At 37.0% G+C, this 144179-nt stretch overlaps 1 protein-coding gene and 1 non-coding gene across 4 annotated transcripts; both read right to left on the bottom strand.

Moving 5' to 3' along the window:
- Positions 1 to 4100: 4100 nt before the first annotated feature.
- TRNAM-CAU (transfer RNA methionine (anticodon CAU)) lies at positions 4101 to 4174 on the bottom strand. Its single transcript has one exon. It is a non-coding gene; the product is annotated as a tRNA-Met (tRNA).
- A 36971-nt stretch (positions 4175 to 41145) lies between these two features.
- On the bottom strand, positions 41146 to 120189 carry LOC149542687 (uncharacterized). Of its 3 annotated transcripts, none has more exons than XM_089797568.1 (6): positions 119932 to 120189; positions 66191 to 66269; positions 55517 to 55581; positions 41936 to 42004; positions 41747 to 41796; positions 41146 to 41582 (listed from the first exon to the last, which is right to left on the bottom strand). In XM_089797568.1, exons 1-6 carry the CDS (start codon positions 120145 to 120147, stop codon positions 41471 to 41473), a joined length of 591 nt encoding a protein of 196 aa, XP_089653694.1. In that variant the 5' UTR covers positions 120148 to 120189; the 3' UTR covers positions 41146 to 41470. The 3 variants fall into 3 exon arrangements, with proteins under 3 accessions (XP_089653694.1, XP_089653693.1, XP_089653695.1); XM_089797567.1 differs by having other exon boundaries at positions 66182 to 66269; positions 119932 to 120184; XM_089797569.1 differs by having other exon boundaries at positions 66182 to 66274; positions 119932 to 120071.
- Positions 120190 to 144179: the final 23990 nt, after the last annotated feature.

Here is a 144179-nt window from a genome sequence, read left to right as displayed (position 1 = left end):
GTATTCATTCCTTCCCTTCTTCAAGAATTTAAATTTTTATACAAGGTATGGGATGACAAGTAGGGGCTGATACACTCTACCCTCTTTCCCTCTTCTCACCATAAGAGGAGACTCTACACTATTGAGGTCCAACTAAGGCCTTTCTCCCAAACATGGCCACTTCTTCCCTATCCAAGGGTGAGTGATGCTAAAACAATCCCCATGAAATCCCTTGATGCAGGAGCATCCAGAGGGATAAGGGAAATCCTGTGTCACCCAAAAAAAAAATGTACTTAATTCCACCCAGAAAGTAATGAGCTACTCCTACAGCGCGTCCTTGAACAATACTCAAGGCTCTTGGCTGGATAGCAGAGCAAATTTTAATTTATTATGGGCCCAAACAATAGATTCAATAAGTTCTTGCCAATATCCACGACCACTAAATAGGAACATTAAACTAAAGGCCCAAAAGAAATGAGCACCTAAGAATAAAAGACCATATGCAAATAATGAAGAATTGTAAGATTGGATTACTTGAGAAGCTTGTGCCCATAGAAAGTCACGGAGCCACCCGTTAATTGTAACGGAACTCTGCGCAAAGTTTCCTCCTATAATATGAGTTACCACTCCTTGATCACTTATACTACCCCAAACATCGAACTGCATTTTCCAACTAAAATGAAATATTACTACCAAAATTGCATTGTACATCCAGAATAACCCTAAGAAGACATGATCCCAGGCAGATACTTGGCATGTTCCTCCTCTACCAGGCCCATCGCAAGGAAAACAAAAACCAAGATTCACTTTATCGGATATTAAACGAGAACTACGAGCAAATAAAACACCTTTAAGTAATATTAATACAATCACATGGATAGTAAATGCATGAATATGGTGCACTAAAAAATCCACAGTTCCTAATGGAATAGGCAACAAGGCCACTTTGGCACCTACTGCTATCAAATCACAACCTCCTCAAGTTAAGCTGGTACTTGCTGTTGCATCAGGAGCTGTCAAACTGGGTGCTAAAGCATGAGTGTTTTGTATCCATTGAGCAAAGATAGGTTGTAATTGGATAGCAATATTTGAAAACATATCTTTAGGACGTCCTAAAGCACTCATAGTATCATTATGAATATATAGACCAAAACTATGGAAACCTAAGAAAATACATACCCATTTGAGGTGTGATACAATTGCATCACGATGTCTCAGAACACGATCTAAAAGATTGTTGTACTGAGTAGTCGGATCATAGTCTCTTACCATAAAAATAGCTGCATGTGCAGCAGCGCCAACTATGAGAAATCCACCAATCCACATATGGCGTGTGAATAGAGATAGTTGGGTACCATAGTCAATAGCTAGATATGGATAGGGAGGCATAGAATACATATGATGAGCTACGAAAATAGTTAAAGATCCTAACATAGCTAGGTTAAGAGCTAATTGAGCATGCCATGAAGTAGTTAAGATCTCATAAAGACCTCTATGTCCTTCCCCTGTAAATGGACCTTTATGAGCCTCCAAAATATCCTTGAGGTTATGACCAATAACCCAATTGGTTTTATACATATGACCAGCGATTAGAAAAAGAACTGCAATACCCAAATGGTGGTGTGCAGTATCGATCAACCACAGACCCCCCGTTACTGGGTTGAGTCCTCCATGAAAAGTCAAAAAGTCTGAATATTTCGACCAATTCAGAGTGAAAAATGGGGTCAATCCCTCAACGAAACTGGGATAAAGTTGAGCTAAAAGCTCACAATTGAAAATAAATTCATGAGGAAGCGATATCTCTTTAGGGTCCACTCCAGCATCTAAGAGTTGATTAATAGGTAAAGAAACGTGTATTTGGTGTCCTGCCCAAGATAGAGAGCCAAGTCCTAGTAACCCTGATAAATGGTGGTTCAACATGGACTCTACATCTTGGAACCCAGCCAATTTTGGAGCAGCTTTGTGATAATGGAACGAACCAGCAAAAAGCATTAACGCTGCAAAGATTAATGCACCGATTGCGGTGCAGTAAAGTTGCAATTCACTAGTTATTTCGAATGCTCGCCAAATTTGGAAGAACCCAGAGGTGATTTGTATTCCTCGAAAACCTCCACCCACATCTCCATTCAAAATTTCTTGGCCTACTATCGGCCAAACTACCTGAGCACTGGGTTTAATGTGAGTAGGATCGCCTAACCATGCTTCATAATTGGAGAAACAAGCATCGTGAAAGTACATCCCACTTAGCCAAATAAATATGATGGCTAATTAACCAAAATGAGCACTAAATACTTTGCGAGAGATCTCTTCTAAATCATTGGTATGGCTATCAAAATCATGAGCATCAGCATGTAGGTTCCAGATCCAGGTGGTAGTATTGGGTCCCTTAGCTAGTGTCTTTGAGAAATGACCAGGTTTAGCCCATTTTTGAAAGATAGGAACAAAATGACCACAATTTTAGGTATTCACCTAATCTTGCTAGGTGTTGGTGCTTTTCTCCTAGTGTTTAAGGCTTTGTATTTTGGTGGCATATATGATACCTAGGCTCCCGGCAGTGGAGATATAAGAAAAATTACGAACCTTACGCTTAATCCAAGTACTATATTTGGTTATTTACTAAAATCCCCTTTTGGAGGGGAGGGATGGATTGTTAGTGTGGACAATCTAGAAGATCTAATTGGAGGACATGTGTGGTTAGGTTCCATTTGTATCTTCGGTGGTATCTGGCACATCTTAACAAAACCTTTTGCTTGGGCTCGTCGTGCGTTTGTATGGTCCGGAGAAGCTTACTTATCTTATAGTTTGGTAGCTCTCTCTGTCTTTGGTTTCATTGCTTGTTGTTTTGTTTGGTTTAACAATATAGCTTATCCCAGTGAATTCTATGGACCTACCGGCCCAGAGGCCACTCAAGCACAAGAATTTACTTTTCTAGTTAGAGACCAGCGTCTTGGAGCTAGTGTGGGGTCTGCCCAAGGGCCCACTGGTTTAGGTAAATATCTTATGCATTCTCCTACTGGAGAAATTATTTTTGGAGGGGAAACGATGCATTTTTGGGATCTTTGTGCTCCCTGGTTGGAACCTTTAAGAGGTCCTAATGGTTTGGACCTGAGTAAGCTGAAAAAAGACATACAACCTTGGCAAGAACGACGTTCAGTAGAATATATGACTCATGCTCCTTTAGGTTCTTTAAATTTTTTGGGTGGTGTAGCTACCGAAATTAATGCGGTCAATTATGTCTCACCTCGAAGTTGGTTAGCCACTTCTCATTTTGTTCTAGGATTTTTCTTTTTCGTAGGTCATTTGTGGCATACAGGAAGAGCTCGTGCAGCTGCAGCAGGATTTGAGAAAGGAATTGATCGTGATTTTGATATAACTATTATGATGATAAAAATAAAATTTGCTTATTCTTTCCTTATACTTGAAATTTTAAAATTTTGATTCATTTATGATCAAATAAAAATCTGTAGTGCATTTTAATTAAAAAGACCGGATAGGGATCGAATGGTATAGCCTTTTGAATCTATTGAAAGTTTTTAAGATTACAATCATGACTATTGCATTCCAATCGTCTGTGTTTGCATTAATTGCGATTTCAATTCTACTAGTAATTGGTGTACCTATCACACTTTCCTCTCCTAATGGCTGGTCAAGTCAAAAAAATGTACTATTTTCAGGTGTATCATTATGGATTGGATTAGTCTTTTTAGTAGGTATTCTAAATTCTTTCATATCTTAAGATATATTGATCTTTTTATCCTTCCTCCCCCTAGGCCTAAATTAATTCACAAAGGAATTTAATTTATGAGAAATAAAAAAACCAGGTAATGAAAGTGCTCAAGGAAGAGGTTATTTATTAATATGATTTATAATTGATCAATAAATCTATTGAAATAGAAAAATTGACCTCCATAGAATGGTAATATATGGGTATTAATATATACCCATATAACGAGTCAAATGCAGGTATGGTTGAATGGTAGAATTTCTCCTTGCCAAGGAGAAGATGCGGGTTCGATTCTCGCTACCCGCCTATCTGTAGAATAGAAAGTTATCGTATTGGTTTAGTCGTATTTGTATCGTATTTATACATACAGCCAAGATATATGAAATTTATTGTGTCTTTGCGAAGACGGGATTTGAACCCATGACTTCAAGGTTATGAGCCTTGCGAGCTACCAAACTGCTCTACTTTGCATTATCCCTTCATATTAACCTTTCTTATAATACCATTATAATGGGTACATCGAGCAATCCCTTGGGTATTCTATTCTCCCTCCCTTATATAGGGAGGGACTTTTCTATCGTAACAATAACTTTATTTCTATCATAACAATAACTTTAAATAATTATTTTCCTTACCCTACCAACTCGATTTTGTTACCCCAGCCAACAAACATGCGTGAGCCATTTCACGGATTATATATCCGGATAATTCAAAGTCTCTATAAATGGCTCTGGGTCTTCCAGTCTTCAAACAACATTGGCGAAGATGTGTAGGTGCACTATTACGTGGTAGAGATTGTAATTTTCTATAAATTTCCAATTTTTCATCCAGTGATGAGACTTCGCTCATCTCTTTTTTCAAAGATTGGTGAAGCAAATTATATTTCCTTTCCAATCTTTATTTCTTTTTCTCTCTTTGAATGAGACTTTTTCTTGCCAAACTTAGTTTCTGTTTCATGTGTTTTCATTTTTGGATACCCATTTGGGTCAAATAAAGGTTCCAACTCTCACAGTTCCACTATCAGTGTTCTAGGATAGAGTATTTGAACACCTTGGGATACGTGTAAATGCCAAAAAAATAGGAGTATGTAATTGAGCCATCATTTTGGTGAACTAGGAGGATGAATGTAATTTTGATTTAGAGCATTCCAGAAAAAGAATCAGGTCAAAAGGCCCCATGGTTTGAAAGGTATCATAGTTTTTCAGTTTTTGGAGACCTCCTAAGAATGCTTCAAAGTTAGGTTAGGGGCATTAAATGACTTTGAAAAGGGCCAAAAATGAGGGACGAGCGAAGCTGGTCCATAGGACTATAGAGTGCTTTGAGAGCTTTCTGAAAATGTAAACGGTTCGTCAATCGAAGCTACGGTTCAAAAGTTATGCCTCCCAAAATTTCGGTTACCGTTTTTGGATTCTTCTAGATTTGCACCAACTTCTAATGTAGATTTTAGAGCCTTCTACTTGGTCGGTGGATGCTTACTAGCACTTTCTAGAATGTACTCCTAGTCCTTAACCCTCCGAGGTCTATTTAAGAACATTTTTGGCATTGTAAAAGGTACTTTGGAGTGAAAATTGAGAGGAGGTACCAAAAGGAGAAATTATCTCCAGTTTTGTGCTATTGTAAGCCCTTAGGGCATGTTTTGAAGTCTATTTTCTCTATACTGAATGTACTAGCTTATTTTCATAGTTAATACAATTTCCCTTTTCCTATTGTATTCATTATGTGCTTGGGTTGTGTCCCCATCAAGTGGTATCAGAGCTGGTTTTCCTAAGTGTGTAGACAGAGCGCCGACTGTGAAGCAGTTTGCACCAGGACTGTGTGGTTGTGGGTTTGAGTTAAGAAGATGCCTCCACGAAGAGAGTGTGGTGGAAGGGTTGGAGCTATTAATCCTGATGAGGTTAGAGGCCTCCAAAGGCAGGTACAAGCATTGCAAAAGGAGCTTCGTAGAGGAACAAATGTTGGCGCAGGTGACGACAATGATGATGACAATGAAGAAGAAGAAATTGGACCAGAAGGGGAATTTGACGGGGAAGTTCTAAATCAGGCAGAGGAAAGGCTTTTTACGGTCATTACTAAATTTGGGAAAAGACCTACAATTGATGTGAGTGTATTTCCAATAAATCTGAAACTAGATGAGTTGATCGACTGGATCAATGAACTGGAAGAATACTTTGAGTATGAGGATATCAGGGACCCAGATAGGGTTAAGTTTGCAAAGGCCAAACTGAAAGGCCATGCCAAAATCTAGTGGCAAGAAGTTCAATTGGAAAGAAACAGAAGAGGAAAGGAGAAGATCACAAGGTGGGATCGCATGGTGGACAAATTAAAGAAGCAGTTCATTCCTCTCGACTACAAGTTTGATTTGTTTAAGAAGATGCATGGGCTAAAGCAAGAAGGAAGATCAGTCCAAGAATATACAAAGGATTTTTATTGACTTTTGATTAGAGTAGGGCATGCAGAAGAAAATAAGGAGAAGGTTGCTCGTTATATCAGTGAGTTACGACCTAGCATCTAGGAGGAATTAAGTCTGGTAAGAATGACTAGTGTTGAAGAGGCATACCAATTTTCCCTATGAGTTGAAGAGAAGCTGAAGAAGAGGTTTAAAGGGAGACAAAGAGGGCATGATGAAGGAGGAAGGGGAAGCGGTAGGTCATCTAGAGGTCGAAATGAAACCCAAAACAAAAACGAATATGTGGGTACTAGCAGGAACCAGACAAATGAGGGTTTCAAAAGCTCCCATGATCAAGACTTTAGAAATCAGAGAGGAAGAGGTAGAGGACATAGATAAGGAAGAGGAGGCTTTCGTGGTACCTGTTTCCATTGCAATGAAGAAGGTCATCATGCCTTTGAATGCCCTCAACGACAATGAAGGACAAATACGAGAGCTTAGGGTCAAGCTAGGGTTGCTCATGTGGATGAGGATGCACAGTCATCACATTCAGAGGATGCAGAAAGAGGAGAGACATTGGTAAATGAAAGGGTCCTATTAAGTGGTGAGATTGAACTAGGACAAAGGAGGAGTTTGTTTCGTACCAGGTGCAAATGTGAGAAAAATGTTGTGATGTGATCATTGACGGTGGTAGCACTGAAAACTTGGTGTCAGAGGAGATGGTCTCTAAGCTGAAGCTCAAGAGGAAGAAACATCCCCAGCCCTATCGGATTGCTTGGGTGAAAGATGATCATAAGGTCCTAGTAAGTGAACAATGTCTTGTGAAATTCAAAATTGAGAGTTACTATGATGAAGTTCTCTGTGATGTTATTCCAATGGATGTTTGCCATCTATTGTTGGGTAGACCATGGCAGTTTGATAGACATGTAGTACATGATGGTCATGCAAACACATACTCTCTAACAAAGGATGGAGTTTTCCACAAACTGAAGCCCATGAAAAAGGAAGGTGAAAAGGTATGTAGCAGTGTTAGGATTTGTCTTGTTGATGGAAGAAATTTTTTAGATGGAATGAAACATCAGTGTATGTGCTATGCTTTGATTCCTAAGAAAGATAAAGAAGGTAGTAGTGAAATACCACTTGAAGTTTCATATTTACTAGGTGAGTTTGGAGATATTATCTCTGATAATGTTCTAGAAGGATTGCCACCAGTAAGGCAAATTAGTCATCAGATAGATCTAATTCCAGGAGCTAGTTTTCCTAAAAAGGTTGGTCATAGGATGACTCCTACTAAAATAGAGGAGCTAAATAGATAGGTTCAGGAGCTATTGAGGAAGGGTTTGATTCGAGAGAGCCTGAGTCCATGTGCAGTACCTGCAATATTGGCACCAAAGAAGGATGGAGAGTGGAGGATATGTACAGACTCTCAAGCTATAAATAGGATAACCATCAAATATCTATTTTCTTTGCCAAGAATGGATGATCTTATGGACTGCTTGAGTGGATCTCAGCACTTCACAAAGATAGATCTCAAGAGTGGTTATCACCAGATACGGATTTGAGAAGGAGATGAGTGGAAAATGGCCTTTAAGACCAAGGATGGTCTTTATGAGTGGTTAGTCATGCCTTTGGATTGATGAACGCCCCAAGCACCTTCGTACGGCTTATGAATGAGCTACTTAAGAAGTTCTTGGGAAAATTTATTATTGTCTATTTGGATGATATTTTAATTTTCAGCAAGACTTTGGAAGAACATTTATTGCATATTCGTAGTGTCCTTGAAAGGTTAAAGGAAGAGAAACTGTTAATTAATTTGAAGAAGTGTATCTTTGCAAAAAGGGAGTTAGTCTATTTGGGGTTTTTTATATCACCTGACGGTCTCAAAATGGATCCAGAGAAGGTAAAAGCCATCTTCGAATGGCCTACTCCAAGGTCTACTACTGAGGTAAGATCATTTCATGGTCTAGTTAGTTTTTACAAGAAGTTTTTTAAGAATTTTAGTGGCATATGTGCACCCCTAACTAACACAATAAGAGGGGATAGAAAAGAGTTCAAATGGACTGCAGCAGCTGCGAGAAGTTTTGAACTGTTGAAGAAGAAGGTGACAGAATAACCTATGTTGGCACTTCCAAATTTTAGAAAGGTGTTCCAGGTGGATTGTGATGCTAGTGGCAGTACTATTGGGGTTGTATTGAGCCAAGAAGGTAAGCCTATTGCATATTTTAGTGAAAAATTGAATGATGCAAAGAAGAAGTATTCTGTTTATGATCAAGAGTTCTATGCAATAGTTTAGGCCTTAAAGAAATGGAGGCATTATTTATTGCCAAAGGAATTTTTTTTGTATACTGATCACCAGGCATTACAATACCTAAATAGCCAAGGTAAATTGAATTAGAGGCATATGAAGTGGGTAGAGTTCTTGCAAAGCTATACATTTGTGTTGAAACATAGAAGTGGAAAATCTAATAGGGTTGCAGATGCACTAAGCAGGAGACAGTTGTTGCTTACAGTAATGCAGGTTGAAGTAGTTGGGTTTGATGAACTCAAGAATCTGTACCCTAAAGATCTTGATTTTGCTAAAGCGTGGAAAGCTTGTAAAGAGCCTGTTGTTGTAGATAGAACTAGGTGGTTAGACTATCTAATTCAGGATGGTATGTTATTCAAGTGCATCTACTTGTGCACTCCAAGGAGTTCCATGAGGGAAAATCTGATTAAAGAGAAACACAGTAGAGGGATGGCAGGAAATTTTGGTCGAGATAAGACCATTTCCATTCTTAGAGAACATTATTTTTGGCCTCAGATTTCACAAGATGTGAAGAAGTTTGTACAGAGTTGCCAAGTTTGTCAAGTCGCCAAGGGATTTAGCCACAATACTAGACTATATCAGCCATTGCCCGTTCCATCAAAGCCATGGGAGGACATAAGTATGGACTTTGTTCTTGGATTTTCGAGGACACCAAGGGGTAATGACTTAGTATTTTTGGTGGTTGATAGGTTCTCCAAAATGGCACATTTCATTCCATGCCACAAAACTCATGATGTTGTCCATATTGCATACTTGTTTTTCAGAGAAGTGGTAAGACTACATGGTCTTCCAAGGAGTATAGTTTCTGATAGAGACATTAAATTTGTGGGGTATTTCTAGGTAACATTGCAAAAAAATTTGAGAACAAACTTGAAATTCAGTTCCACATATCACCCACAAACTAACGGTCAAACAGAAGTGGTAAACAGAAGTCTGGGCAATTTGCTAAGATTTTTAGTTGGGGATAAGCCCAAGGGGTGGGATTTGATTCTACCACAAGCCAAGTTTTCTTACAATATCTCTGTAAATAGGAGTACTGGTAGATCACCATTCCACATTGTATATGGAAGTAGCCCAAGGACTGCGCCAAAATTGAGGAAGATAGAGCAAGGGGAAAGGACAAGTGTTGAAGCTGAAGAATTTGTTGAACATATCAAGCATCTGCATGAGGAGGTTCAAGCACACATTACCAAGATGAATCAAGAGTATAAAGCTAGGGCTGATCAAAGGAGAAGACATAAGGAATTCCAAGTAGGGGATCTAGTCATGGTATACTTATGAAAAGAAAGATTTCCAACCGGTACTTACAACAAGCTGAAAATGAAGAAATTTTGCCCCTGCAAAATTCTGAAGAAACATGACTCAGGAAATGCATATGAGGTGGAGTTGCCAGATGGTATTCACATTTCTCCTATTTTCAACATTGCAAACTTAACAGAGTATCATGATGATGGTGCAAATGAGAAACTGATGTTAGAGCCATGTCCAATTCCTGCTTCTAAGAAGGAGGAGATAGAAGACATTCTAGATCATCGTGTAGGTAGGAGCACCAGAAATAGGCAGCATGAAGAGTATTTGGTCAAGTGGAAAGGATGGCCGATAGAGGACTCAACCTGGATTTCAGTAGCTGAGGTTTCCCATTTGGGATTTCCTCTACCATTCATAAATTGACAAGGTCACTTTTCAATCTACCCTGGGTGTCTGATGCAGGAGCATCCAGAGGTATAAGGGAAATCCTGTGTCACCCAAAAAAAATGTACTTAGACTTAGTTTTTGTTTCATGTGTTTTCATTTTTGGATACCCATTTGGGTCAAATAAAGGTCCCAAATCTCATAGATCCACTATCAATGTTCTAGGATAGAGTATTTGAACACCTTGGGATACGTGTAAATGCCAAAAAAATAGGAGTATGTAATTGAGCCATCATTTTGGTAAACTAGGAGGTGTAAATTGGCCAAATGAATGTAATTGCAATTTAGAGCATTTTAGAAAAAGAATCAGGTCAAAAGGCCCCACGGTTTGAAAGTTATCGCAATTTTTCGATTTTTGGAGACCTCCTAAGAATGCTTCAAAGTCAAGTTAGGGGCATTAAATGACCTTGAAAAGGGCCAAAAAATGAGGTATGAGTGAAGCTAGTCCATAGGGCTATAGAGCGCTTCGAGAGCTTTCCGAAAATGTAAACGGTTCGTCAATTGGAGCTACGGTTCAAAAGTTATGCCTCCCAGAAGTTCGGTTACCATTTTTGGATTCTTCTAGATTTGCACCAACTTCTAACGTGGCTTCTGGAGCCTTCTACTTGGTCAGTGGATGCCTACTAGCACTTTCTAGAATGTACTCCTAGTCCTTAACCCTCCGGAGTCTATTTAAGGACATTTTTGGCATTGTAAAAGGCAGTACGGAGTGGAAATTGAGAGGAGGTACCAAAAGGAGAAATTATCTCCAGTTTTGTGCTATTGTAAGTCCTTAGGGCATGTTTTCAAGTCTATTTTCTCTGTAGTGAATGTACTAGCTTATTTTCACAGTTAATACAATTTTCCTTTTCCTGTTGTGTCCATTATGTGCTTCGGTTGTGTCCCCATCATCCCCTCAAAACACAAATCATCAAAGCAAGCATGATAATGACATCAAAAGAAAAACAAGTTAAGATCCCTCCCAATCAACCCCAACACACAAGCAAGCAATACAAAGACAACACAATGCCTTATGCATGATTCAAGCATGAACACATGAAGAAACAATTTCAAGGAGTGAAGAACTCCTACCTTCACCAAAGAGTTATGGCAATATGGTGGTTTGAGAAGAGTTTTTCCCTTTTCTTTCTTCAATATTCAAACTTTCTCCAAAACTAGAGATTGGATAAAAACCCCAAAACTACTCAAAAATGCCTCTAAGTATGATCCTTAACTCAACTAGACTTCAAGTAACTCAAGATGGAGTTTGAGTCACCAACTCATGAGGAGATAACCAATTTTCACAATCAACCAAAAATAGGGTTTTTGAGTGACCCTAAAAGTCAACCAAGGAGGCTAAAGGGGTGGAAAGTACTCCCCACCCACATCCTTACCCCTAGGGTACTTAAATTTAATATTTTTTAAGCCTTAAGGACTTAATAGGAACAAATAAAAGCTAGGAGAATAATAAAACCAAAGAAAAATCTTTTAAAGATAGACAATGCAAAGATAGCACAAATGAACAAGGCGTTCAGCTCTGTCTTTCCATCGGATTTCTCAGCTAAACTTTCTGCACACTCATTGCATACATCAATAGTTCAAGCAACACACACACACACACACACACACACACACACATATATATATAACTACGCATCAAGAAATTCATGTAATTTAAAACATCCATTTTTCTACAATTCAATTATTCATCTTATTCTATTCATTAAAATTGGAAAAATTACAAAGGGTTAGTTTTGCATTCATTCACTTCATCCTCATACATGTTCATCAAGCATTAAATGACGAAAACAAACCTAACATAATACTACCCTATGCTTTCTAACTAACACTACAAATTACACCAAAAATAAATATATGCATTAACAAACAACCTACATTATATAATTAAATATACATTAACAACAAATTACACTTACCAAAAAACAAAAAAAAACAATTTAATAACATACATATCATTACCCCCCCCCCCCCCCCCAAACCTAGGACCTACCCCCCTGTACCCAACATAGGGCCTGCCCATGCGTTGCCCAAGTTCTGCACGTGGCAGACCTATCCTACTCACCTTGCGTGAGTGAAGCCTGGTTCAACGCATAACAGTTAAGGGAGGCGTGCTCAAACTTAACCATTTTTTTTTTAAGGAATTTATATGTGCCATAAAACTTCCTTGCTCCCCCACCTGACGTGACATGCGTACATTACTATAGGGAGGGGGAAATCTGCCACGCCTAGCCCTTTAATGGGAAGGTTAAACACGCTGGGAATGGGGGAAAGGAAGAGTTAAGTAGGTGGGATTTAGATTTTTTATTATTATTATTAATTTTAAATATCTAGATAGGGGTCGTAGGCAAGTACCTAGCCCTTTTCTGTTTAGCATGGAGTTAAATGCTAAAGTTTTGTTGTTGAGAGATGTCAACAAGATATTCATTTAAATGTTTTAAATTTAAATGTATTTAATTTATATTCTTTTAAAAAGATTTAATAATGATTTTTGGTAGAAATTCAAATGAATATGTCACTCTAACCAAATGACCACATTGATTCCTCCAACAAACATACTAATATAAGGAGGTGCATGATGTTATATTTTGTCTTTCTCTCCTGTTAATTGTGTTTTATAAATCATCACATAGCGAGGTATACGTTCTTTTATAATCAAAATTCATGCTGATGCATAATTCTTAATCAAATTTTTATTGTGTCAATTAGTAATTTTAACAAGAAGACTGATAACTTTGTGATCACAATGTAAGATTTTTATTTCCTCTTAATAGTTAAACATCAAATTGGGAACTTCAACATATCAAATTGCTTTTCATTAACATAATTGAAACTTGAAAATTCATAATTCAAGACATTATCTATCAATCTATTTTCTTACATACATATGCAAAGTTTGAAATCACATAAAAGCAATGCAAGGAGATTTTCAAAATCTTTTTTTTCTTTTTCTATTATTCATCGTGGTTCAAGGCTCCATCAGGAAAGAACCAGTAAGAAAACCCGACATCTTTGCCAAATACATCAAAATTTAAAATACATTTTTTACAAATGTTACAATTCAATTGAATTTTCTTCAAGGGCTTTCACAAGAGAACTTTTCCAATGTCTTCAATGCATCAAGGGAACCATTGGAGAGACAAGAACCAACATGGAGGTAAAACAACACAATAAGATAAACAATTCAAGCATGCATTCCCAACCCGATTTTGCACAATAGGTTCAACAATGAACCATAATAGGGGGGAGGTGGAATTTTTTCAGTAGGAGATGTCAATCACCATACCATAACATTTCCCTTTCGGAGCCAACATTAGAGAACTTCCATTCTTCTACAAATGCCCTTTCGGGGCCAATATATCAAGGGTATTCATTTCTTCCCTTCTTCAAGAATTCAAATTTTCATACAAGGTATGGGATGACAAGTAGGGGCTCATACACCCTACCATCTTTCCCTCCTCTCACCATGAGAGGAGACTCTACACTATTGAGGTCCAACTAAGGCCCTTCCCCCAAACATGGCCACTTCTTCCCTATCCAAAGGTGATTGATGCCAAAACAATCCCCATGAAATTCTCTCAAAACACAAATCATCAAAGCAAGCATGAGAATGACATCAAAAGAAAAACAAGTTAAGATCCCTCCCAATCAACCCCAACACACACAAGCAAGCAATACAAAGACAACACAATGCCTTATGCATGATTCAAGAAAGATTCAAGCATGAACACATGAAGAAACAATTTCAACGAGTGAAGAACTCCTACCTTCACCAAAGAGTTATGGCAAAATGGTGGTCTGAGAAGAGCTTTTCCCTTTTATTTCTTCAATCTTCAAACTTTCTCCAAAACTAGAGATTGGGTAACCCCAAAACTACTCCAAAATGCCTCTAAGTATAATCCTTAACTCAACTAGACTTCAAGTAACTCAAGATGGAGTTTGAGTCACCAAATCATGAGGAGATAACCAATTTTTGCAATCAACCAAAAATAGGGTTTTTGAGTGACTCTAAAAGTCAACCAAGGAGGCTAAAGGGGTGAAAAGTACTCCCCACCCACATCATTACCCCTAGGGTGCTTAGATTTAAAGTTTTTTAAGCCTTAAGGACTTAATAAGAACAAATAAAAGCTAGGTGAATAATAAAACCAAATAACAATCTTTTAAAGATAAACAATGCAAAGATAGCACAAATGAACAAGGGGTTCAACTCTGTCTTTCCATTGGATTTTCCGGCTAAACTTCCTGCACACTCATTGCACATATCAGTAGTTCAAGCAACACACACACACACACACACACACACACATATATATATAGATAAAACTAAGCATCAAGAAATTCATGTAATTTAAAACATCCATTTTTCTACAATTCAATTATTCATCTTATTCTATTCATTAAAATTGGAAAAATTCAAAAGGGTTAGTTTTGCATTCATTCACTTCATCCTCATACATGTTCATAAAGCATTAAATGACAAAAACAAATATCTAAAAGTAGAGCATCATACATCATAAATAGCATAATAATGTTCAGTGCATCAAATAATGTTCTGACATATCGAATCATGAGTATCAAAATAATAATGTATCATTGATGCTAGGATGGGTCGGGGTGAGGCCTCACACACTACATTGATCAATGGATATTGTAGAGAAGGAAACATATGGAATGCATTTTTAGTTACATAATGAAGTGGTATAGAAAGGTCTGCCAATAGACGTAGTCAGTCGTAGTGCACTCATTCATGGACTTTGTTAGAAATCTTGTTCAAATGAAGTGAATCAACTCTTGTTCAAAATGATGTATGAAGATTTGATTTCAGATGAAATCACCTATGATACTCTTGTGAACCATTGCATGAATGATAATTTGAAGAATAATGTGGTACTTATTAAAGAATTATACATGAAAGGAAAAATGATTGAAGCATGAAAAGTATTTGATGCAATGCTAGAGAAAATATCAACTCCTAATGATGTTGCATACAATGTCCTGACCCATGGGAATTGTAAAGATGGAAATACACAAAATAAAGAATTATACACGAAAGGAAAAATTATTGAAGCATGAAAAGTATTTGATGCAATGCTAGAGAAAATATCAACTCCTAATGATGTTGCATACAATGTCCTGACCCATGGGAATTGTAAAGATGGAAATACACACAAAATAAAGAATTATACATGAAAGGAAAAATGATTGAAGCATGAAAAGTATTTGATGCAATGCTAGAGAAAATATCAACTCCTAATGATGTTGCATACAATGTACTGACCCATGGGAATTGTAAAGATGGAAATACACACAAAAAATGCTTATGCGCTAGACAATGCAATGTTGCAGTTGGGTTTAATACCTAGCATTGTTACCATTGTGCTTATTAAAAGCCTTTGCAATGAGGGAATAAGGAATCAATTCAGATTTTTTAGGGAGTCATGAAAGTGTGTTTGTCTCCTATTGTTGTTTCACAAACAATAATAACCAATGTTTCATTCCAATTGTTCGACAAGTGCTTATATGGAGGCATTTTATGATTTGATGCATACAGACCTTCATTACAGAAACTTGTAATCAAAGATGTTGATGTGCATATAAGTATTTATCTACTCATTGTAGTCTCTCTTATTTCTATATGTAATATAAGATCTATCTTTCCTTGATCTTTTCTTATATTTGGAGAAGTGCTTGCAGGAAAAGAAGATTGTTACATTAAGTATGCTACCAAATATTGTGCAAGACTCAACCTTTTGTTCAAGGATTCATTAGTCATTTTATGATTATGCTAGACAAAGAGACTCTTGAAGAAAGATATCTTTGATGATTGAGATTATGAGTACCCTTCTATATCAAGAGGGAGTTTGACATTCATTAGAGGCAACCTTGGATGAAGAGGTCAGGAGGTTGAGAGGCAACCTTGGATGAAGAGGTTAGGAGGTTGATACATGTACTTAAGAGAACCACATTATGTTAATATTTTATGTTGTCGAGCATGAGGAAAAATCCATAGTTTATTACATTCACTCATTTTACTATGAAATGAGTAAAGTAAATTTGTATATGAGAAACTACTACGAATAATGTTGTGATTAGAGTTGCCAGAAGATATGCCAAAGGGATCTTTGATCATAATGATTCAGAGGGAGTAGATCATCTCGATATGGTTTCTAGACAAAGTGCATTATCACTAAAGTACGAATTGTTGGTATTATTACCAAGTATCATACCAAAGTAAATTTTGTGCATTTGGAGTCTATCTTGGAGTTGTGAAGAATAAGCCCTTCCTAAGAGGGAGTCTTAGCATCAATGATTTCTTGAAATGTACTTCATTAAATTTTTATTTGTGAGAGAGAAGTTTAAAGTAAAACCCTTGTTCCACTTTGCGGGAGTAGTTATGATGGGTTCATCCTCTAATATGATTCATGTAGGATGTCATGTGTGTGATTCCATGACAACGCCACATGAGAGAATCCATGGTGACTTCATGTAAACTTTTGATGTCATGTGTGTGACTCCATGGCTTTAATGGGCCTACCCCCTGTGAACATTATTGAAAGGTGGTGACTTTTCAAATAATGAACACTTGTATCTAATATTGTAAGTTGTCAACTTTACAATGATTAGTTCACTATCATTATGAATATCATGTGACTTGATATTCATGGACATATCATGATAATCAATATCTCTTGGACATATTTATAGATATCATGAGACTTGATAGCAGTTGAAGATGATTATGGTCCTTTATGAGATGATCATGGTCGATATTATGTGACATAATATCCATGGATATGCCATGATTTGTTATGGCAGACATCATGAGACTTGGAGTCAGTGCACATACCATAACTTGGATATATATAAGAAGAATGTCATGTGACTTGATGTTCTTAAGCATGTGACTTGATGTTCTTGAGCATATTATATCCTTTGATACCATGAGTTAGGTGATATCTCTATTGTAATATATACTTGATTATCTTCCCTAGATAAGAGGGAGTGTTGAATAAATAGTAGCTTCAGTGAGATACAACAATGATGATTGATTTGATTTTGTATATATGTGTGTGTATGACAGTTCATTGTATGCATTGACATGCATACATCCATATTTCATGTATTCACTAGAATCACTATTTCATATGTTTTGGAAATCAATACCATTCTTGTATCAAATCGAACTCTATGTATGCATGATCATTTTGAGGATAGATTAACATCTATATCAGATCAAAATAGATCCAAGTATATTGTAATCTGCATTAGTGAATTCTAGTCTTGATTATTGTCTCTTCCCTTTCCAAGATCATGTAATGATTAAATATGTTAATATTAATGAAGTCATGGTATAGATCGAGTAATGATCAAAGACTAATTAATCCCTTGGTGTAGATTGGTGACTTATCATCTATATTGGTCAAATAATTACCATCTCTAATCTTGATTAGGATTGGGGGTTACTTGGATAATAATTTGTTTATATTTAAAGAGGTATGTCATGAGTGGACATGGCTCCACTTGGTGGAGACATGTCTCCTCATGACATGACTCTCAATTTAATATTTATATCCAAACAGATTGAACAAGAAGAGTATCAAAATCAATTAATGCTCTCCTCTTCGGAGTTCAATCTCTACCATTCATATTCATAAATTTAGTTGACTTTAACAATGAGAATTACTACTAGCCATAGTTGCAACCAGATATCAAGAAGTTTGTACAAAGTTGCACAGTATGTCAAATGGCAAAAGGAGTGAAGTAGAATAATGGGTTGTGTCAGTTGTTACCTATACCAGAGCAGTCGTACAAGGATGTCAACATGGAATTCATTTTTGGTTTACCAAGAACTCGGCAAGGGTATGATTCAATTTTTGTGGTGGTTAACATATTTCAAAGATGGTGCATTTCATTTCCTGCAAAAAGACTAGTGATGTTTCTCATGTGGTAGAGTTATTTTTCAGAGAAGTGGTGAGACTACATTGTTTGTTAAAGAGCATAGTTTCAAATCAAGGTACCAAGTTTGTTAGGTATTTTTGGCGTACATTATGGAAGAAGTTGAAATCAAATTTTAAGCTCAACTCACCACATCATCCACGGACTGATGGGCAGATATAGATGGTGAATAGGAGTTTTGGAAAATTGCTAAGGTGTTTGGTTGGAGATAAGCCAAAAGGATGGGATTTGATTTTACCACGAGCAAAATTTGCATATAATAATTGTGTTAATATGAGTACTGGTAAATTGCCATTCTAGATATTATATGGGAGAAGTCTCAAAAATTCTTCTAAATTGAAGAAGTTGGAAAAAGGAGAGATAAGTAGTATTGAGGTCGAGGATTTCATAGAACGAGTAGGCAAGGAAGCACATTACAAGAATGAATACACAATACATGGCTAAGGCATATGACAAAAGAAGGTACAATGAACTTTAGGTTGGATGAAGCCATCGTACATTTGAGGAATGAGCATTTTTGAGTGGGAATATATAAAAGGATGAAAATGAAGAAATTTGGACCGTACAAGATACTAAAAAGACAATATTATGGAAATCCCTATGAAACACAATTGACTAATGTACTGAATATTTCACCAGTATTAAACATTTGATATTTGATAGAGGACATCATGGAGATGAAGTCACAGAAGCATATGGAGTATTCCAACAACTAATTCAGCTACAAAGGAGATTGAGCACACAAAAGTAGAAGGAAGAAAACATATGAAGCATATATGGTCAAATAGAAAGGGAGACCAATAAAAGATTCATCATGCCTGACAAGGGAGCTGGCTAACTGTCTCAGTTTTCCTTTGAAGATCTGAGATGTGATGGGGTCACTTCTCAAATTATCCTGAGTTTCTAATGCAAGAGCATCCTGGAAGTAAGAGCAATCTTACATCACCCAAAAAGATATCTCATTTATGTCTCTTGAATAAGGTTTGTCTCATAGTCGAGTTTCTATTTGTGGAAGCTTTCTACTTAATAAGTCAGTCATAAGGACTCAAAATATTCTAATTTTAGAAGTCGAGGTTCATCTTTGATATATTAGCATGTCGGTTGAGATTCACTACCATATCATGTGTATTCATCAAGTTATTGCAGATTTTCAGTATGAATTTTTCATTTAAAAACTTTAATCTCAGTTTTGAAGGCCTTAGAGGCCTCGAATGAAGCCCGAACTCACCTGACTAGAAATTTTGCAAATCAAGTGTTGTACAATAGAAGATGGTGATTTTGGAATGGGGTCATAATAGCCAATCAACTCAATGGTTTACAAATTATGACCTTCAAAAGTTGGGCTATCTAAAAATCTTGAAATGACCTTAGTATATTTTTTGGGCTAACTCTATATGTAATTCTAGGATTGGTTGGCCTCAAGGGTTAGGGATAATGTCTAGAACCTTCCCATGTTATGAAAGATTGTCTATATAAGGAAGGCACATAGATTGTTTAGGACGATTCTAGGTGATGGTTCATAACTTTGTCTTGCAGATTACTGTGAGGAAGGCGCCCATGTGGATTTGCCTACTGTATTTTAGAATTATGTAATTCCATAGTTGTGAAGATAATAACAAGCCCATATTTTGTTCTCATACATTGTTGTTGTTTACGTATTTTTCTTTTGTGTTTGTAGTATTAAGGTGAGCACCCTTCATCACATACCCAATGTCAATTAAAGTTATCCACATGTAATTTCCATTGATAAGGACAACTACCATTAGGGCATTGTATTGATTTTGAACTTATTTTGAAGGAAAATCATCTAGAGTAAAGATAATTTGAGAAAAAATAGATGTTGCACACATATATTCTAGGAGAGAATTGATGGTATCTTGATTAGAGGGTGGAGTTGAAAGAGTAGATAAATATTTTCAAGACCTCATAATATGTAGAAGAGGTTTGAACAAGTTTCTATAAGGAAATATATGTAGGAGTAGGATGTAATTGTTCAACCAAATCATACTTCTTTCCAAGATTGGGAGGTAAGTGAGGTGTTGGAGAAAGCACCAATTTAGAAGGAAGTAAAGAAGAAGTCCAACAGCTAGATTAGAAGGTTGATGACTATTTCATGTATGATAGGTGTTATCCACTGCCATCTAATCCCTTAAAAAAAAAAAAAGACTTCTAGGTTCCCCTTTGACAATTATAACAAGATAGTTATTGGGAGTTTTAAAATGATCTTGAGAATTATATCCTTTAAATTTAATCATAGGTAAAGTGAAAATTTGGGAATTAGACTGTTGAGAATAATATTTAACAGTAATTATAGATTTTCTAGGAGTTTGGATAGAAGGACATCCTTTGAGAGTTATCACAGGTTTAGCATGGATGACTACTTTAAACATTTTTATGTTAAAAATAGTATTACTCGAAAGGAAGAAAGGAAATGTATTTTTGGTGAAGATTTAATTTATTAAACTAACAAGAAGTTTCCATAGAGATGAACTCATTAGCAACCTCATATTTCATAAAAAAATCTTCACTACTAAGAACCTCATAAGGGTTCTTAAGCTCATTTCTACTAAAGGAATCATCAAAATTGGCATAGGCAAAGGGATGAATAACTAGGGCCAAAGGCTCACCCAGCTATCCAAACCACCCTGCAAGAGTTAACACAATGGAAGCAAAAACAAGGAACAGCAACCAAAGGAGGAAGAGAGAAATACTTTTATTAATTCATCAACACATCTTCATACATGCCTAGTTGTAAGGCCTTCTGGGTTATGGCCAAATACAAATACATTCACATTCAAAGATCCAACGAAAAATTTGCACTTTCAATTCTGCTCTCTAATCCCCTTCTAAAACTTGCCTAACTCTAAGCCTAAACACTATATATACTTGCCAAAACGGCTTGCAGATTATTCTAGAACATTACATAAGAGGAGAACTGACCCAAAAATGATCTGGACACATCCCAAGAAAAGATCTTAACATAAATGTCGCGATTGAAAATAAATCCCGCAAGTCAACTCGCAGAAATCACGTCCAACTGCTGACACTCAGCATACACTAGGTAACTTGGCACATGAAGAAACACTCGACATACACTAGGTAAACAGGCACATGAAGAGTCATTCGACATACACTGGGTAACTCGACACATGAAGGAATTGCTACAGCAACTCAGCACATGAAGGACTGTTAGGCGCATGAAGGATTGCTAGGCCCATGAAGGAACTGCTAGGCAAATGAAGGACTTGCTAGGCACCAATTTGCAGAATGAACAAAAATGAGCAGGATAACAAGGCAACCCAGGATGCTCCTACATCAAAAATAATCATAAACAAAGAAGTCATAATGTTGAAAGAAACCTCTATGAAAAACTAAGTATAATTATCTTTATATTTTTCAAATATGAATGATATCTAATAAAGTAAAAGACAACTTTTTTTTGGGTGTTCTTTTCTTTTAATAAGCATGACAGTGAAAGAAAAAAAAAATTTATCTAATGCAAAGCATGACAAGTAAATATAACCACTAAATTACAATATTTTGGCTGTTTTTTTATATATTTGAAATGTAGGCAAGATATAAATAGCCAAAAATATTTAAACAATGCAAAGGAAATCCAACACCAAGATCAAAATGGGATATGTAATAGGTTGGTCTCACAAATTGCATATGGTGAAATGGTTGTCAATGGTAGATCCCTATTTCATGCATATACATTAGAAATCAAGGAGGAAACCCTTCCTTGGATATGATGGATCTAGAAAGTATGACCTATTGACATAAAAGTCAATTTGTCTTTCAGTGACTCAACACTTAGTCAATTGGTTACATTGCTACCAAGCTCTACAGTTGCTATCAAGCTTATCCTTCAATTTGTGTGTTAACCAAGTGATTCAGTTGTTCCCGAGATAAGTAGTCAGAATACAATGTTTGTCAAGCACCTGAGTCAGTTTGCAGTGTTTGCTAAGCTACACAGTATTTACCAAGCTTTAGAGACAAAGTTTAGTGCAAACCAAGCTAGTCAATGGAAGCAAAGATCATAGTGTTAACTGATCTCTATAGTATTAACCAAGTCCAAATAGTGTCTATCGAGATCACAGGGTTAACAAAGTGGATATAGTGTTGACCAAGTCATGTAGCGTCAACCGAGTGATCCAGTTGCTATCGAGTTTCTCAGAGTTTCACCAAGTAACACAGTGTTGACCAAGTTCAAGCTACTTGGAAGTGATTAGTATGGGTCGAGCTTCAAGTTCAACTGAGTGCCAAATATTGTTGAGTGTTCACAGTGTTTTTCATGTATCAAAACATCACCAAGTTTGTCTTCAAAACTCGAGTTATAGCAGTTGGGCTAACTATGAATTATGATGAAATTGGTATTGTAGCCAACTCCAGTTAGTTGTGATTTGGATTGGTATATATGTAATACATTGTATCATATCCAAATAAGATAATGTGAAGAGATAAGTAGAAGTGTAAATTAAGGAAGGCTACAAGCAGTATAAGGGTCAACAAAGATTTATCTATCACAGTCAGGTGATCATTGCAATAAAAGGAATCTCAACCAGCAAATCAGAGTTGCAGATTAGAAATCAATCACTAGTTCATCCTAACAGGTGCATTAGTCAAATCCTTTAACAGGGTAGACTTAATAGTCTTTGCAAAATTTCCTAACCAAGTGCATACTTCATTGTATGTTTTTAAATCCTTTAACAAGGTGGACCTCACAATCCTTATTGCTTCTAACAGGGCAGATCACCAGAAGTGATCAATTGTAAGCCTTAAGAGGTTAACTTTATATTGCAGTACTAAAGCTTGTGGGTATCATCCCCACCCCAGTTTTACTTTCTAATTGGAAGGTTTTTGGGTCACCATATCTTGTGTTAAAATGTTATGAATTTTTATTTGCTTTCATTCTTTCATGCAATTAGATCAGAATATTATATGAAGGATTAATTGGTGAAGTAAGATAAAGTTTTATTGGTTCATGATTCACCCCTCCCCTCTTAGTAACCTTGCCTACCTTATATTTCCAACATGACCAAGTGTGCAAGGGTGCAAGCACGAGAGCTACTCTTAGAATGCTCAAATATCCTAGTGTATATGATTACTAGATATAATGTAAAAGAGGTATATAAAAATCTGATCCATGAAATTAGATGAAAGAAAAAGATATAGGAATGTGTGCATAAACATAATAGGGTAGATGTACATTCAATATTGATTCACTAACTATTGAGACCTCAAAATGTTCTACTTTCTAAATTAGGCAACTTGCAAACTGTGAAACAAAAATCTACGATTATTTGTTCTGCATCAGGAATAAGTTGACTTTTTTAGGCCTACACTAGTATAGCTCAAAAATTTAACCTATACCTAAGTGACAAAAAATAAATATTGATAGGCTTTTTATTGTCTTTTTAATCTTCAACTGATTCTAGAAATCTAAAATGTTGAGTATAGGTCAATATCGAGACTCATAGTCAATACTACCAGAATATGAGATAGAAAACTAAATGGACAAACTTCCAAATAGATATCTAGATCTATATCTTAATCTTAGTTTTGAAAACTACAAATATAGATAGAAATTGTGTGTGTAGGGCTATATATGGTTTACCTTAGCCAACCCCTTGTGTTGGTGATTTCTGCCTTCATGGATGGTTTATAAAAATGTGTATAAGTTTGATATTGCTCATGTATCTAGAATGTATATCTAGAATGCAAAGGAGTTCATATGTAAATATAAAATTCCAAGATCTAACCCTAAAGAGAGAAACCTTAGCACGTAAATACAATGAAAATGTGCATGAAAGCATATAATTATGTAAATCTAAAGTAAAAAGGAATAGAACTAAAAAATAACAAGGAAATCATACCAAGCCCCCAAGGGAAAAAGTACACCTAGACATCTTCACAATCTATTTACAAATCCATAATGTAGATATGATGTCTTGGATGTTTAATTAAGATCCTTGATTGAAATACTTGAATGATCAACCCCTTGATTCAAATAGATATCTTTAATATATGGGTTCCACTTTGCAAATTTTTAATTTCAACTTGGCATATCCACCTTGCTTGATCCTAATGCTTACTATCAAAACAAAACAAATGATGTTTCTTTTATAGTGATTACAAGAATTTAAATTTGTGAAGATCAACTCCACTAGGCAAGAAAAGAAAAATAATTTAAATGTCATCTAGGTCACCACTCACCAATCAAACAAATGTCATCTTTTTCCCTCAAGGATAAAGACCATGAGCCTATGATAACCAAAATAAAATGTTCGCCCCTCTCTATGAGCCACTAGATATCATCTTTGACAAAATGGCTAGAGCCAATTTGATCATGTACTCGCAAACACAATCATTTGAAAAAAGTCAACCTAAATTGGCATTGTACAAAGAGAATGAAAATATTGTACACACTGATGTCTAAAGGGACATTCCACCATAAAATGAATAAACCTTAAACATTACATATAGGATCTCACACATCAAAAGGATATCACAGAGGACCCTCCTACACAAGCTTCACCAAATACAAAGCTATAAATCTACCAAAATGTGTGTCCTAAATGCAACACAAGAAAAGGCCCTAAACACACCAACACATCACAGAAAAATCTTGGCAAGTACAAACAAGGAGAATTTGGTAATGGTAAAGAGTATACCAGAACACATTAAATATGGCAAAACTTCATTGGTTGCATTTCCTAAGTTGAGATTTTTGTAAATGTGATCCACATCAAGAGAGTAGATAGTCAATGTGTAATCACTACCCATCAAGGGAGAATGTTTATTGCAAGTGACACCACCACTGTCTTGTTGGAGTATCAATGCAATCTCTTAGAACACTCTGTGAGTGCCCTAGCCCAAATCTCCATCTTGAATCTTCTTTGAATTTCCTTTGTCAATAAGAGACCCTACATAAATCCCTTCAAAAATAGTGTATCCTTGCATATATAAATACCACTCAATTCCATAACCTTGTGGGACACATATCCACACCAAGTGATATTTTATTCAAACCCTCTAACATTTCATCTCTTGATTAAGATCACAACCTTCAACTCTACATCATTGTCATAGTTAATTTTTTTTGTCAAGAAAGTCATGATAGATGAAACAGTAGTTTGTCTCTAAATCTGTGCACATTAAAATTCATAAATAGCTAGCACATGAAGGAAGATATAATGTAAGAGGGCATTACCATCAAGGCCTATAGTACCCTAGAACATACTTCAAAAGGCACCATTTTGTTACTGATGCAAGGGTAGAGTGCAAGGGAGGAATAAGAGAGGAATAAGCTCGACTTAAACCTACCAACACTCTACCGCCCAGAGTTACACACAGAAGCTATAAAAAAAAAATAGATAACAACAAAAAATACAAGGCTAGATGCATCATATTTATAGGTGTAATTATTTAACTTAGCATACAAAAAAACATGTCTGGCTTGGAGGCCTTCAAGTTGTGGCCTTATACAAAATTAAGAATTACAGTTCAAAGGCCAAGCTCGCATCTTCTATCTTTAATTCCTTTAAGAATGGTACTTTCCTACATCTAACCAAACTTCTTTTATAATTGGATAAGACAAAAGTCATCTAGTCAAAGCATTTACGTACAATATAGGTCTGGCTCTTGGAAGAGTAAAGCGAAATCCAAGAAAAGAACAACATTAAGTCACATGCACATAGAAATAGGTCCACATGTGTATTAAGAGTTGGCTCCCTAGTATGCAAGTTGCCATGTACACAAAGGAAACCGTGTCAATCAAAACAAGATGCCTTGCTCGATGAAAATAGTAAGAAAATAGAGACCACAAATAATGGCACAGAACTCGAAAAATATGAAACATTAGAACTCACACACTTAAGTATCTAGGATAGGTCCTTGACAAGATATCAACTATGTGCAACAAGAAACCAAAGGCAGCGACAGCTACTTTGCATACATCTGACTGGTACAAGAAACAAGAAATATTTTTGGTTGATGCAAGATTGCTCAAAGACCCAAGATGCTCTTGCATCAGACATGTGGGTTTAATAAAGAATTGATGTCCACATAAGGCATTCCTAATATTCTGACATGATCATAAAGATCCAACCCAGCTTGTGAAATCCATGAACTGTCTTCAATTGGTTTGGCTTTCCACCAAACTAAGTATTCCATCTAGTCTCTCACCTCTAGTACTCTTAATTATTCTACTATTTAAGATCCTCTCAATGCTATATGTCTTCTTCTTAGGATAATCCAAGTTATTTTTTAGCCCATCATCTAATTCAAAATACTTGAAAATATTTGCAATGTATTAGATTAAGGTAAAAATAGGTTTTGAAAGGGGCCCTGAAACCCTTTACATAAAAGAAAAAGATAAACCATGAAGCACTACCAAGTTTTACTAGGACCTGAAACTAGTTAAAAAACCAAAACCAAGTTTTACAGGGACCTGAAACCAAAAGATAAGACCAGAAAAAGTAACCAAATTTTATAGAGACCTGGAACCTAGAGACTAAACCATCTGGCAAGCAAAAGCCAGCAACCAGCACCTCACTGAAAAAGCCAGTGACAACAAGGGAACTTATGATTTTCCTTTTAATTTAGTGCCTTCCTTGCACGACCAGAGGTTCATATCTAAAGGGGGAGTAGAAAGCTTAGTTTTCTTTCTTTTTACCACAATCCAACCGCCCTCCACATTCGCAGCCTCAGCAACCCAAACCCCAGAAGAAATGGAACGATGGAACCCAGGGGAAGCAAAAGCCACAACAATCTCCCTAGGAGAGCCAAAAGATGACTGGCCCCCAAAAAGAGCATCCGATATAGGGGTAGGAACCAGAGTGGGGATAGGGACCAAACTTGAAGTCCTAGGATATTTGCAATGTTGAATATAGGTGAATTACACTATCAAACTTCTTTAGAATCTTACAAGGACCAAATTTCTTCATCTTCATCTTGTTGTAGGTACCAATTAGAAATCTATTTTTCTTCAAATGAATCATAACATCATCTCCAACTTCAAAAGATTTATGTCTCTTCCTTTTATTAGCTCTCTATTTGTATCCCAAATTATTGTCCTCCAAGTTCATTTTTACTTCCTCGTGTAAAGTCTTCATGAAATCTGCAAATTCCTCAACTTCTGCACTTGTCTTCATCTCAAGGTTCAAATCCCTTAATTTAGCAGTTCCCTCAAGATTCGTTCTAGTAACAATTTCAAAAGTTGTCTTCTTAGTGCTCTTGTTCACAAAATTATTTTACGTGAACTCTGCCTGTGCCAAAATCAAATCCCAATTAGTAGGATTATCTCCAACCAAGCATCTCAACAAGTTACCCAAACTTTTGTTCACAACTTCAATTTTTCCATTTGTTGGTGGATGAAATGTAAAACTAACCTTCAACTCTATATTCAATTTCTTCCAAAGTGTCCTCCAGAACTAACTAGTAAAATTAGTATCTCTATTTGAAACAATAGTCTTAGGTAAACCACACAATCTTACCACTTCTTTACAGAATAATTTGGACACATGTAATGCATCGGGTGTCTTCTTACTAGGTATGAAATGAGTCATTTTTTAAAATCTTTCAACTACTACCAAAATAGAATCATTACCTCTCGTAGTTCTAGGAAAACCAAGAACAAAATCCATATTTATATCTTCCCACAGTTTATTAGGTATAGGAAATTGTGAATAAAATCCCACATTCTAACTAGCTCATTTTGTTGTTTGACAAATTCTATAACTTCTAAACATTATATGCACATCCTTATGAATTTGCAGCCAAAAGTATCTATCTGAAGTCAACTTTATTGTCTTATCAATCCCAAAATGTCCAACAAGTCTGTCATTGCGTTTCTCCTTCATGATGTTCTCTCTCATAGATCCTCTAAGTATGCACAATTGAATTCCCTTAAACAATGTTTCTTCCTAAATGAAATAATCAGTCCACTTATCTCTCACCATTTCATCTTTACAAGCTTTCGAAAGTTCTACAAAATCAAGATCAGTTTCATATAGATACTTCAAACCGTTAAAACCAAGTACCTCAACTCTTGTTTGTGATAGAAAATTTCTGATTCTACTCATAGCATCAACAACCTTTTCTAATTGTCTAATCTTATGTTTTAGTGAAAAGGAAAAGTTCTCCGAAAAATCAGCCCACTTCATGTGTCTCTGATTCAACTTATTCTAACTTCCCAAATACTACAAAGATTTATAGTCAATATACAACACAATCTTTAGGCATCAAATAATGTCTCCATTTCTTCAAATCTTGAACAATAGCATAGAATTCATGATCATAACCTAAATATTTTCTCTTACCATCATATAATTTCTCACTAAAGAAAGCTATAGGTATTCCATCTTGACTCAAAATAGCTCCTATAGCACTTCCACTAGCACCACATTCAACTTGAAAAGCTTTACTGAAATCAGGTAAACCAAGTCCAAGCAATTCTATAATCTTTGGTTTCAATATTTCAAATCTCTTATGTGCTCTGTGTGTCCACTTGAAATTCATTTTATCTCCTCTCATAGTCTCAGTCATGTCATTACAAATAGAACTGAAATTTCTGATGAATTTTCTATAAAGCTTGCCAATCCATGAAATGATATTACCTCTCCAACACTCCCACGTGTAGGACAATCAAGAATAAATTTTACCTTCTCAAAATCCATCTTTAAACCATCAGCTGAAATGACAAAATCAAGATACACAATTTCTTCCTTATGCATGAATATTTTTTTTAGGTTAATGAACAACTTCTCCTCCTTCAATTTATGCAATACTCGTCTGATATGCAAAAGATGTTCTTCTTTAGTTTTATTGAATATCAAAATGTCATCAAGATATACAATCACAAATTTACCCAAGAATCTCTTCAAAACCTCATTCATCGGCCTCATAAAAGTACTAGGTGTGTTGGTTAAACCAGAAGGCATGAAAAACCACTCATACAAACCTTCATTAGTCTTAAAAGCAATTTTTCATTCATCTTCTTTTCTAATTTTGATATGATGATAGCCACTTTTCAAATAAATCATTGTAAAATACTTCACTCCACTCAAACTGTTCATTATGTCATCCATCCTAGGAAAAAGAAATCTATATTTCATTATTTTCTTGTTTATAGCTCTAGAATTAGTGCACATTCTTCATTCTCCATTCTTTTTAGGTGCTAGCATAGTAGGTACGGCACAAGGACTCAAACTTTCTCTAATCAAACCTTTCTCAAGATGCTCTTGCACTTGTCTATTCAATTCAACCTTTTCATTACGTCTCAATCTATGTAGTGCTTTATTAGGAAAACTAGCTCTAGGTATCATATCCATACAATGACTTGTGCTTCTTATGTGAGGCAAACCATTAGGTACATTGTCAAAAATAATGTCTTCAAACTTTGCTAACAAAGATTCAATCTTAGGTGCATGTTCTAACTCCTCTTGTTTCCCAATCTTTATAGGAATCAAAGAAAAACAAACATTTTGTTTTTTCACTTCACTTGCAAATTGATTACCTTCAACCAAGCATACTCTGATTGTGGTACAGTGATTCTCATCATTTTTTTCTACCAAAGGAAACAATATTTGTTTCTTTCCATCAACCCAAATAGTATACTAATTCAATCTATCATTGTGGAAAGCGTGTCTATCATACTGCCAAGGTCTACCTAAAAGAATATGACAACAATACATAGGCATAGGCAAAATATCACACAAGACTTCATCATGATAATTTCCAATCTTGAATTTAACAAGGCATTGCTCACTTAAAAGTAATTTGTGCTCCTTCTAGATCCAAGCAACATGATAAACTTAGGATGTATCAACCTTTGCAACTGCAATTTGTAACCAACTCCTCAGATGCTAAATTATTAGGACTTCCACTATCAATAATTACCTTGCAACACTTTCTAGCAATCTTAAATCTGGTTTTGAACAAACTCCTTAAAACAAGTTCTCCATCAACTTCTTCATTCTACAAGATCCTTCTTAACATCAAGCTCACACCATTTTCAAGTTCAGTGGACTTTTCAATAACTTATTCACAAGCCAAAGTGCTTCTACTATTTCCTCCACTATTCTTTTCAGAGTTAGTACACTCAAAAGCTCTATGTCCTTATTCACCACATTTATAACAAGTACCTTTAAACCAAGATCTTTCTTCTCTTTTCCCACCATTATTCTTAGAGTATCTAGTATAGCTACCTCTAGTGTAATTACTAATTTTACCAACAAGATCTTCCTTCCATTCTGACTTTCCTTTATCTTGAATTGCACTATTAGATGTGTTGCAATCTCCATATGTTCAGCCTCTGCTTCTTTGAAATCTGCCACCTCTTCCTCTTTGTCTTTGACCATGTCTCTTCGCCAATCGTTCTTCGTCCTTCAAAGCATACTCATATGATTCTTCCACATTGTCCATCTTAAATAGTTGATCTCATCTTGAGTTGATGTCCTTAAACCATTTAAGTATATTTCCGCTTTCTCAACTTCATCAACCATGTCCAAATATGATATCCAACTCGTAGAATTCTTCAATATATTCTTTCACACTCATGTCTTTTTGCCCCAATTTTTTCATTTTTCTCAACAAATTAACTTGGTAATATGTAGGGAGAAGTTTCTTCTTCAGATTTCCAATCATCTTCACCCTTGTCTTGATCTTTTCTTTTCCTCTTTCTTGTCTCTTAGTTTGCAAATGATCCCACCAAAGTGAAGCATAATCCTTCAAATTTGTGACTCCTATCTTGACCTTCTTGTTATCAGTAATACCTTCATACTCAAAGTACTTATCCATCCCAGCATTCCAATCCATTATTGCATTAGTCTCAAGTCTTCCATCATAGAAAGAAACTCCAACAACAAGTTTTAAAGTTGGCCCTAGACAAAACTCTTAAAATTCTTTCTTCACCTTATTCAACTTGAAGTTCAAGATTAGGATTTGGTGTTGCCTCTTCATCATCACTAACATCCTCAAGATGTACACCTCTTCTTTGCGTTGTCTCAACAACTTTAAGTCTCACTGCAACATGCCTCAACATGTCCATTATAACGTTATCAATAATTCCTCTACTACAGACCATTTTGATAATAGTTCCTGTAGGATCACAGCGTTCTGTAAGTTCTAGGTCATATTTCAGATCTGTCATCCTACAACCAATCCAACAAGGTTCTCCATGATCCAAGCCAAAAAAAAGAACTCATATTTGATACCACCTGACACAAGGGCAGAGTGGAAGAGGGGAATAAGAGAGGACTAACCTCAACTTAAACCTACCAACACTCCCCTACCCAAAGTTACACACGAAAGCTATACATAGAAATCAGATAACAACAAAGAACACAAGGCCAGATACAACCTATTCATAGGTGTAATTATTTAACTTTGCATACAAAACAACATCCCTGACTATGAGGCTTTTCGGGTTGTGACCTTATAAAAAATTAAGAATTACAATTTGAATTCCAAGCTCAGATCTTTTATCTTTCATTCCTCTAAGAATGTTACTTTCCTACATCTAACCAAGCTTCTTTTATATCTAGCTAAGCTACAAGATAGCTAGTCAAGCATTTAATTACAATATAGGTATGGTCTTGGAAGAGTAAACCAAAATCCAAGCAAAGGACAACATTAAGTCACACACATGTAGAGATAAGTCCACATGTGTATTAGGAGTCATCTCCCAACTACACAAGATGCAATGTATGCAAAGGAAAAAATACCTATCAAAACAACACATCTTGTTGGATGAAACCAACAAGAAATAAAAATTGTTTATAACAGAACAAAACTCAAGAAATATGAAACATTAGAACTCGCGTACTTAGGACAAGGATCTAGGATAGGTCCTTGACATGATGTCAACTGTGCACAACAAGAAACCAAAGGCAGCAATAGCTACTTAATGAACAACACACTGATACAAGAAAAAAGAAATATTTTTGGTTGATGCAAGATTGGTCAAAGACCCAAAATGCTCATGTATCAGTTACCCATTACGTTAGGTCCATCCATACAATAAAATGCATCATGTTTTTTAGATTGACCTCCCATACAAAATCCTCCTCAATTATCCCAAGATTCATTGCATCAAGGTCATCTCTCCACCTTCTATCAGTCCATCAAATTCCCACATCAAAGCACTAAAGTCACCATTCATGTTGTTCCACAACCCTTAACATATTATTGTGCAGTGGAAGAATCATACCCACTCAAGTCATTTCCAAAGAATTGACATTTGTACTTCTATTGCCAATTCCTATAGAACCTATCATGGTCCAAACACCCTACTCACATCCACACTCTCTTTTGTAAAGATAAAAACCAAGGCAATAGAAAATACATCCTATTAGATACATCTGTATTTGGAGCCTTACCCCTCAATTCACACACTAGAGGGCATTTCTCACATCAAGGCCCATCGTAGGAGAGTGAACCCCAACTGAAATAACTTTGTTCTTCAACTTTACTATTTAACAACATCATGAATAGTCAAAATATGGACCCAAATATCAACAAGTAGTTGTACAAAGATCCCCAACCTAGGGATGACACACTCCTTGGCTACTTTAAAGACAAGTACCCAAAATCACATAAATTGGCTATAGAATAATGGAATCACCAAGGAAGTGGCTTAGGCTTTGAAGAGAGTAGCATGAAGGCCCCACTTGTATCCTAAATAAAAATAAGAAATTGAGGTCTTGGATTTGGCAAAATTTTGAATGGGGGTACCAACACACCTAATGGTACCTTCTTGAATATTCAAGGAAAACTCCTTGAGGTCGAAGACATTTTAAAAGAGGAGATTAAGGGAGCCTATGACGATATCTTTGAAGACAATTTCTACCTAGGAGGATCTATCACTAGCCAACTATCCATTTATCTTATTTAACTCCCACTCATCCATTGCAAACCCATAGATTAGGACTAACCAAGCATCGTACACATTGACAAGTTCTAAAGAGAGAAGGAAGTCATAAGATTCATGGGAGTAGAACTACATTAGAAAGATTAGGGGAATGCATCTTCCCATGTCTATAAACTAGAGCTAAAGGCATATCTTGGGGAAGAGAAAGTCTTTAGGCGCAAAAATAAAATAAAAGATCAAAAAGAAAAATAGTAGTCTTTTATTGAAAACCCCTTTGGGGTGCTTTCTGACTCCAAAAAAAGCAAAAAAAGGGTATACCCCCTAGTGATAACCTCTCTAAGGTGCCAAAGAATGAAGACTTTCTTCTTTTTATTCATTACTATAGATTTGAATTCATTACCATAGATTCAAGGAGACAAAACTAGTCAACCTAGAAAGGAAGAATATTGAAGGATTTCCTACATAGCGACATCATTAATGAAGAAAGAAGAGAGAGTCCTTATTGAGCTTCTCATATAATCTACTATCAACTCTATGTGGTTGTATTCTGACATGTCAAGATTGGACCCCAAACTAGTGGCCCATCAAATTGTTGTTGATATAAATGTGAAACAAGTCAAACATAAATTTTGCAAGATGTGTCAAAAGGTGGCCTTGTCAGTCAAGGGGGAACTAGAAAAACTTCTAAAAGCCAAAATAATTCATCCCATTAACTATTCATCTTGGATTTCTTACATGGTCCCTATATCCAAGCTAACAATAGACATTTAGATTTTCACAAACTTTTAAGAATTCAATAAGGCTTGTCCAAATTATGACTTCTCACTTCAAAACATTGACATGATAGTAGACCTCACATATGGACATGATATTTTGTATCTCATGGATTGTTTCTCTAGCCATAGTCAAATATGCATCACAAAAGAAGATCAAAACAAGATTTCTCCTACAACATAATGTTGTTTGGGCTATAGAATGTAGCAGATACATACCAAAGAGCCACGATAGTTATATTTCATGACATGGTCCACAAGACCCTCAAAGACTATGTAGATGATATTTTGGCTAAATAAATCACAAGGCTATATCATTTCAATGACCTAGAAAGTATAGATTTGATCTCCTTTACAAGTACAATTGAACCTCAATCTAAAGAACTATATGTTCAAGGATATATAAAATTTCATATATGCCTAACAAGGCCTAAGTCCTCTAACAAGGACCGAGACACTATACAAATGCAACAAACTCCTAACAATGTCAATATGTTTAACCAGATACTTTTGACTAGTGGATCATTTTGTGGATACCATCCCCACTAGGGTTTTCCCTTGGCCAAGGTTTCCCTAGTTAACAAAATATGGTGTTATGAGTTACTTTATTTTATGGTTGTGTTCATTGTTTAGCATAGTTAGTTTACTTTCATATGCAAGTTATAAAGTTATTAAAGATATCCAATTTTGGGAAAAAGTTTGGCAAATGTTATTAAAGATATAGCAAAAGGGTTCACCAGAAGCAGTTAACTTTGGGTATCAGATGTGGATCCCATATTTTGACCCAATGCTGACAGTCTTCAATAGATGATATACTTAAATCATAGGTCGACTTAGTGGTGACCAAGCCAGAAGTAGTAGGGGACCATATGACCCTATCCTCTTGCCCAAATAAAGGGATTCTGGTGTATTGAAGGTTAGCCATTAGATCTTGCGCAACATTTTGAACTCCCAAGTCATCTCCCACCAACTGGACAAAGTTAGTCCACATCCTTTGGCTGAGGTACTCAGGCACCTTCTCACCCAATGCAAGGATGAGCAGATTGCACAAGTTAAGGTATCTGTTTAATTCCATGGTTAAGACATCAAACCAATTGTCTTGCCAAAATCTAATGTTTTCTCCATTAGCTACTTGTCATTTGATAACTTTATGGAGGAGTGTTTTGCATTTATTGAGGTTGGTCCATATTTTGAAACCCTGGGGTAGGTTCCCTTCCATAAACAATTTGCTAAAAGAGCCCCAATCCAAATACTTAGCATGCATTATGTTACACCAGTCCTCTTTCGCCATGATCAGTTTTTAGTCCACTTTCAAGTTCAATGCCTTGTTGAGGTTTTTTATTTCTATTAGCTCAAGACCACCAAAAATTTTAGGGGAGGAGACAGTGTCCCTATGGACAGAGGACATCTTCATTGTTTCATCTGTCCCCACGCAGAGGAAATTGAGTTGGATTTTCTCAAGTTTGTTCACCATGACTCCCAACATTTTGAAAAGTGAGAGGAAGTAAATTGGGATGCCCTAAAGTGAGGATTTGAGTAGTTGAACATTTCCTGCATTGTTGAGGAGTTTTCCTTTCCACCCTATGAGCTTCTTTATGAGTGCATTCCGAAATAGTAGACCAAAACTCAGCTTTGACATCTTTGACAGTAAGGAGGAACCCAAAATTGGTAGAAGGGAGGTTGGTCGATTGACAACCCAGGATTTTGATGCCCTTTCTTTGTATATCAATGTATGTATTGTAGAAAAAAATATTACTCTTTTGGAAGTTAACACTTTGCCCAAAAGTTTCAGAATACATGTCCAACAAGAACTACCATTCCTTCCCTTCCACCACTGAGGAATCACTAAAGAAGAATGTGTCATCCACAAACTATTGCATAACTGGGGGAGGAAGAGAGGGTCAAAGCAAGTTCAATATATTAATTTTTCTTTGGTCCACCATATTTTGCATATTCCTATCGAGGACCTCTGCAACAAGGATGAATAGGTAGGAGGAGAGGGGGCCTCCTTGTCGTAGACCTTTGTTCGGGGAAAGAATTCCCCTGGGGAGCCATTGACAATAACAAAGTAACTAATAGCTTCAACACATTCTTTGATTATACTAACAAATTTTCCATTAAATCCCAAGCGAGCAAGAACTTTGTATAGGAAGGACTAATTAACATTATCATAAGCTTTGGAGATATCAAGTTTGAGAGCCATACTTGCATTTTTTATTCCGTCCATAGAGTGTATAATTTCATTTGTAGAAATGGAAGCATCCAAAATTTGTCAACCCAAAACAAAACCTTTCTAATTTTCGCCGATGTTTTTATCCAACAATAGCTTAATCGTGTTCCCCATTAGTTTGGAGATTATTTTGTAAAAGGTTGTCCATTGACTAGTGGGTTTGAAATCACTTACGAACATAGGGTTATTGTGTTTAGGGACAAGCACAATAAAGTGTTTATTATATTGTCATAAAATTTTACCCATCTTGGAGAAGTCTCTTGCAACCCTGGAAACGTCTAGCCCAATGATGCCCCAAAGTTCTTGAAAGAAGGTTAGGGGGAGGCCATCCAGACCTAGGGCTTTATAGGCAATTACAGAAAAAATCACAAAACCGCACAATAGAATATTATCATTACTCCCTGTCATGACCACATTCAAAAGGTGGCTTAGGAGGGGGCCCTAGAATCAAGTGTTAGTAGTTAGAGGACCAAGGAGCATCTTGCCATTAATGTTTATCCTCGTCTCATTTTGAAGAGAGTCATCGCACATCGATGGAAGAAGGAAGTGTTACGGTCTCCCTCTCTTAGTTGTTGTACCCAAAAGTGTCGCTTCCAATAAGTTTTCTCCTTAGCCATGAGTTCTTTCCATTCATGTCAACACTTTTCTTCCTTATTTTGCACAATGCAAAGGTGTCTTCTTCGTAGCTAGCAGGGTTTGAAGGTGTTCCAAGGTGCTAGAAAGGCCTTTTTTCTTAGCAAAGACATTACCGAATTTTTTTTACTCTATCCCCTAAATTCAATCCTAATAATATCCAATTTGGCCACAACCTTGTACAGAGCAAAGCTCGTGATTGGTGTAGCCCACCATTTTTGGACCATTTCCCTCAATGTAGGTTGTAAAGTCACATTATTTCATATTTGAAAGGGGAAGGACTATGTTGAGGTGAGTTGAAGCATTTGAAGAGGAGTGGGTTAGGTATGAGGTCTTTATAGATAGGGACTTGAGGTGTGTGTCATCAGTCGCTTCACAACTTAAATAAGCAAGGAATTTATCCAAGCAGACCTAGATCAACTAAACTCCTTTTCTATTGGTAGACCAAGTGTACGAGTTGTCAAAAACATTAATGTCCACCAAACTTGAATCATTTATGAAAGTAGCCAAGTCACCCATACTATCATTGTAATTAGAGAAAACACCAACCTTCTTAGAGGGGTAGAGGGGGAGTTGAAACCACCACCCAAAATTAAATTAATTTCACTAAACTTGTTATTTAATCTTCGATTAGTTATATTAATAGAAATATTCTTTTTCATTTTCTAAATTTTAAATTTATGTTTCAATGCTTGAAAATATTTTTATTAAGAAACATTGAAAATTAAAAAGTAGTTGAGATTTATTTGTTTCTTTCTTGTACATTAGTTGTTTTAAATTATATTTTTAATTTTTATATTTAAACTTTTAAGTAATTTAATTTTTAGAAAAAATATTTTTAAATCAATGAATATATTAAGTTAAATATATATTATTTTTATTTTATCAAAAACTCCTCTTATCTATTTAATTGTAAAACAGACATTTATGATTAATTTAATTGAAACAATCTTGATAGACAATAATTTTGATTAAATCTAATTATAAAATTTAACAAATAAAGAAAAGTTAAGATATAATATTTTTAAAAATGCAAATTCTATGATTTTGTGCTTCCTTATGTTTGAGACCTTGAAAATAATGATGTTAACTCTCATCTTATTGTAAATACAAAATAAGATCGTCAAATCTACAACCAATTAATTGTTATGTTGATCATAACGATGAAAATATTGATGTTAGGTACTCAAGATTTTAATTTAAAAAATAAAAACTTGATATTTTCTAATTCTATTTATTCTTTAAAATTGTATTTATAATGAGATTATGAATATATTAAGTTATACAAATATTACATAAAGTTTTCTAAGACATGATCGTTATCTATTATCTATTTAACTGTAAGATAGACAATTACTATAAATAATATTTATACAACTTAATATGTTCATGATTTATTTTTTTTAAATCCAAAAAAAAACCTAATTCCAACCAACTCGAATATTAACATATTTGAATTGATGTTTTTGAAAAATTATAAATTTGTTATATCAAATAAAAAATTCTCAATCTTAATCAACTTCATCATTAATTAGAATTTAATTAAATTAAAATATTTTTCTAAAAAATTATAAATTTGTTATATCGAATAAAAAATTCTCAATCTTAATCAACTTCATCATTAATTAGAATTTAATTAAATTAAAATATTTTTCTAAAAATAATAATACTTAAAATCTTACATATTAAAAATAAAGATATAAGTAAACACAACTAATATCAGTCAAAATTATCCAGAGAAAAACTAAATCAAAATTTAGATAATAAAAAAGATTATATATTTTCTTGTATTTCATAAAATATTAGATAACCACTTTATTGAAATTAATTTAATTAAAATAAATAACAATAATTTACAATAAAATCATAAATTTAAATTTAAATTAATTTAATATATCAATCATTTAAGGGGAGGAGCATTTGAAATATTTCTTTGGTTAAAGACTACCACAGAGAATCAAACCTCACTTTGTGAAATTACATTAATATCTTAATTTCAATCAATTTCATTAATATTTAATAAAAATGGATATCTTTTGATTACGAAAAATTATGACAACTTTTTCAAAAGTTCAAAAACTAACCCATTTTCAAGGAAAAATTAACTTATAATTTATATTTAAACTTTCACATATTAAAAAATAAAAAATCACTATTAAACAACAAAAATGTTGAGTATTGTTAATACTTTATAAGAAAAAATAGATATTATACAAGACCCTCAATGTTATCTGAGAGATGTAACTAACAATTATTACAACGAAGGGCCTCTATATGCATGTACAATTAATGTGACCGCGACATGTATGCATGGGCATGGATCAAAAAAAGGCAATAGTTGGCCAGTGCAAATATTCGGCTATTTAGCTAGTATTCTAATGATTATTGCTTCAAATCCCACATCAACCTCAAGTTCCACCCCGGTGCCAACAATCTGCTACATGATGACCGCATCCTGAGGTAACCCATCGCCCTAAGGGTTGAGCGTTGTTATTCCCATAATATAATCGATGCAAATCTAGTCCACTATGTGGTTTGCCATATTTCCAAGGCTTCCCACCACACCCTCTATATCGAGGAGTTGATGGGTTTGACCATTCATGTCGATAGTTTTAGGGCTATCCACCACACCTTTTGTAGCAATTACCTTAGGAGATTGTGGAATTTCTCCATCCTCCAGCCCAGCATCTCCAGACACTCTAGGGAGGTGTTGCCCACTATTAAGGTTGAAACATTGTCACCTCCAATGAGTTGTTATTTTGAGCACTCTCCAATGGTGACAATGGCAACCCTTGGGGAGGTTGTTTACTCTATCTTTTGGCTCCGCAACCATACTCTACTTGCATGTAACATTGGTATGTCCCCTAGTCTTGCATTCTTGACAATACATGGTTTCATTCTCATAGGCTAGTGTCGTCTTTAGAATCACAAAGTTTGGTAGGGTTTTGTTAATGGCCTTATTAACACAAAACCTCGCAAAAACTAGTTGTGACTTAGAAAGGATAACTAGGTCCAGAGAAATGTAGTTTGTGAACGAGTCCCCTATCCATCTATAGATCTGCTCATCCCAGAATCCTAAGGGAAGCCTCGACAATCTGACCCAAATCGGAGCCATGTGTGTTAGATCATTTGCAGGGTCAGCCCTGACTTCCATTTGGCCGACATGAGAAGATGTTTTCCATATAACCACAAGCTCGACAAGACCCAAGATAGGTCTTCAGCAGCTGTAAAGCAGAACAAGAAGAGTCCACCAAGCATTGTCAAAGTAGATATGTTGCCCTTGAGCTTCCATTGTCCAAAGGTCCATTTTCTTACCATTTCGATTGAGGGTCCGAAGTTCACATACCTCCCAACCAGAGCTAGATTAAGGTCTACTATGGTCATGTCAACAACAAAGTTTGGGAGGCCAATCTTTGTTCCTTCTTTCATTGTGGTAACATTCACTAAAACATATTCAAGAATATTCTTAAGGCCCCCCATAAGCGATAATTGCTAGCCATCTTTGGTGGGGGTTTGTTCAGGCGCACCAAGAAGCTCCATAGTCCTGACAATCAATGACATCAACAGACACCACAACCGGTGAAATCTGAGCAGTCTCGATAACAGGGGGTCACTAGTAGGATCAGAGGGCCTAGAACCCATGGGGGCAGAGGCGAGAGGACAGGTCCTCCCGAATAGAAGCCATGGAAATTTGAAAAAGTTGCAAGGCAAGAAAACTGAGGGAGGCAAAGTGAAAATCCTCAATCTATCTTCAACATGGCTCAATGCATGTTGTGGAACGAGTTGCTAGACATTTATTTAGGAAACTTCTTGTCAACCCTCCTACACTTACCATTTCTATCTAGGGCTATGTGAGCTTGAGCTACAATTTAACAATTTAAGTTTCGAGTAGTCACCCTAGGGACAAGGAAATGGCTACTAAGAAGGAGCTTATTGAAAGCCCTCTAAGTCAAGTGTTTGACATTGTTTTCCCTTCAAAAGGGCATCACTAGAAAGGATGTGCATGTGCTCATAATTATAAATGCTCTAGTTTTGTGAAATAAGTGAAAAATAACATCCATGTCAAACTTGAATGATCAAAGCCTTCCCCTAGTGCTAGTGTAGATTCAAGGCCATCAAGGATATGGTCAAGAGCATGGATTCGGTAGTGATCACAGCAATGATGGGTGTACTCGTGAAACATGTGGAGATGTTAGTAGAAGCTCAAATGGTGGTCTTTGTTGCATTTTTATGAGAAAAGTGCTACTATTGAGATGTTGGCCCCTCAAGTCCCATGTTCCAAGAGTAGCTAAGCTAGTTGGAAAGTTGGCAACCTTATCATGTTGACCAATTTAAAAGTTCATGGGTAATAGTGTAGAGTGGCATCTGTGGTGATATACTTTTGTGTGATTTTTGGCCCTCAATGAGGCCCGTAGACAGATTTGATTGTATGCATTGATGTCTATCACATAAAAATGAGGATTTCCCATAAAACCTAACCTGTCAAAAAATACATAATGTAAAAAATATATTGCAAATCTTAAATAGTCAGATAGACCATTAATTTGCATATTTAGTAATTCCACATTTTTACTACCACTTTTATATACAAGACAAAATTCTTTAACTACAATCTCATATTTAGAAATGGAAAAGGTGATGATCGAACAATTAAAATATCTAAATAGTAAAGTAATTCATCTCACTAAGAATGTTCAGGTAATAATTATTAGTCTTTCACAAGCATTCTCATATTGGTTCAAAGATATTTAATTCATGGTAATCTACTAGGATTGAATATAAACATCATCTCTGAGAAGCCTCCTCAACAAGAGACAGTGGATAACTGAACTAGACGTAAAATCCTTTCTCACTTGTGACTAAATTGTCACCCCCAACACTGAAGAACCTTATTAGGTTGAGCACAGTACCAAATATATACTATCACCCAAGATGTGTCACTTGGAGTTCTAGTGCAGACATTGCAGCATTGATTGAATTTACAACATCCATTTTACCACCACTCAGTGCTTCGTCCAAGGGTGTCCGTTCATGCCTTTTCATTGAGTCAAAAATATATATTTATCAAGAAAAGGAGAAAATCTTAAATCAAATACTACATCAAACCAATCTGACCGTGCATAGCACCATTTCATATAAATCCAATGTAATTTTGAACATGTTCTGAAAGAGAGTGTAAGAGCAGTGAAAAGGATTTACCGATTTAGAGCAGCTGCATTAGCACCTGCCAGAATCAGCTCATGAACTACCTGAAACCAATATAAAGAAACAAATATGAACCTTAGGATCAAGATCTACAAAAGTCATGAGGACACTTGGTTTCTCAACTACAATAATAGTAATAATATGCATCATCATGCTGATGAAAGTGAAACAAGAAACAGTTACCTGAGCATGTCCATTCAAAGCAGCCCAGTGAAGAGGTGTGTTGTCCTCAATGTTGCAAGCATTAAGGTCCTACAGTAGGAATCACATATGTCTGTTTTTACAGTAATAGATGGAAACAATTTTAAAAATAATGCATTAGTACTGCACAAAGCTATCTAAGATGAACTCAAAAAGATAAGGTTGATTAATTCTGATTCCTTTATACTTCATTCTCTCTAAAGTCTAAACATAAATGAGAAATATATGGAGGACAGGCCATTGATGTAAAACCATGGTATAATACCAGTTGCATGATTGAGGCAAATCACTCTGGGGACACATAATCAATGACGTTTAACTGCAGTTCAACTCTCTCCCATCCCAAATTAATGGTAATGTCTTACAATGCCGAGAGACATATTTTAGCAGGAACTGAAAAATATGTAATACATAATGCAGAAAACTGTTTGGCATTATTTTTTATCATTTTATTTTATTTGTTACACCAAGTGTATCCCTGTGACCCAGTCCAGCAGCTCAACCTGCCTTACCTTGGGCTTACATATGGCCAAGTTGGGGTCCAAGAAGCGGTGAACGGAAGCAAGACAAGTCACTTCGGGGGATCCACAGCCCACAAGAAGTCCTCCATCTTAAATCTGGGAGAGGGTCAAACTTGTGACCTATGGAGAGCAAACCCACAGCCCAAATCAACTCTACTTGTGTGGGGTAAACTATCTAGCATTATTAACAAAGAAAACACTTGGTGAAGGTTTAACAAATGGGGTTGCAAGCAGAGTGGGTTTAACCATGGAAGAAACTCCATACTTGAGCACGCTCAAGCTGGAATAGTCCTGGGATGGGTAACCTCCCGGGAAGTCTCGATGCTTCACCTCTGTGAGCATCACCTAGATCCAATGAGTGGCAAGTGCTCCATTCATTCTCATGAGATATGGGTTCGCTTGAACCACTACTCGTGAAACATAGGTCAATGAGTATGACTCAAGAATTAGATAGTTGAATCTTGATAGCAATATCACAATTTGACTTGCTGTGGAAAAAATCTCCTTATCAATTGATGAGCTTAAAGGGATTTCTAATGAATGATTCATAAGGCACAACACTTGGTGAAGGTTTTAGAAATGGGGTTGCAAGCAAAGTGGGTTTAACCATAGAGGAAACTCCGTAGTTGAGTGTGCTCAAGATGGAGTAGCACTGGGATGGGTGACCTTTTGGGAAGTCCTAGTGCTTCACCTCTGTGAGCATCCCCTAGATCCAATGAGTGCCAAGTGCTCCATTCATTCTCATGAGAGATGGGTTTGTTTGAACTATACTCATGAAACATGGGCCAATGAGTTTGACTCGATAACTACACAATTGAATCTTGATAGCAATATCACAAAGCAAACACTAGATCGAAAAATATCAGAATCAAGTGTTGGAAATTACAATGGGAAAGTAAACTCTGAGAGTGGGGGGGGGTGAATCATCACTTCAAAACTTTAACTGTAATGTCCCCTACTTAATGTCACCATCAAGGTCAGTAGATTACCTAATGATAGGAGCTTCCGTAGGCTAATAAAGTGATTAAGGAGCTCATTTGGCAGTATTTTCAGGAGTTATTATTTTTAGTAAGTCAGTGGGAGTCAAGTGATATGGAAATTTCCAGTGTTCGGCTTGGTGGATTTGGTTGAGCTCTTTTCGACAAGCTATCATATCTGGTATTCTAAGTTCAACTCTTATATGATTTTAATGCCAAAGTTAATTTACTTTATTATAAAGTGATAATTAAATAAAAGACTTATCAATTAAGTCACTTTATTATAAAGTTGTTTTAAAAAGGTATTTCCCATTTATTCCACATTGTTTATGCAAATGAAGTCGACTTCCTTGAGTACTTTATATTCTCTTGGCTGGAATGAGTTGAGGCATGCTTGGATGATATTATTATTATGCTATTGGATTTCTAGGAAATCTAATTGTTGAGCTTGGAGGATGAAACCCCTCTTTGCTAGCATTCTCTTCACTGTTGAAAGATGTTGATGCGAGTTTTGTATCACTTACATAACATATTAGAAATTGGATATCCGATACAGAGTATCAAACATACAATTCCTCTCTTGAAAAGTTATTGCTCATGGGATATGAGAACAACTCTAATGTTCCTTACACTTGCGGATACTCGCTCAGTTTTATCGATGTGATTTGCCGGTAATCACGTAGGCGGCCTTACGCTATTCATTCAAGGATGACTTGAACTTTGATGGAATGATGGAGATGATGATGGGTTTGTGAAGTATGCGGATGGCATATAATGTTAATGGTGGTGATGATGGAGGATGTGTCTGCCAATGATGATGTTGGTGGGAAAGCGGTGGTGGTGGAAGGTGAATGGAAGTGTTCTAATACTTGACTTACTTCTCTAACTTTCCTCTCTAAACTTTGACTGCCCAACTACTCACTATTCTACTCCTACTCCTATGAATGGAAGGTTAGCAAATGGACAAGGATCGAACCTAATGAAGGCTAACCAACGGCCCCACCTCCATAGATGCAATGATTCTAAGGAAAAATAAACTAGTTTACCACACAAGACTTCCCAACCAGCCGCTAGGATGCTAGTGGTCTAGTATTGACCCCTATCAAACATTTACCAAAGCTACCATACAACTATCCATCTACTTTACTCTTGCTTAAACAACTTGAAATAAAATTTGCTTCAACAACTTGAAAAGAAATCTAACTATGTGGAAGTAGAAAACATGCAATAACACCCAATGTTCTTAATCAACATGCAAATCGCAACAATGAAGAAGAGAGCAATTTTGGTATTATCTTCGCAACAATTTCTCCAACACTTTACAAATGAGAGTAAGTGGCCTTATATAGGGGCCAAAAATACAACGGACGATGGAGATCAAAACAAGATCAATGATCCAGATTGGATCCTCAAAACCCTAATTAGGGTTGCCACCTCATCGGCCAATGAGAAGCTGCCACCTCGTTAATGGACCAATGAAAAAAGTACAAAAAGTGGCAACCAATGAGAAGGCACCAAAATGGTGGCCAATCAGAAATAGACACTTGTCCTATTCTAGAAGAAAGAGAAATTGCCATTTGGGCTTACATCAAATGATCTTCTAATATAACTCTTCCCTTTTCTTTCATTTTCTTAGCTAAGACAATAAACTTCGCTAGCCTTTCATTAACTTCTTCCAGAGGAGGACAAGGTGTGTGCTTCGCCTTGAGTTCCACTAATTTCACCACGTTGCTTGCTACTTGTAGTATCCTTTCATGATCCTTCTCATATTTCTTTGCAAATCCAATAAAAGCATTGAGAGAGGAAAGGGTGTCCAAATGCTTCTTCTTGATAGAAACCTTTCCTAACTCACCCAACCTCAATCTATTATCTATCTTGTTGACATCCTCTTCTCTAATATCCTCAAAATCAAGTGCCACAGCAACATCGCTCATCATGGTTGAAATAGAAGTGTTGACGCATGAGCTGTGATGTGCAACTGCCTTTTGTATATCCTTTTATGGTACCGCCATTGGAATTGGTTATTCGCCTCATTTTCGAGAAGACGGGTGTTTTGGGCATCATATCCTCTTTGTCTTTCTTAAAGTTTGTCCTGTTAGGATTTTTGCTTGTACTAACATCCTTCATCTCATCACCCTATTACGGGATGGTAAAGTGGTGGACAATTAGACTAGCAGAACCAAGGGAGGCAATCCTTAGACTAGAACGAAAGAGAGAAATTTGCTTAAGGACCCCTTTCAACTCTACATGATTTGAAATTACCTTTACCAATAGCCAAGGGGGATTGTCCTTCCTATAGTGTATCCTTCATTCGTATCATGTCCACTGTACCGATATTGATGTCGGTTATTCTCTTCATTTTCGAGAAGAAGGGTGTTTTGGGCATCATATCCTCTTTGTCTTTCTCAATGTTTGTCCGCTTGGGATTCTTACTTGCACTAACATCCTCCATACTCGTCACCCTATTACGGGATGGTAGAGTGGTGGACCAGAAGGCAAGTAGAACCAAGGGAAGCAATCCTTAGACTAGAACGAAAGACGGATGTCAGCTTAAGGACCCCTTGCAACTCTAAATAATGAAAATTCACCTTAACCAATAATCATATAGCAACTTTTCGGAATTAGGACTAGACCTCAAGAACTTCAAATCCACTTGCAAATCAGAAATTTATCATGTAATTCACCTCCAAATAAAATTACCCAACCTAGGGCCAAAAATCGCAGCTTCTTGCAAAAATCATAATTTTATCTTCCACAAATTTCGGCTCCCACAAAATTCGCCCTCCACAAAATTCGGCTCCCACAAATTTCAGCTCCCACAAATTTCGCCTTCCACAAAATTCGCCAAGCAAGAAGAGTACAGATCTGCTCTTGCAAAATCGCCAACGCCTTGAGAAGGAGAAGTGAGAAGTGAGGAAGAAATGGGAGAGAGGCCTCCTCTTATACCCAACTTTCTTACTCCCTCCAAGCTGGCCGACTTGGACCCTGGGAGCAAGAAAAACAATAATTAATGCAAAATTATGGCCCACAATTAAATACTTAGCTAAATATTAATTTTGCCAAAATGAAAACTGCCTTTTAAAATTGCCAATTAGTTCTAAATTGCAAAAGGAAATTAAATGGTGCCTTGGAGATGTTAAACATTTCCATTTAATGAGGATTTAATAATTAAAACATCATTAAAATTGGATTTTGGCTAACCAAAAGCCATTTTTCAATATTAAATTACCAATTTCATTAAAGGCAAAAGTTTTTCAAGGCAATTTTAATCTATCAAAGCTAAATTTTGCAATTTTAATTCAAATCGATTTAGCTAAGCAATTTAGAAATTTTTTGACAAAAATAAAATTGCCTCTAGAGTCAAAAATCGATTTTTGCAATTTAGTCTCATTTCTACAAAATTAAAATTTTCACCAAAGAAAAATTTAAGATTTTCCAAAACCAAATTTAACAAAATTTTCATTTTTTTGAAAATTGTCCAAATTTATACAATTATATCCAAATTTTCAAAAGAAAATGTCTAAGTACAAATTTACAATTTTATCTTGTCAAGTGTTGCTCTTTCAGATTTTGTCAGGCCTAAGGATAGAATTGGTGGCTCTGGAAAATCAAGTTAAAAAAACCAAGTGAAAATAAATCTAACCTTTATCCCCACTGGCCCTAAAGGTGTCCAAGACTCAAAAATTTTCAAAAAAACCAAAATTTGTTGGACAAAACTAAGAATTTGCCAAGGTGATTCAAAAAAAAGGGGGGGGGGTCTCCAAAGTTTTGGGACAATGGTGTGAGAACCTCACAACAGAAGACACAATCAAAAGGATTATCGAGTGTTTTCATTCAAGAAACACAGTGGGATTTATTGGTGATTTTAAACATGATTTAAGAGCTCTGAAGTTCAGGTTATGCAGCCATAATTAGTGTTTGTTACAATGCCCGTGAATAGTAATTTTGCTACAATGCCCGTGAATAATGTTTTTGCTACAGTGCGCATGAATAGTGTTTTGCTACAGTGCATGTGAATAGAGTTTTTGCTACAGTGTGCATGAATAGTGTTTTTGCTACAATGCGCGTGAATAGTGTTTTTGCTATGGTGCGCATGAATAGTGAAATTGCTACAGTGTTGTGAATAGCACTGCTATAGTTCATGAACAGCATTCCATTGAATTTTCTTGCCCACTCCTGCCAGTTAAATGTAGGGACGCTGTCATTTCATCTGCAAATCACTACTTCCAAATTCCTTCCACCATACTATTCATTTTAGGCATTGTAATTGTTAAATATCAATCTAAATATTTGTTGCAGCCTATAAGGCAATTGTATATAAACATTTCTATTGCAAAATCAATATTCTATCAGCAAATAAGGAGGTTCTAGACTTTGCATATTTATCGTTGTATGTTTGCTAAGTGTTTGTCAAAATGCCATGTTGAAAATAACACTCTAACTGATAATACTTAGTAATTTTGCAAGTCTCCTCAAAAAACAAAGGGTGGTTATTATAGTGGTATCAGAGCTATAAGTCCTGCCATCCTGTGGAGGTCTTATAGGGAATTTGGAACAATCGGATAGAGAGAAAAGTGTTTGACAAAATGTCAAAACACAAAAAGCAAAAATTACAAGGGCCAAGTATTTATGTTTGAGCATGCAACGAGGGCTTTATAATTTCCGCAATACCAAAGCAAGAAAAAGTAGGAGTTCAAACTTGCAGAATGAATAGTCTAGTTCATCCATGCAGAGGGACATACAATCCAATCATACAGACACAGAAGAGATATTCTTTAAACAAGACAGCAGCATGGGTGACCGAGATGACAGGAATACCAGTCCAAATCAGGAGGTAATGTTCAGACGGTTACTGGGTACATTAGAGGAGGGGCAGCGTATGCAACAAGAGCAAAATAGGCTAATGGATATGATGTTGTAGTTTATGGCTAGACAAATGCGTGTCAATATTAATCCAGGTGATGCCAACAATGGAAACAATAACAATGGGGGAAACGATAACAATAGGGGGAATGATAATAATGGAGGCCGAGGCAACAACAACGATCTTGAGAATAATATTAATGGTAATAATGGACATGGCAACAATGGGAATGAGGCTGATAACTTTAGATACGTTGCATGCCTAGCTCGGACAGCGAGCTCGAGACCTCTTTTACCCACCTTCCCACCCAGAAATCCAGTTCAACCAGTAAATGAACCGCAAATTACCAAGTTACAGGATCAATTCAGGAGGGAGTGGGAGGCTAGTGGACCAGAGTTTCAGGCAGACATTTCCCTCAAAGATTACATGGACGTAAGGATGAGACACATGCCTAGAGCTGGAGGGAGGAATCAAAACTTTGAGCTGAGAAAGAAAGTTGGAAAACTTTATTTACCTTATTATGATGCTTCAGGGAATATGACTACACAAGCTTGGGTGTAGAAGGTAGATACATACTTCCAGCTAAATTCGATGCCTAAGGAGGAGGCTATCAAGTATGCAGCTATTCATTTGGATGGTCCAGCGCATGAGTGGTGGCACCATTGCATTGTAACCATGGGGCATAATCAGATCACATCTTACAAGGAGTTCACTGAGAGACTCATAGAAAGATTTGATACTAGGGATCCCAAGCTACAGTTTATGGAGTTGGCACAACTCAAGCAGTGGGGATCAATTGAGACATATATCAGTGAGTTTCAGAGGTTAGCTGTGTCGGTCACAGATATTTCAAAGAGAAGATTAGTACTGTTGTTTATGGATGGACTCTCAAATCCCTTGAGGGGTTGGATCAAGGGGCATGACCTAGCTACATTACAGGAGGCTACTAAGAAGGCTCGTGACTTAGCACCTTCTTTTGGGAGCAGATTTCAGCATAGGGATTCACATATGAAGGACAAGGAGGACAAAAAATCTTTTCACAAGGATGCCCAGCCAAAAAGGGATAATAAGTTGGATAATGACACCCTAAATGAGTTGTGGAGGAAGAAGCTATGTTTTCATTGCAGAGAGCCTTGGGACTTATCTCATAAGTGTCCTCTCAAGGCTAAGGCAAATCAAATGGAGTATTTCTCAATAGAGGAGTCACAGTTAGAGAGGGAGGATTAGCACTCTGATTTCAGATGAGGATAGCACTATAGAGGAGAGCAACATTCCTGAGGATGAGAAGTCATTGGCACGATTAACGAGGGCAAAGAAGGCAATCATATTTAAGGTCAAGGGTATTTCATTGATGCACGGTTGGTAGCTACAAGAGGTTTACAGACCGAGGAGCAGCTGGGTTTAGAGTCATGATAGCTAATGGTGACAAATTATTATGCACTCAGAAGATATCTAATCTTCACATCAAGTTTGGAGATGGCTATGAGTTGGAGTATGAGTTCTATGTAGTAGACATGGGAGACTATGATGTCATCCTCGGCATGACATGGATGGCATCGCTAGTTGAGTTCACACTCAACCTAGCAAAATTGAAGATGAGATTCTAGCATGAGGGCAAAACTATTGTACTCAGAGGACTTTCTAATGGTAGTTGCAAGGTAGTCTCCTTGAGGAGAATGCAGACTTTTTCGGCATAATGACAGAGTGGATAGCAAAATGTTTCACTATGCCAGCTTCACGAGAGCCACAAGGGAAGAGTCATCCACCAGATATCGAAGAGATACTTGACAGGCACACTAAAGTATTTGGCAAGATTCTGCATGGGGTTCCTCCTGATAGGGGGATAGAGCATGTTATTGAGCTCAAGGAAGGAGCCAAACTAGTTATGATTACTCCCTATCATCATCCTAAGAAACACAAGGATGAGATAGAGAAGGCAATTAAGGAGTTGTTGGAGATGGGGCACATTAGGCTTAGCAAAAGTCCTTTTGCTTCAGCAATAGCTTTTGTAAAGAAGAAGGATGCGACAATGCACATGTGCATCGATTACAGTGCACTAAATAAAAAAACAATTAAAAACAGGTATCCCATTCCTAGGATTGATGAGTTGATTGATGAGCTACATGGGGCATGCTTCTTCACCAAAATTGATTTACGATCCGGATACCATCAGATACGAATGAGAGCAGAGGACATCGAGAAGACAGCCTTCCAATGTTACTTTGGCCACTTTGAGTTTATGGTTATGCCATTTAGGCTAACCAATGCACCCACTACATTTCAAAGTTTTATGAACCAGGTATTCAAGAGGCAATTGAGGAGATTCGTCTTGATCTTCTTTGATGACATGTTGGTCTTCAGTAAGACCTGGGAGGAGTACTTACAAGATCTAGAGGAGGTTTTATCTATTCTGGAGAGAGTCGTTGTATGCCAGGGAATCTAAATGCGAGTTTGGCATGACCGAGCTCCTTTACCTTGAGCATATCATTAGTGTAGATGGTGTTCAGGTTGATCTCAAAAAGATTCGAGCTATTGTGGATTGGCCTACTCCCACAAACCTCACACAGCTCAAGGGGTTCTTTAGTTTATGTGGTTTTTATAGGAGGTTTAGGGGATTCTCACAGATTGTTGCACCTTTGACGAATCTCACTAAGAAGGCAGCCTTCACATGGATAGAGGCAGCGCAGAGATGTTTTGACCACTTCAAACAAATAATGTCATCTTGTCCGGTTCTAGCTCTACTTGATTTTACGAAACTATTTGAGCTTCAGTGTGATGCTTCAAGAGATGGGATAGGGGCAATATTGATGCAGGAGAGACACCCCATTGCTTTCGAGAGTAGGAAGCTCCGAGTTGAGAGGAGCTATTCTATCTACGACAGGGAAATGTTGGCCATAATGCATGCATTGGCCAAATTCAGATCTTATTTGGTAGGTGGGCGTTTTGTGATCAAGACTGATCACAATAGTATTAAATACTTCATGGGCCAGCGTGATCTTAATGACCGGCAGCAAAAATGGGTTATCAAATTGCAAGCTTATGACTTTGACATAGAGTTTGTCAAAGGTAAGAAAAATGTGGTGGCTAACGCTTTCTCTCGGAGACCTTACTTATGTGCTCTAGCAGAAATTTCAAGAGATTGGAGAGATCGTATTGCAGCGGAGTATGTAGGAGATGATTGGGCTTCTACGGTAGTTGTGGGTACCATTCAAGATGATAGGTATGCAGTGTTGGATGGGTTGATAAGATTTCAGGACAGGATTTATTTGATCCCTACATCACAGTTTAGAGAGGAGATTCTGAGGGCATTTTATGATGCACCTAAAGCTGGGCATCCAGGGGTCTTCAAGACCTACAGGCAGATCCAAGAGTGATTCTCATGGAGAGGGCTCAAGGATGATGTTCAAAGGTATGTTAGGGAGTGTGTTGTTTGTCAGCAGAATAAGGGAGAGCACACGTTTCCTGCGGGTTTACTATAGCCCTTGCCCATTCCGGATGGGAAATGGGAAAGCATTTCTATGGACTCCATCATTGGTTTACCATGAGTGTAGGGGAGAGATTGCATCTATGAGGTGGTAGACCGCTTCACAAAATTCGCTCACTTCTTTGCTATTCCATCCACTTACACAGTAGTATAGGTGGTAGATCTTTTCTTTACAGAGATATTCAGGTTACATGGGCTGCCTAGATTCATAGTCAGCGACCGGGATAGTAAATTTATGAGTATTTTTTGGCAAGAATTGTTTAGGTTGTGTGGTACAGATCTTACACCCAGCACTAATTACCATCCGTAGACAAATGGGCAGACGGAGATTGTGAATAAATAGGTGGACGAATATTTGAGAAACTATGTGAGTGCTCAACAAAGAGCTTGGGTCAGATAGCTGCATATGGGAGAGTACTGTTATAATACCACTTATCATATGTCCATTAGGATGACTCCCTTCATGGCACTATATGGTTATGAAGCACCTAGCTTCATCGATTTAGTTTTGGGGGACAGCAGGGTGCCCAAAGCCAAAGACTTATTGCAGGATAGTCAAGATATCCTGAAAGTGCTCAGGGAGAACATACAGCAGGCTTAGAATCAATAGAAGTTGTATGCTAAACAGCATAGGGTAGAGTGCAATTTTGAGGTAGGGGATATGGTCTACTTGAGGCTACAACCATACAGACAATCATTGCTCAAGAATAGCGGAGCCGAGAAGCTGAAGCCTAGGTTTTATGGCCCCTGCAGAGTGATTCGCAAAGTGGGCGTGGTCGCCTATGAGATTGAGCTTCCGAAGTGTAGTCGAGTACATAATGTGTTTCATGTGTCAAGACTTAAGAAAGTCATTGGTCAACGAATTGTGCCTTCTGCAGATTTGCCACCGTTGGATGAGGGCAAGCTTGTGTTGGTTCTTGAAGCTATTCTGGATACTAGAGAGAGGACTCTTAGGAACAGGGTAGTTAAAGAATACTTGGTTAAGTGGAGAAACCTGCCAGAGGAGGATGCTACTTAGGAAAAAGAGCAAGTATTGCAGCATCAAGAACTGAGATTGCTTAAGGACAAGCAGTTTCAAGGGGGCAGATTGTAAGGTCCCCTACTTAATGTGACCATCAGGGTCAATAGATTAGCCTCTAGGAGCTTTTGTAGACTAATGAAGTGATGAGGGCGCTCGTTTGGCAGTATTTTTAGGAGTTACCATTTTTAGTAAGTCAGTGGGAGTCGAGTGATATGGAAATTTCCAGTGTTCGACTTGGTGGATTTGGTTGAGCTCTTTCCGACAAGCTATCATATATGGTATTCTGAGTTCGACTCTTATATGATTTTAATGCCCAAGTTAATTTACTTTATTATAAAGTGATAATTAAATAAAAAACTTATCAATTAAGTCACTTTATTATAAAGTTGTTTTAAAAAGGTGTTTCTCATTTATCCCACATTGCTTATGCAAATGAAGTCGACTTCCTTGAGGACTTTATATTCTCTTGGCTGGAATGAGTTGAGGCATGCTTGGATGATATTATTATTATGCTATTGGATTTTTGGGAAATCTAATTGTTGAGCTTGGAGAATGAAACCCCTCTTTGCTAGCATTCTCTTCACTGTTGAAAGACACAGTTAGGAGGATTATCGAGCATTTTCATTTAGGAAACACAGTGGGATTTATTGGTTATTTTACGCATGATTTAAGAGCTCTAAAGTCAAGGTTATGCAGCCATGAATAGTGTTTGCTACAGTTCCCGCGAATGGTAATTTTGCTACAGTGCGCATGAATAGTGTTTTTGCTATAGTGCGCGTGAATAGTGTTTTTGCTACAGTGGCTATGAATAGTGTTTTGCTACAATGTGCATGACTAGTGTTTTTGCTACAATGCGCATGAACAGTGTTTTGCTACAATGCACATGAACAATGTTTTGCTATAGTGCAGATGAATAGTGAAACTGCTACGGTGCCGTGAATAGTGCTGCTACAGTGCATGAACAGCATTGTATTGAGTTTTCTTGCCCACTCTTGCCGGTTAAAAGTCGGGACGCTGTCATTTCATCTGCAGATCACTACTTCCAAGTTCCTTCCACCATACTGTTCATTTTAGGCATTGTAATTGTTAAATATCAATCTGAATATTTGCTGCAGCCTATAAGGCAATTGTATGTAAACATTTATATTGCAAAATAAATATTTTATCAGCAAATAAGGAGGTTCTAGACTTTGCATATTTATCAATGTATGTTTCATAGTGTTTGTCAAAATGTCATGTTGAAAATAACACTCTAATTGATAATACTTAGTAATTCTGCAAGTCTCCTCAAAAAACAAAAAAGGGGTGGTTATTACATTAACCATAAAACATTCAACACACATCCATCTCATAATTTAGCATGTAAATTGAAATAGCTAACTATACATGTTCATCCATAGTATGAAACAAATAACACATAACACAATAAATTTGTTACCCCAAAACCCTCCAATGAGAAGGTAAAACTAGGGTGGGGATGACACCCACAAATCTTCACTACTACAGCTGTAAAGTGTAGCCAATTATGGTTACAATAAGTTTGATCATAAACTATGATCTACCTTGTGAGGGGTCTGCCCTATTAAAGGCTTACAAAGACTGTTAGGTCTCACCCTGTTAAAGGATTTCAACACCCTACTAAAAGTGTGCCTTATTAGAGAACTTAAACTTACAATAAAAGCAAGCACTCGATTAAGAGATTTACACAAGACTGTTAAGACTACTCTGTTAGGAGATTTACTCTATATCACCTATCAAAATGATTCAGCATCATGATCCTTCGGTTAGCACATTGTTGTTGGATGTTAGACCTTCTCCTTCCTGATGTATCCTTGATCCTTCAGATTAGATGTGTCTCCTTTGTCCTCTCTCTACTTTCCTCTGTTCTCTCTAACTGATTCTGCAATTCATAACATTATCACAACCTCCATAGCCACCATGAATGCTCTCTCTACACTTAGCATTTGTCTCCTACTACGCATTCACTCTCCATGCAAACTCTTACAGGTTTGCCTCCTTAAGTAAACATAGGTGGGCTTGGGTTAGGTAGGAATCAACGGCTGTGGTTGATCCATATTGCCACTTATAACATCCTTTAATTTGATTGGTTGCATGTATTGCATAGAAATTCATAATATACCTCCATACATATCTTTTAGAATTGTAAAACAATCGTTAAGTCGGCCCAAAAACGATTTACATAGAAATTTGTGCCATTACAAACAACTATGTACAAAAATGTTTACTCGGCATCTAAAGGCTCTAATGCTCGACCATCACTATATTCACAATGTTGTAACTTGGTTCCTAAATGGCTCGGCAAACTCTGTTTACTCGACTCCTGAGTCACTCGGCATGTATAGTCTGCTCGGCTCATGAGTGACTCGACACATACTAGGTATATCACTCAGCACATATTGTCTGGCAACTGATGCTCGGCATGCTTTGAAAACTCAGCTCGCACTGATTGTCCGGCTTGCTCTGATCACTCCACTTGCATTGAATACTAATAGATAATGACTAAGTGTTTTGTCACTGCCTTGTCAAACCAATCTAAGATTAACATCAAGTATATCCAGGTTTATTTATTATAAGTCTAGAAATTTCTGAATAAGTCAAATTAACTTTTAGAACTTGAAAAGCCATTTAAAGAATACTACAAATATTTAGTCTAGGAAATCATGAAACTTGCTTACCACTCCATGATTAATCAAATATCGCACAAGATCAAGGTGCCCATTTCCAGATGCCATGTGCAGTGCTGCATTAACAAATGACAAGGGTCATGAAAAACCCCAAAGCTGTAAATGATTAAAACAACAGGCACGACTGAAAAATGTTTAAATTTTGGCAATTGATAACTCACAAAAGATGTGTAAAGTTTTGTTCCATCAGATGGTAATATGAGATTTAAAACAGAATCTGCAGTACCATGCATAAATTCCTTCAATGGGCAAGAAAAAATCTGAACTAATTACAATTCAAAACTAATTCTGGTTTCACAGAAAAGTGGATACCAACCATTGCAAATGGAAAATAGGGTTTTCCTTGATTGCCAGGATATCCTGCACATTATTATTAGAAAAGGTTCACTTCCTTCCAGACATTCTCCTTACATACATACATACATATACATATATATATATATATAACCTGACAGGAGACCAAGTTCAATTCCCATAGGGACACCTAAAGTCAAATTCTATGCCACGACTCTTGGTCTGCCACAGGAAGTAACTTCTAAAAAAGTTGGATTTCTAAATAGTGACTCTTGGCCTTCCATTTGATATGGAAAATCTATTTGCTTGTGAGGAACTTGTGTTGATGCTCATGTGAGCAAGATATTTATTATCGATATTTAGTTTTAAAATGTGGTAATAATCAGACAATCTCACAAAGCAAAGCAAAGCAATGAATTAGAGTAAGCTGTTGAAAATGAAAGCAATTATTAGAAAACAAAGGATGGGTCATAGACGTCTCAAACAAATGGAAAAGCCAAGGGGAATGAAGTTCAAAGCGCACGTACATCACTTCTCAATGAGAGGTTGAAAGAAGATGAAAAATATGATATGGCTAGTCTCAGTGCAAGATACATATAAGACATCCACAATGACCATGAGAAGCCAATCATATCCTAGAAAGCACTAATGTTGGCACAAACTGAAGCAAGGTTGCCTAGTTTAAAACAAGGGACAGAAATGGCTAATGAAAAAGAGTGATGAAAGAATAAAATTTCCCAGCTAAGTTAAATTCCTGGGAAGAATTTTTGATACCATTTTAGCTTTTTTGAAAGAGGTCACACCCCTTTGGATGAATGCATCATCAAAGTTTTAAAAAGAGCATTTTTTAACAAAAAAACTTGGTTACTAGCTAAAGCAGAATCAAAAGGAAAGCGTTCAGAAGTTGTTATTTTCTTGGCAGGATAAGCAACTAATCTTAATAAATATCAGTGGTGGAAAGTTCAATAATGCTTTGTCCAGTTCTTTTCAATTACGTATTTGTTATATCTTTCAGTATTTTAATGATAATAATATCCAATGGAAATGATCCGGCACTATCAGCTTAGGAGTTACAAACTCATTTGTAACTTTTTTATAACCATGCGATAAAAGAAACTTTTATTAGAGGAGGCCCTATAAACTCGAAAAAGAGAGAAGTGGGTGGGGGTGGGAATTAATAATATTTTTGGTGAAAAAGAATAATCTATACCTGCATTATGAGAGCGACATTATCACAAGATTGATATGTGCAATTAATTTCTTGGAAAATTGTTGGTGGCATGAAGACTGAGTTATGATTGGAATTCATTAAAGATACAGAGAATTTTTATCGAAATACATATATGTTGAACAGAGAATTTATCTTGGATACATAATGAAACAACATAGATTTAGTTTTGCAATTCTGCATATTTCTCTTTTTTTTTGGTAAATATAATACGTATATATACACACAAGCACGCATACGCTCCCAAATCCCTTAAAAGTAATCTCACACGCCCATGTACCAGATTCACTTATTTCACACCCAACCTGGCAACTTAGCTTATTCTATAAGGCCTAAGTTTTTTGATTCAATCATCTAGCTTACATTCTTTTTTAAATACCATTTGGATGAATGACTTCATCAAAATGTCTTTATGCTTTCACATATTCCAAATAACATAGGAGGGGCATTTGATATAAAAAAATCATTTATTCTTCAAAAAAATTCCACCAGCCGCTTTGATCTTCCTTTGACAATCAAATCAAATCTGAGTAATTTGTATTTCTCTTGATAACAAGGGTTTGAACAATCCTAGGGTCATAGCTGTAGTGTCCCCATTTTTATGCCATTTTTGTTTTGTGAGCATTGGCAGGTTTTTGGAGTTTTTTGCTAGTTTATTTGTCAGCTGAGAGAGCTCCAATGTTCTTGGAGAGCTCAATTTCAGATTTTCAAGGCATTCAGTGGTGGTTTGAAGTTCAATTGGCATTCAAAATTGCAGTGACACTCTTTGTAGAATCTTTGGTCATTTGGGTTGGGTTCTCCATGTTGTTTGGACTCTGGAGAACATGGTTATTTTCAGAAAGTGCTTGTTTCGCAAACATCTTTCTTCAGCATCAGTATCTTCTCAACATTATCACATTCAATTTTTGTCGCCTTAAGGTGCCTTACACAAAGTGGTGTGGATTATTTAGATTATTACACAAGATGTAAAAACTTAATGTCAAATAATGTTCTTTTGTGTTTAAATTTGACAATAAGTTGTTTTTCCAAGTTGAACACCTAGGGGGAAATGAGGACTTAGACATGTTAATTTAAAATTATAAAGGGCTTGAGGGAAAATAGATTTATTATGAATTTTGAACTCCTCTTTTTCACTCCAACTCTACAAAAGGAGGATTCTGGCTGTCATTTCAACTATTCAGAGTAGCATATATATCAAGATGTTGTTGGATTAAACATTGAAGACTCGTCAATATTCACTAGTTTTGATGGTGGAAGATTCATCCTAGCTGGTTTTAAAAAATTCTCACTGGCAATTTCTTGCTGGAAAATACAAGAATTATCATGAATTTATTTCTAATGAAACCAAATTCGCCACAGAATGTGGAAAATTGAACTTTACACTATAATCATCGAGATTTTCTTCTTTGCAAGAGCTTGATTACATTATATAGTTGCATAGGGCCTGAAAAAAATCTAATTTATTACTGTTCACGGCAATTCGAAGATACAGAGCATTTTGAGATGTTACATACCAGATTATAAAGCTGTTAAACCTAAAATCATAGAACTGAAAGAATTGATGACAAACTAGATTAGCTCACTGTATTGTTACCTATTGCAAGCTGCAACTTCTTTATTATGTGTTCCGACTCCCTTCTGAGTATTGAAATTTAATCCCAAGTGCTAGTGTTTTGCTTCAGATTGCAGTTGGGTGTCTTGTAAACTTGTTTTTTGTTTTTTGCTTCAGATGGGTTATTATATATCCCAACACCTTTTCCTTATAGATTTGAACACTAGCTTATGGCACCGTTTGTAAATTGAAGACCTTGATCATTGTCAAACTTCTTTGGAGTCTTCTGGGGTTGCATGAGATCTTGCACAGGGTTTGTGTCCTGAGAGGCTTTCCTTAATAAAACATGCAGACAGAAAATTCAATCATCCAAGGAATGGAGAATGACTTCCATTGACTTCCTTTATAAGCCTCAAAAGCAGCAATTAAGGTCTTTGACTTAGGCAACATTAACAATATTATTTGTCTTGTGTTAATTTTAGCAGTCCATCATGTCCACATCTTCTAGGAATCAGGATAGACTACTGTTTGCTTGAATTGGCCCATTTAAAAATATAAAGTGAACAAGTAAGTGTAAAAGATTAGAAATTAAGATTTTCTCTCCATATACTCAATTATTCTCAATATTCCCTTATTATTCATTTTAAGTTTCTAACATCCCGGAACAGGAGAAGTTAGAAAAATTCATCTTGTTTAATCAAGTTTAGGAGGGCATTGAAGTCCCCCCTTTCCAAGGATTGCTGGTCCTCTAGCAATCGCAAAACAATCAGCTGTTCGACTATGTTATTATTGTCTAAACACCACAAACTATGAAGCAACTCAATAAGGTGCATGCATGACAATGCATTCAACAAATCAATCCCCGTGTCCCCTACTAAAATGTTAAAATTGTAGAACAAGGTGAATTAGTATCTCATCACATCACCCAATTTTAACCAAATATCTATTGTCCATGAAAACAAACCATCCTCCCAAGTATCATTACCTAGCTGCGAGCTAGTAATAACATTTACAAATCCTTCTCCTTAAAAAAACATTGATCACATATGATTCCACGAGTATCCATAAAGTCAGATATCAAATGATGGTGCTATTCTTTTGCTAACAATGAGTAGTTTGAATGTATACCTTTATTAAATCACATTGCTAAGCACAAGCTATGATTACCTGAAGATTTTATATCACCGTTGGCACCGTGTACCAAGGCTGCCATATCATGAGTTTAAGGAGATATGTTACTTCTGTCATAATTGGGATAATCTGATTTACTCCGGTTCCTCCCAATGGTATTTTCATCATCAAGGTAAGCTTACATGCACTTGGCTGCCACAACCTTTGGATTATCATTTTGGTAGCCTTCAACATAATTCGTTAACCTCCATGAGTAAACTCTAGCTCCATTTTTTTTGAAATCCTGTATGTGTTTTCCAAGGTACTTCAATCATAGGACTCCCAATAGTATTTCGGTCCCACCAATACCAACCATGTAGTACTCATCATTAAATGTATAATCATCTGATTGTATGGCCAACCTTGGTATTTTTCTTGTGCAACTGATTTTAGATCTATCTTCTAATTTATTGCTGAATTCGGGAAAGTCCTATACTTGTAGTCCTTCCTTGACTAGAAAGTCCTCGTCAATAAAGTTATATGTAGCACCTCTATCCACCATGCACATAACTCCCTGTCCTTTGACAATCCGTTTTAGCATTAGAAGATGATCTCTAGAACCACTAGATAGGAACGCAAGGCTACCTTGTGTCTCATCATCATGCTCACTATCCTCATTGATGCCTACATTAGATATCAACTCAATATGATATGTCTTACCCTTACCAAGACACCTATGTCTTGGTTGCCAAGGTTTTCTGCAAGGAAAAGAAAAACAAAGGCTCCTTCTTGACTCATTTGACTCTTGTTCTACCTTAGGAGACGTGGCCTTGGGTTGGTTAGGTGCCTTCCCATTGGATTCATCGTCTGATTTTTTATTCCTAAAGTTCTTGTGTGGCTGAGAAGGTGTCACCCATAGTTACACCACCCTAAGGGACGAGGGGACAGCGGAACGGGGGGACAAATTTCTGGGACAGGGGGACAGAGAGACCTTAATTTGGGGATGGTGTGGAAACGATGGCGGGGGATAGGAAGGGGTGCGTATATATATACATATGGTACTTTAAATGCTAGTTATGAAAAGATGTATTGCAATATAAGATATAACAATTTAAAAGAGTAAATACTCGAACATTGGATGGAATTAGAAAATCAAACATCGAACAAAAATAGTCAAATTGGCAAATAGTCAACATCGGGTCGTCCCCCATCCTCAGCGGAGGTGGCGAAATCTAGTGATGCCACTGGGGACAGGGGGAAGGGGTCCCCAAGTCCTTGGTGTGTCCAAGTCTCCAGGACATTGGGCAAAAAGGGGGGGGGACGTGTCTCCATGTTACTATGGTGTCAACTCAAGATCAAGAGCTAACCCAATGGCATCATCTAGGTTATTACTGTTCGGAGAAATTGGAAGATACAAAGAATTTTGAGATGTTACGAACTAGATTATAAAGCTATTAAACCTTCGGGTCTGTTTGGTTCATGGAATTAGACCAGAATTGGCTTTTGCCAGTACCGGATTTGGAAAATATTGCGTTTGTGTCCAAAATTCCAAAATGGAATTACAATTGCAAAAATCTAATTTTACTTCAAAATCAGGTTAGCGGACTTCCCACTAGCTACCTGGAATTGAAAATCAAAACCTAGTTACACTTTTATGAGGAGTATAAAAAGTTACTAGTTTTGGAGTCTGCCTGCAACATAATGCTTGATTCCATATTGGAAGCCCGCAAGAAAGAGAAATCCATGGAGTCCGCAAGTCTTACATAGAGAGTATTTCATGGCAGAAATGAACTCGACATATGAGGACTGAGTCAAGGGAAGAATGGAAAGGGAGTTCGGCCGTGTGGAGGCCCTAAACCGAAAAATCGAGGAGAAACTGAGTCGATATCCAATGTGGAGCACGAAAAGAGTTGATGATTTTGGGAGCGAGGTGATGTTGGGGATGACTGAAGGCAGTGAGGAGTATTTCACCCGCATAGACATGGGAACTTCGACGAGGAGATTGTCCTTTGTTTGGCCATATGTTTGAAATCCATTTCAAACATGAAAATTCACAACTTCGGTGCACCGCTTCCCCTCCTACCTCCACACCGAATTCGCTTCATCTCAATCACTACAGCATCACTCTCGAGGATTCCTCATTTGGAGATGATGGTTTGAGCAAGACATTGAATGAATTGGACTTAAATGATGTTTTAAAAAGACTAGTTAGTCTCTGGTGTTGGTTGTCTCTCAACTAGGATGATCTTGACCTCATCAAATTGAAGAACCAATCGGAGGAGGGAAAAAGTGCAAATCAAGTGATCACAAAAGGAAGCCACCTTGGTGGTTCTATGTCAACTGAGAAGCGGTACAGAGGTGTGAGGGGGCGATCGTTGAGAATGTCTCAATAGAGACCTCATTTATGCAGTCTTATTTGTAATCTTCCAATTCTAATTTGAAGAATCAAATACAGAAATGTAATCATCCCACTCATCTTCCAGATGAACCAAATGGTTCTACTAAAATTGCAAAAATCATTTTCAAGATTTGTAAAACCTTTATTTGGCTAAATTGAGATTTGTAGAAATCTCGATTTCTACAAATTTAATCCTAAGTGTTGGCGTGTTGCTTCAGATAGTGGTTGTGTCTCATAAACTTGTTGTTTTCTTCAGACAGGTTCATACATATCCCAATGCCTTTTCCTTATAAAATTTGCCACTACCATATGACACCGCCTGTAAATTGAAGGCCGTGATCGCTATAAAACTTCTTCTGAGACTTCTGGGGTTGCATCCAGAAGAGATCTTGCAAAGGTTTGAATCTTGGAAGGCTTCCCTTATAAAAAACATGCAATGAAAAAATTTCATCATCCAAAGAATTAAAAATATTTTCCATCGACTTCCTTTATAACACTCAAAAAGTTGTGATTTCCTCCAAGGTCTTCAACTCAGGCAACATTACCAATATTATTTGTCTTTTATTAATTTTAAATGCCCACCATGTCCACATTGCCTAAGAAAACTAAGTGCTCATTTGAATTGGCCCCTGATAAAAATATAAATGAATAATTAAGTGTAAAAGCTTATATCTTAAGCTTTTTGCTCCATATACTTAAATATCCATATTCCCTTATTATCCATTTTAGTTTTCTAACCTCCGGGAACAGATGTTAGAAAAAATCATCATGTTTTAATCATCAAGCAGAAGGGGACATTATAGTTCAGTTTTTTTTAGACAAGAATAATACTAAATTTCAAGAAGTTTTGACAATGTTTGGTGATAAATTTGAAAAGGATTTTGGTGTGTTTTTGTGGGGCTTGTAGGAGCCCTCACCTGGTCGTACAGCTTGACAAGACACATCATAACCATAAGTTGGAGTCAACTAAGGTGGAGTTTTGATTCCACTATTCTGGATATTGAATCAAAGGAGTCTTCTAACCAAGATGAACTAATTTACAAGGGAAATTGCTGCTGTTTAATTTTTCTGTTGGGCCAAACACTTATGCAGGTCATAGCAACCCAGTTGTATTGGCATTAATGATGGATTACAAGGTTCTCGAAGAATCATTTATGAATATTTTTGATAATGATGCTGCTGTCATCAATTTGTTTGAGTGGCCAAACCGTTTGAGGACATTCCTTGCTTCCTGGCGTGAGTTACTAGAAACAAGTAGCTTGGATTTTGAGGGCTTACGCTTTTCCTGAGGTTCTGCCTACCTCTCAAATTACATTGGCAGAGATTGCAGGGTGGGAAATCATATTTATGGGCAATAAATTAATTAATTTTCAGGTTTTCCAATCTCCACCAATGATACCTCAATGGAATAGCTAATACACTATATATAATCACCACTGTCTCTCAGTATTGCAGCTGAAGACTCTATATATCTATATATTACTCTCCCTAAGTTTGTTTCTGCAATAGTGTCTCAAATGAAACCGCACCAAGCAATGTCTCAACCATATGCAAGAGAACGCTATAGAGGAATGTGTATGCACACAGGCACGGGAAGTACAATTATGTATATCTGCAAATTATATCTCAAGAAACCCACGCTCTTGGATTCATCACTGAATTCTTCAACCGTCAATCCTTCGATAGTTAGTAAAGGCTCAGGATGAATTCACGCCAAAACCACGCACAAGGTAAAATAGAGTATTGTTGAAAAATATACCTATATATACCCCTTCTGTCGGACAGGAGGATCATGTCTCTTGCAAATCATGTGTTCAACTAATGCATCTCTTCATATATCCCCATATCTTCAAGACAACTACTTCAGGCATACATTACTTGCATTTCGGTCTTGGTATAATATGTTCTCTTAATATACATTTGTACTAATTTATATTAAAATATAGTATGTTGAAAGCTTTAATGTATATTTTTTTAGATTTGTTATTTTTATTGAAGGGTATATTATAGGCATTAAGAATTGATATTATATTAGGCAAGAGCCTACAACACAATGGTAACTTGTGAGCCTCTCATGTGGGAGGTCTTGGGTTTGAATTTGCTTGACAAATAAAAATAATTAGTTACAATAAATAATAATAATTAATCTAGGCTTCGGCCGTTTACTGATCAAAAAAAAAAAAGAATTGATATTATATTGATTTTTAATATTAACAATTGATTTTATTAATTATATTTAATCATTTACTAATACATAACATTATATTAACAAATACATTATATATTAATATATTATATTATATTATATCCTACGATATTGTATAAAATTAAATTTTTTTTTTGATGCATAGTCTTTTTCTATTAATAAATAAAATACTAAGATTACAATTCACAAAAAAGGGCCAAGGGATACAAGATCACCCCGCAAGAGTTCACACGGCCGAACCCGGAATCATAAACTATTCATCAAAAAAACATATAAAGCAACCCTCAGGCGGCTAAAGCAGTGCCTACTGAGGGAGGTGGCTCATCGCGATCATGGAATCCCCAATCATCTTTGGGATTGGGAGGTGGACTGGGAACAATCCAGCAGCATTAGCAGCCTCAGTGGCTAGCCAACATCCTTCAGATCTGGCCACGGAGGTGAAATAGCCAATTCCAAGCGAAAAGGCCATTTCCAAATACCACTCACCAAGCGCCAGCAGGAAGAGCCGAGGACTAGTCAGTGCCACCACAGGGCGAGGAAACCAAGAGGCGCCTCCATCCATCATCACCACCACTTGGAGAGTGGTGGCGAGAAGCTAGGAACGCGAAGTATGCGAGCGGTGGCTTGAAGAGTTGCACCTCTGACAGCAGCCCCTAGGCATCGAGGTATCAACCGAGACATCTAGAGGTACCCTAGCAACAGTACAAGGGGCATTGCCCTTAAGCAACTATTGCAAGTGGGCCACCTCCAAGGCCACCTTGTTAGCTTGTACTTGAATCTGCATCATTACATTATTACAAATGCATGCCTTAGTGTACATAGCAATATTAATATCAAGAAAACTATGAGTGAAAAGAATAGCATTGCTTATAATATAAAGTTAATTTTTATTTTTATTTATTTATTTATTTTTATTTATTATTAAATTCTATTCTAGAAAGGTGACATTACATTGAAAACAATATAAGGCAAACAAATGAGTGTGTTCCTATTCATGTCCAGGATTGTGATAAACCTGTGTGAAAACCATGAGAGGTTGATAACACTCAAGAGGTTCCCGTCGTTTGAATCAAGGTCATGAGCTAGAAGAGTTGATCTTACTGCAGCCGAAAGGCACTTCATGGTGGGGAATGCTGGAAATTATTGTCAGTGCTCAGCTTTTTATTTGTCTGCTACAACTTGTTTTAACAACTCCATAATTGTAGGATTCAATAAAACTACACAAACAATTTAGGGAAAACTTCTCAGTGATATTTTCCTATAAAATGTATATCTTGAATTAGTAAAACAACAATCTTTGTGTGCTGCTCTAAAACTGACAAATATACCCAATGTCTCTGAAATTACAAGCATGGGTCCTTAACACTTCCAAATAGTGTGGGAAACTCTGTTTTAAAAATTCATTACATAATTCTCAAGATTGTTAATAAAAATGTTGGATTCACACATTGAATTTGTCATTATGTACACCTTTGTCATATGGTTTTTTTCACAATAATAAGGTGGCCCATTTTAGTGGCAGGTAGTTGGCCTATGTAGGATATACTAAATTTAGATTTAAATGCTTGCTGTTCATCATTTTTAATTTTTGAGTATGTAAATGCTTTGAACATTTTAGAAATTTTTAAAAATCCCAAATTCGTCTACAAAGTATATTCTATTTCTGTTGTATAATTCACTTTGGCATGGTACCAAAACACATTCTCTAGGACGGTATCAAAACACCTAAATCTTACAGCTATGCAAATCTTTTTGTGGATTGTAGAAACCATAAGATTGTTGTCAGTCACTTAACATAGCAAAAGGATTATCACCTCTCTGAATGCTTGAATTCTTCTATTTGCCAGGCTGAAAGGAAAAAAAAATACCTGTACGACCTTGAGAATCATGTGAGCTAAGAGGAATTCCTTGTGATGCCAGATCTTTCATATCATCAAGATCTCCATACCTTGCAGCCTACTCTGCACCAAGGAATTTGAGCTAGAAAATCTTATATTTGATGAAATAGGGTCATGTTATTGTGCTCAAGAAAAAGACGAGACTTTACAAAATGGATTTGAGGAATCCCACCCATTTTTAAGACAGCCAATTTTAAGCTTGATATATTTTGTGTTCCATCAAATTCTCATGTCAAATTAAATTATTTGATACCCAATAATAATAAAATTTTGAAAAGAGAATAAATTAAATTTGGTACGTGCTTTTAAAAATGATGCAGGAAACACGATACTATACACTGAAGATCAAATGCAAAACCACATCTTCCACTTAAGGAAGAAAATTATTAAATAGAGTACCATACCATAGTTTAAACTGTTAACTATTATAACACAGTGCCCCACAAGGTGTCACCCTTTTTCTTGAGCTACCTCAAGCATTTCTTGATAATGCCATCATCATTCTGGCCCCTATCTTGTTAGTATTGTATTGTAAATATCCATGCACCATTCCAAATGGGGACCCCCACTTTTTGCTAAGTGCTCTAGTGTTTTTGCCTTGGTAAATCAGCTTGGCAACAATTTTGAAGTCTCCAATCTTAGAATCAAGAGTTTGAGTGTGGATAAGTGTGAGAAATTGGGTTTTCATGAAAGAAGCTTAGAAATTTGAGGTCAAGTCATAGGTTGAGCACTTGAATGAATGATAGGTGTGAAGAAACTCCCATTTTACAGGTCAAAATCCTGAAGAAGGTTAGGAATTCCAAGGGTTTAAGTCAGTCTGATTTCAAATCTCCAGAGTAGAAAGCACGTTTGAGATGTCCAAGAAATCCTTAGGATATGTGGGATTCTTATCAAAAGCTATGTGAAACCCCTTCACATTATGAAATTCTAATTAGTTATTTATCCTTATAGGGTTTGACTTTGTGCCCAAAAAAGAATGGAAATCAGAATTTGAAAAGTAGAACAAAATTAATTATAGCAAAATTGTCTTAAGTGCAAATTGAATTGGGTTTTAAGCTAAGCGCCTTAACTTATATTTATAACGTCCTAGTAAGGTGAATTTCAACAAACATAGGACCAACTTGCATGCAAATAAAGCTGGGCAACCTAGGTTTGAGGCCAGAAAAAAGAAATGATTACCTCTTGACCAACATAGCTGGAATTGCAAAAAGTGCTGAAGGGGAATAAAAAAACATAGGATGTAGGCTGACCCCCTTGTCAAGTATCAAGTGTTGCATGAAGGCATAAAAAACAAGGATTAAAAGGTCATTATCTGCAATGTTAATCCACAACACAGAAAAGGTGAATTCCAGACTTAAGCAAACCTATGTCAGAAATCAAGGCAATTTTGATCAATCAAAAGGTGATTTTGCTAAGAGTGAAAAATCATAAGGGAGAAGGCAATTCACATCAGAGCAGGAGGGCAACTAGAAGAGCGAATTCCTCACAGAAAGCAAAATCAGACCAAACCAGTCTCCCAGCTAAAAGGGAGAATTCAAATAAGACTGAAGAGAGCAAATTCAAAGTGATTCAAACCAGATGAATGCAAAATCCCCATTCAAGTGTGAAATCAGACATTGGAAAGCAAAATTAACAATAGCAAATTTGCCAAACCTGGGGCTTGAAATCATATCAAGGTGAACTGAGCTCAAATCAACAATGTATTCCCAGAATTAAGATCATGGAGGCAACATACAAATAAAGTCTAAGGCAATTAAGATCAGATTCATGGAAAAATTTCCAGCAGTCTTCAATACTGTCAGATTCTGTTAGGATTGTTGTGGGAGATTGCATTATATGTGCTGATAGCGCATTAATGTTTTATGATTAATGTCAACATATCTCTTTTTCCTTGCAGTGTCCTTAGTTTGTTCAGTGTAGAGATTGAATCACTATGGTTTCTGTATTATGTATCAGATCTTGCGCAGTTATACATGGTTGCACAGATGTTTGTAGATGATCATTGTTGGATTGCAGAGGTTGATATTATGATTTGAGTGGGCTACAGTGTGTTGATCACAGACTGGTTCCTAGCCTTTTCTGATTATTCTAGTAATGACAGTGTTGCAGTTTTTGGATCAGTAATGCAATATTTTATGTTTCTAGCCTGGTGGTGTGTTTAGAACTTAGATGTGTGTCCTCAGCTGGAGAGGTTCATTCTTTGGAGACTGCTAATTTACTTTTCCTTAATGACATAGGTTGTTATGAGATGCTCGTGATAAACAGTGCAGAGTTGTTCGTGGATTCTAAGCAGAGATATTGTTACTGATGTGGTATTTCAAGATGCTTTTTGTTGTTTCTTAATGATGTCCTATTCTTGTTGCTGGATTGCATTGACCTATGTGATCAGATTCAGAAGATTTAACGATCATTTCGAAGTGTTCTTGGCCAACTTGGTGATGTAGCATGTTATTTTTTATCTTGATCTTGAGAAGATGAGCCTGACTAAAGGATTGTGGCATGCTGGAGATTATTTGTTTGGGTCCTAGCTGAGCTATGTGATGAGATTCAGAAGATTTTGGGATGCGTGTTGAAGTATTCTTGGCCACTTGGTGATAGTGTGCTGTTTTTATCTTGAGCATGGATTGTGGCATGCTGGAGATTATTTGTTTAGGTCCTAGCTATGTCTTAATCGATATGTCTTGGATAGCATTGATTATTGTAATTCAGGTGATGATTAAGGCTGACCTTGTTTATTTTGTGTAATGTATATAAAGATGAAATCATTCATGTAAATGCAACCAAGATGTGATAAGTGTATAAGATGCAAAGGTGTGCGTGCATTGTTAATCATGAATGCTGATGGTATTCATATGCGGGAGTATCCTAGCATTGTTGGAGACATGATACAGAGGTTTTGTGTTGCATTCATGTCAGAGTTTGTCATTCATGTGAACATACTGCTTATTCTGTGAAGACTCGCGGTTCAGCAGACAGAGTTTGGTTTCATGAGGCTCTAGGAATGAAGTTGAGCTTATGCAGAGTTTGGATAATGTCCTACAGAGTGTTGCGATGCTATAGTCAAGATCTCGTACGGAAATATGAAGACAGTACAGAGTTATTGAAGATTTAGTAAAGGCAGCATTCAGACAGAGTCCCTGTGTACTAATTACTGTTGTTTGGATTGTATCTCCTAACAGAGATGGAATCTAGTCATGTGGACTTGGACAGAGGTAGAAGACATGATGAAGATGCAGTGGTCAAATGCGCACATCCATATGAGCATCAAGTGAAGAGTTATGAAGAATGTGAGCCGATAGTTGTTTGTAATTGTGAAAAGTGTAAAGATGTGATGTAACGTGTAAATGTAATATTTTAAGTTCGTCCTATATTATTATTGTAAATTGGGAAAGCCTCAAGGCCAACTCAATAATTTGTTTTTGGACTTGGTATAAAGGAAAGATGTTTTCCTTGTGGTAGAATGTGGTATGGTGGTTTTTGTGTAATGCGAGTATGTGAACTTGTATGTGAGATCCAGTGAGCCTAATAGTGAATATCTTTTGATCAAAGATGTTTGGTGCAATGAGGCCTGGTGAGCGAACAAAATGACTATATTTGACAAGAATTTGTTGTTGGACAGTTGTAAACTGGTATTATTCTGACAAGGATAGTACTAAGGCCAATTGGACAATGAGTTCGATGGTCTTGCCCCGAAGTTGTTTGGACAGTGGGTCCTTCCGCCTTCTACAACTCCTAGAAAGGTTGGAATCTCCTAACAGGGATTCAAAGTCTCCTAATAGGGATTGATATGTACTAAATGTATTTCATTGACTCCTAACAAGGTCCATCCTCTTACAAGGAACATTTATATTAATACATTATTTTGTGGGTACCATTCCCACTGGGGTTTTCCCTCTTATCAAGGGTTTCCCTAGTTAACATATATGTTGTTATTGTGTATGGTGATCTTTCTATGGTTGTTGCATCAACTGTTTACAGGCTTTGGAATTAATAAGGATATTGAGAGTTGTTTCAATTGCATCACCCCCCATCTCTCAATTATCTAGGTGGACTTTACTTTCTAACAAGCATGTCATATCAGAAATTGAGAGAAGAGGTATGAGTGGAATCTATCGAGACAAAGTTGGTGTACTCTCATTGGAGTTGTATTTGCATATCAAAGAAGCTATCAATCAATGCATAACTCAGTGGATCATTTCCACAATGGATTGTAGTCTATCTCATGGTTGTTGCCCTTGTTATAATCTTGGGGTTGTTGCCCTTCAGTATTCTTTAACAGTGGGCTTTAGGCAGTATGCATGGATGCATGTGCATTCCCTTTCTAGCTTTAACAGGGTTTATGTGCAAGTACATTATCTAGTGGTATTGATCCCCACCATAGTTTCCACATAGAAATATCTAGTGTTGTGTTATGGTGTTGCTATCTTATGTGCATTAATGTGTATCTTTTAATGCTAACTTCTTATGTTGGTAAATTGTTTAAAGCATCAAGTTCACCCATAACTGATTCACCCCCTCCCCCTCTCAGTTGTAAGCACTACAGTGTTATTGCTAACAGATTCAAGAAAAAATAAATCAGAAGAACAAATCATTTCCAGACTTGCATCAGCATTGCACAAGGGTTCCCAGATTCAATTTCCAGATTGAGAGGGACAGAATCAGATTAGTCCAAATCCTGATCTAGGTCTAAGAAATCCAAATCCTTAATTTGAAAAATCTAAATTCCTAATCTTAAGTCATAAAAATATTTTACACTTTAATTTTCTTGTTCACAATTTTGTTCCAAAATGTTTCTCATTCTTTTGCAGGGTTGATTGCGTGGGACGAACAAGTTTACAAATGGAGAAGATGATCACAAGCTTGAAATTCCTTTGGAAATCCAAGATCAATTGGAAGGACTCAACAAAATGAAGGTTAACAAGTAAGACATTAGGAAGAATCAAGGCAAGTTATCAAGACAAAGATAACTTCAAAAATAAACTCAAGGAAAAAATATCCAAAACGAAGAGGATGAACATTCACGAAGATGAAGCAGTTGGGGAAAATGAGCCATCACAATCATTGACCAAGGGGATAGTCTCAGAAGAGTTAATCAAAGTTAGAAATGTTGAGTATCAAGAGATATCTTTTCTTGGTGAATCAAGGGAAAGGATGTATACGCTGAGGTGGCACCTACTCATCTCAAACCAATAAAGTTATTCCATTTCTATGTGTCTATGTTCATCCAATTAAATCCACCTAAAGGTTGACATGTAGAAAGCATTAAATGAAATACAACAATGAATTTTCTCCTTGACTTATCCTTAAAAGGATATGTATTAAAAGCAATGTAATTTTCCTATTGGATGACATTAAATGTAAGCGGCTGTTGTAACAACTCTAATTAGGGTTTTCCTAGGGCGGCCCTTTCAAACTTTAGGGCTGATCTTTTCATAGACTTATACGAAAAGTGGAATTCCTCAAAAATGGATCTTTTAATCCCCATAAGATGTATAACCCCTTTTGCTTTCTCAAAAGTGTACGACAACTTGTTGGAGGGTGGAAATTCCTTTGGAAGGGAAGTTGTAGGAATTATTCAGCCGACAAAGTTGCATTGATACTTAGCAAGACTCTCTTGTCTACAAATTATGCATCAACCTCTCCTTAAAATATTGTTGTCTCTTCCTAGGCTAGTGTCATGCTGAAAAAGGCAGGTTGATTACAATAGAGAGTCCTATTGCGAATTAACTCTTCCCAACGGATGCAATTCCAACTTGGCTTTGGCTTGGAATTTTAAATGGGTTAAAGTTGATAGGTGTTGTTAGAGACCTATTCCTAGCTACAATATATTTTTAAAACTTTAATTGTCATTGTTAGGCTTCCAATAGGTAAAGTGAGTGACGAAACAGCACAAATAAAATACAATAATTAAATTTGTACATTGTCTCCCACACACAAAATACTTTTGAGCTCTAAAATTCTGGAAAATTCAATTTTCTCCAAACGTGAACCCTAAATGAACCCACCTCTGCAATTGAATAGGGAAGAATATTGCACCATCATAACCAACATTCATCTGAGAATTTCCATCTTGCGGTGGTAGAAATCTACTAAACTCCACTACTAGGGTTTCAAGAACTATAAAATGCACAAAATGCCCAAATCAGTTCCTTTATCCTCTCTGTATAGTCCTCAGGGAACTTTCTAGAAAATTCACTTTCAAATAATAAATAATTTCCCTCCACAAATGGGACTCTTATATTATTTGATTTTCGATCTCGAGTCCAAAGTCATTTTAATATAATATTCATAATAATAATTAATTGAAGTCAAGCCAACTCTATTAATTGATTGAATATCTCCTTCCCGCTTACTGAGGCCAAAAAAGGGACATTATAGTCCCCTCCCAAAGTTGCCTCAAGCAAACGCCACTCCACTATTAATTAATCCTCAAAATGAATCGTTGAGATTTTGGGATCCCATATAAGCCTAGAAGATTTGTGAGTCTTCTTGCTAGATATGCTCTATTGTATGACACTATCAAATGAAACCTCCTTCGAACATCTCATTAAAATTGCAGCCATCGTTTCCAAATATGCAAAAAATCCCATAGAATTCATTCTTCTCTCTTTCTACTACATCACTCAATATACTCTCACAAGCTCCCATTAATAATTTTTATTTTCATTTCTAGATGCCTTGATTAATAAGCATCATCACATGGAAGTTTGTTGTCTTGTGCTTGTTTTATGATAAACCACTAGCATCCTCAACAAACACACCTCTTGTGACATACAAATGAAAATTTACTTGCTTACCCAAAGCTATGATGAGAAATTTGGTGTTAATAGCTTATGTTCTTCTAGCTGTCCTTTGATGAGGTAGTGTGTGGAATTCTCTTCAATATCACCTATTTCCCTCATGCTCAAAACTAAACTCCACGGTCTAATAATTTTGAAAGCTTCCACCAAAAATATATAACCATTAAAAATCCAACTATCATGCCAGTCCCACCTAATCCAGACATAATAACCAGCACAAATGATGTGCTCACAAATGAGGAAGTTGAGATTACTAGTCTTCTTCTTACAAGGGATGGTAAATCCATCAACTACTACTACACAAAAGCCTTCAAATATGTCCATGTAGATCCCTTTCACCACTAAGCCCTTGCCAATGTAATTATGAATAGCACAATCATCAAAAAGTACTAACTCTACGTCGACACAAAATTCCCTAGAACCTAAAGGGATTATACTTGATGCACCAAAAGTGAAGTACCTTTATCCTTGAGATCCAATTGTTGATCTTGATACTTTACCAAATAAAATTGATCTATAGTTCATTCCTAATCAAAGATCATCTCATCATAATTTAACTTCCCCTTCCCAAGGAATCTATGTCCCATTGTCCATGATTCCCTGCACTGGAAATAGAACTTCTTTCTCCCAAGTTCTCCCTAGATACATCCTCTTGATGATATGCTCCATGTTACATGCTCTTAATATTGCATCAAGTAAAGTAGGCGGGTCAGACGTTTTAACACATGATTATAGTAGGTTCAAAAAGCTGTCCAAATAAACCAAGAAGTAATTTTCGAAACCACACAAGCTGTAGCATATTCTGCTTTGGCAGCTTTCTGGGCAACACAAGATCATTTCCTGCTGCACCAAGATATCATTGTTGAAACCAAGCTAAAACAACATCCTAAACCACTCTTCTTGTCAGGTGATGGAGCCTTAATTTTTGAGACTCCATTTTTTCACAAGAGCTTACATATCATATACCAACTATTCATATGAGGAAGAGAGCACTATGAAAGTTTGAGTGAGCTATCAAAAGCTGTTGAAGTGTTATGTATTGAATAAACTTCAATATTGACCATCAAGGGCAAGACAATGAAGTAATAGTTTTGTTCTCTCCAAGCTACTAAGATTTTCAAACAATTGAGTTAAACAGTGGACAAAGACGAATAAAGAACAACAAAGGCTTATACAACAATGAGACAAGTGATGCAATGACAGTATTTCAGCATTATATAGCAGCAATAAAGCTCAAAGAAATTGACTAGCGAATGACCAAGCAAGCTTAAAGAATTGTTATTAGCAGGCACTAAAGACAACATCAAAATGGAGAATGTCATTAGTCAAACAAATTAAAGCTATCATGAATAGGTAGAGAATAAAAGTACATACAAAAGTTGATCCTTTAAAGATCGTCAGACATAAATGATGCACAAATCTGAACGAACTAAGACTGCTCTCCTACTACACAGAAGTTGTGTAATATTCATAGTTACACTACCCTACGGGACGGCGGGACAAGGGAGCAAGTTTCCGAGACAAGGGGACAAAGGGGCCTTGATTTGGGGACGGCGGGGGGAGACAGCGAGGTAGTGCGGGGAGCAAGGGTGTATATACTATACATATGGTACTTAAAATACTAGTTATGAAAAGATGTACTACAAAATAAGATATAAAGATTTAAAAAACTTAAACATTGAACATTGCATTGAAGTTTTGAATTGAAACATCATGATTCATGATTAAATAATAAACATTGAACATCAACAAATGAAAGAGTGTCAAATTATATAATTTTAAATTTATAATATATATCAAATCAATAGTATGAGTATCTACTATCTAATCATGACTCATTTGGTCATGACATAAAGATGATTACAATAAGTATCATGTTCCATGAATCATGATACCAAAATAAGTATATAATGCAAACAAAAACTACAAGTCTCCAAGAGTCCAAATCAAAATACCAAATGAATGATCAATGATCATCCCCTAGAAGTTGAAACTCACTACCACTAGAACTATCAATGTGTCCAATTTTATATTTTATATTTTTTAATTTTCTCCATCTTGTTGTCGCGGGAGACGTCCAGGCGTCCCCCCGCACCCACAAGGGGACACGGGGAGATCTCGCCATCTCCGACAGAGGTGGCGCTCCAAGTGGCACCACCCGAGACGCTGAGACAACGTCCCCCTATCTTGGGTGCATCCCCATCCCAATTGCGGCCTAGTTTTGGCTAGAGGACACGTCCTCGTGTTTCACTAGTAATAATACTCTTCAAAGAGACCAGGACAAAGGGGTATTCGATGATAGCCAAAGAGTCTGCATACTCTTGATGGTTACGGATGCTATAGCAAGCTAGAAGAAGTGACTGCTATGACATGAATCTAAAGCCTACTATAGGAACATATATGGTCAAATGGTCTCCAAATTCAATAATTGCTATCTATAGATACCCGTGTCGATGACATGATATGTTTAGGGTCTCTTTTCTAAACATATGAGAACATAATAGGTGGCTTTCATGTTCTAAAAATCGCTATCAACTATATCTTGTAAAGAGTTGACTGAATTCAGAATCTGCAGATATATTAATTTGTGACATTCAGGTTCATAATAAGTCAACTACTCCAAAGTGTTTGTGTGATGGAGTCAAAGGCGGCAAAATACGAAAATTGCACCCATCAAATATCAATAAATCTTCCTATGGCATCAGGAACAGCTTTGAACAAAGGTTCACCATAACGTTAGAAGACATCACCGGATAGCAAAGAAAGGATGGAATGGCAGAGGAGCATTGTGAGACTTACCCTATCCGAGCTGTGACTATTAAAGTTGAAGAACGAAGCAATCACCTGCTATAAGAAAGATGAACATCAATGGAAATTGAAAATAATATGTTCATACTGCTCAGTCAATGATGGGTCACGGGTAAGTTTGAAATTAATTCAAAAGCATCAATAGAGTTCACGACGTAACAATTGAAGATTGATCAAAAAATAATAATTCAAATCGTAGAGCCTATTTAGTCATGGACAAAATAGAGATTACAAGAATATAAGAAATCAGCCAAGCAAGAATATTCATCTATGTTGGGTATCCGGCAATTATAAACTCTCTAGCTGCAAAAAGCATTGGTATACACAATAGATATGAAATTTGATAAAAAAAATTATGAAGCCCAATAAAGACATCAAGCCCAAGTTTCCATTAAACTAAAAGGATTTATTCTCAAAAGGGTGTGATTATTCATTTTAATAATATGACTCTTCACTTTGAAAAGTCACATCCCCATATCATTAAAATATAAATAGGGAGATACTCAAGAAGAAACAGGGGACATTGATAATTTCATATTCATTTGTACAGAGGGGTAAGGAGTTTTAAATATGACTTTGTAATATAAAATCCAAGCATTATATTTTAATGATTAATAAAAGTTCTTTTTGCTTTTTGTTTATTTAAAAGGCATGGAGATTTAAACTAAAGTCGATTCATCCTTTATAATCATTTTTTTAAATTTTCTAAACAATTTATGTTAGATAAGTGGATAAGGTCATCTATGGCATTTTAAACTCGATATCACAAATATTGTGAAATATTTAATTGTTTCTAAATCTGTGTTCAACCTGTCTCCCCGACCTTATGAGTTAAAGCGCAATCTAGACTAGTTTAGAATTGTGTATATATATTTGATCTGTCGCATCTTGATTATTAAACTGTTTATAGTTTATGTGCATAGAACATTATAAAGTTGTACGCTATAATCTTCATTGTAGTATTTGATTTATATTTGAAGTCAAAAAATCTATAACGTTCTTACAAACCTCAAACCCATTGTTAAAAACCTTATACAAAACATTCATTTCAAACTATCATATAGCTCTATATTAATCAAGTTCAAAGATCTTGCCAGAGCTTAAATTCATTATAGAAAAGCCTTGAACCAGGCAGCCACTGTTTGAGGTGAAGGTCTACCCGCCTAGGTGTAGCAGAGCCTAAAGTGCAAGGGAATCAAGGTGATTCTCGTTCGTTGGTCAGAATTGATTGTGGAATCCTATCGGAGAAGTGACAAGCTCTTGGATTTGCAATGTGCAGTTTTGGGAACCAACAGATTGGCGACTCCGTTGGAGAGGGTTGCTCACAATAAGTATTGTGAAGTTACCCAAAGTTTCAGATTTCGTAGACCAAAATTAGGAAGTAGTTCTATTAGTTTGTTTGGAAGCGTACTATGTTGGAAGTAAGAACCCGAAAGATCAACACATTCCTTGAAAGAGGTGGTGACTCTATTCAATAAGTTTTCAATTGGTAGCTCTATTGAGGGAGAAGACTCAGAAGGAAATCGTAGATAGTTTTTGCAAATGTATCAATCGTTTGAAAGGAAACCTTTCATTCTAGATCACATCAAATCATTGGATCTTAGGAAATTTGATTGCAAGAGCAACAAGTTATACCCTGAGCTTTCACAACTTGTACCAAAGTTCCATGGAGAATGGGATGAATCAACACTTCAACATTTGGATGTGTTTTACACATTCATAGAAGACTATGAAATTTCTGTAGAGGCTCAGTGGATGAAGTTATTTGTCAGGACAGTAAAGGACAATGCGAGGCAAGCATATGAATCATTACATACACAAAGTATCTCATCTTGGAGAGAGTTTGAAAAATGGATCTTATATGAATTTCATGATGCAAGGAAGATGAAATGTGTTATGAACAGAGAGACTTGAAGGGGAGTCTTTGGCGCATTTGTACATGAGGATGACAAACATTTATCATGAGATACCATCAGACATCAAGCCTCCATATGTGGAATTTATAAGGAAATTTTCTAAGTTGGAAGTCTCCCAAAGTGACCCTAATTTGAAGCTTCTTTTTCAGATATTGGAAGGTGGTACCAAAGTGACACAAACGCATGAGGATGTTCCTAATTTGAATGGGGGAGATATTTTGGGCCAAGTTGAAGAAAAATTCATCCATGATGAGGCCCGGGTGACAATAGATGACAGTGAAAGTATGAATGAGGGAGAGGAATGTCTTGACATGGAAGAAATTTCAGCCTTGTTAGATATGGAATATCATAAACATCTTGAGAAAATAGTCCAAATTTTTTCTCAATCCACCAAAATAAATAAGTTGATGGATCAATGCATTCTCAAGGGGTACTAGATGAAGGAGATGGTAATTCACAGGAATCATATACTAAAGATGAAATAGAATTGCATACAATGTATGAACATGAGGAAGTTTTAGGAGATAAAGAAGATATTAGTCTTGATGAAACATCAGATGATCTGGATGAAAGCTCTCGTGAAGGCATACTTGAATATTCTGTGTTCCTAAACCCATTATTTGAAGAGGAAGCAGATAAAGATATGTCTAAGTTCTTTGTCTTCTCTAATCCGTTATTTGAAGAGGATTTTTTATACAATCAAGTCCATCAGCATCATAGTAGCAGGCGCAATGATGATTTTGAAGTTGATGAATCTCATGAAGAGCATTCAGAAAGTGAAACATGCACTAGTTCATCCTATGAGCAGGAGTTGTTTCAAATATGTGGAGCTGATATGGAATCATACAAGCATAATGAGGCCATTGCATTGAAGGATAGTTCTGAAAATTATCTAAGTGTCCTAGCTGATCAAATTCTTGATGAAAGAGAAACAATAGTTCCAAAATGTGAACTATCTTTGAAACCATCACGTGAAAGGAAACAACATCTGAAATATACAGATGGAACAGATTGTGTGCTTAGGGATCCTCTATTCAGCAAAGACCACGGTGCACCTAATGACTTCTCGAAGGCTGAACAAAAGTCAGACCATGTTAATAAAGCAATAAATGTTGTCCATGAGAATGATGTATCAAATTCAGCAAGGTTAAAAGTGTTACATGATCAAAATCAGGTGTTTGATAGAAGAAAGAATCAATGTTCATTTTTGGGGGGCCTGGGGCCACCCAATTTCACCTTGCACCATGTTAAGCATGGATGCTTGGTCTGCTCCTCCAGAGATAGCTGGAATCTCATTATGCCCACAAGGGGCATATGTCACGAATGAGAGCCATTGATAGAGCCTTAATTTTTGAGACTCCATTTTTGCACAAGAGCTTACATATCATATACCAATGATTCATATGAGGAAGAGAGCACTGTGAAAGCTAGAGTGAGCTATCAGAAGCTGTTGAAGTGTTATGTATTGAATAAGCTTCACTATAGACCATCAAAGGCCAAAAAATGAAGTAATAGTTTTGTTCTCTCCAAGCTACTAAGATTTTCAAACAATTAAGTTAAACAATGGACAAAGACAAATAAAGAACAACAAAGACTTATACAACAACGAGACAAGTGATGCAATGACAGTACTTCAGCATTATATAGCAGCAATAAAGTTCAAAGAAAGTGACTAGCGAATGACCAAGCAAGCTAAGAATTATTATTAACAGGCACTAAAGACAACATCAAAATAGAGAATGTCATTAGTCAAACAAACTAAAGCTATCATGATTAGATAGAAAGTCAGAGATAAATGATGCACAAATCTGAACGAACTAAAATTGATCTCCTACAAGAAGTTGTGTAATAATACTCTTCAAAGAGGACAAAAGGATATCGGATGATAGCCAAAGAGTTTGCATACTCTTGATGATTACGGATGCTACAAAAAGCCGGAAGAAGTGACTGCTATGACACGAATCTGAAGCCTACTACAACAACATATATGGTCAAATGATCTCCAAATTCAATAACTGCCATCTATAGATACCCGAGTGGATCACGTGATAGGTTTATGGTCTCTTTTCTAAACAGATGAGAACAAGTCACAGGCGAATAGGTGGCTTTCATGTTCTAAAAACCACTATCAATTATAACTTGTAAAGAGTTGACTGAATTCAGAATCTGCCGATATATTAATTTGTGACATCCATGTTGATAATAAGTCAGCTACTCCAAAGTGTTTATGTAATTGAGTCAAAGGCGACAAAATACAAAAATTGCACCCATCGAATAGCAATGTCTTCCCATGGCAAAAGGAGCAGCTTCGAACAAAGGTTCACCATAATGTTAGAAGACAAGACCGCATAGCAGAGAAGGGATTGAATGGCAGAGGAGCGTATGCGACTTACCCTACCCAAGCCGTTACTATTAAAGTTGAAGAACGAAGCGATCACCCGCTATAAGAAAGATGTACATCAACGGAAATTGAAAATAATATGTTCATACTACTCAGTCAGCGATGGGTCACAGGGAAGTTTGAAATTAATTCAAAAGCATCAATAGAGTTCACGAAGTAACAATATAAGATTGATCAAAAAATAATAATTAAAATTGAAGATCCTGTTGAGCCATGTACAAAATAGAGATTACAAGAATATAAGAAATCTGCCAGGTAGGAATATTCATCTGCGTTGGGTATCTGGCAATTATAAACTCTCCAGCTGCAAAAAGCATTGTTATACACAATAGATATGAAATTTGAAAAAAAAATTATGAAGCCCAATTTTTCATTAAACTAAAAGGACTTATTATCAAAAGGATGTGATTATTCATTTTAATAATGACTTTTCACTTTGAAAAGTCACATCGCCATATCATTAAAATATAAATAGGGAGATACTCAAGAAGAAACAGTGGACATTCATATTCATTTGTACAGAGGGATAAGGAGTTTTGAATATGACTTTGTAATATTCAATCCAAGTATTATATTTTAATGATTAATAAAAGTTCTATTTGCTTTTTGTTTATTTGGAAGGCATGGAGATTTAAACTACAATTGATTCATCCTTTATAATCATTTTTTAATTCTATAAACAATTTATGTTAGATAAGTGGACAAGGTCATCTTTGGCATTTTAAACTCAATCATCGCAAATATTGTGAAATATTTAATTGTTTGTGAATCTATGTCCAGTTTGTCTCCCCGACCTTAGGAGTTAAAGTGCAATCTGGACTAGTTTAGAATTGTGTATATATATTTGATCCATCGCATCTTGATTATTAAACTATTTATAGTTTATGTGCATAGAACATTATAAAGTTGTACGTTATAATCTTCATTGTAGTTGACTCTATTGCCTGAATAAGCTAAAGCACTAGACTTTTTATCATTGAAGTATTGGATTTATATTTGAAGTTAGAAAAGATATAACTTCCTTCTTACAAACCTCGAACCCATTGTTGAAAACCTTATACAAAACATTCATTTCAAACTATCACATAGCTCCATACTAATCGAGTTCAAGCTGGAGAACTCAAAAGCTTAAATTCGCTATAGAAAAGCCTTAAACCAAGCAGCCAACGTTTGAGGTGAAAGTTTGCCCGCCTAGGTATAGCAGAACCTAATGTGCAGGGGAATCAAGGTGATTCTCGTTCGTTGGCCAGAATTGATTGTGGAATCCTATCGGAGAAGTGGCAGGCTCTTGGATTTCCAATCTGCGGTTTTGGGAACCAACGTCAAGCACACATCCTTCCCAATCTAAATCAGAGAAACCCAATAAATTTAGTTCAGCATCTAAAGCATATTTTAAACCATATCCTACTATACCATGAACTTATATGTTTGGCTGCCACAAGAGGAATATGCCCTCATTCATGCATAAATTGACTTAATGTATTTACTGCATAACACATATCTAGCCTTGTGTTACCTAAATACATTAAGGAATCAATTAGCTGCCTATATAGTGAGATCAACCAAACCTGAAACAACTGCATCCTCCTGTAAATTTTTTCAGATTTGTTTCCATAGGAGTAATCATAGATTTACAATCCGGTATTCCAAATCTTTTCAAGATATCTATTGCATACATTCCTTGACTTAAAATGATTTCGTGAGGTCTATGCCACACCTCAAGACCAAGAAAATAATGCAACAATCTAAGATCCTTCATTTCAAATTCTGAAGTTGATTTTTACACTTAACAATAAGGGCATAATCGCCAGTTACAAATAAATCATCAACATAAAGCACAAGGATCAACACTTTGGTATCATTTGCTTTGAAGTACAAATTTGGATCTGCGCCATTCTTTTAAAAGCCCAAACTGAGAAGATAATTATAAACTCTCTCATACCAAGCACGAGGGGCTTGATGCCTTTTTCAGCTTGCACATATGTGTCTCTCTATCATGAATAACAAACCCTTCAAGCTGCTCGACGTAAACTTCTTCAATTACTCCATTCAATAAGGGTGTTTTTACATCCATTTGATGCAGTTTCCAACCCTTGACAGTTGCAATGGCAATGATAGTCTTGATGGAAGTATAGTGTGTTGCAAGAGCAAAAGTTTCTTCATAACCTATACCCTCTTTTTGTGAAAAACCTCTAGCTATAAATCTGACCTTATATTTCTCTATACTACGGCTACCATCAGCAGCATATCTAATCTTAAATAACCATTTAGCAAAAACCACAAATGTACCTTTTGGTCTTGGAACTATAACTCATTAATCATTTTTGAGAACAGACTATACCTCTTCCATCATTGAATCCATCCATACTTGCTAATTTGAAGGTTCTTCAACACTTAATCGTTCTGACACAATTATGTGACTCATTAATAAAACATAAGCAGCAACCTTTTGAGGGCTTTTACTTTCTCTGAAAGTACCATGAGGAGCTCCATAGTTTTTGTTAAGTTTATGAGCCCATAAATCAATGATGATAAACAACAATAAGAAAGAGCTGAAACTGAACTAATAAACACCAAGAATATCCTAGAAAAGCTCTTCTAGAATGAAGGTAAAAACCCAGCCACACAACTAAAATATTATTTTATTGATCATAAAACTTCAAGTGTACAATATCATTCACTTAATACGATATATATAACATATAGAGAGACTCTTTACATTACGACTAAAGGTCTCTTCATTTTCCCAAAACATGACTCTTAATTTTCAAATATGACTTCTTCACATTTCCGTGCCTCAACAAATGTTGTATGACACACTTCTTAATATTTAATATTACAAACTATCATAAATGTCCTTTTCAATTGAAGGTGACCATAATGGTATCAACGCCCAGATAAAGATCTCTACCGCAGCTACAATCTTCAACACTCCCTCTTAGCTAGAGAGAGATCTTTAGCTAATCAATCACACAAGGCTGCAATCAAAATGTCAATGATAAAATCTAATCACATGGATCCTTTAAAAACATAAAAACCTTGCAGAAAACACAAATAGTTTTCATGGAATCTCTCAACATGAAAACCCTACAAAAAACACAAACAGCTTTCATGGAATCTCTCAACATGAAAACGCTCCAAAAAACACGAACAATTTTCTTGTAATCTTTCAACATGTCACTAAGAGAACAATTTACTCATTGTTAATAATCATGGAATCACTCAACATGACAGATTTGTAAGACTCGCAACTAAGCCTTTAATCACAGACTCTCTCAACGTGAACTATTCATGGAATCTCTCAACATGACATCCAACTCTCATCACGGAATCTCTCAATGTGAAGACCATCATAGATTCTCTCAACATAATGTTCACTGTCACATAGTGAAAGAGTTATCATAGTTGATCTTACAATCTCATTTATTCACAAAAAATAGAAATAGGCATAAAAAAATAAGACTTAGTTCCATTTAAGTCTCAAATTTTACAAATACCACAAGCATCACAAGCATATATGAAAATTGAAGTCTTTTGTATGATCATCAATTTCTTAACTTTCTCAAACTCATGGATAATGAACTAGTTGCAAAGGAAGATGAATGTGAGATTGAAGTAATATATGAGTCGAGTAAAGTTCCAGATTTGAATAGAGATGAAAATTTTGAACATTTTGAAGGAGAATCAGCCCATGATGATACTTATATGCCTACAGATGACAGTGAATTTGAAAATGAGGATGAGGATTCTCTTAGTGTGGAGGAAATTTCAGCCTTGTTAGATCTGGAATATCACAAACACATTGAAAGAAATGGTCCAAAAAATTTCCCGAATCACCATAGTGAGCAAGGTGATGGATCAGTGCATTCTCAAGAGGTATTGGATGAAGGAGATAATAATTCCCAAGATGCATATAGTGAAGATGATATAGAGTTGCATACGGCATATGAACATGAAGAAATCTCAGGATATATTGCTGATGAAGATATCCATCTTACTGGTCAAGAAGATGATGATTCCTAGAAGGATGAATTTAGTACACTATTTGATAAAACATTTGCTGATCCAGATGAAAGCTCTCACGATAGTATGCCTCAGCTTTCTATATTCTTGAACCCATTGTTCGAAGAAGAAGTGATAGAAGATACATCTGAATTCACTATATTCTCAAATCCATTGTTTGAAGAGGATTTTCTTTGCAATCAAGTCCATCAGCATCATGATGAAGATAGCAAGTCTGATTTTGAAATTGATGAAACTCATGAAGTGTATTCAGAAGATGAAACATCTTTCGGTCCATCCTATGAGCAGGAGGTACATCAAACATGTGAAGATGAGGTGGAATCAGCCATGCATAATGGGGAGGATGTGTTGAAGAATAATTCTGAAAATTTTCTGTCACATCTGATGGAATTCTTGATGAGATAAAGGTAGCATTTCCTGAATATGAACCATCTTCGAAACTTTTTTGTGAGGAGAAACACTATCTAGAGTGTAGAGATGGCACAGATTGTGTACATGAAGACACTCAAGCAAAAGAGCTTTATCTAGCCACTTGTAGGGCTGATCAAATGCAAAAGAATATTCCATTCAGCAAAGAATGTAGTGTACCTATAGATTTCTCAAAGGCTGAACATAAGAAAGATACCATAGACTTCATTTATGAAGTGGAAGCAATTAGTATTATCAATGAGTATGGCTCACCTAATGTAAGTTTGAAATATGGGGAGCAGACTGAAATGATGAAGGCAAAGCATATCATGATTAGAAGAAAGGAGGTGCTACATGATCAGAATCAAGTGTTTGATAGAGGAAAGAAGTAGTGTTCATTGTTTGGGGGGCCTAGGGCCACCCTATTTCACCTTGCATCATGTTAAGCATTGATGCTTGGTCTGCTCTTCCAAAGATATCTGAGATACTCATTATGCCCACAAGGAGCATATTTCCCCGGCAAGAGACACTAATGGAGCCCTAAAATGTGGCCTCCATTTGTTATAAAACATTTTTTAGAGACTTGATGAAGTTTTCATTGTTGTCAGTAAAACTGATGGAGTTTCTTCTTGTAATGAGTGTGAAGAATCCTGGACTGAGTTTCAGAGAATGAACCGGCACTTATAAGGTTGAGATAAAGTTTCCTGTCATAATGAATTGGACTGATGAAATTCCTTTTTCACAAATCTGTTCTGTTCCAACCTATATGTCTATATTGTTCTTTATCACAAATACATATTGGGCTTGCAAAAGGTTCACATCCAGATTCCAGATTAGCAAATTCTTGAATTACTGCTGTATGTTCCTTAGAAGAAATGCCTCTTCATTTTTTGGCAGATTTGAGATATATAGCTATTCATACCTATAAATGTTCTGAAACATAATCGTTCTCTCTGCTTAAGTCTCACAGAATATTACTTCTGATTTCCAACAAGAAGCCCAATAATCAGAAAAGGTCATGAACAATTAACAGGCAGTATCACGCCTAAGGTAGCAGCATACAGGATGTAATCTGTGAAGAACAAAATATGATGGGTGGTGACTTTAAGTCTGGGCACTCTCTTGATTCAAATTATAACAAAAACCAGACATTAAGCATGGATGAGGCACCAGTAAAGGGAGTGTAGACCTGAAGTTTATGTACATCTGCTAGAAATGAAACAAGCCCATACCACTGTGAGCCTTCAGCAATTAACACCAGAATAACATTCAAATGGAGTAAAAACTACAATAGCAGATTAAAGAAAACGTATTTATCATCAAGAGGCTCCATAAAGACCGAATAGTGCGAACTCGTGAGTTACACAACTATGTCAACAAAGAGTCACAACCAGAATATAAAAATATAAGTCTACGTTAGAGTTCTCACACTGAATATACATCGACGATGAAAGGGGAACAGGCTCGTGAAACTCTATTAATATGTCAGTAATAATCTTTATAAAGCCCCGATAAAATATATGCATCAGCAGCATACCCAATTCAGTACAGGCAAAAGATTCATGCACAAAAGATGATGAAGATTGTGGAAGCAGATGTCTGGAATGAATCTATGATGAAGAGATGATGGCAAAGAAGAGAACTGGTTAGAGTATTTGCCCAGCACTAAATTGTATAGAACTCAACACATCTCAAATGGGAATGATATCACATATGCAAAATAATCAAAACATTATAGCATGGGGAGTTTAATAAATATTAGAAACATTATTTGTGCTTCTAAATGTTTGACGAGTCACTATGTGAAGGTCTTTTATTTGTTAAAGGAATACATATTTGCAAGACAAAGTGGTGCCCGCCAATTAAAAGGAAGATTATGAAACGACAACTACCTATTATGTTTTAATTGAAAGAGTGTCATTTATTAGAGATACAACTTTTAATGCTAAAGAGTCACGTTTCTTATTATATGAAATATAAATATGGAGTGACTTCAAAATAGGAAGACATTCATAGACATATTCAAACAAACATATTCTCAACAAGAAGCATTTTATATTTATTTGTATGGAGGAATAAGGGCTTAAATATGACTTGTAATAGAAATTCAATTATTTTATTTTTATAATAAAATAAAATGTCTTTTGTTTATTTTTAAATGGCGTGGAGATTTAAATTGCAGATGAATGGTCCTTTGTAAGTTTTTTTGGAATTTTGTATACAATTTAAATGTCGGATAAGTGGACATGGTCATTTAGCATCTTAGGCTTGATCATCACGAATATTGTGAAATATGTAATTGTTTCCATATCTATGTCCAGTTTGTCTCCCTACCAAAGGAGTTAAAATTCAATCTAGACTAATTTAGGATTGCATAATATTTGGTCTGTCGCATCTTGACTATTATATTGTTGGCAATTCAAGTGCATAAGAACTTTATAAAGTTGTACATGAAAATTCACTGAAGTTGACTCTATTGCCCAAATGAGCAGAGGCACTAGTTTTTCTATTATTGAAGTCAGAAAATCTATATCTTCCTTCCTACAAGCATCAAATTCATTATTAACAAACCTTATACAAAACATTCAATTATTTCAAGTACTCAGCATTCAGTTTCAGTTTCAGTTTCAGTTTCAGCGAGTTCAAGGACCTTGCCAATCGAAGAACTCCAAAGCTTAAATTCACTTTAGAAAAGCTCTTAACCAAGTCATCAAGTTCAAGGAGAAGATCTACCTGCCTAGGTGTAGCGAACCCTGAAGTGAATCAAGGTGATTCTTGTTCGTTGGCCAGAACTGATTGCGGAATTCTATCGGAGACGTGGCAAGCTCTTGGATTTCCAATCTACAGTTTTGGGAACCAACACAACCGAAGGTCTCCACTTTCCCAAAACATGACTCTTAATTTTCAAAAATGACTCTTCAGATTTCCATGCCTCAACACATGTTGTATGACACACTTCTTAATTTTGATATTACAATCTATCATAAATGTCCTTTTCAGTTGAAGGTGACTACAAGGGTATTAACGCCCAGAGATAAAGATCTCTATCACAGCTACAATCTTCAACAGTTTTCAGTTTCCTCCATAATGTTTTGAGCTCATAAAGATCTTTTCTTGTTAGCTAGGGTAGAACTGGACCTGCTGAAATATCTATAAAATCAATTGGATTAATTGGATAAAGATCTCTATCGCAGCTACAATCTTCAACAGTTTTCAGTTTCCTCCATAATGTTTCTAGCCCATAAAGATCTTTTCTTATTAGCTAGGGTAGAACTGGACCTGCTGAAATATCTATAAAATCAATTGGATTAATTGGATCAGCAATATCATCTGAATCTGCATTCTCCCTCTAAACCTCTAAAGGTGGATCTGAACGAGTCATGACAAAATCTTGAGGATGATCAAAATTTTCATCATCATTTCCAATGTTAGATTCTTTGGATAACTTGCAAGCTACATCTTCATCAAATGTAACATCCCTGTTGATTTCAATTTGTTTTTGTCTTGGAATACATATCCTGTATGCTTTTGAAGAATCATTATAACCAACAAAGATCCTTTCTTTCCTAAAGATTCCCATTTGGTTCTTTTCTCTTTTGGAATGTGAATATAAATTGTGCATCTAAAAATTCTGAAGTAACTAATGTCTAGTTTTATACCTGGAAAAGCTTTTTCTAGTGTCAAATTATCAAGAATCTGATAAGGACTACAATTCTCAATATGAAATATAGTTCTGCAAGCCTCAACCCAAAGAAATGTTTTAAGGCTTTGGTCATTAATCATTGTCTTCACTGCCTCAACAATTGTCTGGTTCTTTCTTTCAGCCACACTGTTACAAAGAACACAGATATCCCTCTTAATCCCAACTTCAACACAATAATTATGAAGATACCAGATACATACTCTCCACCATTATCAGCCCTTAATATCTTTATCCTTTTGTTAGATGAATTTTCAACTAATGCGCGGAATTCTTTAAAACAAGACAGCACCTCATCAGATTCCTTAGGCTTAAGAAAATAGATCATGGGACCACATAAATTTGAATGAATTAATTCTAGAATATCTTTAGCTCTAAATTCACTAATATGAAAAGTGTTGTTAATATTCTTATCTAGAGTGCATCCTTTGCAAACTCCTTCATGGTTCTGATTCAGCTTAGGAAGACCAATTACAGCCTTCTCCATAGAGACCAAAGTCCTAAAATTTAAATGCAAGAACCTCTTGTGCCACAGTTCAATAGGATCTGAAGTATCATGAGAAAGAGAAATGATAGGACGAGCTGAAAGCTTGTAGAGACTATCATGATGAACCCCTTTTCACGAGGTAAATAGAGACCAAAGTTCTGAAATTTAAATACAAGAACCTCTTGTGCCACAGTTCAATAGGATCTGAAGTATTATGAGAAAGAGAAATGATAGGACGAGCTGAAAGCTTGTAGAGACTATCATGATGAACCGCTTTTCACGAGGTGATAGAAAATCAGAATTCTTTTTCCATGTCAAGATTTTACCACTAGGTCTTCCAAGGCTAATATAGAAATCAGATTTCTATTTATACCTATTACAAATAATACATCACTTAGGTGAGGAGCAATACCAGAATCTAATTGATGCAAACTTTGAGTTTGGAGGTTTTGATGCAAACTTTATGCAGGCTGCCTAGGGTTTCATTCATTGTCAAGGGTTTTATATCCTTTGGAGCGAACCTAAGCACCACATTTGGAGCAACATTCTTGGTGGTTTGTGTTCTTTTTGCATTAAGGTTTCATGCCCTAATCTCAGTGCCACCCTAGGAGGATGGGTTCACCATTTGTTGTCCAATTTGTCGTGATTTGGTTTGGTATGTATAAGCCCTATCCAATTTAGGACAGCAGAGTTATCTCCCGAATTTGAGTCTTGTGGTGTACATTGTTGTTCATAAATTGTGTATCTCACCTTTGATATTGGGCAATCCTTTTGGCATAATAATTTGACGTGTTTTGATATTATATAATGGCTGTTATAAGAGTCTGATGAGCTTGAAAATAGTCAATCCGAAAATTCAGAAATTAAGGTAGTGATCAGAATTATAGAAATATCCTATTGGGAATATTACACAAAATTGAATCTCAATATGGTCCTACGGCTGACAGGGTGACCATGTGGATGAGAATGGACCTGAAGCCCAACCTGGTTCCATGGCAAGTGCAGCAACTAGTATAGATTACCCCTCTGCATTACTGGCAGAGTATGCTGGGGGTCCTTCTGATCATGAGTTACCTCTCAAACAGTTTGCAAGAAAAATACCATGCAAGCCATGACATTTGGTGGCAGAAGGAAGTGGAATTGTAACTTTTGGATTTAGAAAGACATGGCAGCATTACTAGAGTTAATGCACACAATTTTATTCAAGGAAAAGGTGTCGATACATGTTATTTTTTCACAAAAGGGGCAAAGCTCAAATACAAGCTGAGATAAAAAAAACTATGGGATATTTCTAATGATGGTGCAAACCCACCTATGCCTACTACTTTGTCTAATAGGACACATGTTCAGCAAAGCTAGCCACAAAGGCCTAGTCACTCTTTGCAAAGGAGTGCTGTTAGGTTCTTCTTCTAGTGCCCATGCAGAAGAGGGTAAGGGGAGCGCAAATTGCAAAGTAACCTTATAGCGATTTGTTCAATGTGCAGTTGATGGATAACATAGACGATGTCATTGGCAAGTTCTTCTTTGCCAATGGCATCCTGTTATGAGACTTTCACTCCACCATCCAATTGCGAATGGCCACCCCATCTTTTACCATTAGCAATAGGAGTAGTGCTCTTAGGTGGTCTTTGCTGGAAGCAATTTTCAAGTCTCCAAGTCAGAAAGATGGGTTAGGGCAACTTTGGTCTGTTGGGTAGTCAAGTATGTCGAGGATGTTAGCAAGAGTTTGGGCTAACCTAGTCAAGGATATGGAGTTGAAACCAAGTGATTTGCGATTAAATGAATTAATTCCTTTCAAGAATCCTTGTTCCGGCTTCAATATGATCTTAAAAAGTCAGGAAAAAATATGGCACGTAACACTGTTGAAAGCGTGTTGAATCCTAAAATTTGGCGCTGTCTGGATTTTTTTCAAAACAGGCAAAATCTGGAATCTTTATTATAACTCCTATGAAGCTGAAACCTATATCAAACATCCTAAAAGTATTTATATTAAATATAACTTAAATTTTGTAACTTATACTGAAATGTTATATTTTATAGAAATTCTCTCACCCTCGAAGCTGAAGAAATCGACTTAAGGAATTGAGGAGTCAACTTGCAAATGAAAATCCCAGCACTAGGTTGAAATTCAACCATGTCTTGGGACACACAATCGCAACCACCCCCAAAATTCCACCACTTTTTTAAAAAGAGTTTCAAGTGAATTTGAGGAGGAAAGTGAAGGAAAGTGCAAAAATGATGGCTTTTGGATGAAAATTTGCTATGGTAATTACTGATAATCCCAAGGTCAAGGTGGAATTTGCATGCCCCTTGGGAATCAAAATCCCAACACACCTCCAATTTTTGCCCTCCTCCCTTGACCCTAAATGCCAACTTGCCTTCAAATTCCACCAAATTATGGATGTCCTAGGATGATGGAGAGGCAATTTGGCATACTATGAAGGTCAAATCCCAAGTGAAAACTGAAAATCAGATTGAGAAATAGGAACAACCGTGAGAAAATCAGACTTCAACATGAACGAATCTAATTAAATTAAGTATGACACCCCCTTTGAAGTCAAACTGCAAGTACAATTAATTGGGTTAAGTGAGTGCCAAATAATGCAAAAAAGTTGTGGAGTAGGGAGAAATCCCAAGGGGCAGAATATTCTGCCATCTTGGGATCTGCAATCCCAACAAACTTGATATTTACACTTCCTCGATTAGACCTCCAAAAGGAAGGCATGGACAGATCTATATGACATGAAAAGATGAGCTTGACAAAGGGATATAGGTGGATTAAGCATGAATAAATAGATGAATTCACAAGGCAAAATTATCAGTGATGGAAAGTAATTTTAAAAAACCAAAGAGATGATGGAATCCACTTGCCTCTTGGGATCCTCAATACCAACCAAGGTGGAATTTCCACCTTCTCAACCAGATTATCAAAGAAAGGAGGATTCGTGGCATAATCTGAAATGATTCAAGGAAATGCCTGTCAAATTCATAGCAAAGAGCAGATCCATCAAGGCCAAAATTCAGGAATGTTAGTGACAAGGTATAAAAATGATGAAATTGGTGAAGAATCCCACAAGAGGAGTAAATTTGCAGCCTCCTTTAGATTCCTAATCCCAAACAATGCATGCTTTCCACTCTTTTATGGAACAACTAAAAGGAAGAAGAATGAAGTCGAAAGCTTGAAGAAGAATTTATCCCAAGAAGAGGGTGGATTCTACCCTCCACTTGGGATTCATAATCCCAAGACCCATACGATTTCTGCCCTATATTGGTAAGCAAAAACATCAGGCATGAAAGTGATGGAATGTGGATTGCAAAGGCATGATCAGTCAAAATTAAAGGGTAAGGAAATAAGAAGAATTTGATAGCAGCAAGTGATGGAGTTGAAGAATTTATCCCAACTAAAGGGTAGATTCCACCCTCTGCTTGGGATTCCTAATCCCATGAAATTATAGAATTCCGCCCTTACACAAAAGGCGAAATCCCAACGCATGGGTGATTTCCACCATGGACTGGAGGTGTTAGAACTTACAAACATGTCCTTGGCTTCCAATTCACGTAAAGAGGGTGATGAGAAATGCTTTTGACATCAAATCAAAGAAACATATTGTCTCTGTAGAAATCTTCTTGGGTAGCAGCAAATTGGCATAATAAGACAACAAATTCACCTCTAGCACTAAGGCAGCAATCTCTTGTGAGGCACAAGGCAGCGAATTATTTCCCAATTGGCAGAAATTATCATTAGCGAGGTGGAGTTTTCAAAGAAGAGACAACAAACTACCTTGAGGGAGCAGCGATTTCATTAGTTTGAAACATCTAAAGACATTAATTTTGCACATAAAAGAGCAAAATTTCCAGCAAAAATCAGAGATAAGGATTGTGAGAAAACTAACTCTGGGTACAGTGAACTACCTTGAGGGAGCAGCAATAGTTCGAAGCATCTAAAGGCATCAATTTTGCACATAATAGAGTAGATTTCCGGCAAAAATCAGAGATAAGGAGGGTGAGAAAAATAAAAATCTAGGTATATTATATAATGAAATTCATTTGCTTTTCTAGATTTTTGTATGATTTCATTTCAAAATTTGCAAGGAGGATCTTAAACTTGAGAAAAGCAAATTTTACCTTCTTTTGTTGAAGTTGATTCATTGTAATTTCATGATTACGTTCAGATTTCCTACATTTCATGAACTTGATGCATTTTTCTCCTTTGTTTTGCAAGGATATGGAGCAAGGAGAGGCTTGGAAGGCAAGGAGAGCTCAAGGACTTCAAATGAGAATGAGATTCAAAATCAATGTACCAAAGTGCAAACTTGAAGATCAAGATCAAGATAGGATACAAGTGAAAGAAAATTTATCATCAACTTGAATTTCCTCCGAAAAATCCAAGATTACTTTGAATAATCGAACTACATGAAAACCTCACCACTTCAAGGAGTTCAAGAAATATCAAGTTTGCAAGTACAATCAAATTCAAGTCATGTCATAGAGCAAATTTCTAAATAGAAGGATGAAAAAAATTTGATAAGATGAAGCCATTTGGGAATATGTCATCATAATCGAAGGCTTGATAATGTTGAGTATCAAGAGATATGTTCCCATCTCCAAAGGATTGATCAAGTCTACAAGATAAGGATATTGAGGTGGTGGCCACTTGTCTTCAAACAATCAGAATATTTCAGTCACACATTCAATCATATCATGCCAAGTGTACAAATTTCTTACTGGCTTTCAAAAGCATTGTAATTTTCCTATTGGCCCACAAAAAGGTGTCTTCATGTAAATGGGTGATAGTGTGGTAACCCTAATCAAGGTTCATAGGGGTAAATCTTGTCCCTTGGTCTTGAATTGATCTTGACCCTTCATTGTAATTGAACACCTATAAAAGGTCAAGAACTTATTTGTAAAGGGTTAGACATTAGAGAAGCTAGCTAGTAGTAGAGTGGAGCAAGAGGAGACTTTCTTGAAATTGTTGCAATAATGCTATCTAAATGATTGATGATTTGTTGTTGGTCTTCAGGGTGCATTACTTAATGTTTCTTTGGAGTCTTGCATGGTTTCTTCAATTCCTCCCTTAGATTAGATTTCATTTTATGTAAGTAGAGGTAGAAGTAGATGAATGCAAAATTTTCGTACTTATTGATTGTAAGCAATAGAGCAATTTGGGCCTGAATTGCAAGTGTTTAACTTCTGTTGGAGATATTCATTTAGATTGTGCTTTCATAGGGCATTTGTATTAATATTGACAATGTGAAGATTATTGCTGCACCCAGAGAAGATAGCACCCTAGTTGACACGGCAAAGCAAGGATTGGTTAGAAGCTTCCCCCATTATCAACTTTGTCTTACATTCTTAAAAGTAAATGGAACTTCTAAACCCTTTCCCTTGATGTTTATTTGGTTGGAAGTGATTGAAGAAATTAAAATCAATTTAATATCCGCTGAATGACTAGTATAAGTGCCTTTGTGATAACTAGCATATCACATCATTAAAAATGAGTAAGTCCAAAATTAAGAAAAGACCTTGAGGTTGTCTCATTTGATCACACAATCTACGTACATTGTTTAGCATGTGAGCATCATTATTCAAGAAAGAGTTAGAGGTTTGGTGTTTCATCTCAAAACTCGCATCAACACATCACATTTCATGTAGCTCAATATCCTTATCATAAGGAGATGATGTCGATCGTAGCAAATGGTGGACTATCATATGTGCCACCACGTGAGACAAAATTGAGGACCATGATCTTGGATTACAACAATCACAAGGGTATTGTATTCATAGAGAAAATGAGGGACTGTTGGGTGAAGAATGGATGCAGAATATTCATGGATGCATGTACGAGGCTATCTATCCATTCATCAATAGCATGGTTACATGTACAAAGGATCCATACTTTCGTAAGGCAGCCAATAATTCAAAGCATTGCAAAGATATTGATTTTCAGTTTCAAATCCTCAAGGATGTTATTGTGGAGATTGGACTGCAAAATGTGGTCCAAGTAATCACAAATGTTACACATATGTGCAAAGCTGCTATGAAATTTATTGAGGCAGTTTACAAACATATTTGATGGACTCCATGTTGTGTGTGTTGAGCGGTCATTTTGCACGATGCCAAAGGCAGAAACTCTTACGAATTTCTCTCTTGAAAAGTTGATTAAATCATCCAACTCCAAGGTTCCAGATGGTTGCTTTTCTACCTACTAGGTAGCTCAATTGAAGATAAATGTCAATGTTCACAAGGAGGCCTTTGTTGGTACTTTAATTTGCAAAACTTTTGAAAGAATGCAATCCACAATTTCTGTTTTTTATGATGAATGCAAGTTCTAACAATGTTACTACATGAATTCCTATTCTACGCACATTTTCAAATGCAAATAACGGAGTTAGGGTAACAAGAAATCAAAGGAAATTGTTGAAAATGAAATTCCTAATGGACATAAGTCAAAGTAACAACACTTCTATGAATTAAATCTTCGAAAGGATCGAGTAGAAAACCAACGAAATTAGGAGCACCGCGTCCTCAACTCCACTGATGCAAGTGTCAAAGGGAACAATGAAAACCATAAGATGTTTCAAAACACATCAAGTCGTATAGCCACAGAAAGTGCGCTTACACAAGACAAATTGCTATGCAAGAACTCAAAGGTGATCCTTTCTACAATTCGTCACAACAAAAGAATTTGTTAACAAATGACAAACACCAGAACTAATTGATTGCACAAGCATTAACATACAATAAAATCATTGACTCCATCACTATTCATGAACATAAAATTCATAAAAGAAACTCACAATCCAGCAAGAAACACTACGCACAAATAGCATACTTTATTGTATCAAAATACCGGCCTTGAATACATATTACATCTCTGTGTTTATACGAAACCCCATCCTTAATGCAATTTTCTGATCTAGGGCCTTTTCCTTGCAAAAAGCATCCTAAAATCACTAATTTTAACCAAATTATGTACAAACAAACTCCTAACTAGATGCTAAGTAGGTCTGCACTCTTTATTTTATCAGTTACATGGTGCATGGACTTCTACATGACTCGAAAACTCCTAAAGAAGAAGAAGATAAGAAGAGAGAGAACTTGGGATGATCTAGGAATCTCTAACACTTCTTTAGATGCAAGCTTGAGCTTCACTGCGAATCTCTACCAGTTAAACTGCTGCCAAAACGCATTTTCAATGCATGAAACGCTCAGAATACGGAACTGGCAATGCCACCGCAACTAATCCAAAACTGTCGACACACATCCGAACCTTGCAAAACAACACACCTTTAGAGGTGACAAGGCCAAAACTGAGAAAATTTGTCTATGTCAAAATTTCAGCTTCCAGCATCCGGGTTTTGTGACCCTTCCACCAAAAGGATGTCTGGATGTGTCGCCTTGAACTTTTAAATTACGGCAGTGATTTCTAAAGTATCAGGCAAGTCTAAAGATTCATAGTTTGTTCTCACCTCGCAACAATACTTGCTAACTTCTTGCTTGATCCTTGCAAAATCCTCCAGTTCGAAGTCTAACTCTGTGAGAGCTCCCTCAGTGCTGAAAATGCGCCTAAGGTCATCTTTTGAAGATGTGGTCTCAAACATAGCTCAAAACTGTTGCACTACTGCTTCACTTGGACACAATTGAAATCTAGAGTCATCTTCAAAAACCTTCAAACAGGCCACACTATAATACTTATCAGCTTCCAAAATTTGATCAAGGACCCTTTTCTTCACATCTTGAATATCTTCATATAGCTCGATCATTACCTAGTTGCCAGCCAGTATTTTCTCTATCCAATCATCTACTTTATCTAACTCTTCTGTTGAATATATATCTAACAACATCCGGTATCTCTGGCCTTTAATTGTCCGCAATGCTTCTAGGTCTTTGGTCTAGGTAGCCACTTCATCCATTAACCCAAAATCCTAGTCTACTATAGTAACCAAGAGTCCATATTAGACTCAATAATTTGTACACCCATATCTTCAAAAGTATGATGCCACCTCTTGCATGTGTCCAAAAATAAGTCGTCTTGTTCTCAGGTCGAAGCTCGTTTGTCGAGGGCAGTCGATAGGGTAATCTCAGTATGGTCAGGCTCTAATGGACCAACTACCTCCTTTATGTACGCTCATAATAGATCATTCTGCTTTCTCAACTCCAAAATTTTGCCTCATCCTCATCCAAGTGTCAGAACACTTGTTTAAGCCTTCTGGTAGTCAAAACTTTCATTATATCCCAAGTAGCCTTTCCCAATACCACTTCCTTCACCTAATAATCCTTGGGAGAAATGTCCTCAACATCCGCATGGGGAGGAGGAATAGCTATATGTGCTATCAAATTGTTGCTCTAGTTCCTCATGACAAAGGCCAATTGCTTAAGATCACCCTGAATGGGTGCCAATGTTTTCACTGCCTTTGTTAATGCCTCCAATCCTTCCGCCTCTATATATATTCTATATATGACCTTTGGAGAGTCAATACCACTTGCTTCAACCACACCGGAGTGGTACCCATAGAAGACATGTAGTGGCATGATGATGAAGTGGTTTCTAAAACTGGCCTTTTGCCCCTATCACTCCTCTCTAGGGTCTTCTCTATTCTTGATAGTGCGATAGACAAAGTGGTTGTTATCGTCGTTGGAGGAGAGGTTTCTAATCCCTGTACAGGTGGTGTTTGTTCCCTCTCTCCGGCAATTTTTCCTTCCTCCGAAACCTCATTAGTGTGGAGTTGTTGGAAGTCATCCCCATCGGTCATCTGATTGTCAAATTCAGTGATTAGTGGTGGTCATGGGGTGGTTTCCTATGTTGATGGTGGCGGAGGAGGCAATGGTGGGTTTCCCGATGGTGGAGGCAATATGCCCAAAGGTCCTTGTGGAAGTGGAGGCAATTGATTCCAATCCTCACCCAACAAGTCTCTTTGTGGAGTGTTCATTATTACTCCACCCTCTAGATGAGTCCCAGTGGGCATGAAATCGAACTCGAAGAGATTGAAGACATCTAAGCCATCTCCTTCTATAGACTCCATCCATCCCTCCTATTCCTAGTTTGTACACTCTTCAGGTTGAATTGGTTGTTCCAGAATGGAGGGAGGCATCTAGGTCGCATTGCTCCATCTCTCCTCTTCTGCAACCCTTGTTGATCGGGTTCTCCTATTGAGCAGGAGATATTCAATCTCTTCCCTTGCTCTTCCTCTTCTACTTCAGGTATGGTCTATGGGATTTGAGGAGATAGAGTGCTTTTCTTCTTCTTTGGCTTCCTCCTCTTCTCTCCTATCACCACCTTTTCGGTCCTAGCCCTCTTAGGTACTGATGGGGAGGCCTTTGCTTGGGTTGGGGCTTCTCCAGGTGGAACATGAGCTTCCTCTTCCTACGCCTAAGCTTCTTCTCTCTGACCCTCTTCTGGTTGGGCTTCCTCCTATTGCACAGCCTTCTTCCTTTTCTTCCCCTTGACCTTATCGCTGCATAAGTATGCTACTTCCCCCTCGTGCTTGTATACAGTCTTGGGTCATACTGGGGACTTCTCTTGGTAGTTTAGAACTGTTACTTTAGTTCCTTTAACTTTCTTGGGGCTCATTGTTGCTTGCAGTGTTGGCGCATTAGGAACCGGCTCCAAGTGGAAAGGCTTCCTCACCCAATCCTTAGTCAACTAAATGACATCCCTGGCCCAATGTTGTATGTCATCATTCTCCTCCCGACCAATCTCAACATTGAATATAGGCCTCTTAGAGATTTTTCCTCACCCAATCCTTAGTCAACTGAATGACATGCCTGGCCCAATGTTGTATGTCATCATTCTCCTCCCTATTGTATAGTGGATCCAACACATTTGTGCTATCCTTGTTCCATATCTTCAAAGGTATAGTCTGATTGAGGGCTCTTTCTGCAAGTTGTAGACTCATCCTATAATAGTTTTGAATTTGAACATCATAGTCATCTACACAATTCATCCAGTGATCTTCAATTGCAGCATCATGTATGAATTGCTTCCCCACGAGATGTTGGACCATCCCAATGTTGTCAAAGTAGGGTCGAGGAATTGGATAGTCGTCTAAGGGATACTAATCCTATTCAATTTCGTATGTGGCTATATCCTGTTTTTGCTTGACCTGAAAAGCACCAATGGTGATAGACCACACCCAAGTCTTCTTGTGCTGCTTTCTCACCCTGTCATAGGCGGAGGCCAATGCCTAGCTATCTCCAATAATATCAACATATCTGATGGATAGTGAGGAAGCTTCTTTGGGCATAGGAGGGTCCCTGCTACTCGTAGGTATGTGACTATGTTGAACTGGATGAAGTAAGTGCCCACTTGTGTCGCTCAGGCAGCAACTTCCACAAATAATCTCTTTACATAATCCCCTTCGACGAACCAAATTATAACAAAGACAAAACCATCATTCACCAATCTGTATTCGAGTCTTTTGAACGGAAGCTTCTTCCGTACTAGTTGGGGTTACACTATGTATGGCCAGGCGTTGGCATCTTGCATGCTTCCCCTCTTCACCAACACTGGGTAGTCTGTCAGCCTGGCTGCTAGAAGATACACAACACAGGAAGTCATGTAGAACTGAGGGTCAAACTTCATTGAAATGAGTTGTTCATCCAAGTTGTTGCTAATGATTGTTGCCCAATCAACTGGCAATCCTCTCCTTTTAATGGTTTCTATGAAGTGAACCATCCATGTTTCTAGGTGACTAGTCGCGGACGGTCCCATGACTCTGCTTAGGAGGACTATGTTGTAGCGAATGTCATCTATCATAAACCCCTGAGCCATGTTGACATTTCAAGCTTTTTTGTTAGCAGGGGGTTGGGCAAGAAGGTACTTCTCTTGCACTAAGCCTTTTGCTTCATGTTTGTGCTCCTTGTACAACCTGTTCGCTATGTCGTAGGTTATTTTCTAGAATTGATCTACAGGTGGTAGGTGGAAAACCTTCTCAATGTTGTCAAGGTGTATGTCTAGGACCATCTCCCCTGTGACACTTTTCACAACATTTTGTTCTCACACATAATGATGGGTCGATGCCATGATCAACTCCGAAGATTGTATACATACTGGATGGGATGTTGTGTTTGCCAATCTGCTTAGGATCAATGTTGAGATCATCTCCAATCTCTCCCTCGATTTTTTGCATAAGACCGGGAACGCACCAATCTTGTGTCCCATCTCTATATCCCTAACCTCTGAATGCTTGTCTACAAACCAAGATTTCTTTGGTGCACCCTGAAACTTGAATGTGACTAGTTTCGGTGTGATCTTTACTACCATGGAAGATGAAAAATAATGCCATTTTGACCTACACAAAAGATAGATGTCAATGTACCATCGTTAGACGATTGAAAAGATATTGACTGACACAACGCAACTTGACCGAACTGGCCAAAAACTGGCAGAAACTAATGAAAACCTCAAGAAAGCCCAAAAGGGTGCACTAGCGCACATCCACACCTTATGAAGCTACGCTTAGTGCACTAGTGTGCATAGTGCAAGAGCCAATGCCTATGGTTTGTCTGAATGCGCAAAAGCGCACCTTCGCAAGTGTGCATCTTGGGAGGGTGCGCAACTACGAAGGTTTAAATGGTGTGGCCTTCGCAATTAGTTTCTCCTTTGGGCGCATCAATGCACTTAGTGTGCATAGCGCACCTCAGGAGGGTGTGCTAGTGCGCTAATACTTTGGGGAAGACGTAGATATGAAGCTAAGGAGAGTTGCAATAATGTGGATGTCTGCAGGTGCAAAGGTGCGATCTTCTGAAGCTCGCTAAATGCAAATGATCAAATAAAGGGGGGGGGGGGGCATCCGCCTATTTATAGGGGCATGCGGGTGCCAAGGTGTGCGCACCTCTAAGGGTGTGCATAGTGCATATGTGCGAATATGCGACCCTCATGAGTTATGAAATTGCGCACACATAGCGCACACTTTAAGGGTGCGCACATGTGCACAATTACTTTGCCTTGTAAAAATTTTGTCCTTCTGGTTTCCCAACCTCGTTTGACGTTGACCAACTAGACATCCTATATTGACCTAGACCCAAAGGGGGACCTACCCGCCAAGGAGCCCAACTAGATGCCCTGTTGTGGAGAGTGAAATCCCTTGCCCCAAAAGCAAAAAGGGGGTCCCCATTTTTGAACTAAAAATGGGGTGTGTGTTGAAAAGACACAGCAAATAGACCATCGAAAAGGAAAAAATGATAGGCATTTCTTTATCATGAAGTCATCATCAAGCGTGTGTCAAGTTAGGACCTAATTCTTGGTATTTATGAGAGGTTACTTGGGGCCTTGCCTCAAAACTTAGACCTTCGACCTTCGCACTCAGTGTATGCTTCAATGGGTTAATTTCGCCGATGTTCCCAAGTACTTGTCACCACAAGCATTCAACAGTTTCACAACAACTCTTTACTAAACGACAAGAGCTTCTAGAGTTCTCTCAAAATCATACTTCCGACCACTGTTGACCAAACACAAGCATCCACTCAGAGGGCTCTTAATAAGACCATCACTTTTTTACATTATTTGAGCTTTGTAGGTCCCTTGTCAGCTTCGTAGGGTTCGCATGTTTCCACTTGATTTACTCTTGGAGCTTATTTTATTTCAACAAGGTAGTGATTAGGTATTGTTGACCTTGTTTGACCCATTGCTTTTGAGGAGATCCCATTGTGACACCTCTTCCTTTTCTTTTCTTTTTTGTACTCTCTCTTCCGCACTTAAATTGTGCAAGCGAGAGGTGGTGTTTGATTTCTTGATCCCTCATTTGGATGGCTTTTGCGTTCCTCTTTTAGTGAACTTTGGGAGACTCATACACCAACAAGCGATCTTGGTATGATCATGAGAGAAACCTCTTTCTGCTCAGGCCGATGAGTTTTAGGCTGGACCTAGCCACAGTCTACTCAGGTTATAAGCAACTCGATTAGTTGTTTCCTTATGTGAATTATCAGTGCTGAGAGCGATCATTCTAGTGTATGAATCGCAAGTTGCGAATCCCTCATCTCCTACACATGATACCAATAGTTAGTCTTTGCAAGAGACAACATCATCTAACTACTTTGACTAAGAAATACCTCTTCCAAAAAGTTAAAACCAATTGTGGTGGTTCACAGGCCTCTTATACTTATTATTCACTACCTCAGACTAAAACAACCAAACACAAAGGAACCTAACTATGACACCAAAGACTAAACAAACATTATTATTTATTTTTTTTAAATTGTTCAAGCTTCAAAATAGTATTTGAGGAATCACCCTTTGACTGGCAATGGAATCCACTCCCCTTCCAGTGTGCATAACCTGAAACTGTTGTCCCCTAGAATTTCTGCAATCTGGTAGGGACCAATCCAGAGACGCTGAAACTTGGTATGGCTCCCTGGCTTCTCCTTCACTTTATCCCATATGAGAACTAGATCGAATACTCTGAAAGCCTTTATTGTGGCTCTTTTGTCGAACCAACATTTGAAAACAGCTTGATGTTTTGAAATTCATGAGGGGATACATAAAGATTTCTATCCATAAACTTCCACCGCCAAAATTGGTAGTACCAAGTAATATGCGGTTACCCAGAAACAATGACTATTGAATAATTGATGCCTTAGGTTTATTTTTTAAGCCTAAGTAGCGTGCAATTAGTTTCTTGTTATCAAAAGGCACGATGGTTGAAAGTGTCTCCTCATCGGTTATAAATATGATATGTAAAATCAAACAAGGGGAGAGATACAATTCATATTCATATTTATATATTAAATTTATACATATTTTATGCACTTTGATATATTATATTCCTTCATTGGTAAAGGAATGAATTTTTGAACTAAACTCGTGAATTTGGATTATTGAGTAAATATATTTATGCGATTCTGGAGTCAAACTGAATTGGATGGATCATCCATAAGGAGTGTCTCCAATGCAATTTTATTTTCCGCATGATCAATAAGAAATATTTATTTTATTTGCATGAAGCTTTAGAGTTAAAATATTATATAGTTTCATCCTTTATAATTATTATTTTAATTTTTATAAATAATTTATATGATAGATAAGTGGACAGGATCAATTATAGCATTTTAAAATTGAACATCACAGATATTGAGAATTATTTAATTGTTTCTAAATCTATGTCTGGTTTGTCTCCGAACCACAGGTGTTAAAATACATTCCAGACTATTTTAAAATTGCGTCCATATATCTGATCTATCGCATCTTGATTACTAAATTGTTTATAATTAATGTGCGTAGAATTTTATAAAGTTGTATGTTTTAAACTTAAAATACTAACTCTATCGCCCTTCGGCACTAGTCTTTATATTTTCCATAATTTGCAATCTATATGCTGGCAATTATTTCTTGTCTTTCCTTTGAAGAGTTAATATATTCATTTGTTGCATTAATCTATACTTATTCTTATTTTAAAAACATTCATACAATCATTTACTTTTATTCTTAATTCGTAAATCACAAGTTTGAAGTTTTCGATAATTCTTGTCATTTTGGAAGCTTTCATAACATTTGCATTCTACTCAATCTGCTATAAGTGTCTTGGACGCTTTCATAACATTTGCATTCTACTCAATCTGCTATAAGTGTCTTGGACCTAAGTGTTTCGTTCAAGATCAGGTGCACCCGCCTTGGCCTTGCAGAGCCTGAAGTGCAGGGGATTTGGATCGAATCAATCAATCCCATCAAGTTGGCCATAATCGGTTGGATATCCCAGCATCGAGTTGGCAAGACTCGTAGGATTCCAATCTGCGATTTTGGGAACCAACAGGTCCACCTTGTTGAATAGTCTGTGTCTATCAATATAAATATATGCCCATTTGAAGATGGTGGGTTCACCAGTCCAATAAAATCTAGCCCCCACTTGGCAAAGGGGCAGATCTCGAAGACTGGTTGCAAAGGCATGTCTAGGTTCCTTTCTCTGTTAGCACTCGTCTAACAAACATGGCACATATGTTCAAGGGTATCTCTGAAAAGAGTAGGCCAATAATATCCGAACCTCAAAATCTGGTGAGTTGTAGCCTCTGTCGACCCATGTCCAGTGCCATATTTGTCATGATATTGTTTTAATGCCTCTTTGGCTTCGTTGCGATTCAAACACCTCAAATATATTCCTTCATAATTTCTCTTGTAGAGTTTCCGATTTTGGAGCATATAGGATTCACATTTCATCTCTAGACCTCAGCACTGAGAACTTTTCATGCCTTGAGAGCAATGGTTCTACAGGAGCTAATACACAATATCCTAATATCAAATATCAGTTATGATCCCTTCACTTGTATACACATGAGATACCATACCTAGTTCCTTGTTGTCGGCCATCATCTTGGTCAATCCTTGTCCTCTTACTAGTTTCATGGGTTGAATTTCCAAGTCAAATTCTTGCAAGATGGCCATTCATTTCCCTCTCTATTCTCCTAACTCATTTTGCATCTATACTGACTTGACCGCAAAGTCAAGCACAATGGCGTACACCTTGCTCTGAAGTATGTAATGGCAGAACTTCTTGATCACTTTAACCAATGCAAACCATTGTTTGTCAAGGTTGGGTAATTCAACTCCACATTCTTGAGAGGGGCAACTCATGAATGCGATTGGTCTCTCATCTTCACCCTCTTTCTTTTGTGTGAGGATACCAATACATGAATGCTCTAAGGCAAAAGAGTAGACTTTGAAAGGTAGTTGATAGTCCGGGCTAACAAGAACCCGGGCAATGAAAATAGCCACCTTGATATCTTCAAAAGACCTTTTGAATTTAGGAGTCCATTGAGTCTTTACCCCTTTCTTCAGCAAATCGTTTAGAGGGTGTACTATCTCAGCAAAACCACTAATGAATTTGCGAACAAAGCTGATCTTCCCAAAGAAAGACTTTAACTCCTTGTGGCTTTTGGGTGGTAGCAACCTAAGTAACGCCTCAAATCTCTCGAGGTTTATTGAAATGTTGATTTCCACAATGATATGTCTGAGGAGCCTCCCCTTGGTAACCCCAAATGAACACTTCTTGGGATTGAGAGATATGCTGTATTTCCTACATCGTTTGAGTACTTCCTTCAAGTCGGCCATGTGGTTACAACTATCTTTTGAGAAAATTGTAGGGTCGTCCATGTAGATGACAATGCATCTGTTTACCAATCCTTTGAATGCTTCATCCATGGCCCGTTGGAATGTAGCTCCTGCATTGATTAGGCTAGAAGGCATTCGCATGTACGCAAATGTTCCCCACTTGGTAGTGAATGCAATCTTCAATCTATCCTCCTCATCCACCATCACTAAATTATATCCAGAGTATCCATCTAAGAATTGACATCATCTTGGATCCATTCACTAGCTATAGTACCTCGTCGAGCAAGGGTAATGGAAAATTATGGAAAATTGTCCTTCTAAAATGCCCGGTTTAGGTTTATGAAATCAACACAAAGGTGGATTTCTCTGCTTCTCTTTCTTACCAGTACGAGGTTGGCTACCCAAGTAGAGTGTCGAATAGGGAAGATAATCTCAGCGTCTAGCAACTTCTAATCTTCTTTCATGATTAATGGCTCAATAATTGGGTTCACCGGTTTTTGCCTCTATTGGAAAGGTTTAGCGTCTGGCTTCAATGGGACATTATGAGTGATAATGTTCGGGTCATAAGTTTTGAGTTCCTCATAACTCCAAGCGATAACATCTTTAAACTCGATGAGAAGGCATAGCATCTCATCTCTTTCTTGAACGATGCATGCCTTCCTGATGTTGACCATTTTGGGATCATCTTCAGTACCCAAGTTGTAGGGATCACACTCATCATTCCCCTTCTCCTCAAGGGCTTTATTGTGGCGCGTGGACTCGTCGCGATCAAAGATGCGCTCTAACTCTACCATCCCTTTGGGGATAGTGTTGGTTTTGAGGTTTAGGATGTCATCCTCATCTTTATCTTCTTGATCTTTGCTTCTGCTTCAGACTTGTCATCAATCATTGTCCTTTTAACAAATCGTTGCACATGATAAATTCCAAGATATGTTGATCATCTTGAGAAACTTGGAAGTTCGTAATGTTGTCTGGGATTAATGAGGCAGCTACAAGTTCAACAAAAAACCTCTTGAGTTTTGTCCTTTCAACGGGTTGCAACACACAGGCCAGGACAGCTAATGCATCAACAACCATATTCTTTCTTCTAGGGATGGATTTGACGTTCAATGCTTTGAAGTCCTCCATCAAGTCCCACACTCGCTTGTTATAGGCCATCAACCTCTTGTCATTACAAGAGTAGATTGCTTGACTTGTTGAATCACTAGTCATGAATCCCATTCTACTACGAGGGCCTTTACGCCGTTCTCCAATGCGAAGATGAGTCCTCACACTAAAGCTTCATATTCAGCCACATTGTTGGTGCACCTAAACTGTAAGCGGTAGGCAGCATAGAAAGATTTACCCTTGGGAATGATTAGCTCAATCTTGGCTTCAGCTCCTTGTTTACACTTAGAACCGTCGAACCTAAGAGTCCAAACTGGTTCTTGTTTAAGTGTCGTTGACTTATGTTTAAGTGTTCTAACCTTCTCTTTCACTTGATCTTTGAAAAACTTCTCAAGAACACATTGCATCTTCCCTTGTGTCGGTTCGTTGCTAGTAGTCGCTTCTGGCACCGGAACAGCTTGGCTTCTTTGCTTCTCTTGGTTTTCCTCAATTAGGTCAATGACCTTGGAAGTTTGGGGTTCAGGATGGACAACTATCAATCCCTAGCCCTGACCTTTTACAAAGCGTCACCTCCTTCATATGGCGACTACCCCTTCGAGAGGAGACAACAAAGCTCCCTCGTCCGAAGATGTATCGTTGTATGATGCATTAAGATCTTCTTCGCTCTCCTTTATTAAAGTGCCCTCCTTAGTGCCCGTCCCTTCCAAGGGGGCATTTAAAGTATCATCTTGAGTGTTTTCTATAGTTCGATTGTTTGGTACAGAGAGGCTAACTACCTCGGTACTTGTTGACAGAGAAAGTCGGGTCAACACCTGGGGGACAACATCCTGGCAACTTGGACATTCAAATTCGGAGTGGCTCATGCGATGCAATTTACAAAACCTAGGGAGGAGCAAGATGTTTGGATCTGTGTCTTCTCCAAGGTATTGCGAGTTGGTAACCATGTTGTTTATGAACTAAGTGATTAAGTCTTGCAAAGGGGACTTTTCTTGACTTGTGGTAGGGTTTTGACTAGTTTCCTTGGTTTTGGAGGTATCGAGTGCCATCACTCTATAGGACCCTAAGTCAAATAGGAGGAACAACACTTCGTTGACCACATTGTACTCTGTGATCATCTTCTTTAGCTTAGGCATAGCATCGATTTTGATTTGGTTATTCAATCCCTTCCATGGTAGCCATAGTTGGTTGAAATTTGTGGAAAACCATCCTCGAAGGCGCTTAGTCCATTCCCTACTTAAGAGCAAGTCATATGTCTCAGGAATGTCTACTACATGAATATCGATGACGTCTTGGATTCGTGGATCGGTAGTCAGCTGAATGCATACATCTTTTAGTACCCCAATGACTTTTACTTATGTCTTATCGAGCTAGATTACAACTCGATTAGTGGGTTGCGGGATGACTCCTAACCTTCAGAATATTGAGAGTGGCATGACATTGCATGAGGCACCTAAATCAACAAGGCAATTATGAAGGTTCTTCCCAAAGATTTGAATGCTTAGTAGAAAAGGTGGCACTTTCGTCTTGTCCTTGAACATGGTTGACATAGCTTCGACGGTATTGACTTGGGAAGAGTTCACCTTTTGTGTATTGGCATCGATGGATGTCTTGGTGTGATCAAGTGCCTTCAAAAGTGCTTCCCTTTGGCTAGGACAACTTTGTAACATGTCATACATAGAGATGTTTCCCTTGGTCCTTTTCAATTCCTCAATGGCACTATATTTTCCTGTGGAGCATGTAGGATTCTTTAATAAGGTGGGCACCATTCCTTGTGCATGAGACGGCTGGGCCTAGATTGGTGCACATACAGGCGTAGGATTGTTGATTGCTCGTGAATCAAGAGTAGGTTGTAATCCAGGGGGAATCCCCTCAATTAGTGGTTCCTTCCGATTGCGCAAATTGTACATGGGATCTTTGCTGCCATCAAGGACAACAAAGATGCCATTTTGACCTACACAAAAGGTAGATGTCAGTGTACCATCGTTAGAAGACTGAAAAGACACTAAATGATATGATGCAACTCGATCGAACTAGCCAGAAACTGGCAAAAATTGGAGAAAATGTCAGGAAAGCCCAAAAGTGCACACATGTGCACCTTATAAAGGTGCGCTTAGTACGATAGTGCGCATAGTGCAAGAACCAATGCCTTTGCTTTGGCTGAATGCGCTTAGTGCGATAGTGCGCATGGTGCGGGATCCAATGCCTTTACTTTGGCTAAATGCGCAAAAGCGCACCTTCACAGGTGCATATCTTGGGAGGGTGCATGACTGCGAAGGTTTAAATGGCATGGCCTTCGTAGTTAGTTTCTCCTTTAAGTGCACTTGCGTACATAGTAGTACATTGGGGAGTTACCTTGAATACATAGATATGAAGCTAAGGAGAGTCATGATGATGCAGACGTTCGATGGTGGAGGTGAGGGGGTCTGGCTATTTATACGCACGGGAGGGGTGCCAAGGTGCACACCTCCAAGGGTGTGCATGGTGCGTATGTACACATATGCACCACTCGGAAGTTATGAAATTGAGCGCACATAGCACACACTTTAAGGGTGTGCATGTGCACTAGTGCGCACGTGCACACCATTACTTTGCCTTGTCAAAAAAATTTCCTTTTGGCTTCCCAACCTCTTTTGAGGTTGACCAACTAGACATCCTAAACTAACCTAGACCTAGAAGGGGACCCACCTGCCTAGGCGCCTGACTAGATGCCCTGTTCTAGAGAATGAAATCCCTTGCCACAAAAGCAAAAAAGGGGTCCCCATTTTTTACTGGAAAATGGGGCATGTGTTGTGAAGCCACAACAGTGTGCATGTCATTAATAATGCACCCAGGACATGGGGGAGATTAAGTGGATTGCAATACTGGTCAATGATGCTAGAGATCTGCAGATATTTATCTGCAACCACCACTCATGAACTCTCCAGGAGCTTCTTTGTGAGGGAATTCTTGAGACCTATTGATTACTAAATTGGAATTGGTGGGCTAAGTCCAAGACAAAGAAGGGGAGGAGGGTGAAGGATATAGAGAAGAGTGATGTGTTTTGGAATGATGCAAAAATATTGTCTGCATCATAACGCCAAATTTGCAAGTCATCTATTATGGGGGTGACAAAATGCACCTAACCTTGGAGATTTATATGAGTATTGATTCTATACTTGACCAAAGCAAGGTTGTCATGCCAATCCCACATTAGCATTCTATAATAAGAACATTCAGCCAATCATTCATTGGAGATGGGAGAAGCTCAACACACCCTTGCACATGGTTACATATGCATTGAAACTTATGTGGTACAAAATTGGGGCTAATCAAATTACACCAATAGAGGATGTTGAGGTGAAGGCAACGTTGTTTAGGGTCATTAAGAAGATGTATGTTATTAAAAATGCCCACAAAGTTCCCATTGAGTGTGTAGTGCCTCACCCATTTGACTTCGGTAAGTCATCTTGTTGGATGCAACATTGTTGATCTTTTGTTGTGATGGATCATGATTGTGACCATGAGTGGTCTACACCGTAGAGGTGATTTGATGTATGTTTCTATATCAATTGCTTTGATTATGCTTATGGCTGATTTATGAGATTATGATTTAATTTATGGTTCACTGAGGTTTGTGCCAGTGGTTACCAAGATCGATGTGGTATCATGAGGTTGTTACGTGATTACCTTGAGATGCGTGCAAAGATTGCACTGTGTTCTTTTACCATGCTACATTAGACTGGGTTCCTGTAGCAATGGTTAGTCATGTTTATGACTGTGTTCGCTTATATCTTTAAAGTGTCTTTTCTTGTTGTTTAAACTATCATTATTAAATACTTAAATAATTAGGAATGGATTGTCCATGTTGGATTCATTGGTTATGTGCTGCAGATATTTACCTTGTTATATTCTAATCCGAGAGATATTTGTTACTCATGTTATATTTACATTTGAGATGATCCGAAGGTCGGATGTTATACCTTGATTTTAGTATCATAGATGTTAGATTACTATGTTGTTCAGTCAATCATATTGCATGATGATGCCATTTTGAGATGACAGTGTGTTTTATGATGATATCTGGTTATCTGGTATTTGAACATATCTCTGATTATGTTATGTGATGGATTTAATGCTATGGTTATTTACTTCATTCCTGCGTTGTTATGCTTTATGCAAACGTGAGTGATGTACATATATTATTTTGATATAATTAAATAAATAGTTAAATTAGGTGATTTAATGCATTTATTGCTTCGGCTATGTTATTATATGCAATTGCACTTGATCGTGTTGTTTAGTGTGCAAGATTTATATCCCTGGCAGTGGCACATGGAATTAGTGATTCAGCCATTCATATTTTACCAATGCCGTCCATGTATGGTCGACATATCCTTATTTTAATTGTTTAATTAAACCTTTCAATGATTATTAAATCCGAACTCATTTGCATCATGTGATTAGACCAGTGAGCTTGTGCATTTAGAGTTTCGCATTGTCACGAAAGTTGTTAAGAAAATTTATGTGTTTTTGGGTTTTCGGGCTTTTTAATTGATTTATTTTAATTTCTAGCAGCTTTGCCATAGATGAATTCCTATTTATAAGAATAGCCTATTTTCGTTTGGGTCGATTTGGGGCTTAACTAGGTTGGCTAGTTATTTGCCCTAATCGATTATTCAATCAAAAAGTGAAGAAATATCCAAAAAAGAATTTAATTCCTCACTTCTAACTTTGAAATTAGAAAGTTGGAGAGTAAAACCCAAAATCCTCTTCATGAGGATTTACTGTTTTGTTCGTTGTGGGAGCTACGAGCGTGGGATCGTCACGAGATCGGACTCGTTGGATCCGGCTCGGAAAACCTTGGATTGCCGCAATTTTCAACTACTTCTGAAGGCTATTTATTTTATGGTTCAAATTCCCATTTTGCCCTTTTAGCTATGAGGTAGGGCTTTTCTGTTTTATTGTTTCTGCTCCGTTTCAGCTTCTGTTTTTGGTAGCCGTTTGTTTGGAGGCTAAGAACTTGTGTTCCCCTCCATTTCTATATGCTGGTTCTGCCCGGTTGGTCGGGTATGAGCATTTCCCTATTTTTCGGGATGAGGGTTTGGGGTTTTGCACCGTTATGCTGGCCATTTTTGCATACAGTGTCCAAAATTATTTTTGGATTTTTGGGGTTTTTGTACCCAAAGGTCAAATGGGTTTTAATTTTGAAGTTTTCCAAAATTTTGAGATTTTTACCTCGTTTTGTGTGCCGCCTTGTTTTCTCAAATTTTTTTGGCACAATGTGGGTCATGGACCTAGATGATCCGTTTGGATATCAATCAGAACACTATTGCACTTTTATGTTGCATTGGGATGTGTGTCGCACCCGTACTCCTGACTTTGTGTTCGGTTGAGTAATTTTATACCTGTTGTTATGGTTTCTTTTGGACCTTTCTTCTTGTTTCGTGGACACTAGGATTCGTGTAGAATCCATACTCTCGCATTGAGGCCGGTTGAGTGTGTTCATGATGTTCGGTCTTGTTGCATCATTGGGATTCGTGTAAAATCCATACTCTCGGATTGAGGCCGGTTGAGTGATTTCATGATGTATGGTTTTATTGGCTTTGGGATTTGTGTAGAATCTATCCTTCCCATGGTGCTTTCAGTTGAGTGTTATCTTTTGCATTGTGTTCTCATCCAGTCCTTGTTTTATGATCTTCGTGATGGTGGTGCGCCACACACGAGAATGTGCGCGTACATTTGTCGAGTGACTTGCGAGGCCCGATCTTCCGTGGTACTTGTAGAAGTTATGATCATTGGGGTTGGGATGGGAGTATGCATGCCCACGGGCACTTGTCGTAGGATGAGCGTGGGTAGGGTAGGGTAACATATAGAGGGGGCTTCTATCTCTATAGCCCGGTGTCTATTCTTCGAGGGTTGGCATGCAAAAGCTTTGTAATCAAGTGATAACTAACTAAAATGTACAAGTGTTAATAAAACTTAAAGATAATAAAAAGGATTCGGGATGTGCTCCTTCCGTTGGGAAGTGGAGAGCTGCCACTACCAGCTTGGGCTTGTCGATTTCAAGCGACTCTCCATGATGTCAGCCCCTACTTAGTAGCCTATTGAGTGTCTGACCAAGACATTTACTCTTTGCATTGTTTTAGGTTCTTGGTTACAGTCATCATATTGTCTGGCGTAAGTGTTAGCCATGGATGTTATGCTTTATGTGTGGTTGTGGTTGGCTCATTATCTCCATCAGCACGGCGAGTGTGGACCTATGGGTGTCACGTGGTTGAGAGGCATAGCTACCTCTACTACTGCAAGGGATTGGTGTACAGACACGATCTTTTATCCTAGTGCGACCATTGCTGGATGTTTTCACTTGGTACTTCAGGTTCCAGAGTATGCTTTCTTGTGATTTATGCTTTCATTAGAATGCTTGGATATTTAGATGATGTTAGTTTATTTGACGCATTCCCATATTATGATGTTTAGCATATGACTAAATGATGTGAATTGTTGTAATGGATTATCTCTTGCTTATTGGGTTAACATGTTACATTTCCTTATTATGGTGATTAGCATGTGATAGGTGATGTTATCTACTTGCAGAATTATTTTATGCTTTTCTACTAGCATGTTAGATTTCCTTATGCTTGTATTGCACCATGTTTTAGTAGTGACGTCCCTATTACAATAGTACCGATGATCTGATCAGTGGCTTGGGATGTTACGCGCGAGGGATGGCTAGGATCCATGATGGTCTTATGATGCTATTGACGGTTGGGAGGAACCGCGCACTTAGTTTGGTTGTTCAGTTGTTGCGATGTCATTTATGTACATTGCGATGTTACTTTTTTTCACTACGATATTGCTTTCAATATGTTCTTTACTGCTATGGTTAGATGGATAGATGTTCCTCTTTGTTGTTGTTCTTGTTCATCGAGTGATCATTCCTTGATCTATGTGGATCCAGCACTCCCTGGTGTGGAGGTTCTGAACTCAGTTTCTTCCTGTTGTTCCTCGTTTTGACCCTTAGAGTAGTTTGCTTGCTTTCTTGGGCAACCATGTGTTAGCATGGTGCGATACAATTAAGTGTCGCACGCCCATTGGAGTTCTGTCATGCATTCCCTGATTGTATCGCATGGCTCTTGGAGTTTTGTCGTGTGATACTTTCCAGTATCGCACCCCCGTTGAAGAAGTATCGTACGATACTTGTATTGTATTGTATGCCCTTAAGAGATGTGTTGCCCAATCCCTGAAAGTGTCGCCTTCCGTCTTGAGAAATATCACACGATACCATAAAGTATCGCCCAGTGGTGATTTAAAGTATCGCCTAGCTTTTGCAAAAACCTGTGCGGGCAGATAGCGAGCACTTTTCAATAAGACCTGGACTATTCAAGAAGCATTCTGGGTACCCTCTTAGGTCTTCTTCAATCCATTGGAGTTGCATTTTGAATTTGTAATGTTCCGATTCGGATTTAGTTATGCGTCTCCCATTGTCAATTGTTTTGTTCAATAGTGGCGTTTGGAGATTCGTTGGTTGCTTGAATTGTTGATGAAGTCTTCTGTTGCGATCTGTGCGATCCCTGTATGATGTTGACATGTGCATTCATACTCGTAAAAAAAAAAAAATCTTGGCTTGAATTGAATCCTTGTTCCAAGGATCTCTGGGTGGGGCATTACAAAGTGGACCAAATTTGCCACTCTTAGGGGTTATTACGAGACAGCCAAGATGGATATGGCAACTATGGCACAAGAGTACCCAATTTTGTGGTGAATTTTGTTGGACTAACCACCAACGTTCCCTTTCGGGATTTGTGGCATGTCTTAACCACCTCATGTGTTCTATAAGTCGATTGGTTGTATCGAGCATTCATAGACCAATCTTTTAGTGCAATGGCAACCCTAGCTTGTAACAAGTGGTATCAGAACTTGGTCAAAAGTTCAAATCTCCTCGAGTAATGCTAAGGAGGGATTGTTGGACTAACCACAAACATTCCCCTTCCGGATTCATAACATGGCTTAACCGCCTCTTATGTTCTATAAGTCAAGTAGTTTATCGGGCATTGTTAGGTCAATCTTTTGGTGCAACAACAGCCCTAGCTTGTAACAAATTCCTATGGACTGAAATCTTTGACTACCACTCTAGCCATTTGATTTCTAGCTAAAGATTCTAGCTAATCAGTTATTGAGAGGAACTTGCCTACCTTAACTTCATCCACTCTCTTAAGTGGAACAAACTTATGCTAGAAGAGAAAGAAACTTGTGGCCATGCATAGTGTTTTGCACCCCATTGGCTGCAAGACACTTCTGTACAAAGAGTCCAACAACACAATGGGATGTAGAGCCAGCAAAGCTAGCACGGATTGATGAGGATACTACAATTCAAACGGAGGGTTGGTTGTTATCGGTTTGGCAGAGCTTGACCATGAGACATCCAATAGTTATAGTGAGGAATAGGTATAGTGAGGAGGAGTTTAAGGGTGATTAGAGGTCTCCCTTCGCTACATTTTGTTATTTTTACATCACGCTACTCAATGTAATCATCTTTATGATATTCATATTTTAAAGATAATAGAAATCTCCAATTTAACATTTTCATTTGTCAAATTTTAGTAGTATTCAAGTATTTCAATATTTAGTATTTGCTCTTTTGCTGTTTTACTAAATTTATAAAATTTTATTTGAAATGTAATAAATTGTCACTACAACTAGAAAGGACAAAAGGTCAGGGCATGTGAGGTTTATGAAACTGAAATGATCCAATCGAGGTCACCGGAAGACAAGGAGACTTGGAGATCTCCGGTACCGGTACCAGTACGGCAATTTTTCAAAAATGGGGTACTCGGAGACGGCAATGTTTTTCTAATAGTTTAAAGAGTCTAATACTAAATACTAAATAGTAATACTGTAAAACTAAAAGACTAAAGTAAATAATAATAGTAATGTCACATTAATATAGAGTAAAATATTTCAAAACTCACATAATCACACTACTATATCTTGTAGTCATACTTGTTTTCTGAATATTGCATATGATCATTCATCATATCAGATTGATAATCGCTGAGATTATCATGACATATTCAAATTTTAAATTCAAAAAAGTATAGTCTGATGCTAAATTGCTGATATGCAAACAAAAATTAACAAACTTAGTACAGTAAACAAAAACTAGAAATCTATCTAGTACTAGTATGTTGATGGTACTATCATCTACTCCACAAGGTTGTCATTTAATCATTTCAATTGTCATTGGTCTTAATTTTTGCGTTAAACAACATTAAAATGAGGGATAACAATAACATACATAAAATAATTTAATATTATATTTTACATTTTTTTTTTATAAGGAGACTTCGGGGAGACTTTACTTTTTGGATTAGGAGACTTTGGAGACTTCAAGAGACTTCGCAATGAAGCCTTCAACCTTTTTTGAGGTCTCTAGAGACATGAAAAGTCTCCAAGATGCGTCTCCGTCTCCAAGACGTGTCTTTTAGAGGGGAGACGAGCCTCCCCGTAACCATGGATCCAATTCACAAATTTCCATTATTAGAGACAGTTGGGCACATCTTGAAGATCTTGCAATTCTTATTCATAGATACCTCCAATTCCTTGATTTTTCAGCAGATTTGCTTCGGTGTATAATTCTTGGAAGAACAAACGTGTAAAGAAAGTAGTATAAGAGCAATTGCTTGTCTAATGTGGCATTTGGACATAGTTGTGTGTGCAAGAAAAATGCATAAAGGCCTCTAGAGACAGTAAACACATTTGGTTGCAAGAATTGCAGAATGCTGCATTCCAGTATGCTGGAATTAGCTCATTTCCAGAATTCGCAAATTCTTAAACTATTTTCTGGAATATGACTTGGACCTGTTTGGTTGACTTGGAAGATGTGTGGGAAGATGCATTTTCTCCATTTGGTTGCAAGAATTGGAATTGGAATAAGTTACTGGGATGTGCAAAAACTTTAGCTGAACCTGAACTGGTCCAGATGGTTTCCAAAAAGCCATGGCTAGCCTGAATTGAGTAGGGCACTACCAGTTGTAAAGTTGAGTAAAGTGAAAGGTAAGTTTCGAGCAGGCTAGGTGAGCACTTCCAGAATGCTGAAATGAAAAGCATGTAAAGGCATGAAACTTTGCCAAGTCTAAAATACACTTTCTGGCACAGTTTACACGTTTCTGGCTCAATCAACTGTTTATATTAAATATGTTAGGAAAACAATGAGCCTTAATAATACTAAACTGATTTATGTTTCAAATATATTTTAAATCACAAACTTGATTGCATAATACTGTATATAGAGCAGCTGCTCTGTCATTGCATATACAAAAACGAAAAAAAAAATCACCGTTGCTTACTGAATGGTTTCTTACTTGTTGCTACAGCAACTCCTTTTCTGCCTGTATTTTTCTCAGACGTTATATAACTGCCCCTCTATTGCTATTATGCTGCTGTTAAAGAATCAGAGAGGTGTTGAAGAACATATGGAAGAAATGGGAGTTATGTACAGGGTATACCTTTTATCTAAGTTGCTGGTTCGGGTTCGAGATTTGGGTTCGAAAATCGTTCAATTTTTTTTTGCGTTGGGTTTGGATTTGTTTTGGGTTCATCTGTCGAAGAATATTGGTTTATGTGTGTGTGTGTGTGTGTGTGTGTGTGTAGCAGCAAATAAGTTCATCCATCACTACACTAATATTAATGCAACATGACCAAATACACCACCATATCAATGTTTCAGTTCAAAAACAATAATGTCAGCATTAATAACCAACCATCACGATCAAATATCAGCAAAAATTATCAAGGAACTCATCATCATTCTGCTGTTGCAAATTAGAAGCACAAAAAGTAATGATATAGGTGCATTTAAAGCCAAGGTTGTGATTGTTAACATATTGTAAGCTTCACACATTAATTATCATACTAGTTGATTCAAAAAAAGCAGCTTTGGATCAGACTGGATGAAGCCAAGAAAGCAGCCTTTGGATCCAGATTTAACTACAGTAAAGATCTCTTTAGATTTTGTTCAATCCATAGCTTTATATACATGTTAGCCTATATGCATGAATTACGGTGTATTACATACATTCCATAATGGATGTACGACACCTTTATACATCCTGATTCTTCTCAAGTAGCATTTAATACAAAATAAATATGATTTGTAATTTGAGTCTAATCATGCACCTGAGTCTAATTTGGCATTAGGAACTTTTTGAAAAAGTAAACAAGGGGTGTTTTCCTGAGTAATTTATTATGTCCAAATTCCTATGCTGGAAACCAAAGCCGCCCAAAAGTCACCTAAATTCTGTCAGGGTTCCTCTAAGAGAATTCCCAGCAAAATTTGGTCTCTGTGGGAGACATTTGACAGAACTTGACAAGGACCAGACTTTTGAGAGAATTGAACCAGGAATTCCCAGGTCTAGGAGAGAATCTGGTAACTCAGATTTTTATTGCAAGAAAAATGTGATTAAACATGCAAGAGTGGACTTGAATCTTTTTGACTACCATGGAAGTGAAACTGATCTTGTTTCGAGGACAGATTTTGACAGAGATCCAGATTTATAAGAACTTTCAGATTTGTCTGAAATTGGTTGTTGAATGAATTCAGATTCATCTGGTGAACCAGAAGGCACTGATAAAAGCGAAAGAGAGAAACTCGGGAGTCAGAACAATGGCTGTGCGAATGACTCCAAATGACTGGAAACAATGGTTGACTCCCGCTCAATACTGTTCCACAAAAAATGTTTTCTTTTCCCACGACAAACTTGCTAAAGTGGGCAAGCGGACCCAAGGAGGGATTCAATTTGATTTAGGAAATTATGGAATTGAAATTGGTTATTCTGATTCCACCTTGTAAGTGGGAAGATTGGCATGCCCATTTTGGGCTAAAATTAGAATTTGTAAATTCAAATTCCACTTTTAGTTTTTAACTTTTTTACAAACAAACAGTGAATTCCAGAATTCCAGTATTTGGGTTTTCCAACTCCCCTTCAATTCCTGCTACCAAACAGGCCCTAAACTATTGTGATAGCTCATGATATAGTAGCTCGAGGAAAAGGTGTCTTGCTCTTTTAAACTTTTCTCCCATTTCAGGTTTCTCCAAGTCAATTGCATTTATTAGTCTATACATGTTCTCTATTTAATTTATACATGCTTCCTTTCATGTTAATTCCCGTTGAGGACATTAGACTTAGTAAATACGGACTGATTTTCCTACATTCTACAATTGATATAGCAACTTAATCTATCATCACATATCAAGACTGCCTAAGACTCATATGGATGAATCATATATGGGAATATCCTCACGACATACAGATCACCATCAAATGATCAAGTCAACATTTATATATTGTACAGTCTAAAGACCTAACATAACACCAGGAGATAAATGCCATGTAGCACATCACTGCATTCTGTGCTCAGTGTGTTTCAATCGTACTGGGTTAGCACACAGCACCAAGAATCATCATGTGACTCACAGGCCATGTAGGACCTCCACACCACAAGGATTTGTGCTTACAAGGTTCACTCCAGATCAACATACCTATCTGCACAGCATTTATCTAAGAGACAAACTGATACACCAACAGCAAGTGCACCATGAGTAGTCACTGAAACGCAATTGTTTATACTTGTAACTCTATCTCTTATAGTTATAACAGTACTTGTAAATCGTAACAGCTCTTTGAAAGGCATCAAAAAGGCCTATACCCTTGCTTGTTGCATACACATCTTTCTAATTTGGAAAATCAGCTAGGACATATTTTAACCTAGTTTCTAGCGCAGAAATACTCATTGCTTGTCCTCTGGTCTTGTATGCATATGCATTAACCATGCTCATCTCAAACATATGAGCATTACTCTGCTACTGTTGTTTTCATGAACATGCAAGAATTTTACACTATGTTCTCTTGCATGTTACATTTTAGTACATTAATACTAGCTAGGTTACTGTGTTGTCCTCCATGCCACCATCCTAGGTTCCATGTTATAGATTACTATGACACGAGTGGCTATGTGACTGGACATGCTATATAGTCCCTAAAAATGTGGGTGTTAGTCTTAACATGTGATACTACAGCTTCATAATCGTTTTGGTCATATACTTGCTTAGAATAACATCATGCTTTCAAGGGAGTATGCTTTGCTGCAAGAAAAACGGGGATGGCCTCCAACTTAACTTTGCTACTAGAGAAAGCAGTTTAAATGGTTCTATTAGTAGATTACTGCAGAGTTAAATTTGCAGTTTTTTAGAATGATGTAAACTTCCACACATGCCAAAAAAACAAACATCTTCAATTACCGAGAGGGGAAGGATGAATCTCTCGGTAACACAAATAAGAGTTGTAATGTAACTTTAAACGGGCTTGATTGTACAAATCTGTCTTAGGGTTTTGCCAGGTACACTTAAACATTGGACGAATGTTGCCAAACGCAGAAGACCGTTTTGCGTTTCTCCAATAACACCATTTCAAAGCCACATTTGAATGAATTATGCTTAACAAGCTATTCATTTTCACCAATAGGTGTGTCCACATCCATGGGAAAGGGAGGCTATCAATTGTCAATGATACCTAAATACTAATCGGTAATGTAAATACCCGATGAATAAACATCTAAGACCTTAAACCATGCAAAGGTCAAAGCAAGGGCCTTCAGGGCAGAAAGAATGTCATTAAAATGACAGCAAAAATACTGCATGTGTCACCTACCGAAAAACAATGAGAGACCCAGGTTTATGTGCGCTTCTCTTGAGAAACAGAGAGCACATACTTGGAAAATGAAAAAGCGAGAACCTTTTGCGCAACGCCCGCCTACACGTAAACATAAGGCAATACAAAATGAAAGCAGAAAGTCCAAATACAACATATTCATGCACACACAAAATAACGAATTTTAAGGAGACATCAAGAAACAATGTGCATAGCCCTTTTAGTCAGTCCTTTCAATTTAAGCACACATAAAGTCCATCCAATCTGTTCCTGTTATAATGTGCAAATTTCTCTGAGAACGTGACAAACAGTACTGCGTGTTTAAGAAGACAGTGAAAAAACATGCCTCAAGTAATCCTTCAATGAGTTGAGAATTATCTTGGTTATCTGCATCCAAATGGTTATTGGGAACTGGTGGAATGCCATTCGCTGCTGCCATCATGAAACCAGGTGAGCCTCTTATAAATTGCGCCTTGGCCTCTGAGTAAATGTCAATTATTCTGTCGGGGTATTTGCATCGGACACAAAATAGGCTTGGGGAAATTGGGAATTCAAAAAGCATTCCCAAGCCTTGTAAGGAGATGAGATGATGTTATGCTTTTGGGATGCAAGGTTAGCCTAGTTGTTTTATTTTTATTTTTATTTTTTAATATGGAAAGGGGATTTTATGGATTCCAAAACATAAGATAGATTATATTCTATTCTTTGATAAGGTGACTTTAAAGGCATTGGTTAATCTCCAGACAAAAATGTATTAAAGACAAAAAAAAAAAAGTTACACATGATTCTTTTTTAAATTCACAAAAATACAATGAATTTTTTTCAAAAATTTTGTTATTTTCGATCACAAAATATACAAATCATGAAGATCAAATGTTGAAAAAAAAAATTTAAAATATTGTATTTTCATTTTTTTTTGAATTTAGTCAATGGTGCAAATTTGTAGGGAGGATAGCCACGTCCTATACTAAGGTGGGGATAATGGAAATAGTTAAAAGATGCTTGAGAGACTTTATAAGTGGAAGAAACACATTCATAAGGAGGCAGTGTAAGTGTTTGTGTTGACTATACGACTATCGTGGTAAAGTTGGAAGTTTTTAAGAAGAAAGTGTAAAGAGATCAAGGGAAAAAATTATCAACATTTCTATGATTTAATCTTATATGTGATGGACAACTCGATCGCCTCTATATACATGATGCAAAAGAAAGTGTTGGCAAAGTATGCTTATAGAGAGGGGAACTACAATGATCTTTTTAAGTTCTTCATTGATTACTAGAGCAATGTGATCACTTCAATATTAGGCAATTGACTTTAGATCTTTTAGTTTTTGTTATATGTTGCTAAGACTTTTAATTATTTTACTTATGTTACTAAGATGCTTAAACTGATTTATTTTAATGTTATTGATAGTTAGCATGTTGTTAATGTTTGTTTGATAGTTTGTTAAAGATACCTTCTAAGTGTTAGTATAAAGGATAGATGCTTTAGTTTTACTACTTTATATATTTCTTTATTTATTTTTTTATCACTACAAATTAATGTGACCATTTCTTCATGAAATGTCCTAAAAAGTTTATTTTATGGACCATAATATTAAATGAAATTTAGGTCATTAAAAGACACTAACCCAATAGATGTAATGGCAAGTTATTATAGTATGGTTATATAAAAATATGTTTTCAATATTTTTTGTGTATGGGAATGAGTCTTCTGGTATGATCTCTTATTGTGGTCTTTCTTTATATCAACCATATATAATTACAATGGTAATGTATGAACGATTAAATAAATAAGTAATATAGTGAACGAACAAAACTATCCTTCAAGTAAAAGGACAATAGAAGTAAATCTTTAAATAAAAATGAAACAAAGGTCTTTTATCCTAGTAAGCCATGAAGGTCTAGAGAAAATTACATGGGTCTCAAACAAAACAAAAAAAGAGACTCCTCTTAACCTCACGATAGGAAGAGGGCCTTAAAATAAAATGATTGTTGGTTGTATTTGTTGCATCGTTATATTGTTAGGAATAACAATGCATAATACACACATGAGAGGGGGTGGGTGATCAGTTCTAGAAATCTTAAAATGTGAAGCGGGTGGATCACAGCTTGCATTGCATTTAATGGAATTGCTACTATCACATCAAGGATAGACAAAAGAAATCAAATTTGAATTCTTTCAACTAGAGCAAGCTATTAAAGTCATAGAACATATGTGACTTCTATTTGTACAAGGTACATCTGACAAGAATAATGCAAGATACTGATAGGAGTGCATGTTAGGCATGGTCTAGAGAATTCAAATTTTGAATTCTCATATTAGGGTTTGTGTAAGGATCATATAAAAGAGTTTTAATTTGGAAGAACAGCTCACATTTCAAAGTAGAAGCAAGTAGCCATAGAGACAGTTGAGTGTAATCTCAAGAGAAGAGGAGGAGGAGGAGGAAGAGACAAGTAAAATGGGTAAAGGTGAAAATGTGTTGACAGGAGTGAGTGTGCAAGTGACACAGTGACATAGTGTGTAATAGCCAATAGAACAAAGCACATAGTGATCATGTCTAAATTGTAGAGTTGAGAGCAAGCAGGGTAAGTTGTAGATGAGTCTAAGGAGCATCCTAGTGATCTATATCTAGCTAAAGATAGTGATTACTTTTTTTAGATCAAAATATTTGTTGTTTTATAATCATTACAACAACAAGTCCTAGTGAGGGAAAACTTTAACAAATTCTTTGTATTCAAATCCCCTAACATGGCGACACATTAGTTTGTGTTTCAAAGTCCATTAACTAGATTGCTCTTAACTAGACAAGACTCTCACAAATCTTCACTAAATCCCTTTACCTTAATAGGGTGGCACTTGATAGTGTCCTTGTAATCTTTTAATAGAGATAAGCTCTTGACTGGGCGCACTTCAAAAGAGTGAAAACTTTGTGAGGATCATCTCACACATAGTGGTTTTCACCCTAACTGAGTTTTTACGAGATAAATTAGTGTTATGTGATCTTATCTTTATGTTTATTATTTTTATTTAATCTTAACCAGTTGAGTTATAGTCATCATTAATGTTAGACATGTGTGAAGGAGAGAAATGTGAAGAATTTGAAGTTACCTACAGTATATTGTTTCACCCACCCTTAGGTATATTTACATGTGGGTGGACTAATAATTGGCATTAGAGCCTGGGATCTCTAAAGGAAGCAGTCTGATAACTCGAGGTAAATGATCAAGATGATGAAAAGAGAAGCACCTAATTTTTCAAAAGAAAACTACAGCTTATGGTGCAAAACAATGAGACTGCATCTAAGAACTCTTGAAGAAGGGTGTTGGAGTGACATTGAGACCAAGTATGTTGAGCTTGTTGCTCCACTTAGTCTTGATCAAATAAAGGAGAAAGATATTCATCTGGCTACCATGGATACTCTGGCTAGCACCATGTTATATGTTGAGTAAGTAGATGTAGTGAATCTCGAGACCACTCATGAGATGTGGGAAAAAATCAAGATCATCTATGGTGGAGAAAAGCACGTTCAGAAGGCTAAAGATGATAGCCTAAGATGAAAGTTAAGTTAAATCTCAATGCTTTAATAGGAAAGTTAACTGCATTTGAGCTGAGCAACTATGATAACAAACAACCAAAAGGTGAAGTTGCATTGTGTACACTAAGAAAGTGCACTCCTCTAAACCCTTCTATCCAAGGTATTTCATAGATTGGAAAGCTTGAATGGCATCTTAGAGCTCCCGAGTTATGGAGTGCAAAGGTGTGTGCATGAGCATAGAAAGAGCTCTCAACTGAGCCTTTGAGATGCAACCCTTGCTAGTAAACCATGAATAGGAGATTTTTTTAGACAAGAGCAAGAATGCTAGTGTCAAAGAAACTCATGAGTATGCAATGCATGGATGAACTATGCTAGAATGAGATGCACAATGCAACTAAACTAAGAAAAATGAGTGTTACCAAGCCATGCTAATTAAACTAGGTGATCTATGTTATTGCAAAAGGAAACTAAGCTATTATAAAAGAATCTAAGCTAGAAACGAAATGAAAGAATGAGGCAAGAAGATAGAAATTCTCCACAAATGCTCCAAGAAAACCTATAAAAAAACTTGCAGCATTATAATAGCTCAAACTCAAGATCTTTAGAGGAGAGAGTTCTCCCTTTTAAAGGTGTACAGACGGTTGAGATCAAGTGCAAGAAGTGGATGATCAAGGGTGGGAGTTGACTTTTAGGATGATCAATGTGCAAGATTATGTCAACCAATGAGAAAGAGTTGACTTTTCATGTAAGACAAAGTCTTTTCTAATAATTTGTAAATAGGGAAAAGACTTTATGTGTGCACATTAGAGTAGGTTAGAAGAATAGGGTCTTTTATTTAATTAAAAGGGGACGTGTTCTTTTAATGAAATATGGACTTAGGATATTATAGTCAAACTATAGGTTAAAATCAAATAAATAGATTTTTAGCAATTTGGCCTAGGTAAATGATTAAATAATTTAGTCAAAATGTTAAGAAGGGGGCTAGTAGTCTAGATGACCATTTTTAGGTGATTACACATTCAAAGTTTTAGTTTCACCTATTACACCCCTAAAAGGAATGGAGGTGGAAAGTACTTCTAGATATCAAAGAGACCTTGAGAGTCTTTATGGTGAAGAATATGAACAAGAAGAGCTAGAAGCTTTGTTCACAAAAGGATTAAATGGAGAGGAAAAGGGAAGCATAAAGGTAAGATTCCTTTCAAATGTTTCAACTACTAAAAGGTAGGAAACTTTGTTGTCTGATGTCCTAAGTCTATCAAGAAAGAGAAGAGCAAAATATGGACAAGCTTCAAATGCAAGGAAAGGAAGAATTAGTATATCACTAAAGAAGGTGTGACTAATAGAAAGTCAACTAGTTCAAATAACGATGACAATGATAAAATAACATGTGTTGCTATAATAGAAGAAAGGGTGGAAAGAACCCTAATAACAAACACCACCCACAACAAAGACTTAGTTGTAGTCAGTGGTTTCTCTCACCACATGACTAGTGACAAGATCAAGTTTCATGTAGTAAAAGAGCATGACAAAGGAATGGTAAGATTCAGAAACAACTCTTTATGTATGGAAGTAGATAAGGGCATTGCATCCCTAAATGACCTCACCAATTATGAAGATATTTATCTAGTAGATGGTCTCAAATAAAACTTTCTAAGTGTGTCTCAACTAATCAATAAGGGTCATACGTTTGAGTTTGACAGTGGGTCTTGTAGAATATTGGACAAGACAAGTAAGTTATTAGGTATAAGTGAAAAAACCAAAGGTAATATGTTCTACCTCAACACTTCTATTAATTATTGTTATATAGCTAAGTATGACCATAGTTGGCTATAGCATAAGAGGTTATGCCAAATAAATTTTGAAAGTATTATCAAGGTAGGAAGAAAGAAATGTATAAGAGGCTTACCTCCAATCAATAAACTGACAATGTCATCTGTAAAGATTGTCAACTAGGAAAGTTGACTAGTTCTAGTTTTTCTAGTAAGTCATTTACTTATAAATAGATATTTAAAGAGTTAGTACACTTTGACTTGTGCGGTCTTATGAATAATAAAAGTGTATCTGGCTATATGTATTTTATGTTCTTCATCGATGACTTTCTAGAATGATGTGGATTGTTTATTGAAGGAGAATTTAGAATCTTTTCACATGTGCAAGGCATACAAAGCCAAGTTAGAGACCAGAAGGGTGTTGAAGTTCCTAAGATCAAACCAAGGAGGTGAGTTCACCTCACAAAAATTTGAGATTTGTTGAAAAGAACATGAAATCAAGAGGTTGATGTTAGCTTCCAGGACACCACAACAAAATAGTGTTACAAAAAGAAGGAACAAAACAATCATAGATTGTGCCAGAACACTGATTATTGAAAATAATGTTGCACAAATATACTAGAGAGAAGCTATAAGAACAACTATGTATACCTTGAATAGGGTACAGGTGAAAAAGTGTATAGACAAGATACCTTATGAGCTATGGTTTGGGCACCCACCATTGGTGAATTACTTCAAAGTGTTTGGAAGCATGTGCTACATAAAGAGGGATGAACACAAAGGAAAGTTTGCGTTGAAATGTGATGAAGGTATTTTTCACCATTTTAGCCCCCCTTTCTAAAAATCCAATTTATCCAAGGTGGCAACCATGTTCACATTCGTTGAACTGTTTGTTCTTCCATGTAGGCCAATGCGAATACAACAAAAGTCTTTGACTTTTCTTTTATTCCTAAGCCTTAGAAAGTATATATCAAATGAGCTTTTCTGAGCTATGACAATGTGATCATTCCTCTTCACACAATCATAGGTAGTTAAGGAGTAACGATCAATCAAGTCGCAAAGGCGCGAAACAATTAGCTCAAATCGTCAGCACAGCTTCGCAGGTCAAAAGGCTGACTTTCATTCTCAAAGTGTGATGTCATGATCTCTAACTCTAGTAGTTCATGATGACAGTCATCGCATGGTTGCAGGTGGTTAAGCCTAACCTATGCTCAGAGCTGTGGTGTAGCGATTCCCTTTATCACTTGTTCACAAGGTTAATGTCTGAGTTAACATTTCAAGTGGCGATGTTGTGATCTTCCTCCTATTAGCATAGTTACGGATGGTTACGATCAACCCTGAGTCAAGGTTGTGAAGTGGAAAAAGCCTACTATTGCATGTCTACAAAGTTAAGAGATGGGTTGATAGTTTAGGCCACTATGTTGAGAATAGTTATGGGTCGCACAGTCGCAAGGAGTTAAGGGTTAATTGGAGTTAGAGTTGCGATGCGGCAAAATGCTTTTATTGTATTGTTGCTAAGTTAGCATTAAAGTTAACAAATCAAGTCACAATGGTGTAGTTATGGTTAAATGGCAATCTTTGCAGACTCATATGTATCTTGGTTGTGGTTCATGTTTAAGTTGTGACCATGTGAAAGGCAACACATACAATGAAGGTAGCATTAGTAGCAGGGTTGCAAACATTTGATGCTATTCTCAGTTTTAACTGTGAGGGAGTGACTAAGGGTAAACTAACTATTTTTGCACCATCCCATGGTTAGAGGGTTGTTAAGTCTAAACTATGGTGATGGTGCGAAGAGCTAATTACACATTTCTCACAGGGTCACAACAATTAAGGGAATGCAATGAAGGTAAGTTACAAAGTGGTGATAAACATAAAATGAAGTTGTTCATGATTTCGCAAGAATAAACAATTGTTGAAGAAAATGGGTTGTGAAGCTACAAAACAAGGTGATGAGCACAGGTCAACATTATAGTTGAATTTTTGGCAAGGTAGGGACATGCTTTAGTATTATTGGGCCACATGGCAGGTTTGACAATTGAATTGATGACATATCTGATATGGTGCATCAAAAACACTCTTAAAGGAAACTCTTTAATGGCGAACTAATTCCCTGATCGTTTGCAACTACTTTTTTATGATCTCCATGCCTGTTTGATACAAAGGACACTCCATTGTTGCTCTAAGTTAGCTTTCTAGCTAGCTATGTAGTTATGATTGTCATTTATATCTCTTTAAGGTCAGAATTAGTATAAAGACATGATTTTATGTATATGGGCACGTACTCAATCAAATCTTCTTTGGATCACCAGTGTTTGTTCTCTATGACTTTAATGATAGTAGTTGAGCTTTGCCTTAAGGCAGAAGTTTTCTCAGTTATACTTGAATGATAAAAGCAATTTTTGTAAACCCTCCAAGGCTCAATCTTTTCTCTGATTCTATTGTAGTATTATTCTATACTCTATTACTGTAATTCCCCATTCGCCTATGAATGAATATAATTCTCAATTATATCTCCTTCTTCCATTAATATATCGTGCAACATCTTTTGCCTTATATTGATGTATTGCTTTCATTCTTTAATTATATGTTGTGTCCATTTTATCTCTGAATGATATATAGTGAAGTTCCTTCCTTATACCATTTCATGATTTCTGATTTGTGTATGATCATTGTGTCAAAGTTAAGATAGTATTTGTGTATCTGAGGATTATATTGATGAATTATGCTTCCTTGGGAAGGGATAAGATTGAATGATATTATTTTGGTGTATCACCCCTCTTAGATTAGAATAGGTAGTTTTATTCCATGCATTCCTTCTCCCTTTTCCTCTCAAGAAATAGTTAGGTGCACCCTAATAGTAAGGAAGTTGGCCTTCTCCGAAGACTCAATCTCTAATTGCAAAGTCCACACTTTCGAGATTGTTTCCATGTTACAAGAGGTTGCCTTTAGGGAAAAACTTTAGGCAAGGGTGCAAACTTTCATGTCAACAGTTTTTCGAACGTATAGTGGGAGTCCTATTGAAGCATTCTTAAGTCTACTAGTTCATTGGTGTCAAAGAAAATAACTTCAAGATATGTTGAGAAGATAGTGTTGCTCTTAGCATTTCAGCCTTCGGGAGGCTTACATTCAAGCACTTGGTGACTCTACTCCATCTCTACATCTTGGTTTCCAAACCAAAGCTCAAACAAGGGCATCTTCGAGAGGTAACTTTTAATATACTGAGCTTTCATTTTCAAATCATAGAAGAAAGAGAAATTGATTATCTCTATTACCAGTTAGGAGTGCAACAGTAATACATACGCCTACAAGATCTCTCTCTACTCCTCCTATTGATAGGTCATAGCCTAGGATACCATATGTCCATTTAAATAGATCATTATTCCACATGGCATAGCCTTGAGCCCATGTTTTGCCACCTTCAATGGTGGAAGTCCCCTCATTCTAGCCCAAAGACATGATATTCTAGTTGCTACTCTTAAGAGTCTATCAAACTTCACTGGTGAAACCTTCATCTCTCCCTTAGAGCACATTCAAGAAATTTCAAATATGTGCAATATACATGGTACTACAGAGGATGACATTGTTATTAAACTTTTTGGCTACATCACTAAAAGGAAATGCCTTACAATGGTATGGGGATTACCACATAATTCAATCACTAACTAGGATGAGTTAGGTGAAAGGTTATGCAAGCATTTTGAAGATAAAAGTGATCATCTATCACTTTTAGAGCAATTGACTACCATTAAGAGAGCACCCCATGAATATATGACTAATGTTAACTATAGATTTCAGAAAACACCAGATAAAATACGTGTTGCAGTAAAGCCTATCCCTGGTAATGCTTTCTTGCATTACCTCAAAGCTTTTAACAGTGATATTGCTATCAATTTGCAAACTCTAGGAGGAGACACCTTGCTAGTTGCCTATAAAATTGTCATTAGAGCAAAAAACATCCTGATCTAAGGAGGGAAATTGGCTCCAAGACCTCTAATGCCTTTCTTTCCTGACATGCCCAATCATCAGCCTACAATAGCCCCTATTGTTACCACTTCCATAAGACAACCTCTTGTCATACCCCCAATGGCCTCTACATCCTCAAACAAGATGGGAGAATCGAAGAGCATGATGCGGATTTTAATGCAAAGTATGGATAGGAAGTTCCAAGATCAAAGCTTAGAAACACAAGCTATTAAACAGGCTATAGGTCAGCAACAATTATTAATCCAAACCCTTGGAAATGAGGTGACAACCCTTATAGGAAAAGAATCCCAAATTGTTAGGTCCCCTTAGCCTAGCAATCATAATCTACAATCAAATAAGTCGACACATCAACGATAGGCTCCATGGACCCAAAATAAATCTTTTAATGGTGTGCCCTATGTGGCCCTAAATCAGTCATGAGAAATTATTCATCATAATAACCTTGCTCAAGAACAACAGATACACGTATGGTTATCAATCCAATGATCAAGGTACATTTTCTTAGGCTTCAACTGTACAAGAAGAACCAACAACTTCAAGACAACAGTATGATATAAATCAATCCAATATTGGATATCAAGCTCAAACACAAGGAGGTGCTTCTTATGCCATCTTTGGTAGGGAGGATTTTGGTGGTAGAGGTCAAGAGAACAATAGTGTATGGACCTAGGGATAACAAACAAGGCATCTACGCCAATTCAAAATCATAATAAAGGACAAGGTTGCAAGAATGTGGAGGAATCTAAGGCTACTCCTATTTCACTGAAGGGTGAATCTTCGAATTCAGCCATCCATGCACAACCCCACAAGGGGGAATATCAAAGTAAGAAAATGAAGCCTCCCCCCTTTTATATCTCTTTAATCATAGGAGATAAAATAGTTCATAATTGCATGATAGGCTCTGGTGCCAGTACCTCAGTCATACCTAAGAGGATTACTGATCAACTAGGCATAAAGTATGAGCCTATGACTAATGGGATTACTTAGTTGGATGATAGTTCTTGTAGAATAGTAGGAGTATTCAAAGATTTAGAAGTGACCCTGTATACATGTCCTAGCTACACTATGTTCTATGATATAATTGTTATAGATCTCCCTACACGCTCTACCATTTTCTTATGTAGAGATTTCACTGCTAAGATTAGTGGTGGGTGTATTTCTACTGATTGGTCCTAGATGTTCTTCAGAACTAGAAATGGCACAAAGACCTTCATCATGGCAAAGGCATTCAATACTAATCATGTTGAACCTTACATAGTTGACCCTACAGACATGAATTGTACTCTCTTTGATAGGGAGGAAGATCACTTGAATCCACCCAGGCACATGGATCAAACTGAGCCAAGGGTCCATGTTATCCATGAACAAGATGTTGTCATTCCAAATTTGATCCAAGGAATGGAGTAGCAAGGGTAGAAGATTTTATTAGTGCATGAAAAGGATGATATGGAAAATGTTCTTTTCAATGGGCTCCCCACCCTTACATCTAAAAATGAGGAGGTTTTACTCGAGTCGACACTAGCTGAATTCTTTAAGCAACAAGAACAGACATAACAACTGGAGGAAAAATGGTTCTCTCAAGGATTTGATGATGATATTTTTGTCTTCGAAGATATAAAAGATGATTTATTTCATCAAGGTGAGAGATATGAATACAAGGGTGAGCCACCTAGTGTGCTAGTTTTTGGTGGAGTGTGGTATTATAGTCAACCACATGATAATAAGAGGATGATGCTTGAACATAGCAAGCATTCCAAGGTAAAGAAGAAGGGAAGATACTTCAACAAGCCAGTCAATGGATTTGTTTGATTTATTTTCTTTGAAAATTTTGTACATAGTAGAGTAGGTGTTTTTTCAGTTTTTCCCTATTTTCAAGAAGTGCACGGGCACAGGCTATTTCTCTGGAGATAGCAGGGTTTTTGAGATTTTTGCAGTTATAGAGGAAGCATAGTTTTGTGAGGTATCAAAATGTCAAGGGTTCATTTTTTGTGACTCCAACCTAATGGATTACTCAAAGGCCATTGGTCCATGCTTAGCAAGGAAGCATCCCCTTTGAGTCACCATAAATGTTCACCATTTTTGCCCCCCTTTCTAAAAATCCAATTTATCCAGGGTGGCAGCCATGTTCACACTAGTTGAACTATTCATTTAGCCATCCAGGCCAATGGGAACATGACAAAAGTCTTTGACTTTTCTTTTATTCTTGAGCCTTAGAAAGTTTATATCAAATGAGATTTTTTGAGCTGCGATGATGCAATCATTCCTCTTCGCACAATCATAGGCAGTTAAGGAATAACTATCAATCAAGTCGCGAAGGCGCAAAATAATCAGCTCAATTTGTCAGTGCAACTTCATAGGTCAGAAGACTAACCTTCATTCTTAGGGTGCAATGTCACGATCTCTAACTCTAGGAGTTCATAATGGCAGTCATCACATGGTCATGGGTGGTTAAGCCTAACCCATGGTCAAAGTTATGATGCAACGATGTCCTTTATCACTCATTCATAGGGTTAATGTCTAAGTTAACATTACAAGTGGTGACATTGCAATCTTCTTCCTATTCGCACAGTCATGGATGGTTAAGGTCAACCCGAGGTCAAGGTCACAAAGTGGCAAAATCCTACTATTGCATGTTCACAGAGTTAAGAGATGGGTTGATAGTTTAGGCCATGATGCTGCAAATGGTTATGGGTCACATAGTCACAAGGAGTTAAGGGTTAACTAGAGTTAGAGTCGCAAAGCAGTGAAATGCCTTTATCACATTGTCATTGAGTTAGCATTGAAGTTAATAGATCAAGTCACAATGGTGCAATTATGGTTAAATAACAGTCTTTGTTGAGTCACAGGTATCTGGTTGTAGTTCATGTTTAAGTCATGACCGTGCGAAAGGTAGCACACGCAATGAAGGTAACATCAATCGCAAGGTTGCAAACATTTGATGCTATGCTCAGTTTTGATTGCGAAGGAGTGACTAAGGGAAATATAACTATTTTCACACCATCGCATGGTTAGAAGGTTGTTAAGTCTAAATCACAGCGATGATGCAAAGAGATAATTAAACTTTTCTCATAGGGTCACAACAGTTAAGGGAATACAATGAAGGTAAGCTATGAAGTAGCGATAAACATAAAATAAAGTTGTTCATGATTTTGGAAGAACAACCAACTGATGAAGAAAATGGGCTACAAAGTCGTGAAACAAGGTGATGAGCATGGGTCAATATTGCAGTTGAATGTTTGGAAAGGTGGAAACATGCTTTAGTATTATTGGGCCATGTGGCAGGTTTGACAGTTGAATTAATGACATATCTTATCTGGGGCATCAAAAACACTCTTAGAGGTAACTCTTTGATAGCAAACTGATTCCCTAATTGTCTGCAGCTACTTTTTGATAATCTCCATGCTTGTTTTATATAATGGACACTCCACCACCGCTCTAAGTTAGCTTTCTAGCTAGCTATGCAGTTATGACCACCATTTCTATCTCTTCAAGGTCAAAATTAGTATGAAGACATGATTTTCTATATATGGGCACACACTCAATCTAATCTTCTTAGGATCAACAGTGTTTGTTCTCTATGACTCTAATGGTAGTAGTGGAGCTTTGCCTTAGGGCAAAAATTTTCTCAGTTATGCTTGAACTATAAAAGCAAGTTTTGTAAACCCTCCAAGGGTCGATCTTTTCTCTAATTCTACAACATTATTATTCTATGCTCTATTACTGTAATTCCCCTTTTGCCTATGAATGCATATAATTCTCAATTGTATCTCCTTCTTCCATTAATATATTGTGCAATATCTTTTGCCTTATATTGATGTATTGCTTTCATTCTTTGATTATATGTTGTGTCCATTTTATCTCTAAATGATATATAGTGAAGTTCCTTCCTTATACCATTTCATTGATTTTTGATCTGTATATGATCATTGAGTCAAAATTAAGATAGAATATATGTATCTAAGGATTATATTGATGAACTATACTTCCTTGGGCAGGGATAAGATCAAACAATACTATTTTGGTGTATCACTCCTCTTAGATTAGAATAGGTAGTTTTCTTTCATGCATTCCTTCTCCCTTTTCCTCTCATGAAATAGTTAGGTGCACCCTAATAGTAAGGAAGCTGACCTTCTCCAGAGACCCAATCTCTAATTGCAAAGTCCCACACTTTCAAGATTGTTTCCATGTTACATGAGGCTTCCTTTAGGTAAAATATTTAGACAAAGGTGCAAACTTTTATGTCAACAGGTATCTTCTTTAGATATTATACAAGAAGAAAGTTGTACTAGTTTTTGAACACCTAGATAAATAAATCTCTAGAATCTGCTAATGTGAAGGTAGATAAGTTCTCTAAAAAGAATGAAGAAGAAAGAAAAAGGAGCCAAAAGATTACAAATAGTTTGTAAACACTCTGGATTGACTAAGTCGGTAATAGAGGCATAGATAGAGGCAACATAATAGCAAGTGCCTACACAGGAAAAAATAATACCACCTGAAGAACAAAGAGAAAAAACATCTAAAGGAGAACTAGTGCTAACTAAGTATGTTAGGAGAAACCACTTAGCTAATAAAATCATTAGTGAAAAGGAAACTAGAGTGATGACAAGAAGAATATCAAGAGAGATGGTATGTTTGTTCTTATCCATAAGGCCCAAGGTTACAATAGAAGCTCTAAAGGATGAAGACTATAGAAAGGCTCTGGAAGAAGAGATTGACTAGATAATGAAGAATGATACATGGACCTCGGTGATCAGGCCTAAGGACAAAAATGTCATAGGCACAAAATGGGTATTTAGAAACAAAATGAACAAAGATGGAGATGTAATTAAGAATAAGGCCAAGCTTTTCTACAAGGGGTACATGCATAAGAAGAAGGCATACACTATGGAGAAACATATACACCTATGGAAAGAATAGAGGGAGTCAGGACACTTTTGGCCTTTACAACATACAAGGAATTCAAAGTATACCAGATGGACATGAAATAAGATTTCCTAAATAGAATACTAGAGGAAGAGGTATACATAGAAAAACTAGAGGAGTTTAAGATAGAAGAGGGAAAGAACCAAGGCTGCAAGCTGAAGAAATCCCTATATAGACTACAATAGGCACCAAGAGTGTGGTATGAGAGACTGAACTCATGCTTAATTAAGACTGGATTTGTGAGAATGAGTGATAACAACATCTATCTAAATAAGGAGATAGAAGTTGGTATATTGATTGTTGAGATATTTATGGACGACATCATTTTTGGATGAGATGATAGATGACCTCATAATGAAAAAGGAGTTTGAGATGTTTGTGATTGGAGAAATTATGTTATTCATTAGATTACATGTATCCTAGATAAAGGGAGGAGTCTGTTGGTTCCTAAAATTGTTGGTTGAATTCCTACGAGCCTTGCCTTCTCAATGTTGGGAATCTCAACATAATATTGGCCAACTTTGGAGATTGAAGACTTTTATAATCAATCTCCACACTTTAGGCTCTGTGGACCTGAGTGAGTGTACCTTTTATTTCAACCCTTGAAACAAATTGAAGGCAATAATTGCAAACTTTATGGTAATACTCTTGAGTGGGCAAGTATATTCTTAAGGAGAAATCAGGTTTTGAAAAGGCTTTAAATATGAATAAGTGATGGGTGAAAAAGGTATGTATGCAGATCAATAAGACAAAGAATATCACCTTGCATAAAACTATGCTTTTCTTTAAAAAAAATGAAAGACTAGTCCTTTCTTGATCAGAGAATAAGTCAATTATAATGTTTACTACAAAATCAAATGACTTAGAGACATGTGTGCTACCATCAATTGTTGGACAGAGAATCCAAAGTCCTAAAACCCTAGTCAATTGAATTTAACTTCAATAACATGAAGACCAATTACACAAAACCCCTATATAGGTTTTTCTTATCAAGGACTTGCCTTGATTTCAATCTATCAACAACAATATAAATTCAAGAAGATAACTTGTAGATAACAATACTTATAATCAATTCCCAGGATTTGGAAAGGAAATAAAGTATTTTTATTGATTCTAAAAATGATTACAATTGATTTGTGACTCGTTGCAATGCCTACCCTATATTGCATATATACATTCTAATAAAATGTAGTTTTTATATATGTATTATTTTTCTCTCTATATATCCCTACAAGGTCTTCGAACCCTTTCTTATAGAAAATGAAAGGGTGCAAAAACATTTAGACCTTTACAAAAGAACTAACTAATAATTAATTGCAACCATTCACCAAAATTTACAATGACAAAGCTTTTGAAGAAGCTTTAAACAAAATTATAATTCTTGCATCATATCCATAATTTCTTCAAAATGCTCATTCCCATGTAGATCATCGAACTCAGCCAGGATGACACAGACCTTAGCTCTATCTTCTTCAAGCTCTAGTTTATGAGTATCATTGACATAATTGGCATATCTCGTTCAGAGTTCCTGTGCAACCACATACATGTTATTTAGGACATCCAAATGATCTTCTTGGGCTAGTGATAAGTCAGGTTGCATGACTGGCTTTCGATAATCTTCTTCATTATAAGCCTGAATTGGTAATCCCATTGTGAAGAGTCCCTAAGCCTACACAAACATAGAATAAATTTTTTTTGCACAACAAGAATGTTATAGGTGAATCATCCTTATAATCTCCTTCTCCTTTTGAGCAATAGTTAGGTGATGCATTAAAATCAACCAGTTATTCGCATGTACAAACATAAATAAATTATCACATCTATTTCAATATTAATTTAAGACAAATAAAAAGATATGTATCCCTTTAATGCACATGTCTTTCCATGGTACCAAAGAAATATTCCTTCAAATACCAATTTTCACAATAGTGGTCCTAAAGAATTTCTCCCCACACAAAAATATGAAATCGACATGTTAGGGAGTCACAAGTTGCAAAATGATGAAATCAGACACAAGAATCCATGTTTGATGTGAAATCACAATATGGGAATCAACAAATCCCTCTTGATGTGAAATTGCAATATCGGATGACTAACTTTCTATGCCCAACAAAATTGCGAAATCAGAGAATTGACATTTGCTTCTTAGCAAAATTGTGAAATCGGAGAAGCCAAGTCACTTTGTTTCCCCAAAAATTTGTTAAATTGTAGTTTTGCACATCCAAGGCATGAAAATGAGGAATTATTTGCTTATGGAGAACTTTTTTATTTGAAGCTCCATCAGTGACTCTTTCTCAGGACGCATATTCATATGGATATGACAAGAATCCAACTATCTCTGCAACAAGAAAATGAATAAAATCAGCCCTATACTAATAATATACAAAAATAACATGCCATTTTTCTAAAAAAGGGTTTGAGAAATTGGGCACAAACATGAAATTCCTATATATTCCCATATGTGTCCTACAAAAGAAATGAATGCTCTCCTACCTTTTTAGATATCACAAAATGTCCTAACCATAAAGCATCAAACTTGCCATGCTTGCCTTTGTATTGATCCTCAACATTCCACTTTAAAACCCAATCGCCAATATTAAAAGTTATATCCTTTGATTTCTTATCATGAAGATGTTTAACCCTTTTTCATCTTTCAATATTATGCTCTAATGTTGCTCTTCTATTTTCATCTAATTCTGCTAATACATTAATCCTTTCGTCCATAAAATATACATACCTTCTATTTGTTCATTTTTTATTAACCTGTAAACTGGTCGCAAATTATTTTTAGGAATCTTAGCCTCTTTCCCATACACAAGCTCAAATGGTGAAAACCTTGTGGCCTTTTTCTTTATGATTTTGTCTTCCCATACTGCAACATGTAGCTTGAAATCCCAAGCTTTCTTTTTGTTACCCAACATCCTCTTGATAATATTAAGTATACTTTAACTACTGGATTAAACTTGGCCATTCCTTGAGGATGGTAAGGAGACGAGTAAGAAACTTGATTGACATATTTATTGCAGACTCTTGAAAATTCCTTTGATCTAAAACATGTGACATTGTCAACAATAATATTTCTAGTCACCCAAAATCTAGTCAGGATATTGTTCATCATAAAATTAATAACAACCATGCTATTGGTGTTAGAATGTTTAGAATAACTAAGAGGGCAGGGGGGGTGTGAATCAGTTATCCAAGGTTGAGATGTACCAGTTGAACATTTAAACAATTCAACTACTTCATATCCAAGTATCCATTAGCTTGATCTCTATGGAAAATTATCAATAACATCAAATAGTAGTCCACCATTTTAATAATAGAAAACTTGCAGAATGTAAAACATTAATAGTAAATCATCACAAATAACATCCATACAAGTTGATAGTAGGATTTAACGTGAAAACCCAATTTGGGGAAAATCACTAGTAACATGTCACCAATATTTCACTCTTCTAAAGTGAGCTTTGTCAAGAGCCAACCCTGTTAAAGGTTACAAAACACACTATTAAATGGGACCTTGTTAAAGGATTCAATCACCTTGTTAGGAGTGGCCTTGTTAGAGGACTTTAGAACATTCCATTAGAATGTCACCTTGATTAAAGGATTTACATATGACTATTAGGTTAACCTTGTTCAAGGGTTTCAATACTAATACAATGGTTAGAAAATAAATTCATTGATGATATAGAGAAATAAAGAATCGGATCCAGGACAAATATTTGGAACTCATCCTTCTCCTAGCAAGATTTAGATGTAACAAGGGGAAAGATGACTTATCTGCCAACCTTTTTCCAAACAAGGAAGACCACTTCCATCTTCCAACTTTATCCACATGCTCGTTATGAGTCAGATCACATGAATCCTCAATGTCTTGACAACTCATAGAGGAAGGACCCCCCCTTTGATTTTCTCAAGTGGGTCCCTTGAAGGAGAAGGATAGAAGACATAAAATCATACTTTTGAAAGTCAACAACCCCACACCTTCTTGAAACAAACTCCAATAATACTTTGTCTTCTTCCTTCTCTTGGGAACCACCCAAAATGTCATTCTCAACATTGTTGTTACTAGAGTCTGCATCCACACATCCTGCAATTCCATTACCGATCCCTACAAGAAAATTCCTACCAAGAACCTCTACCATTCCAACTTCTTCAAGCTTTTATCTTCATATTTTCATTTATTTTCTAGTTAGAGCGATCCCAAAATTACAAAACTATATTCTTGTAGGCATGGGTCTAGCAAGAATGTTGTAGGTAGCAGTAGGAAAGGAATCCCACAATAAAGCCAAGGGGTAGGAGTAAAAAGTGGCATCCCAAGAAGGTTTTACGAGAATGCAAATCAAGGTTGAAGTTCATGCGAGATACCGGTTTGGACAATGGGAATGCTTTCCCATGGGTTAAGTGGTTTAGGGGAAAAGTCAATGCGGGAATGAGGGTGGGGTTTGACTGTAGGGGTGAAATCTAGACATGTTTTTGCTATATTCTACAACTCTGGGAATGCAAGGTTAGGGAAAGGTCATGGGAATCTAGGTAGCTAGATGGGAAAAGGGGTGGGGGGTACAATAGGAAGAAAGGGTTTAGTATAAACTGAATTGACACGTATTTCTATTACTTTGGATGTAGTGGTCACTAGATACACTGGTGTCATAAGAGCAGTGTGTTGTGGTGCTATGTGTGGGAGAGCAATTCACACCAGCCAACTGGGTGAGGATTGACATGATTGGGCTAAGGTATCTGATGAGGTTACCACATGCTCAAACTTATATAATGATGTTGATAGTGTTGTGCAAGCATTGCCATAGTAAGACATAGACGTTTCATCTGCCGACAAGTAAGATGACCATTACATTGAAGGATATATACATGATTTTTAGGCTGCTAGTGTAGAGCACACCTATGATGGTAGTGAGGAGTGTTACAAGAGAGAGGGTAGCACAAAGACTAGTGGGGCCTGGGGTCTAGTTTTGGATCCAATGGGGCTAGTTCACATTAGAGGAGAAATTGGATCCGATGGCGCCAAATAGATGAATTTGATTCTACATATGTGGATTAGTGTCGGGATATATTGCCCTAGACACAAGGGGGATGGGAGTGACATTGGCCTTGATCCCGATGATCATATGAATCGTAGATGAGAAAGTCCCAATCACATGGGGCTCACTGATACTTGCAAAGTTGTACATGGATTTATGTCAGATTGCATATCAGGGCATAAGGTGCCACTAGGGGAGGAGCATAGGCTTCCCTAGCTTGTTACAGGTGTAGGCATGGGGAGAAAATTATTGTGTTTAGGCTAATTGGGTGGAGGGACAAGTAGCTAGAGGAGCCTATGGTCTACAGTTGGGGAGATCCATTGACTTATCACCACATAGTGGATGTAGATTATTTGAGAGTACATATCGATGAGATCAGGGCAGTGACCTAGACACCATACTTAGGTCTCAGGTCATGGGAAAAGGAGAGGCAAGAGCTACCATATCGCCATGCTTTGTTCTTAGTCGATGGGACTACATTGCTAAGCAATTTTTGGCCAGACAGGGTGGTGCAATAGTTTGGTTGACCATAGGTTGTGCCAAGAGAGTCGATGTGGTATTAACAAGTGACTAGGGAGTCGGTGACCCTATTTAGACCACTGCTACAGAGGGAGGGGCTATTCCAAGCATGGCAAGACATGTCTCCATAGGATTGGGATTGGATTGGGGGGCCAACAGATGTCGGGTCCACCCAGGGGTATAAGGATCAGTTCCAGAGACCAAGGCCTGTGGAGAGAGCACAGTGACAAGGACAACAATCCTAGCAAGAGAGATCACTTGAGCAGTGAGGAGGGGGAGGTATGAGGCAAGGGGTTTGACAAAGTGGGCAAAGGTGGTGGTACAGGGTGAGGCACCACAATGGAGGAGATAGTGGGAGGGAGAGGAGGAGGGGTGAGGACAGGGGGAGGAGAGGCCATAGGAGGAGGAGAGAGGAGAGGGGGCCCAAGGGCTAATAATAGGTGGAGGAGGTCCATAATATAGGGAAGGAGATGGTGGATTAGTGGGGAGAAATGCCTCCTTACAATAGGCACATGAGGCTATAAGCCAACTGCTATGAGATACAAAGTGAGAAAGGGACCAACTTTGGGATGAGAGATCAGTTCTAGAGGGAGCAAGATGTTACTCAAGAACAACTAGATAGAGATGAGTTTGAGATGAGGGGACTATTACTGGAGTCAGGGTGGTTGGAGAGGAGGCTAGAGGTGGTGGAGGCTAAGAGGGATAGACTCTAGGGGAGAGTGGATGGGCTGTAGGAGGAGAGGGATAGGATGGTGATGGAGATGGCAACCCTTAGGGTGCATATGGTAATGGGGGGAGGACTAGAGGAGTTAGGATGATTGAGGGGAGAGGTGGAGGATCTGCAAGAGAGAGCAGGTTTCTATAGGGGTAGGTACCATGCAACCATATCGCGCAGAGCAGATAGACCATTACAAGCGTCTGACACAATCAAGGATAACCAACATGCACACAAGGATGCATGGTGGTGGGGAGAGTGGGTGGAGTATAGGGGGATCCTAGAGGATAGGCAGGTCTCAGAGGATAGGGCATAGCTAGAGGTAGGATAGAGGGACAATGGAGGGGAGAGATAAGGGGGAGATCTCTAGTATAGGAGGAGGAGGGGATGGGTGACAGATGAGGCCACCACCACCACTAGTAGTAGTGCAGGATTCAAGGAGAGGCCCATATGAGTCCCATGCAAAGGAGCTGATGGATGAGGGCACAAATGAGTAGTGATATATGTAAAAAATTTCTTTAGGACAAAATCACCCAAGATCAAGAAGCTCAAGCACTAGCATATTATGGACCAAAAAAGTATGATCAGAATAACAATATGAAATTAAATTGATGTGTATACACACTAGGAGTGCCTATATATAAAGGCCTCTAGAATGACTAGAAGTTAATGAAATGATAAGACTCACAACTATGCACATGTCCACTAAGAGTGGATTATCCTCCATTAAGTACAGAAGTTAGTGCGATAATGAGAGGATAAGCTTACATAGGTGTGTCATGTAAAAAGAAGTTCTAGACACCATGTGCTTAATTAGAGTGTGAATAACTATGTTGTCTACATGACAACTCAGATGATTATGCAAACTCCAGTGTTGTAGACACCATGTGCTAAATTAGAATTGCTAACTCTTGTATTGTCAACAAGACAACTCATATGAGTACGCAATTCCTAGGTGTCTAACTAGTAAATAATAAAATAATGCATTAACCTAAGTAAACTTAAGTAAAGTATAATAATAATAAAATTTTTACACTGCCACCCCCTCTTAAGTGCAACTTAGGGGAATGCACTTAAGCTCATGAAAGCTATAATGAAAATGCATGATGGGTCCTAACGATCAGGCCATGTTAGGTACCCATGTACAAATGCATGCAATCTCTTTGAAAATGGAGAAAGAGGGAAAACCTCATGGGAAAAACCCTCCCCTAAAAAGAGAGATGAAAAAACAAGATGCATGGATGGATGGAGTAATTAAGACACCCCCCCCCCCCCCCCCCCATTACACCAGACACCATGTATATACAATAGAGAAGTATGAGAAGAACACAATCCCAGAAGAGGATAAGGTCCCTCTCATAAGAGAGAAGAAATAAAAGAAGAAGAAAGGAGACATGGTAGGCGCCCTCCCACCAAATGTAGAATGTCAATCAATGATAGCTGCTCCAAGATGAATGTAGAAGCTGATCCATGACTGCTAAATGATGTTCCTCCCCTCAAGAAGAAACAATGTCAAAGGTACATATGAGATGCTTTCCCAAAATGTAGAAAGAATCTTGAAGATGAATGGTGTCTTTGAAAACTACTCGACTATCCCTGTGTCGATACTGACAGTCACCCCTTCCAACACTGTTGAAAAGAACAAGTTCAGATCTAGCAAGGATTGATGTAGAACATGTCCCAAAGAACCAACTATCTCCTTGAATGATAAAAAGACCTCTTGCAGTTGCTGTACATAAGAATCCACAATCATATCAACCTTGTAAGACTGATCATGTAGGGAATGGACAAGAGGGTCAGAGTGTTCCCTCACAACAACTGAAGAAGGATCTTCTTCATCAAAGAGAAGATGTATATCATCAATGATGTCTCCCAGGTCTTCTATGTTGGACTCAACAAACAAGCTTGAAATATCTGTTATGTAGTCATCCCCTGATTCTAGAACTAGAAGACAAGGTGTACCCAACTGTACTGAATTCATGGACCTATCACTATAGCAATGTATGCATGTGGAATGTGCTGATGCTATGACCTTGTTTTGCATCTATCAATAGGATCCCCCATATCTAAACCTGTTGAATCACTATCACTATTGTCACTATAAGTTTCCACAGTTTATGAAGTATGGAGAGGATGAGAGGATAAGCTAGGTGAACTTTCTTCAAAGTGAACATTCCTCTGTATGAATATCTCATGAGTCATAGGATCCATAAGTCTATATGCCTTAATACTTTCATCATATCCAATGAAAGTACAAGGCCTTGGTGGTGGTGTCTTGCATTCTCTTCAAGATATGTCTGCCCATGCTCAACAACCAAAAACGTTGAAGTGTTTCACAACTAGTTTTCTTCTGCGCCATGCCTAATCATTCCATCTAAGAAATTCTAAGGAGATCTATTTAGGATGTGATTGGAACTACTTATAGCTTCGATTTCAAGTGATGGATCAAGAGACTTAGCTTGAATCATGTACCTTGCCATTGACTTAAGATTTCTAATCCTCATTGTTGCAACACTTATCTTTTGTGCACTAAATGCTACAGGATTCTGAAGATCAATACCCTCAAGTTCACAAAAGTCTCCAAGTCTTGAGTTCACATATCTACTTTCATTGTCCATACAAAGAACCTTGATGGCTTCTCAACATGACTCTTGAAGGCTAGAAACTTATCAAACACTTCATTCTTGTGATCAAGAAAGTAGACCCATGTGTAGCATGAAAAGTCATCAATGAAAGTGAGGACATAGTGACCCTTGCTAACTGATGTCACTAAAAAAGGTCTTGCTAGAAATGTGTGAACCAACTCAAGAACAACTGATGCTCTTGAAGACTTCCCTTTGTCATACTTTTCTTCTAGATGCATATCCATTGAACAAGTTGAACATTCACCTATAGAAAAGTTGATTGTAGGTAGACCTTTGACCATATTTTTTGAGTTAAGTTGATGAAGATAGTGGAAGGCAAGATGTCCATACCGCTCATGTCATAATTTACTTTGTGATTGTGAATGTGTCAACAAGGCATGTGAAGGAGACTTAGGCACAAAGTGTACGCTATGGTTTCTACATGTCCCGACATTGCTCATGTGGTGGGAGTAGTTAGTAGCTACATGAGCAATCCTGGGAAACCTCAGTGGGAAGCAGTGAAATGGATATTGCAGTATCTCAAGGGTACTTCTGATTATGCATTGTGTTTTGTTAGAAATCATGCTCAGCTACAAGGATTCAGTGACTCAGATCTTGCCAGAGATCGAGAAAAGTGCAAGTTTACTACTGGTTATGCTTTCACATTTGTCGGGCTTGCCATTAGTTCGGCCTCAAGACTGCAACATTGTGTTGCACTTTCTTCTGCTGAAGCTGAATACTTGGCTCTTTCTAAAGGGGCTAGAGAGATGATTTGGTTGCAACGCTTATTCAACAATTTACATTGGCAACAAGATGATTATGTTTTATTTTCAGATAGTCAAAGTGCAATTTTTATGGTTCACAATCATTCCTCTTAGCGATGCCCAAACATATTGACAAGCATGCTCACTGTGTTTTTTATGTGGTAGCAAAAGGAAAACTAAAGGTTGCCAAAATTGATAACAAGATCAATCCGACGGACATGTTGACAAAGGTTGTTGCCAAGGAGAAGTTCGAATGTGCCAAGACTTCTCTTGGCCTTATTAAAAAGAAGTAAGTCAGCATGTAGAGTAGGGGAATGGATGATCAACTAGTGTATTTGTTGTCTTCAGGTGGGAGGTTGTTGAATTGTGAAGGCCAACAAATACATGTGTTTTCCCTCCATTATATTTTGTCTCTTCAGCTGATCATTTGTGATCTATAAATGATGATGGCATGTATTGTAAACTAAATTGGTTTTCTCATTAATATAATTCCTCTTCTCTCAGTGTGGACGTAGCCATGATTTGTGGTGAACCATGATAAACTACTAGGTTTATGTGTTTTTTTGTTTTGTATTTTCTTAAGTAGTGCTCTAAATTCATTGCCTTTGTTGACATAGTCCTGAATTCTGTCAAGATTCTTAGGATCCAATAGAAGTAGATCATCCTCAATTTGGAATCCCTTTTCCTCATCCATCTTACCATAAAACCCTTCAAGTTTCTT

This window comes from Cupressus sempervirens, chromosome 8, assembly GCF_028749045.1.
Source record: "Cupressus sempervirens isolate cs-2001-9-10 chromosome 8, ASM2874904v1, whole genome shotgun sequence".
Lineage (NCBI taxonomy): Eukaryota > Viridiplantae > Streptophyta > Pinopsida > Cupressales > Cupressaceae > Cupressus > Cupressus sempervirens.
This window is presented reverse-complemented; position numbering and strand designations above follow the sequence as displayed.

Coding starts and splice junctions, on each gene's coding strand:
- LOC149542687 (XM_089797567.1), bottom strand. CDS start 120,147: ATGCTTTTTGAATTCCCAATTTCCCCAAGCCTATTTTGTGTCCGATGC. Junction 66,270..119,931: donor TCATTGAAGGATTACTTGAG/GCATGTTTTTTC, acceptor GGTGCAGAGTAG/GCTGCAAGGTATGGAGATCT. Junction 41,583..41,746: donor AATGCAGCTGCTCTAAATCG/GTAAATCCTTTT, acceptor CTCAATGAAAAG/GCATGAACGGACACCCTTGG.